The 121,761-nt window shown below is 47.5% G+C and overlaps 2 protein-coding genes across 4 annotated transcripts; both read right to left on the bottom strand.

The window, feature by feature from the left end:
- Positions 1 to 16,673: 16,673 nt before the first annotated feature.
- On the bottom strand, positions 16,674 to 41,232 carry Selplg (selectin P ligand). 2 transcript variants are annotated; one of them, XM_057764261.1, is made up of 2 exons: positions 41,139 to 41,232; positions 16,674 to 18,861 (listed from the first exon to the last, which is right to left on the bottom strand). In XM_057764261.1, exon 2 carries the CDS (start codon positions 18,854 to 18,856, stop codon positions 17,636 to 17,638), a length of 1,221 nt encoding a protein of 406 aa, XP_057620244.1. In that variant the 5' UTR covers positions 18,857 to 18,861; positions 41,139 to 41,232; the 3' UTR covers positions 16,674 to 17,635. The 2 variants fall into 2 exon arrangements, with proteins under 2 accessions (XP_057620244.1, XP_057620243.1); XM_057764260.1 differs by lacking the exon at positions 41,139 to 41,232 and adding an exon at positions 27,419 to 27,534.
- Positions 41,233 to 43,204: 1,972 nt separating this feature from the next.
- On the bottom strand, positions 43,205 to 118,824 carry Coro1c (coronin 1C). 2 transcript variants are annotated; one of them, XM_057764258.1, is made up of 11 exons: positions 118,704 to 118,824; positions 91,629 to 91,828; positions 69,395 to 69,517; positions 56,152 to 56,281; positions 53,712 to 53,893; positions 52,492 to 52,611; positions 51,175 to 51,279; positions 46,369 to 46,514; positions 45,146 to 45,203; positions 44,158 to 44,403; positions 43,205 to 43,344 (listed from the first exon to the last, which is right to left on the bottom strand). In XM_057764258.1, the coding sequence occupies exons 2-11, from the start codon at positions 91,821 to 91,823 to the stop codon at positions 43,225 to 43,227; spliced, it is 1,425 nt and encodes a 474-aa protein (XP_057620241.1). In that variant the 5' UTR covers positions 91,824 to 91,828; positions 118,704 to 118,824; the 3' UTR covers positions 43,205 to 43,224. The 2 variants fall into 2 exon arrangements, with proteins under 2 accessions (XP_057620241.1, XP_057620240.1); XM_057764257.1 differs by lacking the exon at positions 118,704 to 118,824 and adding an exon at positions 118,448 to 118,593.
- Positions 118,825 to 121,761: the final 2,937 nt, after the last annotated feature.

Here is a 121,761-nt window from a genome sequence, read left to right as displayed (position 1 = left end):
TGTGCAGAACCAGACTTGCTGCCCCGCCCCCACCCCGTGTCCCTTAACTCATCTATCTCAGTGTGCCTTGGTGACTTCTCTTCCTTTTCATTTCCCCTCTTTTCTTCTGAGACAAGAGTCTCCTGGACTCCAGGCTGGCTCAGATTTGACATGTGACCGAGTACATTCTTGAGCTTCTGATCCTCCTGCCTCTACTTCCAGAGAAGTGCATGGCTTTCAGCCCCGCCCCCCACCTCCCCTGCCCCCCCCCCAGCACAGACAGCATGGGACTCAGGTTTGCCTGCTGCTGGGCCTGAGCTGCCTCCAGGTGACTGAGTCTTCTGCAGTAAGGAACAGGCCCTGCTCTACTGGGATGTCAAGGGCACGATGTTAAGGGAAAGTCTACACCTGCTCAGTGCGAATGTTGTCATCTCTGCTGACCCAAAGACACAGGGCCCAAAGATGCTGGGTGGCCACATCTTGCCACTTGAGAGAGGCCTGCCTTGCAGAGTATGGTGCCCACAGGTTCTGGAGGTGTGAGAGAGGGAAGCTCCAGAACAGGAACCTGAGGCTCACAGTGGAGTGGCAAGGCCAGGGTAGTGGAAGGCTGGGGCGCAAGGCCCCTTCTGAGGCACGAGTTTGTATTTCCAGATCTTCCGAACTGTCAGCACCAGGTCAGTTAACACCTCAGACTGGACCATACCCACAGCACAGCCCTCTCCTAGGGAATGTGGGACCACACACACACACACACACCTATTAGCACATGCATGTGTTCACACAGCACATACAAAGGTACACACAGGTATACCATTCCTCACCGTGCACCTCTACTCGTAACCTGTAGATGCTCAGCAAATGTCACTCAGGAGCAGAGACAAAAGAGCCCAGCCTCCAGCCACCACAAACCCCAGCACTTTCCCTGGGCCACAACTAAACTCCAGTTTGGGTTCAATGCTAGTCACGGACTGCCAGCCTTCAGGCTCCCACCTAGAGACATTCTAAATTTCACTCATTGTGCAGGTATGTCCCAAGACTCTGGCATCCAGCTCACAGTCAGGTTTTGGGGGCCAGTAATAGGCAAACAAGTTCACAAAAGAGGTCAGAGAATTGCAATAGACAAAGGAACCACAGAGGGACCCCTGCCTGCACAGGGGCTGAGCTGGGAGGGGTCACTCAGGGCTCCATGCCCTAGACAGTCTACTCCGTCCCAGGCTTCCGCTGTAGGTAGTGACTACATTCTGCCCTCGAGGATGGAGAGAAGGTACTTAGGAAGGCAAGACGGCAGGAGAGTTCCCGGCAGCTGGACCAGCGTTCCCAGTGCGAAGGCCCAGGAGCACAGTACTACTGAGGCAACCCCTAAATACTGTTAGGCCACATCTCTGGGGACCGAGGACTTTGCTTGTTTGGGGCCCTATCCTGACTCTAGCATCTAGAGCCGTGGTTGTCAACCTTCCTAAAGCTGCGACCTTTTGATGCAGTTTTTATGCAGTGGTGACCTCCAACCATAAAATTATTTTGTTGCTACTTCATAACTGTAATTTTCCTACTGTTATGAATTATAATGTAAAGATCTGATATGCAGGATATCTGATGGGGGTCTTGAGGGGGGTGTGACCAACAGGTTGAGAACCTGTGGGTTCTGATCTAGGACAATACCGGAAACACAATGGGGCTCAATAAATGGTGCCAACCGCCTGAAGGACGCCTGTGCCGTCTGATCCTGCACCTTCAGGCATCGGTCAGCCAACGCTATAAGAGAGGTTCCATCCTTCCACAGTGTCTCACAGCACGTCCCGCAGTTTCTGGGGCACGTGTGGGGCCCTGCGATGGCATCTACGAGGCGTGGGCAGGTCTGTGGTGTGGAGCACAGGGTGGGCTGTTCACTCGCAACCCATAATTTCAGAGTCCCAGAGCAGGGCCAGGGTTTTCGCTTTGCCTGGAAACACTTCAGAGACCCTGCCCTGAACCCCATACAATTAGCTGCCACACTGCCCCGCTCAGCAGCCCTGGCCAGGGGAGCTTAGGAGGGCTGGGAACGCCCCTAGCTTGTATCTCTGCTGAGTCTTCCGGCTGGGCTCTGGGCAATGCCAGCCCACCGCAGTCCCCAGCTCCAGCCCATCATGGGTCCAGGACCACATCTAATTACACAATGCTGGGCCTGCCTTCCAAGCAAAAATAGCTAGGTCTTTCATGTGGCCAGAGAGGCCTGGGCTGCAGCTCCATCACAGCCCAGGCCTGTGGCAGAGTGCCCTGGAGGAGTACCCTGGAGGAGCATCCTGGAGGAGTACCCTGGAGGAGCATCCTGGAGGAGTACCCATGGAGGAGCACCCTGGAAGGTTACCCTGGAGGAGCACCCTGGAGGAGTACCCTGGAGGAGCACCCTGGAAGGTTACCCTGGAGGAGCACCCTGGAGGAGTACCCTGGAGGAGCACCCTGGAAGGTTACCCTGGAGAAGCACCCTGGAAGGTTACCCTGGAGGAGCATCCTGGAGGAGTACCCTGAAGGAGCACCCTGGAGGGTTACCCTGGAGGAGTACCCTGGAGGAGTACCCTGGAGGAGCACCCTGGAGGAGCATCCTGGAGGAGTACCCTGGAGGAGCACCCTGGAGGAGCACCCTGGAGGAGTACCATGGAGGAGTACCGTGGAGGAGTACCCTGGAGGAGTACCGTGGAGGAGTACCCTGGAGGAGTACCCTGGAGGAGCACCCTGGAGGAGTACCCTGGAGGAGCACCCTGGAGGAGTACCCTGGAGGAGCACCTGGAGGAGTGCCCTGGAGGAGTACCTGGAAGGTTACCCTGGAGGAGCACCCTGGAGGAGTACCCTGGAGGAGCACCTGGAGGAGTGCCCTGGAGGAGTACCTGGAAGGTTACCCTGGAGGAGCACCCTGGAGGAGTGCCCTGGAGGAGCACCTGGAGGAGTACCTGGAGGAGCTTCCTGGAGGAGCACCTGGAGGAACACCATGGAGGGGCACCTAGAGGAGTGCCCTGGAGGAGTACCCATGGAATTTCATCAGACCTTTGTCAGTCTAACCAAGGTGACCATCAAGCTTGGCGACAACAAGTCGGAGACGCAGGTAGCTAGACTAGCTTCTTCTTGTTGCTGTGACAAAGACCAGGAGCAACTTAGGGGAAAGAGGCTGGTCACCGTCTATGGTCACAGCCCATCATGAAGGGAAGTCAGGGCAGGAAGTCAAGCGGAACGCAGCTGCCTGGCTTGTTTTCAGGCCTGTGCTCGACCAGCTTTCTCATACCGTCCAGGGCTACCTGCCCAGGGCGGTGCTGCCCACCGTGGCCTGGCTCTCTTCTCCATCCGTCAACAAGACAATCCCCAACCCCATCAGGTGACTCTAGGCTGTGTCCAGTTGACAGAGCTAAACACCTGTGGCCTCGACTTCCACCTGCAGCAACGCAGAAACCAGGCATGACAGCGCATGTCTGTGATCATACAAGATGGAAGCAAGAGGATCAGGAGTTCAAAGACATTCTTTTTTTTTTAAATATTTATTTATTTATTATGTATACAATATTCTGTCTGTATGCCTGAAGGCCAGAAAAGGGCACCAGACCTCTTTACAGATGGTTGTGAGCCACCATGTGGTTGCTGGGAATTGAACTCAGGACCTTTGGAAGAGCAGGCAATGCTCTTAACCACTGAGCCACCTCTCCAGCCCCCTCAAAGACATTCTTGGGCACATACTGAGTTCAAGATCAACCCGGGCTACATGAGACCCTGTCTCAAACAAACAAATGAATACACACCCCAAACCCTCAAAACAACAAAGTCAGACTCGGCTGTGGGCTGAGACATCAGAGGAGCAACTCTTGGGGGTTCTGGCTGGCAAGGACTCAAGGAACAGGGTAGTCCTGGACACTGTGGCCTTCAGGTCTGGGTCCTATTCTAGGGACACCCAGTGTGGGAAGGCACAGCTGGACACTGGAGATCTGCCTGTCCTGTCCAGGTTATGAGTCAGTTCAAAGTGCGCTTAAAAACCCACATCCCTCCACGGGGGGTACGCGCCACAGGCCAGGGACAGGGTGGCCAGCCAGCTGTGGCTGTCTCGCAAACATTTACATTCTCTGAGTGGAAGGAATGTTCTCATGAGACTCACCGGGACCCTGGTGGTGTGGGCAGTGCAGCTGGAACTGCTGGCTTTGCCTCAGGCTTCAGCTTGACCAGCTCCATACTGGGGGCTTCCAGGCCATCACCGACCTCCCTGCTCTGCACGGGGGGGTGGGGGGATCCTGTACATCTAAGAGCAGGGGGGCCCCCCAAAGTTCCCAGTTGCAAGACTTCTCCTCCATTTCTCCTGCTCACTATAGCCCTCTAGTTCCTCCAGATTGCACTCCCCTCCCCTCCCCTCTCCTCCCCTCCCTTCTCCCTTCTTTCCCCTCCCCTTTCCTCCCCCTCCCCCATCCCTTCCCCCCTTCTCTTTCTTTCCTTTTTCTTCCCTTCCCTTCCCTTCTCAACCCCCCCGCATGGAAAGTTCTGGACATTTTCCAGGTGCCACTCAGCCCTGTCTCTGTGGAACCTACTTTCCGGTCAGAGGTCATGGACCATTTTGAAGATGCCAAGATGGTGTCTTGGTGGTACAGGGCTGGCAGAGCAGGGGGAAGGTGACATTCCAGCAAAGATCTGAAGAGAGGCGACAGCAGGTCCGGAACATGTTCTGGAAAGGTCCAGGCGGAGGAAGAGTGATACAAAGATTCTGGGGTTTGGTCACCTGGCATCATCCAGGAGTAAGAAGCAGGAGATGTCACCGGAACAGAGTGGATGAAGAAGGCAAGGGAGGACGTGAAGTCAGAAGGCAGTGGGCCAGGCCTGGGGCTCTGGGAACATTTGAAGGGGTTTGGCCTCCATGTCGACAATGCCGTGTTGTGCATGTATGTAAAACCTGGCCACATCCTTCATCCATCAAGCCTCTGTGCACCCACAATCCTCTTTTCTCAAGAACCCAGAGAAAGAGGTTTTCAGGGTCCCATCTCTAGGCAGGCTCTGTGCCAACCGCCTGAAGGATGGCTATGCAGGCCTCTGGTCCTTGCCTCTGTTCCTTCCATCTGACCGCATAGTTCCTTCTCAGCTGGTCCAGAAGCCCTGCCTCATCTTCCTGCAGGTAGCTACTCCAGTCAGCCTCTGCCCTGGACCAGAGGTTACCCAAGGACAGCTGCATGGGGGGTGGCGGTCTTCCAGGACATCCGGACCACCTGCCAGGTGGAACCAGGCTCTCAGGGTGGGATCAACTGATGTCACCAATAGCACCAGTAGCACACTACCTGCCCTGAGGGTCTGGGGCTTGGCAGGGACACCATGCATTGAGTGGTCGACCAGTCAGGGCCTCTGCCCTCTGCTGTCAACAAGGATTCTTGCGGGAGTCCTAGAGCTCTTGGTACCCAGATGAGCCCCCTCACAGCAACAGGGGCCGCGGGGAACTAAGGGTGATGGTCACAGAATCTGGGTAGCGTCACCCAGCTGGGTTTCACAAAGCAAGGAACCATCAGCCACCCCACCCCGTCTTTAATCACACAGTGAGCTCCCCGACCCCATCGTATCTTTACAGAAATGGCTATTCTTGGGCAGCTGTGCACACAGCCACCACCACCCCCACACTGGTCACTAAGCCCCAGGGTCTAGGCAGCTGAAGCAGCAGACAGACCCTCAAGCCTGGGCTTAACCTCTCGAGCCTGGGTAGAGGCTAGCAGTGTGGGTCAGTCGGGGTTGGGGGGGATGGGCCCAACAGCTGAAAACATCTGGTTTGAATTGTCACTTAGAAGTTCAGGCCAGGCAGCCAAGGAATTTGTGAGTTAATTTTAGGCCAAAAGACAGCACTCAGCAGGGCGGGGTCTGGGTTCCTCAAACCACAGAGGGAGACAGGCCGAGAGGGTTGTAAGGCCCCCATGATGCCCCAGGATGGTCCTGCTGCCTCACAGCTGGAGACTCACTCGCTGATGGGCACAGATTGGCACCAAGGGCTCTTCTCTCCCCTTCAAGGAGAGGAAATGAGGCTCAGAGGCGAGGGAGTTGTGCTATAACACACACCCCATAAGTAAGCGTCAGAGCCGCGGTTCAAACCAGCTACTTACTTTAGACCTTTGGAGGCTTCCATTTTCAGCTGTGCCTTTAGCCTTTGCAAAGCTTCTCTTTCTATTTCCTTGATCCGTCGGTGTTTTCTGAATACCCACTGTGTGCCATGTACAGTGACAGGGAGGGTGAGCTAGCCTCACATAGCATCCATCCGCAGTGCCTGGATGGGGGAAGGGGCTGCGGTGGTGAACTCTGACAGCTAGAGTGGTTTACCTGGACAGACGGACTTCAAACTGAGACCTAAGGAATCCAAAGACGCCAGCCATACAGAGATCCGTACGTGTATCGAAAAATTAACAAGGGTAGAGTGGGGCCCCGAAACTCCCATTGGTAAGTGAGCAAGTCATACTCATGAGCCTTGCCTTCAGCGTCCCCACAGGAACTGCTTAACTCTTGGAGGACATCACCTGAAGTTGTGTCTCTGCGGGACACAGAGGCTGGAGCCAAGGCCAGACAATCATGTGTCCAGAGTGAGCCTCCCTAGGGAGTGAAAGCGTGACCGAGCCAGCAACTGGTGCGTGGGCTTCTGAGCCCACAGTAGCTCTCACCCCCCACTAACCTTGGTCACAAGTGGGGTTCTGCAGCCCACAGCCACAAGCAGAGGTGGTAGCACCAAGAGGCCGCTCTGCAAACAAGTCATGGGGACCCAGAAGTCAATCAGAATTTCCAGAAACCCCTGGGAAGGAAGCTCTGGGGTGTGGGTGTCTCCTGCTCTGTGAGGAGCCTCAGAGCCAAGTCCTCCCTTAGGCACCATGGACACTGGGGATGGTCCTCTAGGGGACATTGGGTCCTGTTGAGCTCCACCCATATAAGGCTGTTATACTCCCAGTGTGACAACCAGAAACTTACAGGATGGCCAAACATCCCCTGGGAGGTGCTGCTGCCACAGCTTTCCTGTGTGGGCAGGGGTACCAGGGATGGTGCTTCCACTGCATGGGCGGCTGGTCCCCAACACACTAGCAGTTTTTTCTGACCATAGAAATCTTAAGAAAATGGATTCAGATTTCACTTAACATAGATATCATGGACATTTCCCCCATTGTCTTTTTGAGTTGTGTGCATGCGTGTGTACGTGTGTGTATGGGCACACGCATGCTATGGCATATATGTGAAGTTCGGAGAACAGCTCTGTGGAGTCACTCTTGCCTTGCACCCTCATGTGAGCTTCTGGGGGATCAAACTCAAATTGTCAGGCTTGTGCGACAAGTGCCTTTGCCCAGGAATCAGCTCACTGGCCCCTCGTCAGTTGTTCACGTGTTATTCTGTGGCTCAGGCTGGTGTTGTGTTTGCTATACAGCCCAGGTTACCCTTAAACTCAGAGCAATCCTCCAGCCTCCTGAGTGCTGGAATGACAGACATGGGCCACCACAACCGGGTTCCATGTTGTTCTTCAGAACAGCACTTGCAGAGGCTTGAAGAATATTCTACTGGGAGAGCCTGAGCCGCCTCGCCTCACTTCCAGCGTCTAGGGCATTCAAATGTTTCCCGGGCACCTGCTCTGTGCCAGGGGCTTTGGCAGAAAAGTTGAGTCTCTCTTCCTGCCCACAAACATGCCCCACGCCCCATCTATGCCTGGGGACTGTAGATGGTCATTTTCTTAGTTGGTCACTTTTGCTCTTTACTTTTTGGGGACCCACCACCCGGCTCTCAAATACACACACACACACACACACACACACACACACACACACACACACACGGAGTCTTATTCTTTCTTATGAATGTCTGGCCTTAGCTCGGCTTATTTCTAGCCAGCCTTTCTTAATTTAAATTATACCATCTACTTTTTGTTTGTTTTGGTTTTCGAGACAGGGTTTCTCTGTAGTTTTGGAGACTGTCCCGGAACTAGCTCTTGTAAACAAGGCTGTCCTCAAACTCACAGAGATCCGCCTGTCTCTGCCTCCTGAGTGCTAGAATTATAGGCATGCACCTTTTGTCTCTAGTCTATATATCTTTCTTTTTTCTTTTTTGGTTTTTCGAGACAGGGTTTCTCTGTGAAACAGTCCTGACTGTGCTGAAACTCACTGCTTTGTAGACCAGGCTGGCCTTGATTGAACTCAGAGACCCACTTGCCTCTGCCTCCTGAGTGCTGGTATTAAAGGTGTACATCACCACCACTGGGCCTTTCTTTACTTCTTACTCCATGGTTTGCTGTGTAGCTGGGTGGCTGGCCCCTGGAGTCCTCCTCCTTCTCCTTCTTTCTCTTTTGCTCCTTCTCTTCCCAGATTTCTCCTCCTGCCTGCCAGCCTACTCTGTCTCCTGCCTACCTATTAACCATTCAGCTCTTTATTAGACCAAGCAGGCATTTTAGACAGGCAAATAAACACAGCTTCACAGAGTTAAACAAATGCAGCATAAAAGAATGCAGCACACCTTTGCATCATTAAATATTCGACAACATAAACAAATGTAAAACATCTTTAATATTCTACACCAGAGGACTGCGTGTGACATGAACAGACTGTGGTCTTAAAAGCTCGAAAGAGTGGGGGCTGGAGAGATGACTGCGGTTAAGAGCACTGGCTGTTCTTCCAGAGGACCACGTTCAATTACCAGCACCCACATGGAAGTTAACAACTGTCTATAACTCTAGGGGATCTGACACCTTCTGGCTAATGCATATAAAATAATTTTTTTTTAAAAAAAAGAAAAGCTCAAAGGAAAAACCGGGCACATTGACACATGCCTTTAATCCCAGCACTGGGCAGGCAGAGGCAGGAAGACTCTGATTTTGAGGCTATGTAGTGAGTTTCAGGATAGCCAGAGCTCTGTAGAAGAGTTTATCTTCCTCTTACAATGCCACACCATTGAGGTTGCCATGGCACCCCACTCTCATGACTTCATTGAACTCCAATTACCTCTCAAAAGCCAAAAGCCCCACTTCTTAATTCTATAAACACATGGATCTCGGGGTCCTTTTCAACACCCTGAAGCCTCAGCAGCTCCTGCTTCGCTCCGCAGAGGCTCACACCTTACCCATCCCTCCAGGCAGAGACTCACACCTTACCATCTCTCTAGGCAGAGGTTCACACCTTACTACCCCTCCTGGCAGAGACTCACACCTTACCATCTCTCTAGGCAGAGGTTCACACCTTACTGCCCCTCCAGGTAGAGGTTCACACCTTACTACCCCTCCTGGCAGAGACTCACACCTTACCATCCCCCCAGGCAGAGACTCACACCTTACCATCCCTCCAGGCAGAGGTTCACACCTTACCACCCCTCCTGGCAGAGATTCACACCTTACCACCCCTCCTGGCCTTCCCTCTACACAGCTGCCTCCAGGTGGGAGCTCTCTGAGTCACTACCTGCCCTGCAAGCATCAGGCCCTCAGACCTGCTTCCAGCCCCAAAGAACTGCCCCTAACACAAACACTCCCCAACTCCCAGATGAGGAAATGCGGGGCTGAGAGCGTGGTGGCCTGCTCCAGGGCTTCTTCAATTTAGCCCAGAGAGGTGGACTAAGGTGGCCTCTCTGCTTCCCCCCCCCACTTCTCCCCCCACCCAGGCCACTTCCCCTCTGGCCAGATGGGCCCCACAGTCTTGACTTTTTTCCACCTTTGCTGCCAATTCAAAGTTCTCTGGGAGAGTAATCTTGCTGCTGAAGAGAAGTCAGGCCAGAACCTGACTTAGTGATTTAGAAATTTAGGGGGTTCCCAGTCATTGCTCAGAGAGCTAGTCTGTGGTCATGGTTGATCTCAGATCTTTAGGAGCTGGACAGAGTTTGATCCGGGCACCTACATCAAGCAGCTCACAATTCCCTACCACTCCAGCCCAGGGGATCAGACATGCTCTGGCCTCTGCAGACACCTGTACACACATAAACCCACATCCACATAAGATTTTAAATACTTTCAAAATAAAAAATCATGAGCTAATTAAACTCAGAAAAGGGTTTTTTTTAAGTTTATTTATTTATTTATTTATTTATTTATTTATTTATTTATTATGTATACAGTGTTCTGTCTGCGTGTATGCCTGCAGGGCAGAAGATGGCACCTGACCTCATTACAGATGGTTGTGAGCCACCATGTGGTTGCTGGGAATTGAACTCAGGATCTCTGGAAGAGCAGCCAGTGCTCTTAACCTCCAAGCCATCTCTCCAGCTCCCAGAAAAGGTTTTTTATACTTTATAAAATATTATGTGCTTTTTTAAGCCGGGCGGTGCATGCCTTTAATCCCAGCACTCGGGAGGCAGAGGCAGGTGGATCTCTGGGAGTTCGAGGCCAGCCTGGTCTACAAGAGCTAGTTCCAGGACAGGCACCAAAAGCTACGGAGAAACCCTGTCTCGAAAATCAAAAAAAAAAAAAATGCTTTTTAAAAAAAACTTTTGAACTTTTATTTTATTTATTTTTGTTTATTTTGTGTGTTTTTATTTCTTGAGACAGGATCTTGGCCGTCTTGGAATTCCCTAGTAGATCAGACTGGCCTTGAACTCAGAGTTTCACACATCTCTGCTTCCTGATGTGGGCGCTGAAGGTCTGTCCTGCCCACATCTGGTCAAAAACAAAAAACCAAAACAACACAAAAATTATGCTTTGAAAGGGGTGGGGTGGGGGAGAAAGAGAGAGAGACGGAGAGAGATTAAATCCAGAGAGATTAATTTCCAGCCTGGAAGTCTCAGTGAGGCAGTGTTCAGGCTTGGTTGGTTGACCAGTGGGCACTTTGACAGGGGATTGACTCTCAGGGAGAAGACTCCTCTGTGGGCATCATCACTCCTTGGGCGGGGGATTTTGAACTGCACAAGACTGGAGAAGTGAGCCGAGCAAGATCACATGAGTGTTCGCTCCCTCTCCCGGCTCTTGACTGGATGTGATGTGACCAGCAGTTCCGTGTCCCTGCCACTTGACTCCCCCACGGGGACAGGCACGTGAGATAGAATAATCTCCCCGGAAGGATCCACTCTGGGGTGGGGAATCTGCGAAGGTTGTTTGTGGGGAGGGCATCCTATGCCCAATGTCTCCTGAGCCTTGGGACCACCCAGGCTGCAAACACCCAGCCGGGTCTCAGGCTGATGTCTGCCCCCTTCCTAAACTGGAGAAAGGAGAACCTGTGAATCTTGGGGTGATCCACCTGAGGGTAAACAGGAAAACAGTGGTCTTTGGTTGACATGAGCAGACACAGAGGCGCCCACCCTGCAGGTGGAGGGTACTGCTGAACACCCAGGCTCATCTTCACGTCCAGCACCAGAGTAAGGATGGGGAGAGATGTCATTCCCTAGAAGAGTGGGGACAAGCACAGGAGGTTGGCACAGTGGCCAGATCCATCCAGAGCTCAGAAACAGCTCCAGTCAGAGAGCTGAGCCCGAGTGTGGGAGATTTTTCTGTTGTAGTACTTGTTGGGGCTTATCACCAATTATGGAAGCTTGGCCTTTAGCTCAGGCCTATTCCCAACTAGCTCTTATAACTTAAATTAACCTGTTTATACTAATCTATATTCTGCCATATGGCTTTTTACCTTCTGTTCATTCTGTTTTCCTGGGTCCCTCCCTGTCTTCCTGGCATCTCTCTCTGGCATAGATTCATCCCCCTGAGTTTCTCCTTCTCCAGGAAGTCCCACCTAACCTCTTCCTGTGTGGCTATTGGCCATTCAGTTCTTTATTAAGTCAATCAGAAGGCAATGACACATCCTAACAGTGTACAAAAAGATTATCCCATGAATTTTTGTCTCTACAGCCCCCCTCACCATAGAGCATGTGGGTTTCAGGGATCTAAACTCAGATCCTTGAGCGGGATTGATAAATACTTTACTTACAGAAACTTCTGAACTTTAAAAATCGTTTTAGATTTTTTAGATTACACATGCAGATGGATATGTTTCTGTATAGGCATATGTGTATGCGTGCAGTGCTCAGGAAGACCAGAAGAGGGTGTTGGATCCCATGGAGCTGGAATTGCAAGTGGTTGTGAGCTCCCAAGTATCGGGAAAGGAACGCAGGCTCTCTGGAAGAGCAGCTGGTGCTCTTAACCACCAAGCTGTCTCTACGGCCCCTTCCTGGACATTATGTCCTTCAAATACACACTCTACACACAGCCTCTGTGCCTGGCTCCTGCCATTCAGTGAGTAGGCATGCTGGTATCTGCTCTTGTTTATGCTGAGTGCTATTCCACCGCATGGACATACCCTTCACCGGCTGAACCTGGCTGTCGGACCAAGGCAACTACCAACCTGTGAATGGCTTCAGACTGGCATGTGTTTGCATCCTTGTGCACAGCGACTGTGTTGAAATATATGGGAATCTGGCCGGGCGATGGTGGTGCACGCCTTTAATCCCAGCACTCGGGAGGCAGAGGCAGGCGGATCTCTGTGAGTTCGAGACCAGCCTGGTCTACAGAGCTAGTTCCAGGACAGGCTCCAAAGCCACAGAGAAACCCTGTCTCAAAATATATATATATATATATATATATATATATATATATATATATATATATGAATCTGTTCAACTGGTCTCCAAAGCAGATGCAGCATCTGGGACCCCATCAACCATGGCAAGTGCCCCAACCCCTCCCCATCCTCATCAGCAGTTGGGTGCTGCCATGAATAACCACTCCACCAGCCACGCTACACCCCAGCCTCTCCCCAACCGGCTGCATGTTGCTGTCCTTTTCACTTTCAGCCCTGCTGTGCTGTGACCCTCATGGGGTTTCCCTAAGCTTTCCCCTGATGGCTGATGATGTCAAACAGCGTTTGCCTTGGGAAGCACCTGAAGTGCCTTCACACCCCACAAGGCTAAAAACCCCACTAGGGACCCCTCCCTTCCTCATCCCAGCCCTTTACCCACAGCCCCTCTTCAGGATGGCTGCCCATGTCGGAACCCTGAGGTCTTAGCTCGTTTTTCCTTCTGTTGCCGCTAACTCCAGCATCCCTGGGTGTGTCTCAACCACTCCTTCACCCACGTCCTCAATCACCCCTACCCCTGCAGCAGCTCTTCCTCTTCTAGATGCCCCCTTTGTCTGGTTCTCTTCCCTCATACACACACCCGTGCCCACACTCGCACACTCTGGCACCCTGTGACCTGTGCGCGTGGCAGACAGGAAAAGCCTGAGCTCTTGCAGCTCTTGCCTAGATCTGCTGTCAAGAGAAACACCCATGTGATGGGTGGGAGCGGGCAGCACCTGACACAGGGAGGAGGCGGGGACTGGGCATAAACTTAGCCTACCAACTACCTGCCCACTACCTCCTGCCTGACCCGCATCTCCTCCCTGCCTGACCCTTCCCTGCCTCTCCTGGCTCTTTGACAAAATGCAACCTGTTTGCTCTCGGTTTCTAAGCTGCAGTCCCGCCCCTCCTCCCCCCTTCCCTGCAGCAGCACCGTGATTTCTGCACCCCTATTATGCAGTCCCCTTAGGACCTAAATGAGGCAATAGAGACACAGGTTAGGCGGGCAGGGCCTCCCGCCTTGGTGCTGGGCCTCCCTCTGCATCATCCTGGTATCTACAGAGAGGGGCTAGTTCTGCTGTCACCTTCCCTCTGCTCCAAGGAGCAAGAGGGTGACAAGGGGGACTTCCAGATGACAGGAAGGTCAGCAGAGTGAGACTTTGGGGCACAGGATTCCCCCAGAACCCCACTGTGGTCTGGAGAATAGAGAGATGTCATGCTAAGAGCGTGGCTGCAGAGCCTGGGTTCCAGCCCCACATCCTCTGTGTGACGGGAGCTGGAAGTTCATGTCTCTGAGCCTCCATTTCCTCCTCTATGAAATGGCAAGGCTGTTTGAGGGGTTCAGGAGATCCTGCAGATGTGTGTGGGTTCACCAGTGGATGCCTTGGCCCAGTCAGGTTCTGTATAGTCAGGGGCATACAGAGATAGGGCGGGGCGGTGTGTGCAAGGGACGCCGGGAATTTGCCCGAGGGCCAGGTATCAAGTTTTGAGAATCAGCTGTTCAGCAACTATACCAGAGCATCCACACTCAAAACCCCAGGCTGCGCAGCCCCTCATCGCACCATCACCCTCCAGAAGCAGGTGGCCAGCGCCCCCTGGTGGCTGCTCCTCCCATCCAGGGTGAACCCCATTCCAAGCAAGAAAACGACAGCTGCGTTTTCACGCATCCTCAGGAAGGCCCCAGGGAACTGTAGCTCAAGTCCTGTCATCGCTGGATCTGCAAATCCTCCTTCCTGCTCTTTTTGACCCAGGGGAGATGAACCCCAACCGGCCCAGCCCACCAGCTGACCTCCTCTAACAGCCCAGAGGGAAACACCTCCAGATACTGGGCCATCTCTCCAGGGTCCCTACTCTGTCCCCAAGGAGCCCATCCCCTGCCATGTTCCTTCCTGCTTTCCCTATGGCTCTCCTAATGGCTTTCCTATTCCTCTCTCCCAAGATGCAGCCTCCTCTTGCATTGCAGGTCATGTCCTGAGCAGGTGGGTCTCTTAGTCCCAGACAGTGTTTTCCCTCCTCCCTGGTGCTGTGTTCCCAACAGCTGTCTCTTGTCTATGGAAATGAATGGAAGAAAGGCCGTGGGGGTGGGTCAAGAGTGAGAGCTCGGGGGTCCATGTGGGGTTGGGGTGAGGCAGGACATGTTCACCGCTCATGTGACCCACGTACGGGCAGCCCTCCTGACTTGCTAGAGTTGGGGGGTTTCAGAACATAGGCTCTAGTGCCAAGATCAGAAAGTCAGCAAATTTGTGACCCTGTGTCACCCTGCTCTGCAATTAGGGCTCAAACTTACAGAACCCAAGTTGGTTTGCTGCCTCTTTGTAAAGGTGTGTGTGTGTGTGTGTAGGTATATGTGTAGGTGTATATGTGTGTGTAGGCATGTGTGTAGGTGTATATGTGTATAGGTGTGTGTATGTGTGAGTGTGTAGGTATGTGTGAAGGTGTGTGTATGTGTGAGTATGTAGGTTTGTAGATGTGTGTGGGAGTGTGTAGGTGTGTGTAGGTATGTATATGTGTGAGTATGTAGGTGTGTGAGTGTGTAGGTATGTGTAGGTGTATATGTGTGTGTATGTATGAGTGTGTAGGTGTATATGTGTGTAATATATGTGTGTAGGTGTGTAGGTGAGTGTGTATGTGTGTAGGTGTGTGTGAGTGTGTAGGTGTGTGTAGTATATGAGTGTATGTGTGAGTGTGTAGGTGTGTGTAGGTGTGTGCATAGGTATATGTGTGTAGGTGTGTACAGGTGTGAGTGTGTAGATGTGTGTGTAGGTATATGTGTGTAGGTGTGTGTGAGTGTGTAGTTGTGTGTAGGTGTGTGTGTGAGTGTGTAAGTGTGTGTATGTGTGCACACATATGCGCGTGCACATGGAGGCCAGAGGACAGTCTCAGCCGTTGTTCTTCTGGAGCTATTTATCTTCCTTTTGAGACAGTCTCTTATTGGCCTGGAGTTTTCAAGGGGGACAGACTAGCTGATCAGAGAACAACCCGTTTCTGCTGCCCCAAGCCTGGGGTTCAGAGTGTGAATCACCAAGCCTGGTTTGTGTGTGTGTGTGGTAGGGGGTTCTGGGGATTAAATTCAGGTCCTCACGTTGGTAAGACACGTGGTTTCCCTACTGAGCCAACTCCCTATAACAGAACACAGTGACATCATCAGCGCCACACATGACACCATCATCATCACACACAACATCATCATCACCACACACGACACCATCATCATCACACACGACATCATCATCACATCATCACCATCATCATCACGCACGACACCATCATCATCACACACGACATCATCACCACACATGACACTATCATACCACACACGACACCATCATCACCACACATGACACCATCATCATCACACACGACATCATCACCACACATGACATCATCACCACACACGACACCATCATCACCATCATCACCATCATCACCACACACGACACCATCATCACCACACACGACACCATCATCACCACACACGACACCATCATCACCACACATGACACCATCATCATCACCACACACGACACCATCATCATCACACACGACACCATCATCACCACACACGACACCATCATCATCACACATGACATCATCATCACACACGACACCATCATCACCACACACGACACCATCATCATCACACATGACATCATCATCACACACGACACCATCATCACCACACATGACACCATCATCATCACCACACACGACACCATCATCACCACACACGACACCATCATCACCATCATCACCACACACGACACCATCATCACCACACACGACACCATCATCACCACACACGACACCATCATCATCACACACGACACCATCATCACCATCATCACCACACACGACACCATCATCACCACACATGACATCATCATCACCACACACGACACCATCATCACCACACACTGTGGTTTAGAGAACCAATGTAGGGAGCTGCAATAGAGATAGTGTGGTACCCACAGCAGAAATATTCACCATCTTAAACCCAAACTCTCGGCAACAGCCCGTGAAGATTCGTGGGAGGTAAAGGACAGCCTGGAAAGTGTCTTGGATGGCGGGGGCTATGCCAGTGCGTGAGGATCCGCTAGAAGACCTTAGTGAGGATGGGCACCCTGTGGAGGGAGAGGTTTCTGGGCAGGATCATGTGGGCAAGAGGGATCCACTTTCCTTGGTCAAACTTGGTAAGGGTGTATTCAATGAAGCTCTCTGGTTGGTTTATTTGCTCAGTTTTGTTTGTTTATTGTGTGTGGAGGTCCGAGGACAATTTCTAGGGAGCAGTTTTCTCCTTCTACCATGTAGGCCCCAGTCAAGCTTACCACACCAGCCAGAGACAGGGTCTCACGGACCCCAGGCTGCTCTCAAGCTTGCTGCTGCATCGTCAAGATGCCCTTGACCTCCGGCCCTTGACCTCCAGCCCCTCAGCTCTCTAGTGCTGGGAGCATAGGCGTGTGCAATTACATTGTGCTTTCCCCTGCAGTCACCCAAGGAGGCACTGAAAATCTCTATTGTCTGAGAGGAAGATGGAGATTGGCCTACGAGCCCTTCAGGAACCCAACCTGGAGGTGGCAGCCTGGGCCCACAAAGGACTCAGCCGCCATTTGTCATACACGTTTATTGAGTGCCTGTGCTGTGCCACCGTGGAAGGCCACTGTCACCAGACAGAAGCTCAGGGGTTCACAAGACCCAAGCCTGGTCCTGGGATCCTCAGATAGGTGCCTGGGAAAGCCGAGAGCTGCCCCTCTCTGTGGGTAGAGAAACAGGCATGGCCAGAGGGCGGTCTTCCCAGAGATCCTTTCTGGGAACCATGAAACTGAGAGGAAGGTTTGGGAGTGGAGTAAGGGAATTCATTCTTTCTTGGGGATGTGCAGCCAGGACTTCAGTGACCTGCAGGAAGCTGCACAGCACTGGGAGGCATTGTGGCTGGGGCGACAGAAAAAGCAGCAGACAGGTCGGAGAGAGGCGTCCAGGAGCAGCAGCTGCTACCATGGTCCTCGGCTTAGAGGCCGCGGGTTCCATGAATGAAGCAGAAGATGCAGGACTTTGGAGGCTCTGGGCCCTGACTGGGGTGGGTCCAGGCCCCTTCTCTAAAGATCCCTACGGATAAAGTCCACCCAGGAAGTCCAGCTCTGTGGCCTTGGTGAACAGCGGGTGGAGGTACAGCTAGGGCCTTGCTCAGGTTGCCAGGGGGGCTAAGGGAGGAAGCTGCGCAGGGTGAGGTCATCCCCGTCTCGGTCCTCACTGGGCTCGGTCTTCGGGTCCTGGACCTTGGGCAAGTCCCCATTGGCTGTGACAGGGGCCCCTTCACCCCCCTCAGGCAGTAAGGATGAGATACAGATCATCTCAGTGGGGGAGTAGTTCCGCACCGGGTACATGTGGTTCTTACGGGAAAGGCGGACTGCCAGCACCACCGTGCACACCAGGAAGATGGTGGCCAGAGAGGCTAAGATGAGGATGACCAGCAGGCATTGCTTCACGGGGATGAGGTCCGAGATCCCTGGGGTCGTTGTGGCCAGAGAGCTCCTAGGAGTCACAAACAGCCCATTCTTCAAGCCATTGTCATTCAAGTGGCCAGTTGCCACGTCATTGTCCTTATGAGTCACAGATAACCCAAGGAAGATGGTAGAGTCAGTGGACATGGTTTCCGCAGCAGTGGACTCCGTGGGCATGGTCTCTGTGGCAGTGGGTTCTGTAGAAGGTGCTTCTGTGGCTGTGGCCTCTGTGAACAGACTTTTTACAACCTGACTCCTGGGAAGCTGCGAGGTCTCTGCCTCCATGGGTGCTGGCTGCGAGGTCTCTGCCTCCGTGGGTGCTGGCTGCGAGGTCTCTGCCTCCGTGGGTGCTGGCTGTGAGGTCTCTGCCTCCGTGGGTGCTGGCTGTGAGGTCTCTGCCTCCGTGGGTGCTGGCTGTGAGGTCTCTGCTTCTGTGGGTGCTGGCTGTGAGGTCTCTGCTTCTGTGGGTGCTGGATGTGAGGTCCCTGCCTCTGTGACTGCTGGTTGGATGGTCATCTCCACTGTGGTTGGCTTCCACTCTGTGACTGACTCTGTACTCACTATTTCAACAGCCAGTCCTCCTGCGTCTGGACCAGCAGGGCGGGTGGCGGTAACCTCGGCAGTGGTTGACTCAGAGGTTCCGGCCCCCACAGAAACTCTCTGCTCCAGCATGATCATCACAGTTGGAGACTCAGGGTTTGCAGCCACCGCACTGGTGACATTGATCAGCATTTCTGGGGGTTCTGTGCCTTCCGGGAAATAATCATAATCCTCCAAATCATCATCTCCAGCTGCTTGTCTCCGTTCCCGAAGAGGCGCAGGGCCTGAGGCTACCTTGGTTCCATGCTCCTGGATGTCCCATGTCTGGAGGCTGTCACTAAGGCCCAAGAGGCTCAGCAACAGCAGGAAGTGTGGAAGCATGGTACCTGGGGAGACAAGGGCAGAGAGGCGGGGATGGCATCACCCTGTGCCTGCTGAAGACCTCACAGGCAAAGCTGGTCTGGTCTGGGGCGGGCACTGTGGCATCAGGCATCTCTTGAGGTGGGACCTGGCTGCATTGAGAAGCATTGTGCTCATCCACACAAGCAATGCCATCCAACCATCAGAGACGGTTCACTAACCTCTCTGGCATTTTTGGTTAAATTTTGTTTTCTTTCTATCCCACCCCCATTTGCCCTTTTACTTTATTTATTCTATTTTATTTTTGAGACAAGAGTCTCCTCCTGCCTCAACCTCCTGAGCGCTGAGATTATAGCTATGAGCTATACAATGCTCAGTGGTTAATATATAGATTAATTATATTAATTTATATATATAACATATTATATATAATCTATGTATTTTCATTTTGTTTGTATGAAGGTTTTGCCTTCTTGCATGTCTATGCACCCACCACATGTGTGCAGTGCCTGAGGAGGCCACGGGATCCTCTGGAACTGGAGATATAGCTATAGGCTGCCACATGGGAGCTGGGAATCAAACCCTGGTCCTCTGGGTGAGCAGTCAGAGCTCTTAGCCACTGAGCCGTCTCTCCAGCCCTAAAGTGTTTTATTTCTACTAGGCTCAAAACTGTAATCCCAGTATTGAGAGACTGGGGCTGGGGACTGCAAATCTGAAGTAGGTCTATCTATGTAGTGAGATCAAGGCCAGCCTGCATGGCTTAATGAGATTCTGCTTAAAAACAAAAACAAAATTAAGAAGAAGCTCAAAGGGTCTGGGCATGGTGGCACGTGTCTGTAACCACAACACCCAGGAGGCAGATCCTGTTTTAAACAAGAAAAAAAAAAAAAAAGAGGAAGGTGAGGGGCTGTGAAAGCCAAGTCAGCATTGGGAACCTGCTGAGAGCATGTGTGAGTCTCCAGATTCAGTCCCGAAACCTGAAAATAGGAAATAAAAAATGAGCAGGGCACGGTGGCGCACCTTTTGTCCCAGCACTCTGGAGGCAGAGGTAGGTGGATCACTGTGAGTTCAAGACCAACATGACCTATATAGCAAATTCCAAGCCTGACTCTGCCTGAGAGCGTGTGTGTGTGTGTGTGTGTGTGTCTGTATTTGTGTGCACGCACAAGCTATGTGTGCAGGTGGGGGTCAGAAGACAACCCTCAGGAGTCTGTTCTCTCCTCATGGGTCCAGGGATGCAAACAGCTGCCAGTCTTGCCAGCAGATGCCTTGACCAGCTGACCTCTCACCTGCACACTGTTTCTATTTTAGATAATAACAACTTCAAAAGAAAAAGTTACAAACGGACCACTGGGCGTGGCACTCACGATACAGCGGCTGAGTGGAAGAGCCCACCCTGGTCTGAGGACAGCAGCTTGCTGGTCCCTAATGCTTCTCCTTCGCCCCTGCCCCCGCCCCATCTATCTGTCTCCTCCCTGCCCACACACAATTTTTTGCCTGTTCTCAGGTCTTTGTCTCTTTTACTAAAAAAGTGATCTATTTGAACTGAAAAAGGACATCAATAGACATGCCACAGTGGAGGGGGAGGACCTCAGCCCCCAGGCAAAACTACAGTCAACTAAGGAACAGGAATGAGAGAGATAGTGTTCCCCAGGAAAGAGCACCCTGACCGGTTATGCACCCCCCAGCAGTCATTTCTGAAAAGACACATTAAGCAACCTTATCCAGAAACAACAATTAATGAAAAAAGAGGCCATGAGTTTGAAAAAGAACAAGGAGTGAGTTCGAGACCAGCCTGGTCTACAGAGTTAGTTCCAGGACAGGCTCCAAAACCACAGAGAAACCCTGTCTCGAAAAACCAAAAAAAAAAAAAAAAAAAAAAAAACGAACAAGGAGAGGTACATGGGGGGATTTGGCTTGAGAAAAGCAACAGAGGAAATGATGTAATTACAGTCTCAAAAAAAAAAAAAACAGCTGGGCGGTGGTGGCGCACGCCTTTAATCCCAGCACTCAGGAGGCAGAGGCAGGCGGATCTCTGTGAGTTCGAGACCAGCCTGGTCTACAGAGCTAGTTCCAGGACAGGCTCCAAAACCACAGAGAAACCCTGTCTCGAAAAACCAAAAACAACAACAACAACAACAACAACAAAACAAACCCTGCTGGGCAGTGGTGGCATATACTTTTAATCCCAGCACTTGGGAGGCAAAGGCAGGTGGATCTCTGTGAGTCTGAGTCCAGCCTGGTCTACAGAGGGAGTTTCAGGATAACCAGGGCTGTTACACAGAGAAACCCTGTCCTAAAAACCAAAAGAAGACAAAAAGAAAATTAAAAACAAAACAAAACCTTAGAAAAGGCTTTTAAAAAACCTTGGCATTTTAAATTATTCATATGATGTATCTGTGTGGGGATCTGTGCACCCGAGTGCAGGTCCTGCAGGGACTAGAGGCCTCCGGTCCTCTGGAGCCGAAGTTACAAGTGGTTGTGAGGTGCCAGACATGGGTGCTGGGAACCGAACACAGGTCCTCTGGAAAAGCAGCAAGTGCTCTTAACCACTGAGCCATCTCTCCCCTTGGTTGGTCTCTCTCAGCATCGCCCTTTGTGTCCTTGCTTAGACAACAGGGATGACAAGACCTGCCTCAAAGGCACTGTGAAGGTCCTTTAGAAAGGGACAGCAGACAATGGTGTCAGATAGGAGGCGGTTCAAACACTGCCTCTTAGAATCTGTGACTTTGAGACAGACGCTTGTCTTTCTGAGCAGGGTTCCTCGCCTCGGTGCCACTTTCCTGTGGGGAGAGCAATGCAGGAAGAAGCCCCGGTGCTGAGGTACGTGTCATCACCATGACACAGACACCAACACCGCCCAACACCCACTACCTCCCCTTGGTTCCTGGAAGGCAGAGACTCAACCACTTCCTGAAACGGTGGGGGTGGGAGGTTAGCCCTTCAGTTCCTGGGGGCAAGGCAGCTTGTGGGGGACCAGAGGGACTGAAAGTCAGGGGTCCTATCTGCAGGTAAGGGCCAACCAGAAAGGAGCCAGGCTACTTTCTACCCACAATCCCAGGCACACAGAGGCGACCTGGGGTGAAGGCAGAGCTGGCCCACATTCCCCCTTCAGCAGCTATATGCCTCTGACAGACACTCAGCTGCCACTGCATGTAAAACTGGTGACATTGCTTCAAAGATGTCCAATGGAAGGCCCCAGATGCTGGTTTCTGAAAGGAAGAAATAGGGGAAACCTTCTGTGGGGACACAGAGGCTCTGGCTCAAGAGGGCCATGGAGATGAGAAGGCTGCGGCTGTGAGAGTCCTTCCCTGCTGTGGGCAGGTGCTGGGCGGGAGTGAGCAGGTGGAAGCTCTGGGCATCCCAGCTGTTCCGAAGGATCTCTGGAGCCCAGGAGTCTAACACCAGTCTGGGCAACACAGCAAGACTGTCTCATATAAAGAAGTAAATACATAAATTAATATAATTTCTTTTTAAAATATGGCCAGGCCTGCTGATGTGTAGCTGTAACCCCAACATTTGGTTGGTAGAGGCAGAAGAACACAAGCTCAGATGTAAAGGTAAAGAAACGAGAGCTGGGGCCGTACCTCCTGGTTGAGGGTACACCTCAGTGGCAGAACATTTGCTCAGCACAGAAAAAGACGAGGCTCCTGCGAGAGCCCGAAGCTCCGTCCCTGGGCCTGTCCAGAGTGACCAGTTTTACCCACAAGTCAGACATCACAGAAGTCCCTCAGTCTCTACTAAGCAGGGCCACTGGCCACTCCAGGCCAGTCCCTGCCATCTGTGTACCTTTACAGGCCTGGTCCTGGAACACCATGACCTGGGACATCTGCCCTCTGCAAGGATAGAATCCCACAGCTCCGATGGAAGCCATGTCCGAAACAGGTGGGCTGGAGCCCAGCACCAGCTGCATCACTGGTGATGTCTCCTGGGGTCCAGGCGTGTTCTACAGGGAAAGCGACGTTCATCAACCCTATCACGCTGCCGCTGCGGTGGGCTCTTCCCCCATCTTCTTCCAGGGAAGCCCAGCTCCCAGGACCCCCATGACACAGATGAGGGACAGCAAGAATGGGACTAGGCTGAACTTTAAGGTGAAGTCACATCCAATTTGTCTCGATACATGCCTGCCTATTTCCTGTCCTTCACCCCCAAACCAGTAGCTACCTCCCTAGGCCCTGGGTTTATGAAGGGCGGGCTTTGAGGGGCCCCGGTCCTCTGAGAAGCTTGGACCCTCCCCTTTTGAGTCCTTGGACATCATCTTAGAGCTTCAGACTCCAAGAAAGGCAAAGCCTACAGCAATAATCAGGGGAGAGTGAGACACAGGTACCCCAGGTCCCAAGAGGGGTTTATAGGAGAGTCAGATAATAGTCCATCATAGGGCTGTCCCAGGCAAAGCTGTGTGACCTTGGGCAACTCAATTCACCTCTCTGAGCCATGGATATTCGATCCGCAACATAACATAGGTGCGCCTCAGTTTACCATGGGGTTTAGTGCCTATAAATCCATGGTAGCGTGAACATGTGAGCACGCTTGACCTGAAAAACATTGCGGAGTAGCCAGGCCCAGGGGAAACGTGTTGGGAAGGCTGACCTTAGCCTGCAGTTGGCAACACTGTTGCTAGCTCCAGCCTGCAGTGTTTAAGAATCAATAGCCCAGGGTAGATAAGATTCAAAACTTAAACTGTGGGTCCTGTCCTCCACAATGGAGAACTTCTTTTTTTGTTTTTGTTTTTGTTTTGTTTTCTTCTTTTGTTTTTCGAGACAGGGTTTCTCTGTAGCTTTGGAGCCTGTCCTGGAACTAGCTCTTGTAGACCAGGCTGCCCTCAAACTCACAGAGATCCGCCTGCCTCCGCCTCCCTAGTGCCAGGATTAAAGGTGTGGCCCAGAAGGGTGACCTTTCACACCACAATGAGGGCAAAGCCTCACAAATCAGGTCAAGGGTGAGGACAGTTGTGTGAAGAGGCAAGAGATTCCATGGCTCATGGGGCTGCTGAGGATGGGTGAGGGAAGGTCCCTGTGGGATGTTTGGTATCCAGTAAATGCTCAGTAAAAACCAGCTTAGTTAGCATCATCATTATCATTATTTTCAAGCAGGGTCTCACCATGTGTCCCTGGCTAGTCTGGAAGCTCACTGTGTAGACCAGGCTGGTCTTAAACTCACAGAGATCCAAGCACCTCTTCCTCCTAAGTGGTGGGACTGAAACCACGCATTGTCATAATTTTGAATTTTGCATTTAGGGCAAGGGGCTCCCTGTTAACCATTGCTGGGTCCTGGGAAATCCCCAGCCGGGGAGCAGGCTGGAACTGGCCTTTGCTTCCTTAGAGAACCGAGAAGCCCAGCAGTCGGTCACTATAGCAGGACCTAGATGCGGCCTTCATCACATCGACCTCAGGCTCGTGAGTGTGACCTGCATGAGTGCTGGGCCCTGCTCTAGGACTCGCCTGGCCCCATTAAAGGATGGGAGCCATTGTTCCGAGGGCTCCCGGGCATCTAGAGTCACCCTGGCCAGGAGCAGGGCCTGGAAGCTAGGCAGTCCCTCTGCAGAGCGAGTCCCACACCATCTGTGCTTGGAGCCACCCAGATCATCTCAGGTTTGGTTCAGCATCTTCCATTCTGTATACCTTCCTGAAGTCTGTCTCCTAAAACTCCACTCAAGTTAACCCATGAACTCCAGAAGCTCAACACTGCAGCCACGTGGAGACAGTGACACATGCCCAGGGTCCAGCAACAGCGGGCACAGCTGGGGTCTCTCTTGGCTCATGGGCACCATGATAATCTGCCCTGTGCCACCTCACCAGCCCACAAGCTTATGGAGGGCAGAGACTCTGTGGGTCTCAGAACCAACAGGCCTGTCATCCCCAAACAGGGCCATTCCAGACCCCAGAACTGCAGACATGCAGTCTCAGTCTCTTCACAGTGTATTTGTAAACTGGCACAGCCCACCTATCAAGGGCTCTTTTTTCTTTTATTTTTTTTTAAATTTTCAAAACAAGGTTTCTCTGTAGCTCTGGAGCCTGTCCTGGAACTAGCTCTTGTAGACCAGGCTGGCCTCAAACTCACAGAGATCCGCCTGCCTCTGCCTCCTGAGAACTGGGACTAAAGGTGTGTGTCACCACTACCTCGCTTGGACTCGTCCCCCCCGCTTTTTTTTTTTCTAATTCCCATTCCCACCCTATAAACTTTTTGTTTGTTCTGAAGCAGTCTCAATGTAGCCTAGGCTGGTCTACAACTGGCTCTGTAGCCAAAAATGACCTTGAATTACTGAGTCTCCTGCCTCTGCCTCCTGAGTACTGAGATTATAGCTGTGTGCCTTGACACTCAGCTCCTATCATTCATTCATTCATTCATTCATTCATTCATTCTGAGACCATGTGGCCCAGGCTGGCTTCAAACTCATAGAGGTCTGCCTGCCTCTGCTTCCAGAAAATGCTGAAATTAAGGGCGTGCGCCTTCACTCCTGGCTCCTGTGACTCTTTACTAGTAAACATCCTCTGGGCCCTCGCAAGGCCACAAGCATAACGTCAGATAACACGGGGGCTCCTTAACCCCAGGAACTAAGCACGGCTTGTTGGAACCCCAGGGCACTGGCCAGCTACAGATTAGCCATGAGATTTAGCGCAAATCCAAAGAGAGCTTCCCCTGGCTTTCTCAAGTGGCACAAACAGCACATGTCCTAGTCGGCCAGTCTGTCTGTCCAGTGCATCACTTCCTGCAGCAAAGGGGGTTGACAGACCTGGCCACCACAGGTCCAGGGTCCTGCAGCCACAGGCCTTCTTGACCATGACATCACATGCGCTGTCATCTCTCCCTCAGAGCCTGCGGCTGTCATCTCTCCCTCAGAGCCTGCGGCTGTCATCTCTCCCTCAGAGCCTGGCCTCCCTACCTATAAGCAGCGGCACCATCCATCGGAACACTCAGGTGACCCCAAAGCACCAAAGCCCCTCCGGTGACCCAACAGGGATCCAATCCAGATTTTCTGGAGAGCTTGTCAGGGTGATCCAGTCCCTTTCGTTCCTCAGTTTCAGCTCTCTGGCTGCTGGCCAATCTGGTGAGGAAGGAACATCCTCACAGGGTGTGGTACCACCAGAGGCACCCAGAAGAGCTACCTCCCTCACCCTTGGCCACCGAGAGGTCAGACCCTTGTACATAGAAGCTAGTTCCAGGAAAAGAAGGTAAAAATGAGGCCAGCAAAAAACCACGTTGTCAGACAAAGGGACCAATTTCTATCTAGAGGTGAAGGGCTGAGGATGCTCAGTGGTAAAGCACTGGCCAAGCTTGACAAAGGGCCTGGGCTCAAACTCAACATCATTCAGCAAAACACAACACAGATCTGTAGGTGTGGGGGCTGGGCTCTGCTTGGGTCTTCAGCCCCTGCCAGTCTCCAGTGGGCAATATACTTGCCTAGCTTGCCTGAAGCTCTGGTTTTGATTCCAGTATCAAGGAACCAGGTGTGGTAGAGGTACATGCCTGTAATCACAGCACTTGAAACTGGAGGCACAGAATTTAAGATACTCCGTGGCTATGTAGGAGATTTGAGGCCAGCCTGGTCTAGACGAGATTATCTCAAAACACTGAGCCTGGAGAGATGGCTCAGCAGGATTAGAGCACTGGCTGCTTTTCCAGAGAACCCGGTTTGATCTCCAGCATCCACACAGAGGCTCACAGCCATGTTTAACTCAGCTTCCAAGGGATCCAACATTGTCTTCTGGCCTATGAAGGCACCGTACACATATGATGTGCTGACATACATGCAATCAAAACAACCATATAAATAACAAGTTCTGTTTTCTCAATCTAATTTAATTTTTTAAAAAGACAAAAAAGATCTGGGTGGGTTAGATGACTCCGAGGGCAAAAGGGCCTGCTAGGGTCGTCCACTGACCTGGGTCCATTTCCCAGAACCCACAAGGCAAGGAGAGAACCGACTCCCTCAAGCTATCGTCTGACCTTCACACATGCCGATGACACTCCTGGGTCGTTGGTGCACACAAGTTCATAGGCACACCCCCCCACACAAAGTAATATACAAATAAAAATTTAAAATAATCAAAGAAGGCTGGTATGGCAGTGCATGCCCACAACCCCAGCACTAGGCCAAGGCCAGAGGATAGCCTGGGCTACACAGAGTTCCAGGTCAGCTTAATGAACAAACGGAAACCACATCTAATTTGAAAGAGAGAGGAGAGAGAATTCCAAAGAATATTTTCATGCTTTAACAACCTCAAGACAAACCGCACTCGGTCCTTTCTGGACTCCTCTAGGGTCAGTCTCAGCACTGGCCTTAAGTTTCCCACTCACAAAAAGAGGGGTAGGATCGTTTCTAGGGAGAGGGCCCAGACTTCTCTGAATCTCCTTTCAGTGACTACAAGGCAGCAGCCATAGTACCCAGACAGCGGTTAGATAGTATCAGGGGAGACCCACAGCTAAGGCTGGAGAAGATCCATCTCTATCGAGACCACGGTCGAGAGCCTCAGTGCCACTCGGAAGGGCCCCTGGTCCTACCCTGTGTGCTAGCAATGGAAAGACAAGCTTCTTATCCCTTGGGCCACCAGCCACTCCCCAGTTTTGCAAATCAGTACTTACCTGCTCAGCAAAGCATGGGGCAGCTGCCTCGGGGCCCAGAAGCAACCCTGCCTCAATGACAAGGCCCCAGCCCACACTGGCAGACACTTGCAGCCCCAATCGGACAACCCCCAACGGCAGGGTGTGGAAGAAGGAAGTGAGAATGTGGTTACTCAGGCTGGTCACGTGACACCCCACACCCCCTTGTTTGTGACAGTTTTGGTGACAAATCTGATTCAAGTTGGGTGGGCAGTGTGACAGAGACGTGCTTGGCCTGATAGCACTCTTGGAAATACAAGGAAGGTATGGGACCTTACAGGTGAGAGGACCTCTGGGTGAGACTTCAGAGAGAGAGTGCTGGTCAGAAAGAACCCTGCCTTGGGAGGCTGAAAAGGAGGACAGGTCTCAATTCCATTCACGGCAGAAAATGGGAGGCAGAGGGGTGGGAACCACAAAGTACCCATCTCTCTGGGGCTGGTGCAGAGAATAGCTTTCATGTTGTGTGAGCGTGTGTGTGCCTGCGTGTGTGTGCATGTGTGTGAGCATGCATGTGTGTATGTGTGCGTGTGAGCATATGTGTATGCATGTGTGTGAGCACATGTGTTTGTATGTGTGTAAGTGCATGTGAGTGTATGTGTGTATGTGTGTGTATGTGTACGTGTATATGTGTGTGCATGTGTGTGTGCATGTGTGTGAGCACATGTGTTTGTGTGTGTATGTGCACATGAGTGTGTGTATGTGCATATAGGTGTATGTGTATATGTGTGTGTGTGTGTGCATGTATGTGTATGTGTGCGTGTGTACCTCTACCTCTATAGCTCTGCTTGGCCTCAGGATCATCCTCCTTCTGGGCAATAGGATGCTTTTCTTCTCAATAGGATGGTGAGGCCAGCCAGTAAACAATTACCATGACCTCATGCCTGAAGTAAACGTGTCACTCCAAGGTGGGTTGTACAGTCAGGCAGGAGAAGTGACAGTGACATCAGGAGTGATGGGTAGACAAGCTGACAGATCAGGAAGAGGAGGAGGGGATTAAGCTCCAGGGTCTGTCCTGCAGTTTGACAGGGCCAGGCTCGGGAACCATAGAGAGAAAAGCATACAATGCCTTGCACGTAGATTGTTTAAAAATGAAAGCCAGGAGGACAAGGTGGTATAGTCTGTAACCCCAACACTCAAAAGCTGACAATAAGAACAAGGATTTGCCATCAGCCTGAGCAACAAAATGAGAAAACCTAGCCCAATAAAATAAGATAAGAGGCAGGTATGGTAGTGCATGCCTGTCATCCCAGCACTTGAGAGGCTGAGCCCAGCCTGGATAATATAATGAGTAGTAGGCCAACCAGGGTCCCATAGCTTATCTCAAAAAAACAAAATAGGGCCATTTATAAAGTGGTCTGCCACCAAACCCCAATAACCTGAGTTCAAGAACTGGAATCTACCTCGTAGAACAGACTCCTGAAAGGTGATTTCTGTCTGTCTGTCTCTCTCTCACACACTCATCATGGCATGAATATGTATGATGTGGGATTCCCCTCTGTATGCTGTGAATACCACTGGCAAATAAAGAAACTGGCTTGGCTTGATAGGGTAGAGCAGAGCTGGCGGGGGGGGGGGGGGGGAAACTAAACTGAATGCTGGGAGAAAGGAGGCAGAGTCAGAGAGAAGCCATGTAGCTCCACCAGAACTTTACCTGGTAAGCCACAGCCTCATGGCGATACACAGATGAATAGAAATGGGTTAAATTAAGATGTAAAAGTTAGCCAGTAAGAAGCTAGAGCTAATGGACCAAGCAGTGACTTAATTAATACAGTTTCTGTGTGGTTCTTTTGGGAGTCTGGGTGGCCAGGAAATGAACAAGCGGCCTCCTACTACATGTATATGTACATATACACACACAAAATAAATATATAAAACAAAATAATGTTTAAAGTAAAGCAAACACACAAAACAAGGCAGGCAGACAGACAGACAGACCTGAGACTCCATGGTGAGTCGGGACGGGATCTTTCAACAGCCTGAGGAAGCAGCGCTAAGGCCCACAGCTGAGCCCACCAGAGTAGACAGATAAGCTGCAGCAACAGGACTCACATCTAGGCTGTGATGTAGTTACATGGAAAGGAATCGTGTCTGTTCTGTCCCGGAAAGTGCCCTGCCACCCAGCTCCGCCCTAGCCAGTTTACGTGGCCAAAGACAGAGGCAGCAGCCTTTCAGGCCTATCAAGGTCCACTGAGCAGAAGACTTGCTTTCGAGAGGTGCGCACACTGCCAAGTGGACTCCAGTTCATGCTTTCTGTGGAAACTGTGAAACCACATCCTCCTGCACCTGACACCCGTGAGGCCAGCATCCACAGTGAGCAGTTTTGTGACTCTATGGACCCTCAAGGACCAAAGCAACGGTACTCAACATGAGAGAACATTTGGGGAAACAGAAGTCCCACACCAGAAAGATCTGTCCCTTGGTGGAGTACAAAGCTGGCGCTAAAAAATCACATCCCTGCTTGTTAAAGCAGATCTAGACGAAGACAGACTGAAGGGTCATGAGCGTGGTCAGGTGGTTACAGACAGACAGGCCTATTTGATTTGCAAACAGACATAAGCAAAGTTTCAGTCACTTCTTGGAACTACCTAAAGACAGACTGAACTTAACTCAGCCAATCAAAAGTAGCCAATGCAGTTATCAAAAACTAAGAATCTTCCAAACCAATCAGATCTCTGTTTTCCTTTTGGGTCTTTTGAATACCCTCAGCAGGACTCCTGAACCTCGCTGGCTTGAAGCTTCTTGATTTACTAATTTTCATTACAGTGTGTGTGTGTGTGTGTGTGTGTGTGTGTGTGAGAGAGAGAGAGAGAGAGAGAGAGAGAGAGAGAGAGAGAGAGAGAGAGAGAGAGAGAACAGGTCAAAGGGTAACCTTTGGGTGGGGGGGTTCGAGACAGGGTGTCTCTGTAGCTTTGGCTGTCCGGGAACTAGCTCTGTAGACCAGGTTGGCCTCGAACTCACAGAGATCCACCTGCCTCTGCCTCCCGAGTGTTAGGATTAAAGGCATGTGCCATCACCACTTGGCCAAAGGGCAACTTTAAAGAGTCAGTTTTCTCCTTTTCCCCTACTATATGGGTCTTGGGGATTGAACTTAGGTCATGAGGCTTGTTGGCAAGTGCCTTTAGCCATCTTGTCAAGCCCTGAGCGTCATAATTTATGCATCATTGTTGGAGTAAACTTTCCAAAATGTTTTTTCTTATGTCTCAGCTTACCTGAGGGCAAAGCGCACAGGTACCTGTTATCAAGCAGGTAAGCACTCTCCCTCCCAGACTTTTGTTGAGGCAGGGGCTTGCTAAATTCCCAAGACTGGCTTTGAACTCATTCTGTGGCCTAGGCAATCCTTGAACTCATGACCCTACTTCCCACATAGCTGGGACAGCGGGCCCATGCTCCAGCCACGTTCTGCTTTTTAGAAATGGAGCCTGGAAAGATTCAAAATCTCTCACAGACCACAGCAATGATTATTTGTATGAAAGAGATTTGAGGAGCTGGATGTGGTGGCACACACTTGTAATTCTAGCACTCTGCAGGCCGAGAAAGGAGGATTACAGTAAGTTCAAGTTCAGCTTGAACTATGAATGGAGATCCAGGTCAGCCAGAGCTAGGGATCAAGGCTCTATGTCAATAAATAAACAAACAGGGCCAGGCCTGATGATGCATGCCTTTAATCCCAGAGCTGTAAAGGGAGACAGGAGGATGCCTATGAGTTTGAGAACAGCCTGGTCTACAGAGTGAGCCCCTACTTGTGAGATGCAGGCACTGGCGCCATGCCCTTATCATGTGTCCACAAAGCATGTCCTGCTCCTCGAGGGAAAGGCATGGCACTGACACGTGTGGTGGGAAAAGCTTAAATGTGTGGGTGCTCTAAGCTCACATGGCTGTCCCTGAGAAGTGGGATGGGCACCATCTCCTTCGCCACTCTCTACTTCTTATAGAAAGTTTTAAATGCTTATGATGATGCCGTGTTCATTTGTCATTCTTTACGTTTAGGTATTACTCAATCAGCCCTCGGCCCTCGCGTGTGCTAACTTCTGAGCTATATCCTCAGTCCTGTTTACTTTATAATTAGGAAACAGAGCTCTTGAAGGTGGCAAGGACTTTATGGACATTCTGTATTCTTGACTTCTTTCTTTTTCTGGGATCCATGGGGTCAGTTTCCTACATGCATGTCTGACCACATCTTAGAGCTACCAACTGTGGCTCCTTCCCATGGCCATAAATGGCACTAATCCTGTTGGTTTCCAGATCTCTGTGGAGGAGTCTCTGAAGGGTGCAGCAGCCTTTTCAGGTATTACAGAATGAACTTCCAGAGGGTAACTCGTTACCCACAGAGAGCTTTCTTCTGGAAAGGACCAGATAGTAAATCTTCCCTGTTTTGTGGATCTGTTAAGTCATAAGAACAGCTATGGTATGTAAACAAATGTATGGACTGTGTTTCAATAAAACTTTATTGACAAGAATAGTTGGAGGGCCAGATTTGTCTCTGCAGCCTGCAGCTTGTGTTCCTTCTACCTTGGGTACTTCTTTATTTTCTTTTAATCAGCAACTGCTTCTGACTCATCATACTGTATCTCATGTGTCTCTTCAAGTCCTCCCAGTTCACTGTACCCCTCCTCCACCATTTCAGAGCACCCAGCCCCACCCCTGATTGATGTTTGCCTGTCTCCCTGGAAGCCACAGTGAAAAAGCCATGTCAGTTTTGCTCATCGTGGCTTCTCCTTGTCCTCTCTCCGTACCTAGCACTAAGAGATAGCTGCTGCTCAGGTTCCAAGGCCCTGTGCTGGGCTCTTCATTATAGCTGCCCCGCAAGTAGGTACTATTGCTGCTCCCATTGTACAGGTGAGAAATGCCAGGTCCAGAGGATCCAAGTATCCTGCCCAGGGTGATCCGCTGGCGGGTGGCAAAGATGGAGTAGATACAAAAAGTGCCTATCAGAGCCTGTATCTCAGCTCCTCCCCGTACCCCAACCTGCTGTGATCTGGGAGGATGCAATGTTTCTAGCCCCTCACAAGTTGTGAGCTCCTGGGGTGTGGAGCAGGAATCACAACTAACAATGCTGATGGGTGCTGGAGTCCAGGGCTCAACTAAGCCTGGGGACTAAGGTCTGTCTCTGGGCCTGCTGGGGAGAATGTGTTCTTAATTACTGGTCATTGCTGACACAGTCCCATCTCAAAAGTGAAACTGTGGCTTCTGCTTGGTGGACAAGTAAGGATGTGATGACCAAAGCACCCTCAGCCTCCTGATCCCAGTCTCCTGGACAGTCATCCCTGCCCTGAACCCGGTCTTCCTTGTTTCAGCTGATTTTGCGGGGAGGGCTCCCCAGGCTCCTGGACACACAGTTCTAGGGACAAGCATCACTATGGCCACATATTTTTGCACCTTTTATTGCACTTTGTGCCAGTTATTTCTGAGTGAGGGTTGAGAGGGGAAACTGAAACTCAGTGACTTCATTAAACAGGGAGGAAGCATTGGGTGACCAAAACTGGCTCGAGACTCAACTGGCCAGGATCATAACGGGCAGGTACACACCCAGTTATTAAGGGAATCTTGGAATTAAGTAGATGGGCCATGACTGAATCTATCCATCCCAGTACAACCTGAACTGTAAAAAAGGTGGCACACGTCTTTAATCCTAGCATTCAAGAGGCAGAAGTAGGCAGGTCTCTGTGAGTTCGAGGCCAGCCTGGTCTACAAAGAGTCCCAGGACAGCCAGAGCAGTTACACAGAGAAACCCTGTCTCAAAAAAACAAAAGTAAACAAATAAACAAACAAAACTTATGAGTGTTTCACCTGCATGTTTGCCTGTGCATCACAGGTGCTCCTGCTGTCCGTCTTCCTCATCGTAGGTGCTCCTGCCATCTGTCCTCCTCATCACAGGTGTTCCTGTTGTGTCTTCCTCATTATGGGTGCTCCCGCCGTCTGTCCTCCTCATTGCAGGTGCTCCTGCCATCCATGCTCCTGCCGTCTGTCTTCCTCATCGCAGGTGCTCCTGCCGTCTGTCTTCCTCATCGCAGGTGCTCCTGCCGTCTGTCTTCTTCATCGCAGGTGCTCCTGCCGTCTGTCTTCTTCATCGCAGGTGCTCCTGCCGTCTGTCCTCATCGCAGGTGCTCCTGCCGTCTGTCTTCCTCATCGCAGGTGCTCCTGCCGTCTGTCTTCTTCATCGCAGGTGCTCCTGCCGTCTGTCTTCCTCATCGCAGGTGCTCCTGCCGTCTGTCCTCATCGCAGGTCCTCCTGCCGTCTGTCTTCCTCATCGTAGGTCCTCCTGCCGTCTGTCTTCTTCATCGCAGGTGCTCCTGCCGTCTGTCTTCTTCATCGCAGGTGCTCCTGCCGTCTGTCTTCCTCATCGCAGGTGCTCCTGCCGTCTGTCTTCCTCATCGTAGGTCCTCCTGCCGTCTGTCTTCCTCATCGCAGGTGCTCCTGCCGTCCGTCCTCATCGCAGGTCCTCCTGCCGTCTGTCTTCCTCATCACAGGTGCTCCTGCCGTCTGTCTTCCTCATCGCAGGTGCTCCTGCCGTCTGTCTTCCTCATCGTAGGTCCTCCTGCCGTCTGTCTTCCTCATCGCAGGTCCTCCTGCCGTCTGTCTTCCTCATCGCAGGTCCTCCTGCCGTCTGTCTTCCTCATCGTAGGTGCTCCTGCCGTCTGTCTTCTTCATTGCAGGTGCTCCTGCCGTCCGTCCTCATCGCAGGTGCTCCTGCCATCTGTCTTCCTCATCACAGGTGCTCCTGCCATCTGTCTTCCTCATCGCAGGTGCTCCTGCCGTCTGTCTTCTTCATCGCAGGTGCTCCTGCCGTCCGTCCTTATCGCAGGTGCTCCTGCCGTCTGTCCTCATCATAGGTGCTCCTGCCGTCTGTCTTCCTCATCGCAGGTGCTCCTGCCGTCTGTCTTCCTCATCGCAGGTGCTCCTGCCGTCCGTCCTCATCGTAGGTGCTCCTTGTTTCTTCCTCAATTACTTCACCATCTTACTTATTTAGTTATTTGGAGACAGAGTCTCACGGAACCTGGATCTCAAGGATTCCACTAGATTAACTGACCAGCAAGCGCCAGGGACCCTCCTGTCTCCCCATCCCTAGCCCCAGGCATACACTGCTAGACCCAACCTTTCTGTGGAGTCAGGGGATCCAAACCAGTTCCCCAAGTATAGCCACCAAGACTGGACTCTGCTTAGCCTGGGAGATAGCCCCAGGCTCAAATGCCCCCGTACCGTCCCCAGAATGTCACCTTTCAGAAAGAAAAATATGACTGTTTAGGAGGATTCCTGGCAGGACGTCTCCCTCATGTTTATCGTGTTTAGGAGCACATAAGACAAACTTGAGAGGGATAAATAGTGTTGCTTTTAGCAGGAACCAAACATTCTTTGGTTCCCAGGTTAGACCATTGCTGAGCTCTAACACCCATTGACTTTGCTGAACACAGGTTATAATGACCTGAGTTCAGGTCCCAGCTCCCATATGGCAGCTCACAATGGTCTGTAACTTGTTTCAGGGGATCCAGTGAATTCTTCTGCCTGGCCAATTCATTGTACATAGACATACATGCAAGCAAAGCACCCATACACAGTAATAATTAAAAATAAAAATAATCTTTAAAAAATTAAAACCAGGCCTGTTGGATACAGTCTTCGCCATCTATGCATTTCCAAGATTCTCCATCTCCTGGAGGTGAAGGTGTCATAAAGAAGAGGGCTATTTTGCTCTGAAAGTCCTGGCTGGCGGAGGGATTCATTCCCACACCCAGCATCTTCTACTCAAGGTGGCCTGCAGGTTTGCTCGTCTGTGTCATCTGAAGGGGAAATGGCTACTGCCTCCTCCTCCCCACCAGATTCGATTCCCTCCTCAAACAGGAACAGGGTACGGAGTGTTTACTTTCTTTTCTTTTTTGGGGGAGGGAGGAATAGAGTTTCAAGATAGGGCTTCTCTGCATCGCCCTGGCTGTCCTGGAACTCGTTCTGTAGACTGGGCTGGCCTTAAACTCAGAGATCCACCTGCTTCTGCCTCCTGAGACTAGAGATGTGTGTCACCCCTGCTGGCTGGTGTTCACTTTCAAGCCCAGATTCTGAATGGCCGCATGGACAGTACCTGAAGCTGTCTCCACACTGGAGACCGAAGTGTAGGGTGTTCCCTCAAGAGGCAGCAGAAAGTGGGTGATAGTTTCTCTCCCCACCTGAGGCTGTGCTGTGTAGGGCAAAGCCAAGCATGCGGATATGCACTATAATCCCAGCAATGAAGAGGCTGAAGACATCGTGAACTGCAAAAGTGGCCAAAAAATAAAAATAAAAGCCAATAGCCTGAGCAATACACACCTCCTATAACCTTCCTGAGGCACCAGCTGGAACCTGTGCCCAGCAGAGCACACAGCAGACTGCAGATCTCAAAGGGAGCCCCTTCCAGGTCACTGGGGGAGACAGTCCTTCTCTGAAGATCCACCAGGGTCTTGGCTGCATACCCAATTATCATGGATGTAGAAGGTAAGGTCCCCTCCAGGATTGTGCCTTGAAAGCTTGCTTCCCTGGCTTATGAAGTTTCAGAGGGAAGTCTGAGAGCCCCTTAAACACTCTTCTTAGGGCCACTCCCTAGCTTGAGCTTTAAGAATGTGTGGTTCTAGTGAGCTGGGCTAGAAAAATTCTAAGTACGTAAGGAGAGACCAGCATCACCGAAGTGAAACCTCTGCTTTGCTGGGACAATCGATGCTGGTGATCTGGAACTGAGAAATTAGCAGTGATTAGAAAGAGACCAGCACGGGCCGGGCGGTGGTGGCGCACACCTTTAATCCCAGCACTAGGGAGGCAGAGGCAGGCGGATCTCTGTGAGTTCGAGGCCAGCTTGGTCTCGCCTTTAATCCCAGCACTAGGGAGGCAGAGGCAGGCGGATCTCTGTGAGTTCGAGGCCAGCCTGGCCTACAAAGGGAGTTCCAGGACAGGCTCCAAAGCTACAGAGAAACCCTGTCTCGAAAAACCAAAAAAAAAAAAAAAAAAAAAGAAACCAGCACTACTGAGGATTGTAAATTTGGATTATTTCCTCAAGTAAGCACACAGAAGCTATGGTCTGTGGTTTAGAGGTAGCTAAGGCTGCATCTCATGCTGGCCAAGCTTGGCAACGTGTAAGAGCTTCCAAGGTGTTATGGACTTTGAAATAGGAAGTGCCATGGAGAACAGGGGAGGCTTGGCACCAAGTGGCAGGGTCAGGCTCCCTGCAGAGCCTAGGAGAGGCTATTGGAGGTACAGCCCAGCTGCAGCAAAGACCCGGACATCTTGGAGATCACAGTACTGTGGAACAACCACCATGGGCAGCAGCAGCTGAGGGTTGGAGCTGAGGACGAAGCTGACAAGGGGCCTGGGTCCTCTGGAGCCCAGAGGATCATGAATGGGTCCCAGAAGTCAAGCACTGAACTCTTTACATGGTTACACTTTGATTCCATCACAACTGTGCTCTGGTTCTACCCTCGTGGGAGTAAAAAAGTATTTTAACTTGTTTCGATCTTATAGGGGACCACAGTGTTTTAGAAACTTTGAAATTTTACAGACACTTGGGAAATTTTAGAGATTTTTGGATACTCTAGAGAGACTTTGAACTTTGAAGGAGACTTTGAATGCTTTTTTTCCCTAATTTTTAAAGACTTTTATTGTTTTATGTGTATGAGTGTTTTGCCTGCATGTATGGTTGTGTACCACACGTAATGTGGTGTCCACTGAGGTCAGCAGAGGACATTTGATCCCCGGGAACTGGAGTTAAGAGATGGTTGCAAGCTAATACATGGATGCTGGGAATTGACTCCAGTCCCTCTGCTGAAACAAGAGCCCTTAACACCTCAGCTAAATCTCTAGCTAAACTTTATAAGTTTTAGAGGCTAAACTTAACATTTTATTATTATTTATTTTTGATTTTTCAAGACAGGGTCTATGGAACAGTCCTAGCTGCTCTGGAACTTGCTTTGTAGACCAAGCTGGGCTCGAACTCAAGAGATCCACCTGCCTCCCGACTGCTGGGATTAATGGCACGCGCCACCACTGCCTGGCAACATTTGGGTCTTCAAAGGATGTGGGACTTTTTAAAAGTGGAATGCTTTATATCACAGCATTAATATTAACATGCCATCTTGGGGACAAATGATTAAAAAAAGGTTCTAGTTGAACAGTGAGGTGTCTGTGTGCCAGGCTGACAAGAAGCCAATTATGCTAGCTAGTTTTGTCAACTTGACACAAGCTGGAGTTTTTTGGGGAGACTCTCAGTTGAGAAAACGTAAGATTGACCTGTAAGCAGGTATGGGGGGGCATTTTCTGGGCCCAGTCCCTGTGGGTGGCACCATGCCTGGGCAGTTATCCTAGGGTGTATAAGAAAGCAGACTGAGCAGAGGGCAGTACCAGCACTCTTCAATGACCTACATCAGTTCCTGTCTTTGGGTTTGTGATTGGCAACTGATTCTCAACTTGACAACAGTCATCTGGAATTAAGTAAAAACCTTAGTAGCTGCATACCTGTGAGGGAGTTTCCTTTTCTTTTTCAAGACAGGGTTTCCCTGTGTAAACCTAACTGTCCTGGAACTTTCTCTGTAGACCAGGCTGGCCTCAAACTCACAGCGATCCACCTATCTACACCTCCTGAGTGCTGGGATTAAGGTGTGACTGCTTCCAGACAGGATTTTTCTTGATCAGATCATCTGAGGTGTAATGACCCATTCTATGTCTGGGCTACACCTTCTCATGGTAGCCTAAAGGACACAGGAGGAAGCTTTCACATTTTGCCTGCTGGCCCTCATTCTCGCTGGCACGTTCACCTATCTTGCAACGGAGGCATTTCTTCACTAGCATTAGAGCCTGCCTCTTCAGGACTCTGATGTAAACTGCAGACCAGCTGAGACATCCAGCCTCATGGACCAAACAACTGCTGGGTCCTTGGACTTTGCCCCAGGACGCAGCCATTGCTGGCCCGGCTGGAGCACAGCCTGCAAACCACTGTTCTAGGGAACACTGACTATAGAAGGCTCCTACCCTGACTCCTGGATGATCGACTACAGGTGTAAGGTGAAACAGACCCTTTCCTCTCCCAGCAGGTTTTGGCTGTGGTGTTTTATAAACACTGACAGCAGCAGTATTTTAGGTTTTGTAGCAAACAGTTAATGCCACTCAGATCTCCGTCAGGAAAAACAGCCACATGTAAGCCATGCTCAAAATAATCTACATTCTGTTTTTGATTATGTATATCTTTCTATATGTGTATGCAGCAAATTACAGGTGCTCAGAGAGGCCAGGAGTGGGTGCGGGATGCCTGGTTGTGAGCTGCCTGATATGGGTGCTGAGAGTACACACTCAGCTGCTGAGTCAGCTGTCAGCCCCAGCACGTTCCAATTGTTTACAGACATTAGGCTTTGAATTTCATGATTCTTCTCATTAAATAGTCTTCCTATGGGTTTTTGTTAACTACTTAAAAATGCAAATACCACCAAGTATGCACACACCTTCAGTCCTGGCCTTGTGAAAGCAGAGGCAAGTGAATCTCTGAGTTCAAGGTCAGCCTGCTTAACAAGAGTTCTGTGCCAGTCAAGGTTACAGAGTGAGCTCTTTTCTCAAACAAGTCAAAAAAAAAAACCAAAAAAACCCCCACCCCAGCTTTTATGATTATTATTGCTTTTCTCCCCCCTTCCGTTTTGTTTTTTCAAGACAGGGTTTGAAAAACCTGTGTAGCCCTGGCTGTCCTGGAACTTGGTTGATAGACCATGTTAGCCTTGAACTCTCAATCTTCCAGAGTGATGGGATTTAGGTGTGTGCAGCCATATCCAGTCAGTTATGTTCATATACAATAAATATTGTATATTAAAAGCAAAAATCAGAATCAACTATATCCTACTTTTTCCTAAGATTTATTTTTATGTGTATTTGTGTGTCTGTGCACCAGGGAGTACATGTGTGCAGGTGCTCTTGAAGGCCAGATAAGGACATCAGATTGCCTGGAATGGAGCCACGTTTGTGTCTAGACACACACTCCTAACTGCTGTGCCCTTTCTCCAGCCCCAACTACAACCTTTTTAAAAAAAATGTTTCTTACTCAATATCCTTCTTAAATGACTAAATAGTCACAGGCATTACAGGAATGTGACCAGTGGCTGTGGGGTCAGTTCCCACCCTTCTAAGTCTTTATGCTCCACTGGTATTTGCGGCTTCTAGTGAGAAGCGAGGGTAAAAGCTATGCATGTTAAGTCTGGACTTGCCTGTGGGCCTGCCTGCCTTCCAGAAAGGTGCTGTCATTGTGCACATGTGACCTATAGTGATGGAGTAAAAGACCCACCTCTCCAGTGTTCTTTGGAGGGTACTGTCTATCCCGGGCAACAAATGCAAACTGTGCCACTGACCACAAAATCATGTCCATGAGTCAGTGACAATTTCAGGATTCCTAACTGCGCTGGCAGGAGACAGGGCTACTTACAGTTAATAGCTTCCTTGAGACACAACAGCAAGCTTTCCTGAACACAAAGCACTAAGCGGGGAGGGGGGAGGGGGAGAAGTAACCCTAAAAAGTAAGTTCTCTCCAGACAACGTCTGTCTGTCTGTCTGAGAGTTAGCGACACAGAACTGTCAGGTCTCCTGGCAGAGGATCAAGGTGGCCAAAACCAGACAACAGGCCAGTCGTAAACAAACCACCAGGCTACTCCCCCACAGCTGGGGTCCCCAGAGAGACCTGCCAACTTCCCCTCCCTGGAAAACCAGTTGCTGTTCCCTCTGCTCAGGAGGAAGGACCTGGGGTGGGGGTGGGGGGTCAGTTTCCTGTTACTTGCTCATCACATCATAAGCACCAAGAAAAGGTAAACACGGAGGCTTCTTCCCTACAAATACTGAAATGTCATCAGGGATGGAGTAATAGAAAAGAAGAAGTTGGAGGGTACAATGAAGACACAGCGAACCTGCTGGAACACAAAGCACAGGCAAGGCTTCTCTTCTACTGAAAACCCTGCTTTAATCCCCCCCCCCATGCACCCCAGTTACTCAGGTTACAGAGGCAAGAGGCCCAAGGATATCTAGCATACAAGAAGTTCAAAGGCAGCCTGAGGTACCCAAGACCGTGTCTTTCTTCTTTTTAAGATAAGGTCTTACTATGTGCCCTCTAGCTGTCCTGGAACTCACTATGTAGACCAGGCTGGCCTTGCTTCTGCTCTGAGTGCTGGGATTATAGGTACGTGCCCCTGCTCCTGACTCTGAGATCTTGTCTTAAACAACAACAACGAAACAACAAAAACCCTAGAACAAAAGTCAGGTTTGAGGGTGTGGCTCAGTAGGTAAAGTGCTTGCTGCACACGCACAAAGCCCACACGAACCAGGCATGGTGGAGCACGTCTGTGATTCCAGGCACTTGGAAGGTGGAGGTAGGAAGATTTGAGGTCAGCAAATTTAAGGTCACCCTAGGCTACATGATGCCTTGTCTCAAAATTCCAGGAAGCAGCTCCCCCAACCCCTATTCTGGGCACGTTGTCTCTGCCAGAGGCCCAGTGGTCAGCTTGGGTGTTTCTCTCCTCCAAAGCACATGGGATTACCATCCTTTCCCTAATCCAAGGAAGAAATAGGAGAAGATGAGCTTGGCTTCGGGTCACACTGGCCGCCAAGGCTAGAGGCAGGATCTACCAGGCAGGCCTGTGAGAGTCTGGACCATAGCACCAGCTGCTGAGGCCCTCCTCATCACCCTTCCCTGGAGCACAGGGTCCACCCAACTCTTCGTACTTACTTTCAGAGAGCACTGTCGCTCAGCCGCTGCAGCATGCCTGTGTCCAGCAGAGGAGTGAGGCGTGAAAGAAACACAGCACACAATTGTAATCAATGTCTTTTATCTTTGAAAATGGAAGCAAGTGGTTTGACAGAACACTATGGCCACTCTATAAGAGCGGATCTGGGAGCAGTTCACTGTCCTCTGGTGTCACAGCTTTAGGAAGACAGCGACAAGACAGGGAAAGATCCAGCACGTAGCAGGTGCCTACTCTGAGCCTGGCACACACTGTGGCCGCTGGCTTCTCCTCGCTCCTTCCTCTCTTTGAACCACATTCCCTCTGGTGCTCCATCACCAGCCCCAACAACCGCTATTTAATTAATTCAACCAGACTCCAGCACATTTCCGAATCCTGGAACAAAGATGCTCGCCCAACAGCGCACACTGTTGTCCGTGCCGTGTGCCTGTGAGTTGCTCTAGCCGTTTCTTCACATCTCAGTATCCACGTCAACATTAAAACACGAGACAGACACACAAACCCACAAAGGTGCAGACGCCCTGGAGCGGAGCTGGCAAGCCCGTATGGTGGGTGGCTGCGAACCTTTCTTACAACACTACCCAGCAAGCCTACACACTCTGACTCTGCCTCTGTCCTGATACCCTGTGGATTTGCTTGCAGCCAGCACTGTGCCCACACCAGCATGGACACATGCCAAGGCCTGCCTTCTATGATCCCCTGACACTATCTGATCAACTGCTTTCACAAACATGCAATACCAGGAGCTAAGTTCCAGCTGCCCCAGGAGGCAAGTAAGGCTCAGCCTGTCCTCTGTAGGTCCAGGGAACGCAGTGCTTCACAGTTGTGGTCAGTGCTGGGGAACAGGAGCCTGATTTGTGTGGCACTGAGGACAGTGCCTGCCCATGGTGAGCTACAGCCTATCTCTACAACCCCCTTTCTACTTTCTTCTGGACTTTTCCCTCAGTGACAATGTCTAAGAGCCCTCAGGTCATATCCTGCACACTGATCAGGCCTGACAAGCAGTGGGCAGACAGAAGTGGTTGGGCTCCAGGGACAGGAGGCATCAGAGTGAGGTGGGGGTGGGACACAGAAGATGTGGGAAACACAACCACCAGGCAGAGGCTCCACTCACAGCTCCTGGGTTCAAGCCCTACACCATGCCCAAGGGCCAAGGCAAGCTGCTTCACTGGACAAGAACACCTCAATACACGTGCATCCTCTTGTCTTGGGCACCCTTGTCCAATATGGTCCGAAATGGAACCACAATGCTGGAGGGGACGGAAGCAGCAGAGCCTGCGTAGAACAAAGCTGCAGAAACACATGCTAGTTTGGGTTAGATCATAATCATGTGAAACATCAAGAAGCTAAATTCCATCTGTACAACCACCCACTCCTAGGAGAGAGAGGACAAGAGCTGTTTGATCGAAGACTCAACGGAGTGAAGGGTGGTGTGTTGGTCCATGTGATTTCTCAAGTCTCCCTGCTGGACAGTCATTAGATGACTGGGTTTGTGCTGCAAGTGAGCCAGCACTGTGTGGCTACGCTGATTGTTCCCGTGACACTTTATACAAAATAATCTTCTCATCTTCATTTTGTTTATAAACATACACAGTGCTGTCCCTTTCAAATAAAGAAGGGAAAAAAACCAAAAGAACCAACCACACAAACACTGTAAAGTAGCAAAGTACAAAGAAAAAAGCTACTTTTGGTTTTGGCAACATTAAAAAAGGAGAAATACACAGAGCAAAGGTGGTGTTGGCCCCACTTAAAAGGTGTGTGGGCAGGACACTGGGTCGGGTGGGCTTTCTAAAATTCAGAATATCTGGCATTTAAATGTAGTAAAGTTCAATGTCACTGGGCCTGTCAAACACTAAAAAGCTTCCTGATAAAAAGCTCAGCTTTCATTTTTTTTTTTTTTTTTTTTTTTTTTTTTGCAAATTTGGGAGAGGAATTGAGTTCTTACTGGAATGTGGCCTATCGCTGGCTGACAGATTTGAAATGGAATGTCTCCAAATGGCAGTGCCTCCCTTTCTGCCCTCCCTCGGAGCACACCAATGAGCAGCTGCCAACTGTGGAGGTGGGCAGGCCTCAGACCACCATCTTTGCCAGCTGCTGCTCTAACTTCGAAATGCGCTCGTCTTGATTGCAGATTGTGTCTTTTATGGATTTGATCTCTTTTAAAATCTCATCCAATTTGGCTTCGTTTTGCTAAGAAAACAAACAGAAAAAGATGACCAACAGCATTAATGAAGTCTAATAGGGCAGAACGGAGAAACTTAGCTCAACATTCCTACTCTGGGAACAGCTAGGACACCAGGTCTTTCCGAGACACGTGGACACTCCTGAGACAGAGGAGTTCACAAGGAAAATGCAGTGCTCAGTGAGGCTCCCAGTCCTCACCTGCACACCTAGCTGGGCAAAGCCCTACAGTCCACTCACGCCTCTGGTTGTTAGGAGCAGCCATTTGTTCTGGGAGACTCCTTCAGCCATAGAGGGCTCCCCCCTGCTAGGTCTTCTGAGGAAGCCCTATTTTCTCTCACTTGAGTTTATTCAGTGGAAACCTTAGGGCACCAAGTCCAGACTTCTTGGTCAAGGCCCAAAGCACTAGCTTCTTCAGGCACTCTAGTCCACACGGTTTCCTTCGCTCCTCCCCGTTCCTGTGGTGGCAGTGCCCTCTGGTGGTAGGTTGGGCTGCCCCCAAACCCTACGGCTCTAGCCAAGGTCGTCCTCATTGCTACCCCAGAGTCACTGCAGCACTATGCAGTACCCACGGGTACCATGTCCTTCTCATGGAACACTCACTTCTTGGCTCCTGCAACCCTGAACCCCGTGATGCTTTAGTGGAGAAAGGGATGAAGAAAACCCTGCAGAGGTCCTGTCCACTCTCAGACGGCACAGTAGGCAATACAAAGCCAGTGCTGGCTAGCCAAGAAACCAGTCACCTAGTCACTGGACACCGCTCCGCACCACGGAGCTTTCCACAGGACACGCCAAGTCCAGCCCCAAGTACACACTCCTTACCACACTGGTTGTGTCTGTGGTCTTCTTGGGAGCACTGATGAGATCGCACTTCTTATTTGCAGCTGGCTTGCTGTCCAGAATGTTCTTCTTGACCACCTTGAGATCCCTGTTCTTGCCTGGAATGTACCCATGCTTCAAGGAGATGAGAATCGGGTCTGCATTCTTCCCCTCAAACCACTCCTCTGCTTCCAGCGCAGCTTCCGGCCCCGCTGTGTCAGGGTACAGGTCATCTTGGAAGAGGTCAGACTACAGAAGATATTTGGGCAACATTTGGTAAGCGAGAAAGGCTGGGGCTTTCCCGAGCTGTTCATCTTCCTGCAGTGCTGAAGACTAAGTCCTGTGCGCATGCACGCAGGGCAGGTGTTCTACCTCAAGCTGTTATGTCCCCACTCTTTACTTATTCTCCTATGATTTGGATAGCAGGATTACAAGCATGTGCCATCACAATGATCTGAGTTTTTTTTTTTTTTAAATATAAGTTACTTAAAAACTGGGTACGTGGAGAGATGGTAGACTGGCTAGTTTTATGTCATTTTGAAAGAGGGAACCTCAACTGAGAAAATGCCATAGACTGCCTTGTGGACAAGCCTATAGTGCATTTCCTTGATTGATGATTAACGGGGGGGCACAATTCACTGTGAATGGAGCCACCCCTGGGCAGGTGGTACTGAGTGCTGTAATAAAGCAGACCGAGCAAGTCAGGAGAGCAAACCAGCAAGCAGTGCTCCTCCATGGCTACTGTATCAACTCCTGCTTCCAGGCTAGAGTGTGACCCGAGAGTTGTAAAGAAACGCTCTATGGTCATGAAGGGCGGCTCAGGGCTTACAGCATTTGCTGTTCTTGCAGAGGACCTAGGTCTGACTGCCAGCACCCGTGTGGCACTCAACGTTCCAGGGGAGCTGACACTACCTTCTGAACTCCTTGAGCGGCAGGCAGGCATGCAGATGGCATACAGACACACACAGAGGGCAAACACCTGGACACTCACCTTCCTGGGGACAGTCATGATGATAGGTTCACACTTTCTCTCATGAAGCTTGAAGAACCTTCAGAAGAGAAATAAAAACAAAGTTGCAGAGGGTGGACAGCTCAAGACTACTTTCCGCAGTGTCCATGGGATGCGAACACACGTCACTGACTACCTCATCCGCTGTTCCAGACCCCCGCATGGCTTTGTGCTCCCGTTACAGAGGGGGACAGACTGAGGTCATCCCTGCAGCTGGAGACGGCGAGTGTGAGAGGTCTGTGAAAGATGAAGTGCCGCGCCACAGTGACTGTGTTCCCAGACACGAGCACTGAACATGCAACACATCAACAGCACTTCTTTCTTTGGGTTTTCATGTGTGTGTCTTCTGGTTCTGCACACATGGCACATGTGTGGCACTCAGGGGACAACTGCTGGTGTTGGTCTGCAGGCTCTTTTTCCACTTTCTTATAACTTTTATAATTCATTATTATTTCTGTGTGTGTTAGCATATAGGTGTACATGCCACAGCACACATGTGCAGGTCAGAGGACAACTATGGAGTCAGTTCCCTTCTTCCACTTTTACAGGGTTCTAAGGCTCACACACTCTGGCTATCAGGTCCATGTGGCCAGTGTCTTTACCCACTAAGAAATTCTGCCAGCCCTGCCTTCCACCTTTCATTTGAGGCCTGGAACACTGACTCTAGAGCTTCCAGGGATCTGTTTCCTCCACCTTCCATCTCATTATCACTGGGATTACAGGTGTGCAACATAGTGCATTAACATAGGTCCTGGAGATCTACATTTAATTTACACTCAAAAGGTCAGAGTTTCTCTATGTAGCCCTGGCCACCCTGGAACTTGCTCTGTAGACCAGGCTGGCCTCAAATTCAGAGAACCACTTGATTCTGCCTCCTAAGTGCTGGGATTAAAAGTGTGAACCACCACCACCCAGCATACTGTAACTTTTAAAAAAGAAAAAGAAGTCAAACATGATGCTGTAGGTCTGGAACCCTAGCACTTGGGAGATGAAGGCACAAGGCTCTTACCCACTTGCCCATCAGGAAAACACTACCCACAACTCAGAACGAAGGAAGTGAAACACGGGACAGAGTGGTATAACTGCTTTGCTCCATTGCAAGTCATAAGGTCACATGCTACAATCAGCCCCAAATACACCCAAGGTAGCCTTGGAGTTGGTCTGTTCTGTCATGAACACTGGACACTTTGGGTTCAATTCTTTACCTAGCAATCTCACATTTGTTGACATCAAGTCCCCGCTTAGACATGTAGCCCATCCCTCGTTGAGGTTCCTTGCTGCTGAATGTGTTGAGGTAGTGGACATACGGGGATTCGTCCGTGATTTCAAAATAGCGGATACTACTGTCACCCTACAAAAAGCAGAGACAAGAAACGTTTTGTCTAACAGGGTAAAACCCCTTACCACCTCAGAATTCAAGGGAATCTAGCTTCAGTAGCTGACCACTGCTTTCTCCAAAAACATTTGCCTCAAATATAAAACAGTTGCTTCCCCACCAAGATAAGTCCTTCCTACTTAGAGTTTTCTAACACATCCTTTAGAAGGCTCCTCTGCCTCTATTCTGGGCCCAGAAAGCAGGTCAGGGTCAGGGCAAAAATGTTACTGGTCCACACAACTGCCCCAAGCACCAACTTCAAAGTCAAGCAAGCAGAGGAGGCGGCTGAGAGCACAACCACCTGTCTGTGCATTCACTCCCTGGCCAGGGCAACAATGGAGTCTCTCTAAAAGAAACCTGGATAGCATCAAAGGCTCTCCTCGCAGTGTGTAAAACCCCACGGTCATCTTGTTTATAGTGGTCAGCTATTTTTTGGTAAGCAGGTGTTCGCTAGGCTAAGAATAAATGATAGTTATGTCAGTGTGACCAGTGACTGCAACCTGGTCTGAAAGAGGACATGACACACGTACACACACACTGTGGGACTCCCCTCTGTATACCATTGGTTAATGAATAAAGAAGCTGCTTTTGGCCAATGGCTTAAAAGAATATAGCCAGGCTGGAAAAGATATAGAGAGTAGGTGGAATCAGGGAGAAGCTATGTAGCTGCTGCCAGAGACATATGCACCAGAACCTTGCCAGTAAGCCACAGCTACGTGGCGAAACACAGATTAATAGAAATGGGTTAATTCATCAGTCTGCAAGCAAGATGTGACTGCCTCGCCAAAAAAGGTACCAAGTCACATGGCTAACACAAACAAGTATTATGGGCTAACATAAGTTATAAGAGTTAATAAGAAGCCTGAGTTACTAGGCTAATCACTTTATAATTAATGTAGACCTCTGTGTGATTTCTTTGGGACTTAACAACTGCTGGAACCAGGCAGGAAAGAAAGACCTCAGTCAACAGAATGCCATGCCAACTGTAGAACTTTAAGACAATTCTGAAGTCATTTCTGACAATTCTGAGCCCTCTCAGTCTCAGCAGAAATGCTCTCCACTTCCCCCCTGGGAACCAAGGACCTAACAATTGCCCACACATGTACTGAAATGTTGGGAACACTCCATCATCTCCCTGAGTCCTTGTGAATGTTCTCCAAATAGAACTCAGTTATTGAATAGGGGCAAGATAACCCTTAGGTGTTGACTCAGTTACTGATGTTTTGACTCAGGCCCTGGGGAAAGGGGCAAAGTGACCCTCAGATGTTTTCCCTTACCTTATCCGATCTGGCAACCACTTTCCAGCCAATTATTGGTAATAGCCCTTTTGAATAAGCCAATCATAATAGTTAAAGAACAACCCCCAGACAAACCCTTCTTTCTGTTGCTTTTCCTTTAAAAATAGCCTGTACCGGCCTCCCAAATGCTGGAAGACTCTGTCATGACAGAATTAATAAAAATCCTCATGCTTTTATATTAGCTGTGGTGTGAGAGATGGTCTCTTGGGGGCGACTCCTCCTTGGTGATTGGACTCTAGGGTCCAACACAACGTGGGGCTGACCAAATCCACTTAAAAGCCTGAGAGAGCTTGGGAAGTTATTCTAGATAGAAAAGAATAGAATTAAGCACTGCTTCTGGATAGCAGCACTTTCTCAGGTGGCCTCTGCTTGCTAGAGGCAAGAGCTCTCGTTTAAGAGAGGCTTCCTGACTCAGCTTTAGCTGTAAAACCTTGCAGCTCTTTTAAGAGGTCCTGCCACAAAACACTTAAATGGTGTTGATGAAAAGCTGACTGCATATTGGTGGTGACAGGCACCTTGAAACCCAATAAACATGGCTCCAGCCAGTACCTCTGCCACAAGGCTAGACTCTCAGAAAAAAGCTAAGAAATGGGCTAGATCCAGCTGTCAAAGCCACGGCTTTAATCCTAGCCATACTGCTTAGCAAATTAAAGACTCATGTGGTCAGAAAAAAGAGATATACAGTAAATATAGAAAGATGAAGAAAACCTCTAAATGGTTTACTGTATATTTAAAAATATGTGTAGGCTTGGGAGGAAAAAAAGGATAAAGTCCTTAAAAGAAAAAAAAAAGAGTCATTGGGTGTTGTGGCACACACCTTTAATTCCAACACTTGTGAGGCAGAGGCAGGCAAATCTCTGAGTTCAAGGCCAACCTGGTCTACAGAGTGAATTCTAGGACAGCCAAAGATACACAGAGAAACTCTGTCTCAAAAAGCCAAAAATTAAAAATAAAAATAAAAGAAATAGAGATTAAAATAAAGCCACATAAAGATGAAAAATACAGAGAGAGTCTGGATACTGTATGTTATTGTGTTGTCTATAAATTGTCTGATGAGGGGCTGGAGAGATAGCTCAGTGATTAAGAGCACTGCCTGCTCTCCCAGGGGTCCTGAGTTCAATTCCCAGCAACCACATGGTGGCTCACAACCATCTGTAATGAGATCTGGTGCCCTTTTCTGGCCTGCAGGCATGCATGCAGACAGAATACTGAGAATACTGTATACATAATAAATAAATAAATTTAAAAAATTGTCTGGTGACTGAGGAAGGAGCAAAAGCTGCTAAAAGACATTTGATTATAAATGCTGTTGGATTAATCCAATATATATATATATATATTTTTTTTTAAAATGCTCTGACTTTAAAATTTAAGTCCAAAGATATGTTACTTTGGAGAAGAGGTTTTGCTTTTGTTTCCACAGGAAATGAGGGACTGTGGATTCATTCTGCTTAAGAAAAATCAGGTTTGATCAAGGAAGACCCCTGAGAAATCTCTGATAGGAGGACTGGCTCAGATGTCTGAGTTCTGCATCCATGTAAAAATGGAAAATTCACTAAGAGTCTGGATTATGTATATTATTGTGTTTTCTTTGAATTTTTTGACTGTGAAGGAGCTAAGTACAGAGAGGTATTTCATTGTTCAGGCTGCTAAGCTAAACCAACATACATATTGTAAAGGTATCTTGACTTCAGAATTTGGGTCTAAGGATTTGCTGCTATGGAAAAGAGGTTCTGCTTTTGTTTCCACAGAAGGTGAGAACCTACGGATTCCTTCCAGGATAATATGGTTTGATGGATCAAGAACCCCTCCCCCAAAGGTCTCTGTGAACCTCTGAAAAGAAAATACTTTTCCCAACAAAAAGCAAGAAGCAGTTTGTAGAGAACTATGCCCAAATTTCCTAAATGATTGTTTATACATGTTTGTTTACATTTAAAGGGGAATATGATATAGAGATCAATACTTTGCATTGGTACAGATCTTGGTCTACTGATACAAATTTTAGATCAATTTTGTTATATGGATATTTCTGCTCTTGATTAAAGTACTGTGTGTGCAGTTCATTTAAAAGTGTAATGTATAATTAAGAAATATAGGTAATAGATAATCATCTATAATAGTCAAGCTTGTAGTCATGTTAGTTATTCTAGATGTATTAGATAGGTATTCTTCAAATCTTTCAGAGACCTTCAGAATATGGCATTTAAAATGTTTTAAGAATTTAGGACTTATCATGACAATAAGACACATCTGCTCCTGGCAGCAGCAATTACTTCAAGAGGAAAATGGGCATCGAAGAGGCTCCTTATGGAGTTTATTAGCCATTTGGGCAAGAAACTGCTCTGGCCAGGACTGCTTGATGTTATGCTGTATGAACTGGACATGCAGGACTCACAGAAAAATGACTGCTGGGAACTTGTCTAAAGGTCCTTCAGGGTTCCTGCTTCATGAAAGAGTCTGCCAGACATTCTGTAGGACACAGAAGAAAGTGACTAACAAACTGTCAATATAGGTGGAATTGTCTTTGAAATTTCCTACTTCATGGAAAAGTCTGCTAGATACTATGGGCCTGTGGGCTGAAGATGAATGCCCCAACGATACAGAAGAACGCTGGGTAACTGTCCAGGTAACGAGATGTCTCTGTCAATTCTAGAGTCTTGGAACTTGCTTACAATGCACTTCCTGTTTACTTAGGTAATATTACATCTTTTTGGAGTCTTTGATGGAGTTGAAGAATAGATAGTTATAATTATAGTTTTTCTTAGTTATGATAAAAGATAAAGTAGATATAAATATTGTGACTGTAATCCTTGCTTGATGCCTGTTTTGTTATATATACTTTTACTATGTTAAAGTTAAAACCTTCTTTTTTATTTAGACAGAAAAGGGGAGGTGATGTGGGATTCCTCTCTGTATACCATTGGTTAATGAATAAAGAAGCTGCTTTGGGCCAATGGCTTAACAAAAGATAGCCAGGCTGGAAAAGATACATATAGAGAGAGTAGGCAGAGTCAGGAAGAAGCCATGTAGCTGCTGCCAGGGACAGATGCGCTGGAACTTTGCCAGTAAGCCACAGCCACGTGGTGATACACAGATTAATAGAAATGGGTTAAATCAAGATATAAGCACTAGGTAGCAATATGCTTAAGCTACTGGCCAAACAGTATAGTTTGTGTGTGATTATTTGGTGTCAGCAGCCAGGAATGAACAAGTAGCTCCCAACTAGACACACACACACACACACACACACACACACACACACACACACACCAGTTTAAAAACATTTAACCCTGTCTCTTCTAGGGTTGATGTCATATCAGACATAGGATCCTGTTTACCTTTCCACACAAGTAAATGATACTGGTGTCTGGGTCGTAGAAAGGCAGCAGCACCCCATTGCTAGTGTCCATCTCATGAAGAGCGATCGGTTCCTGCATGTTTTTCTGAAAATGAGTCCATAAACAACAAAAAGACATGTATAGACACATGTTTAATAGGGACATATTTAATACACACATGTAGGCACATGTTTAAAAGACAAATTCTCATAACCTTATTATACATTCTTTAATATAATACATTTTCCCAGCAGAATCTAGATTCTGAACAACATGGGCATATCCTTATACATGCAAACACCAGGGACCAGACTCACTGACAACTATGTTGACTGTATGTATGATTGTACACAGGCACCATGTACAATCAAGGCAAACATCAGCATGGCTCCACAACACAGACAAAAAAGCCTTTCTGCTTTGCAGCTGTTTTCCTTTTTAATAAAGATTTCTGGCTGCATGGAAGGGGTGCACGCCTTTAATCCCAGCACTTGGGAGGCAGAGGCAGGTGGATCTTTGTGAGTTCAAGGCCAACCTGGTCTACAGAGTGAGTTCCAGGACAACCAGGAGAAACTCTGTCTTGAAAAACAAACAAAAAAAAAAAATTTTTTTTTTGTTTTAAAAGGCCAACCTGGCCTACACAGCAAGTTCCAGGTCGCCCAGAGCCACGTGGCAACCCCTGCCTCCAATGGCTACGCATGAGTGCAGTTGCCTGCTGAAGCCAGAAGAGGACGTCAGCAATCTGCAAATGCTCTTGCCCCCGAGCCATCTCTCCAGCCAGCACTTGCTGTATAGAATACACATACTGAAAAAAGTTAAACAGAAACAGCCCAGCCCAGCAGGTGGCAGGAGCACTGCCATGTGGACACTCCCCTCACACAGTCACAGCCACTCTACACGGCTCAGGGTGTGTACACACTTAGGGCAGTTCTAAACACTTCCCTAAGTGGACTGTGTGCAGTCTTCAAGTCAGTAACACAGAACTCATTTCCCAGATCTAGCAGTTGGTGGACTCCTTGGGAGCTTCATGAGTGCATTTCTAAAGTGCATTTACCTGTGCTCCATTGAGCATGAGCTAAATCAAAGCAGCAGGATCTTAAAAATCACACTGAGTTCAAGACCAGCCTGGTCTACAGAACTAGTTCCAGATCAGTCAGGGTCACACACAGTGAAACCCTGTCTCAATAAAAACAAAACAAAAAACAAAACAAACAAAAACAATCTGCACCCCCACAAAAAAATCCCCACACTGAGAACCTAAGACCCTGTCAGCCCAAAGCCCTGCTCAGAACAAGGGAAAACTGGGAAGGGGCCTACCGGGTTCCAGAGTGCCAACTGCCGCTCACTCATGCGGCTAAAGCCAGTAGTGAAGACGTTGCCGTCGGCCAGGAAGATGGCACGCATGGGCCTGGCTCCTTCGTGTGCTTTTTCCTTCTCCTAGGAAGGAAGGGAGCAGATGTAGATTTTAGACATTTAGACAGGATGGGTAGGTTGAGTGTGAAGCCCATATTGGGAGCCAGCCTCACTTCACACATGCAGTGGGCCATTCCAAGTTCCCTGGGCAAGACCTAAGGTCACGGTTAACTACTGCCTCCCCGTCCTGAGAAGTGACACCTAGTAATCTGGTCAAAGTCAGCAAGCAGAGCCCTAGGACAGACTGAGGGAGGAGCTCCATTCCCACACATTCTGTTGCTGTCCCAGCCCACACACTACAGCCATCAAGCACACATCCAAGGGCTCTGCCATACACGTTTCTCAAGAGGGTAATCTACAGGCTGGGGCAGCCACTAGTTTCTCCAACATCAAAGAACATAAGGAAGGCTGCTCCTAGCCCTGTCTGGTTAATGAGAGCAGCTCAGCAACCACCCTTGAAGATGCTGGGTGGACAAGCATAGGGCATGGAAAGACCCTGTGGTGGTGGATAAGCACTCACCACGACTGCTGTCCAGCACTAGACAGGGCTGATAAGTCACTACATCTCAGCTGGCCTCAGAGCACAGCTAAGGTGAGCTGTTCTTGGACTTCCCACCTGCAGCTGCAGGCCTGACATATACCTCTTCAGGCAGGATATGCGACTTCGTTGAAGCCCTACTGGGTGGCAGATCCTGGGCACTAAGATGACAGCAGGACCTGCTGCGGGGGTGCAGGGCACCTGGATACTGTTCTGGGATTGGGATGGACATCAACTAGGGAGCACCAGTGAGATTCCCAGACAGGTCACAGTTCGTTTGGGCTCATCAAGACCTGAAAACTTCTAGGGGTATCATGAGCTGTTAAGTGCCCCTGCTGTACCAATACTCGGAAGGCAGAGCCTAACATATCTGTGAGTTCCAGGCTAGTCAGGACTATACAGTGAGACTCAATCTAAAGCCACCATGAAGGGACAGAGCTGAGCCAAGGCTGAAAATGACTGGAGAGAAGAGAGACTGAGGCAGTCACCTCCCTGCACACAAGGACATCATGGCTTAAGCGTGCAGGTCCTCCAAGTAGAGTCTAGGTCACTGATTGGCTACCAAGGCTGTGCTAAGAACACTCACCGCCACGATCTCCTGTTTCCTGGGATCAATGACTCTCACTTTCTTGTCTTTGGACGCTGTGCAGATGAGGCTGCCATTGCGGTTCCAGCTCACATTGTAAATCATGTCTGAATGCATGTCGTCCAAATTGATGAGGGCTTCCCCTGTCCCCACATTCCAGATGATAATGGCGTTGTCACAGCCTGCACCAAGCAGATCAACCACAAGATGAGAAATGCCCACATAATATATGAGACAAAGCTGCAAGCCCACAGGGACACAAAGGTATGGGAAGGAAGATGCTGATGACAAGAGGCCCTACCTACTGGGAGGTCGGAGTGATAAGATTTCTGTAAAGCAACATGGTGAAGCCATCAGCCAACCCAAACAAGAGCCACACCAAAGCCAGAGTCCTGTTTTTTAGAGTCAGCTGGACTAACGGAACTAGGCAGTTTCAAGAAAGTACCCTTTTCCAGAAAGATAACATCAGAATGGACATCATCTGCTCCTGAGGAACCTGGGGTAGCACATGACTCAAGTCTGACACTGTGAGCCAGGGTTCTTCCTGTATATGAAATCAGGGTAAGCTACAGCAACAGAAGGGAAACAGGACTGGCTTGCTGTTCTCAGAGATCTTATCTTAAAAAGGGAAGTTGGGGCCAGAGTGATCTGTCCATGATGAGAAGGCTAAAGTAAAATCACGCAGACATGGATTCAGAAGCTGTTTCCCAGAGAGGCCCATGATCCCTTAGGCACTCAGCCCCATCCCTGCTTCAAAAGTATCTTCTAAGCCAGTGGTTTTCAACCTGTGGATCTTGATCCCTTTGGCAAACCTATCTTCAAAAATACTTACGTTATTTACATTAGGATTCATAACAATAGCAAAATTACATTGTGAAGCAGCAACTGGCATCACCACAACATGTGGAACTATATTAAAGAGTCAAAGTGTTAGGGAAGTTGACAACCACTGTTCTAAGAACACTGAGAACCAAGAGCTAGAAGCAGGAAACTCGTGTTGAAAAACATGTACAACAATATAAAATGCAGTAGCTGACTTCTGGGGTGGAGAGCTGAGCCTTCCTGTACTGGCTCCTCCAGGCAGCCTGCTCTCGACGGAGGGCCAGGCATAGAGTGGTCGGACAGTCCGGAGGTATAGGCCCAGCAGTCAACCAACCAGTCTCCTCTGCTTGCACAAGGCAAACAGGAAAACAGGGTGAGCCTGTATGGTCCCAAGTGACCAGGGAGGACAGCAGATCCTTTCCACCACGCAGGCGCCTCCTCCCCTTCCGCCCCCGCTCAGGCTTTGGTCCCTAGATCATCAGAAGGACTCAGGTATGGTCAACCATGGCTATGAAAGTTGATGCCCTACAGTGTCTTCTGTGAAGAGACCTTTGGCAGGTACCTGGAATTAAATTTTTAACTTCACTCACCATAAATAAACATCTCCTATTCTTGATTAAAAATTGATGTGCCCAACTCGAAAAAAAGACATGTTTTTAAAATAAATCAGTATTGATAAGGTATAATTCACACATACCCATTACACTTAAGGTAAGCTCTGACAAACACCTATAACCAAGAAAGAGCTTACTTCCATCACCCCAAAAGCTTAACTACAACCATCTGTATTCCTGTGTGTGTGCACTGTAGCATCTTGCCATCAGCTAGTCTGGCCTGCCATTTGATCCCAGGGACCTGCATTTCTTTCTCTCCGCACTGGGACTGAAAACACTTGCATCACACCTGGTTTCCCTAACAAGGGCTCTGGGGACCAGACTTAAGGGATCTGAAGCACTTTATTGAATGAGACATCTCCTCAACAGGCTAGTCTTGAACTTACTGAACTACCACATCCAGTTGATGTATTGCTTTTAGAAAAAAAGAAGGGAGGGAGGGAAGGGAAAGAAAAATCTAAAATTTGAGTATAAGCAAACATTTCTGTAAGATGAATCTGGAAATGAGGCAAGAGCCAGTGGGAGCTGGAAGACAGACACTTCCATACTCCACACTGAGATAGGTGCCAAGGTTCACTGTGGTGCAGCCTAACTGAAAATCCAGAGGCAGCATCGGTGCCCAGAGCCAGGGCTGAGTAGATAAATGGGGCTTTGCTGGCAGAGGACAGCGGAGTGTGTGCAGAGAGCACAGAGCGCCACACCAGCGTGCGACCCTGTCCATGCTTAAAGAGTACCACACCAGCGTGCGACCCTGTCCACGCTTAAAGAGTACCACACCAGCGTGCGAGCCTGTCCACGCTTAAAGAGTACCACACCAGCGTGCGAGCCTGTCCACGCTTAAAGAGTACCACACCAGCGTGCGAGCCTGTCCACGCTTAAAGAGTACCACACCAGCGTGCGAGCCTGTCCACACTTAAAGAGTCTGCCATGGTCCTTGCTCCGCTTCAGTGCAGTCACACCTGTCACTCCCCCACATGAGGCCAGGCAGCCTGTGGGGCTCCTACCTGCACTAAGAAGCACATTGCGGGCCGTCGGATGCCAGGCAACGATGCCAACTCGCTTTGAATGACCTTCTAAAATCACCACAGGTTCAGTCAGGGAAAGGGTCAGTCCATTTTCTGGGATCTGCCAAACCTGTTGGAAAAGGAAGGAGAGTGTTAGTTTGAAAGCCCTGTCACATTTCATTTCCAGATCACTGTGGCCACCCAGTGGCACCTGGGTGAAAGGTACAATGAAGTGACTGTCTTAAAAATGTAAATATATAGGGCTGGAGAGATGGCTCAGTGGTTAAGAGCACCAGCCACTCTTCCTGAGGTTTAGTTCCTAGCACTCACATGGTGGCTCACAGTCATCTATGGTGGGATCCGATGCCCTCTTCGGATGTGGAGGCTTATATGCAGATAGACTGAGCACTTATCTACGTAAAATTAGAAAATTTTTTAAAAATGTAAATATACTAAGTACTTGATAACTTTGTGTTTCTTTACTTGGGGCCTGCCAGACCAACAGGGTCCTTGGAAGCATAGGCTGTTCATTTTGACTGAATCCTGTTTTCTTTTTCTCTTCAGTAAGATTTCCTTTCTATAATGTCATAGAAATATTGCCAACATCCCAATGTAAAGCACAGAGCCTGTGCTCATGAGCATTCGTCCCATAGAGGGCATCCTCGGTGCTCTTTGGGTCAGTCATTTTGTCCTTTCAGTGTTCCAGTGTTCCATCTCTCCCACTGTGTGGCTCTGAACTACACCACACCCAGTCTCACTTTCCTTTTTGAGATAGTGAAAATTTCTAAAATCTCTGTTGGTGGTTGTATGTACCCATGAACATATTAGAAATCTTTAAGCCAGGCAAAGTGGCACATGTCTTTAATCCCGGAGGAAAGTGGATCTCTGTCAGTTCGAGGCCAGCCTGGTCTATAGAGCGAGTTCCAAGACAGCCAGGACTATAAAGAAAAACCCTGTCTCCAAAATCAAAACAAAACAAAAACAAAACAACAAAAAAGAACAAAAACAAAACAAATCAAAACCAAAAAAATAAAAATCATTGAATTGTACTTTTTTTCTTCCCCATGTGAGACGGACAGGGTTTCTCTGGGTCACAGGAAGAGAAATGGGCTTCTTTGGTCTTATTTTAGAGTCTTGCTATGCTGCAGCCCAGTCTGGCATCAAATTCAAAACCACCCTCCCCACCGCAGTCTGAGAATGCCGAGATCACAAGCCTGAGCCACAGACACAGCAGGTGAAGAGGGAGGTTTTAAAAGCCAAGCACAGGATACTCTCTCTTTCAAACCTGTTACAAGGAAGCGGAGTGGCACCACGGCCTAGAAGAGCACTAAGAGTACTAAGTAGTACATGGCATCTACTTCACAAAAGAAGTTTAAAACAATAATTCCTTAAAACCCAGGTGCTCTTTGAGAACAGCTAGCAGCCTCAGGGGCAGCCCTCTCTCCAGGCCAGCATACTGCCTCACCCCTCCGACAGGTCTGCTCCCCTGCGGTGTGGGGCAACTGTTTCCTTTCCAATAGGACAGTGTGCTTTCATCCTGATACACAGTTTCTTTACCTCAATAAAACTAAAAGGTTTACAATTAGCCAAACAGCTCTGGGTTGAACCTGGACATCTGAGTATAATCAGAATTGGAACTGTCAACAGAACACACAGGAAACAATAATTATTACTTTGAGGAAAGCATGAAGTTGGCAGAGACAATCATGAAAACTGGTGCCTCAAAAGGTACTCGTGTGGCAGTGCCACATACTAGCTCCAGATGGCGCCCTCGTACCAGCCTATTGGGGTTCCTACGATCCACAGCAGTGAGCTTTGTAAACCCTGAGCATGACTGAGAGAGCATTTCCCCCTTGGAATACAGGAGCCGCAGAGGCCAGCACCGGCTTCGCTTTCTCTAGCATCCTTCACCCATCTTCTGCTTGAATGGAGAGGAAACGTCAACACGGAAAGCAGCGTTGATTATAGGATGGGAGTCTTAAACCTGGACAGCTTGTGTCTGCACTGTACGGCGAGCAGACTTGATGACTCTCCACCAGGTAGGCAGATGCCCTAGACTAGGCACCCAAGCTTCTTTTACTCCCTAGGTCCAACACACACACACACACACACACACACACACACACACACACACACACACAGTATTTACACCACAAAGCAGGTCTGGTACTAGTCCACCCTAGAACTCCATGGCTGAACAAGAAACTGAGCTTTTCAATAGACTGACAACCAGGAACAGCAAATGTAAGTGGTAGAACATGGAAGGTGCTGGAGCTGGATGAGTTCAAATCACATAAATGTGCTACAAATGTAGACTGCCCACAGCAGTTGTGACCTGGGGTGATGATGGTGGAGGGTGGATATGGTGACATGAACCAATGCATTTTAGATGATGCCCCGCATAAGCAGAAACACTGTAGCATCAGTTAGGTTTGTCCCTCATGTTATTCAGAGTCTAGTGTGACCAGAGCTGTGCTGCCGTAAGTAGGCGCTGCTGGAAAACACAGAGTCCCCAGTACCATACTACACAAGCTGGCCCATCGAGGAGTCCCTGAAGAGACAACCTCTAAGAATGAAAAAAAGTAGGTGAAAGGGAGGAATAAAGAAAATCAAGTAGCCAGTTTCCAAAAGAAACACCACAAATGCACAAAGCAATTTTCTAAAAAGCATTTAAACAATGCTTCAGAGAGGCTGGCTGAGGGGCCAGCAGAGAAAGGAACCAGTCAAGATGATAATGCCACAGGCTCTGACAGCTGAAGAAGTGTCTGGGAAAGTCTGGGAAACAAAATGAAAAGACACCAGAACCAGTGCGTGGATGAGAATAAACAGTGCTCTCCCCGCCGGGAACTGTGGGAAAGGGCTGTGTGTCTTCCCACACTCAGCACACCCTCTGGCTGGCGCTGCAGACCCTGCTCATGGCTGTCATTATCTGGCTCTCTGCCCAGAGGGTGCCTGCTACTTCTGGTAATGGCCTGTCAATGTGGACTGAAGGTCTTGCTTCCTGGGGACAAAGAGCATAAGTGCCATTCTATGCCTGAGTCTTATGCACAAGTTGGCACTCTAGCCTGGGCCTTTGGGGCTACGATGCTAATTAGCCATGTTAGCACTAAACTCTTTACCGCTGGGAGCCAAACTCCTTGTTTATCCTGAGGGAGCATGGGCTGTGCTCACAGAGGGTTCTGGAAAGGTCAACCGAGCTAAGGCTCTGCACAGCATTACCCTAATAGGAAACTGCTAATGGGGAGGGACAATGGCTCTGGAGCTTAAAAGCCTGGGTCCTGGGCACTGCCCCCCTCAGCTGCATGACACCGCTGACAAAACCGTGCTCACGTGAGCCTGAGTTTCCTAGTCATATGACGGGTGCTGTCCCTGCCTCCCCTGTGCTACTGCAGTGATCACGTACACACGTGTACACAGACACACATGCACAGACACACACGCACATCGAGGCTTGGGGAGTCAATGAGCTTGCTGCATTCATTCCAGACCACACCTCTTCCCTCCTGTGACCACATACATTTTTAGGTTTGAACACCATGATTTCTGAAAGGAATTTTGTCTTATACTGAAATACATTAGTACCTACTTACACCCAATGTGTCCAACGTGTGCAAGCCTGTGTTTGTGCCCGAGACAGTTCATGCTGATGTTGTCTGTGCAGGCTGGTGAGCTTTGCTCTGTTCTGTGGCACCCCAGCACCAACCTGCTTTCTTACCAACACTGAGTGAGCAGGGAGACAAACAGCAGAAATATCCTCCACAGAGGGCCTCTCAGCACAGCAGGGAGCAGGGACAAGTCACTACCTAGCCTACTAAAAGGAAAAAAAAAACCAGAAGCTTTCGAGTCTCTAAAATGTTCTACTGGACAACACATGTTCTACTGGACAACACATTACCACAGCAATGTTCTGTTCCAAAAGAAAGGAAAGCAAGACAATGAGCTCCAAAGGGCTTCCAGATGAAAGCGGGCTTCAATCATTGAAAACCACCAAGGTTCTGAAAACACCACTCAACCATGTGTTTATGACAACTGTGTCCTTTGTGCATTTGAAAGCAAGAGGACAGGGAGGCAGTTCAACGGAGCCGGGCACCTCTGAAGTATAAATGCAACTGGTTTAACAGTTTTATTTCCAAACATGGCACAAATTTAAAGCACACAGACTGTTTGCAGACCCCACTCTCCTATCTTGATCGCTCTCTGGGAGCCTGCTGCTGGTGAGGCACTAGAGCTACACCATGGAGTGCTTTCCTTGCCAAAGGCCGTGTTTTTAAAAAGCCAAAGACACTGATTTCAAGGGAACATGAAGTTGAGACAGTCTCTCAAGACACCAGGTGAGGGATTTGCTGTAGCAGCTTGGAGGGTCCTGTGTGAGGCAGAGTGTAGAGCCTCAGCATTTTCTGGAGAGCAAGCTAAGCCTAGAATTAAGTCTGGAGCCACCAAAGGCAAAGGATCAACAACCCAGAGGCAATCTGTGCACCAGACACACCACAGGACATGCCACATCACGGCTTCCACTTCTACTCCAAGAAATAAAGTTTGCTGGAAAAATCTGTGATAAAAGCACAAACAAATGTGGTGCAGTGCCTACTTCTGTTCATTTCTATAGGCTAAAGACTGATCTGGGAAGAGGGGTAAAAGTATTCGCCAAAAATAAGTAATCTACCCCTGTTTAGGACGTGATAGCTGGGGACAGCTAAGGGTTACCTTTTCATCTCCCAGACTCTGGGGGACACCGCTATGCATATCCCCTCCCTACTGGAACTGCAGCTTTTACACTTCTATCTGAGCACCGCTCTACAGACATGGGTAGCCAACAGCAGGCATGGACCAACTTGACTGTTCTTGGAATTATTTCAGTCACTGCCATTTACTGGGGCTAAAATTCCTCCAAGTAAAATATTTAGAAACCACAATCTCAAAAACTCTCTGTATGAAGTTATCGCCAAGGAACAGAAAGCACAATACAAAACCCTGGACCGGCAAAGGGCAAAGGCAGTTTCTGGAAGGAGAATTCACCTGCTATTTGTTAGTGTCAAACACTGTTCCATACAGCAGGACCTAAAATGCAAGCTGTCCACTGGACTCCACTTTTAAGTTGCCTTTAGGGTCTGGAGAGAAGGCTCAGCAATTAAAAGCACTGGCTGCTCTTCCAGAGGGCTTAGGTTCAATTCCCAACACCTACATGGTAGCTCACAACTGTCTGTAGTTCCAGTTGTAGGGGATCTGACACCCATACACATGCAGACAAAACACCAAGGCACAATTTTGCTGGGTGCCTTTAAATCCAGCACTTGGAAGGCAGAGGCAGGTGATCTTTATGAGTTCAAGGACAGCTAGGGCTATACTGAGAAACCCTGTCTCGAAAAACCAACACACACACACACACACACACACACACACACTCACACACAGCCTTAAAAGATGGGAAGTGGGGCTGGCGAGACGGCTCAGTGGGTGAAAGTGATTTCTGTACAGGCTGATGGCAGGGCTCAATTCCTGAAAGCCACGTGAAAAAGATGGACATGGTGGTGCACAGCTGCAGCATCAGTACTCCTACCAGGAGAAGGAGATGGACAGGAGGGCTGCCTGGGGGTCACCTAACCCCGACTACACAGCACACGGCACAGGGGACTCAGCCTCAACAAGGTAGAAAGAGAACCAGTTCCAAAAAGATATCCTCTGACTGCCACATGCCACCCCACACCACAAGTAAAACATAAACAAATAAATAAAAGATGGAAAAGCTAGGCATAGTGGCCACACCTATAATCTAGCATTTGGGAGATGGAAGCAGGAGAATCCTAAATTCAAAGCTATAAATAGATAATGGAGATTGACCTTTCCTGTCCTAACACTGGAGAGATGCTGCTTCAGGCGAGGCAGCTGACAAAATGAACAAACCCATGATCACAACTCAATAATGGGTGTAAATAATTCAAAAGCAGTTTTGAAATTTAGGCTTATCCTCTCTCACAGGCATGGAGGAACCAGCTCTGCTGTCCCCCTACAGAACATCAGCTGAAGATGTTCTTGTGGCCATGGATCCACAGCACATACCCAAAGTCACCACAGCAGGCCTCACACACTTCCAGTTCCGCCTGACCCTCTCACACAGTGCCCCATTGGTTATGTGAGGTGGAAGCTGAGAATCTGGGAACTTCTTGGCTGGGCACAATGCTATTACCTGAGGCTCTGGGGCCACTGCCGCTGCCAATAACCCATGCAGGGCTCTTCTGTTTAAAATAAAAAAGGTGTGTGTTTGTCTGAAAGTCTCCAGCTACTGCCCCTAGCACAGAGGCGGAGGGAAGTGTCACGACAGACGGGGATGAGCAGACGTGCCTGTAAAGGTCACTTCAGCTGCTCAGCTCTGAACTTCAACAAGTCTGTCAGAACACACAACTTAGAGTCACTGAGTGATTCAAGCATGATCTAAGTGCCAGGCCCGTATTTAAGAGTTTAGGAAAATTAGGGAGATTTAGCCTAGAACACTATTTAATTAAAAAAGTGTTTGCTCTGCCAAGATGGGGCAGCATCAGAGGATTCTGGGAAGAGAGTGGTCTGAATAACAGCTAGTATTGGGATGTCCCCAAACCTCAAAAACACAGAGCAAGTAACAGACTAAAGCACTCAGGGACAAATGAGGACTCAAAATCCCAGTGACAGAGCACACTTCTTCCCTGACCTGACACAGCAGGCTATGAACACACTCTGGCAACCAAGAGAGGTTTGCCTGTCTTAGCAGCAGCTGATCATGGGAGACCCCTACCCCCACCCAAGGCCTGGAGAGGCAAATACACCCTGCACCTAGTGCTCTCAAACCCCACCAGCAAGGACTTCTTTTCCTTGACAAGAAAGGCCAATGGAAGAGAAAGAACCCAGAGGGAATGGTTGACCCCACTGGAGCAGGCAGGAAACAGGGGGGTGGGGTGGGAATAGCAAAGGAATGAGAGAGGCCAAACAAAAGGCAGGCCACCTTCTGGAAACTTCAAACTAAACTCACACAAAACTTCAGTGTGAGCACTCTTCCACGCACACACGTGCACTCCCACTCCCGTGATGAGAGTGGCATGAGAGAGAGAGATGGCTCAGTAGTTAAGAGCTCTTGTTGTTGGAGGACCCCGGTTCTATTTCCAGTACCCACATGGTAGCTCACAAACTTATCTAACTCCAGTTCTAGGGGATCTGATGCCCTCTTCTGACCTCCATGGGCACCAGGCACATACTTGATGCACAGACGACACACGATAAAATATCCACACACGTAAAATATATAAACCTAAGAAAAAGATAATTTTAAGAGCATGCTAAAAAGACATGCTTTAAAAGTTAATAAAAAACTGGCATGCTATTTCAAAATAAAATTAAAAAGACATTAAGAAAAAAGATAAATCAAAACTGAAATTTTAAAAGATAAATAAAAAAATTAGAAATTAAAAAATATCACTTTAAAAATAAAGGAGGGAGCATACTGGAGAGATGGCTCAAAAATTAAGAGCATTGGCTATTCTTGTAGAAAACCTAGGTTCAATTCTTTTTTTTTTTTTTTTTTTTTTTTTGGTTTTTCGAGACAGGGTTTCTCTGTAGCTTTGGTGCCTGTCCTGGAACTAGCTCTTGTAGACCAGGCTGGCCTCGAACTCCCAGAGATCCACCTACCTCTGCCTCCCGAGTGCTCGGATTAAAGGCGTGCACCACCACCGCCCGGCTTCCTAGGTTCAATTCTTAGCACCCACAAAGTGGCTCACAACCTTTTTTAACTCCAGTCCCAAAGGATCCAATGCTATCTCTGGTATCTGTGGTTCTCGCAGGCACATGGCGCACATAAACTCATGAGCATAAACACAAACAAACCAATAATGTACTCCAAGTAAAAAGCAGCCACCCAAGAGGCCCAGGGGAAGATGGTAGCCTAGCTCCAGCAATTGTAAAGAGGTAGGAGGCCGTCTGAGGAAAGTCTAAGAGCACTGCACTGGACAGCACCTTCCCCACCACCTGCTGTGTGGCTATAGCATCCCAAGAAGCCTCTCTTTGTAATGAGCTGGAAACCGCCTCCTGCCCATCACCAGCTCTTCCCAAGTGCTGAAGCTGGTCCTGGATGTCTCCACAGGAAACCACCTGTCTACCTTAGTGGCTCATGCTGAGTAACAGGGCTCGGTGCTGACAGCACATGCGCTGCCTTCCTGTTAACTGTGCCATAAGATGGGTGCTTTCTAAGTGCAGTATCAAGGGGAAGACCAGATGGACATCTGGTCTACCCGAAGACTTGGACTACCATTGCCTACCCTCAGGTCAACTGGTCACCAGCACTGAAGGGTCATGTTCCTCATTCAAAGTCTGTAGCTCAACTGCCAAGCTGAAAAAGGCAAAGACTGTAGGACTTGGCACTAAGCCAAATCAAATGAGTACTATACACAAAAGGAAAAGTTCTCCAAGGTAAATAGCATGGAAGAAGCATCAGTAAGACCTACAGTCTAAAGAAGGAAGAAAAGGCCTAGAGCAAAACCCAAGTATACAAATCCTACCCAGGAAACAGAAGGAAATGGATCTGTGAATTCCAGACCATCTTGGTCTATACAGAAATTCCAGGCCAGAAGGCTACACAATGAGTGTCTTAAAATACAGCAAAAAAGTCTGGACAAACTGACAAATACTGAAGACAGCAACAGGTCATAGGAGCCTCCAAATGGTGCGTGGTGGGCACACCTACAGTTTCGGCACTTTGCACACAGAGGCAAGAACATTGCTGGCTTGAGGCAAGACCCTATCTCTCTCTCTCTCTCTCTCTCTCTCTCTCTCTCTCTCTCTCTCTCTCTCTCACTCTCACACACACACTCACACCTGATAATTTGGGGTAATTTTCTGGGGTTGGGGAGATGACTTGAAACTATGGGGCTGAAGAGATGGCTCAGCAGTTAAAACACTGGCTGCTCTTGCAGACTGGGTTCTGTTCCCAGCACCTATGTGGCAGATCATAACATAAATATCTGTAGGTGATGGTGGCACACACCTTTAATCCCAGCATTTGAGAGGCAGAGGCAGGCAGATCTTCATGAGTTTGAGGCCACTCTGGACTGGTCTACAGAGTAGGGTCCAGGACAGCTAGGATTGTTATACAAAGAAACCCTGTCTCGGAAAAACCAGGGGGATAAAAACAAACAAACACCAACACTAACAACAACTCACCGCCCCCTGACCAAAAAAAAAAACCCCCTAAAAACAAACAAACAAAAAGTCTGTAGCTCCAGTTCCAGGGGATCCAACGCCCTTTTCGCCCTTTGGGAACCAGGAATACAAGTAGTAAACATATGTACATGCAGGCCAAACCTTCATACAAATAAAATAAATCTAAAAAAAATTTAGAGACTTGGACTATATACTAATATATCACACCATATATTTAGGAGCACTGATTCTGAATTACCAACAACGAAGAAAAAAAAACCTTTTAACTAGCCGGGCAGTGGGAGTACACACCTTTAATCTCAGCACTCGGGAGACAGAGACAGGTGGATCTCTGTGAGTTTGAGGCAAGCCTGGTCTACAGAGAGCGAGTTCCAGGACTGGCTCCATAGCTCCTGAGAAACCCTGTCTTGAAAAATCAAAACCAAAACCAAATAAAACAACAAAAAACTTATAACTAAGCAAAAGGAATGACTGATAAGGAAAAGAAAGTTAATATCTGATTTCCACAGCAACACCATTTATCAAAAGAAAATCAAATAATACCCAGCTAGATCTTCACCTGTGGGTCGTGTGTGTGTGTGTGTGTGTGTGTGTGTGTGTGTATGAGAGAGAGACTGGGAGAGATAAAGATTTCTTCTGCACAGAAGATCTGTGTACAAGGGATGTATGTAACACCAGATATTTAATACAGATGACTGAACATCTGTGCATTCTAGATTCTGGGCCAATGGTAACTCCTGAACCAATCCTGAGGGATGACTACTTGTTTTCATTGACGGGACAGCCCAGGATGCTCTCAAACTTATGAACTTCCTGTCTCGGCCTCCAGAGTGCTGAGGTAACAGGTGTCAATCTGATTTCACATCAGGCCTGAACATCTTTAGTAAATGAATGGAAAAAGCAACAGCATGGCTTTAAGAGCTACTGGTCTCCTTATAAACTATTGTCTGGGGCTAGAGAGATGGCTCCTCAGATAAGAGCACTGGCTCCTTTTTCAGAGGACTGTGTTCAAATCCTGTTTCCACAAGGTAGCCCCAAACTACCTATAAATCCAGTTTCAAAAGACCCTACACACACTGCACATACATACATGTACATAAAACACTCATACACTTAAATTTTTTATTTTTATCTTAAAAACCACATTATTTACATTATAATTCTTTTGGGGGTTCGAGACAGGGTTTCTCAGTAGCTATAGAGCCAGTCCTAAAACTCACTCTGTAGATCAGGCTGGTCTTGAACTCACAGAGATCCACTTGTCTGCCTTCTGAGGGCTGGGATTAAAGGTGTGCACCACCACCGCCCAACTACATTATAATTCTTAACAGTAGCCAAATTAGTTATGAAGAAGCCACAAAAACAATTTTATGGTGGGGGTTATCACAATATGAAGAACTGTATTAAAGGGTAGTAGCGTTAGTTAGGTTGGGAATCGCTGCCCTAGATCACTAAGAACGAGCAACAATCACAATTACCTCTAGCACCCAGACCATGATGTAGAAACATTACTTTTCATTTGAAGAAACCAGGGTGTAATAGAAATGGCCAGTCAATGTCTGGCAGAGATGCCCAAGGTGAGCTTGAGACCCTTGAATGAATCACAGCGAGGAGCAATCAAAGACAACACAGCCGTTTTAGATCTCAGAGAACACAGGGCAGGCTGAGCATGGAGACGTGGCAGTTTTTGAAACTGATCAAATACGTTCAAGTTCATTAGTTCAAATGAAGTGAAGAAAAAACTTCATTTTCTGAGGATGACAGAGTGTTAACTTGTCACCTTGGAAACAGAGTAAACTGAAGAATCAGGTAGTTGCCCACACTCCCTTTCCTATGCAATCCAGAATACCAGGTAACTGAACAGAAAGCAGGTGAGCTGCACTGGGCAAAATTTGGCTCAAACTCAAAAACAGATCAGAAGCAGCTATGAGAGCCACTCTGTGCTCCTTTAATGACTCACTATCTGTAGGAATGAAGGTCTAATAGTTGTGCAAACCCAAGAGGACAGAACTACAAGGGACTGGACCTGTGTTGACTCTGGGATCTAACTTCACATTTGCAGGAAACTCAGGCTGGAGCCCCTGACCTGCTCCCGAAGGACACAGTCAGCAAAAAACAGACAGTTGAAAAGTACAGACCAAACATTAGATTTATTTATTCAATATGTATACAATGTTCTGCCTGCGCGTATGCCTGCAGGCCAGAAGAGGGCACCAGATCTCATCACAAATGGTTGTGAGCCACCACATGGTTGCTGGGAATTGAACTCAGGACCTTTGGAAGAGCAGGCAGTGCCTTAACTACTGAGCCATCTCTCCAGCCCCAAACATTAGCATTCTATGCAATGCTGATCTGGCATTTAGGGAAGCACGTGTGAGAGAGCAGCATCCTAAAGAAAGATACACGAGTGATCTGAAGGCGGGTGTGTGGGGAGGGCATGTATGGTGGCAGAGTAAGAAATCACCTGGCCCACTCCATTCACTTCGGCACCACCTCTTTCAATACCGGTGTTTTATAGACGCTGTTGTATTAAAGGATAACAGGCTCGGCAAGGTTGGCAATGAGGAAACAGATAAAACCGGCTTCCTCACAGCAGTCAGGACTCTCAGCTATAGGCTCTGGCAGCAGGCCTAACCTGTATTCCCTTCCAGTAGCTAACATATACACAGCCACTGGCCATCAGTCTAGCAAGCACACACAAAAGGACTGACTCCTTTACTGGCAGCATGCTCAATACGCTTTTAGCTGCCAAAAGCCCACGAGAAAGGTGGGGAAATGTTTAAACAATGTAGTTCAGGAACTCATTTGTTTGTGTACATTATTTTAGTTAATAAAGCATCCTAAGCAATAGACAACAAAAAGAAAATGGAAGGAGTATGGTTCTCCATGCTTTGCCTAAAGTAGACTACAGATCATTGAGGTAGTCATATCTAACCTTGCTGACATATCTTGGGAAAGTATTGTCTTAGTGTTTTTATTGCTGTGATAAATACCATGACCAAAAGCAAGCTAAGGAAGAAAGGAATGAATTCAGCGTCACAGTTCCGCATCACCATCCATCACTGAGGGGGGGGCAGGGCAAGCACCTGGAGGCAGGAGCTGATGCAGAGGCCATGGGGGTGGGGTGGGGGTACTGTTTACTGGCTTATTCTGCTTGGCTTGCTCAGCTTGCTTTCTTATCGCACCCAGGACCACCACCCAGGGTGTCACTGCCCACAGTGAGTTGGGCCCTCTCGCATCAATCATTAGTTAAGAAAATGCCCCAAAGGCTTGCCCACAGGCCAATCTAGTGGGAATTTTCTCAATTGAGGGTCTCTCTTCCTAAATGACTCTAGTTTGTATTTAGTTGACAGAAAACTAGCCAGTACACACTGAGAAGTGATCCAAGTTAATAATCCTACTAGAGGGATAGATAGTGCACACTGAGGAGCAGGGAGCTGTATCCTGAAAGGTGTCTTGTGGACGTGATTGGGAAGCTGAGGCAGGAGGATCACCGAAGCCTAGGGAGTTTCAACACCAGAATGGGCCACTAGCAAGAAAGATCTTCTTCAAAATAAACTTTATGGGGCCGGAGAGATGGCTCGGTGAAAAATACTTTCCAACATCAACTTGGAAACCATCCCTTGCTATGTTCCCATTGTCCCCAATAATTGCTGTTATTATACTTTATCTGCACAACTTTTGGCATCTTGCTATCCTGGAGCACAAAGTTTAAGAGAGTACTTTTTTCACTCTTTATTTATTTATTTTTTGGTAGGGGTGTTCAGTTAAATGTCATTAACAAAATGATTAGAAAATCATCTTACTTGCACCGAAATCTTTCCTACAGATATCAATTGTCAATGGCAGGTCGTTATCCCCTCAGACAGAAAAGAACAAAGAACAGTACAACTTGTTGATACAGAGCTTGTAAAGGCTAACTGTCAATAAGCCTTAATGTATAATCCAATGTAGTCACTCGGCTAGGATGCCTACTTTTTAAGCCCTGTGCATGTGTGTATATGTGTGTATACAGCACTGGAAGCAAGAAGTGAGTCCCAGTGCCATGGATTTTGGAACTTACCATAACAGTGCAATCCTCTGAACCGCTGGCAATAACCTGGTCGTTATGTGGACACCAGTCTATGTCCAGCACTGGCCCAGTGTGGCCACATACCGTAGGATAGGATTTGTCAATTCGCCCCGTCTGAAAGAAGAGATAAACCATTATGTGACACAGTGATATGGACACCATCAGCACATGCTCACCATCACTGCCCAGTGGCTACTGTCTGTATATGATCATGTTCATCTTGCTCAGTGCCAACCAGTGAGAACCACCATTTTCACTCTAGAACAGTCACTACTAACGGCACTCTGCCACATTACAAGGACTCAAAGTTCTGGAACCAAAATATTTTGTCTGCATTAAAAATAGCAAAGACAGCTGGTGTACACCTTTAATCTCAGCACTTGGGAGGCAGAGGCAGGTGGATTTCTGAATTCGAGGCCAGTCTAGCCTACAAAGTGTGTTCCAGGACAGCCAAGGCCACAAAAAAAAAAAAAAAAAAAAAAAAAAAAAAAAAAAAAAAAAAAAAAAGACCCTGTCTTGAAAAACAAAAACGAAAAACAGCAAGGAGAATTCATGTCTTTTTCCCAAAATACAATTCTATAGCAGCCACATTGCTGTAGACAAGTTTTACTGGGATAAGGGGACCCTTTGATATTACTTAAAATGTAAAGCATAATTCCCTTTTTAAAAGTTTACTTTATTCTAAACTATGGGGTTTGTGTGTACAGGGGTGCCATGCCTATGAAGGTCAGGGGTGCTGAATCCCCTTGGAGCTGGAGTTATAGGTAGCTATGTGCTGGAAACTGAACTTGGGTCCTCTGAGAGAGAGAGCAGTGCAAACTCTCAATTGCTAACCCACTTCTCCAGTACCCAAGTGTAAGAGAACAAGCTACTAAAGTATATATGGTGACTGCTTCGGAAATGACAGACACTGTTAAGGAAAGCTGGAGCTACTGCACAGGGGCTAAAGGGTGAGGTTGTAACACCTCCATCAATAGAAATGCCAGTTAGTCTAGTTCACACCAAGCGGTACCTTCCCACCTAGTTCCATATTCCACTAAGAAAAGGATGTTGTTCAAAGTTACCACAAAGCACATGTGTTATGTGTTAGAATCTAACAGACAATCTAACAATTTGGGGCCAATCGAGACAACTACATTATGGTGATCCGGGTAAAATATCAGAGCAGTCAGGAGATCAAAGAAGGCACAATAAACACCAGAACAGGAGGAGGAGTACAACTGACAGGGTAGGACCCCGGAGCAACAACTCCAGAGGAAACAATCTCTTTTTTTTTTTTTTTTTTTTTTTTGATTTTCGAGACAGGGTTTCTCCGTAGCTTTTGGTTCCTGTCCTGGAACTAGCTCTTGTAGTCCAGGCTGGCCTCGAACTCACAGAGATCCGCCTTACTCTGCCTCCTGAGTGCTGGGATTAAAGGCGTCTGCCACCGCCCAGCCAGAGGAAACAATCTTATACACACACAAATATAACTTGTCAAAACATACTTGATTAAAACAAAGTAAAAACAGACAAGAAACACAACAAACTTGAAATACCACTGGAAAGGAAGTTCCAGGCCAACAGGGACTACACAGTGAGATCCCGTGAAAAATACTGTCCAAAACAACTTTCCAAAGAACAGAAAGGGTAATGTCACTGACACTGTCTCGGAAGGACATGCAGAAAGGGAAGCACAGACAGAGTACAGCCAGAAACATGAGCATTCAAACATCCACGCACACCATACTGTCTTTAAAAAAGAAAAAGGGGCTGGAGAGATGGTTCAACAGTGAGGAGCACCAGCTAGCTCCTCCATAGGACCGGGATTTGTTTCCCACCACTCATCTGTAACTTCAAATCCAGAGGAGCTAGTGCCATCTCTGGCCTCTGAGGACACAAGGAAGGCACATATGCAGGCAAAATCCTCATACATATAAAAATAAACACGTAACATTTGAAGGAAGGAAGAAAGGAAGGAAGGAAGGAAGGAAGGAAGGAAGGAAGGAAGGAAGGAAGGAACGAACGAACGAACGAACGAACGAACGAACGAACGAACGAACTGTGGGATATTCGAAAATACGGCGGTTCATGCCTGTAATCCCAGCACTGGGGAAAATGAGCAAGAGGTAAGTGAGTTTGAGACCAGCCTGGGCTACAAAGACCCTGTCTCAAAACAAGAGAACACACATACATAGGCCAAAGAAAAAGACAAGTTTGAAAGCAGAGGAGACACAACAGCACAGCCACTGAGTCATCACAGGCAGACAGAACAGGAGATGATATGAGCAGAGGGTTCACATGGGGGAAACCCAGGAACCAAGAAGATAACCTGTTTCTCTCTCTGGTAACAAGAGAACTGCCAGTTAAAATGACAAGGGCTGAGAGACTGCACAGTGGCTACGGACCCTTGCTGCTCTCCCATAAGACTTGTGTTCAGTCCCCAGTATCAATGTTGGGCAGCTCACAACCAACCGTTATTCCAGCTACAGAGAATCCCACACACACTCTGTCCACCATGGGAATCTTCAAATGCACACGCATACCAACACACACACACAATAAATTAAAAATAATGAGGCACTACTTGACATCTATTACAAATAACTGGAAAAGTCTAAACAGAAGTGCAGGAGCAATGTCTTGTTACACGTCTTCTGTAATAGCGACAGGTACACTGATGACATTCCCCAGAAGTGTCACTTTCTAAATGATCTCAGTGGGGGAAATGTTCCTATATTGTTTATATGAAGAAGATTCCCTATGGCAGCACTGCTAATAGTGGCAGAAGTTAAGAGTCATTTCACTGTCCTCAATCATGGGAACAAACATTTACATGAAAGTTTCATGCCCACAAACACACATAGAAAAATGGAAATGTGTATGAACACTGCCTGACAAAAGAAAACAATTTAAAACAGAAACAAATGAGCAGATGTGAGAAGATCCTCCCTGATGAGGAAAAGGACAGGGGGTGGTTTTCCACCTACAGCTGTTGTACTTTTTTCTTCCAAGAGAGAGATGAGGCCAGGCAGTGGTGGCACACGCCTTTAATCCCAGCATTCTGGAGGCAGAAACAGGTGGATCTCTGTGAGTTCAAGGCCAGCCTGGTGTAAAGAGCTAGTTTCAGGACAGGCTCCAAAACTAGAGAAACCCTGTCTTCAAAATCAAAAAAAACAGAGATGAGACCAATATGGCAAAATTCTAACATCTACTTATCCTCAGGGGTACATGAATATTTCATTTTATTTGATGTTTCCTATAAAAATAAGAAAATTCAAGCATATCAATATACTGTTAAGAATTTTACATGAAGATTTTAAATCACATTATTTATTTGTGTATGAGCACACAAAGTGAGTCATGGCAGCCACACACATGTGGCGGTCAGAGGACAACTTCTGGGAGTCAGGTCTCTCCTTCCAGCATGTGGGTCTCGAGGACAGACCCAAGTTGTTCACTTGGCAGCACACCCACTTCGCTGCTCATCACTACTATTTCTGCCCTAGCAAAAGTTATTCTGTTGAACTGTCTTACCCCAGGCCCCACTCGGCACTGTGAAAACAAGTGCAGAGATGAACTTGAATGCCCGGGAGTAACAGGTGGTGTTTGAACCTGGGATAAGTGGGGCCACTCTCTGATGGAAATGGACCTGGAGCACTAGTCCTAGCTAATTAGATTAACTATACAACTACACACAAGAAGCCTCTTTAACTACCCCAGCTTGAACAGTAGCAGCTACAAGTTAGCAGGTGGGTATCCACGTGTATCCTTTAGCCAAGTAAGATCTCCAAGAATAAGCAGTATTTCTGTCATTCCCATCTGAGTCACAGCAAGCCCACAGCATCAGAATATCATGCTCTATTTTCCCAGAAACGTGCCTACTGCTAAAAGGGCAACTTCCACATACTTCCTTCCTATTGGAACCAAATAACAATAAACAGAGCATGGTGGTGCACACCTTTAATACCAGCACTCTGGAGGTAGAGGTGAGTGAATCTCTGTGAGATCAAGGGCCAGCCTGATCTACAGAGCGAGTTATAGGCCAGCCAACAGAAACACCAACTAAAACAAACGAGCAACAACAACAGGTAATGGTGATAGATAATGTTTCGGAGTGGGTATAGGAACTAAATTACTCTCTAAATAAATGAAGGCACAGTACCCATGAGGCGGTTATCTTAAATGTCACTGGCCATCCCTACTAGGCTTGAATAGGGAAAGAAAATTCCCACCAGGACATGGGCTATGCAAAGGGCGCAACAGTAGCCTTGCAAGCACTGGCAGCCAGCCATCAGAAACAGGGAGTTAATAAAAACGGATACTCTGTAAGCAGCTGCTTCCTCTGCCTACGGTGATGTCACCGTAAATCCTGCTAACAAATGAAGCAGCGTCACACTGCAGCACTGCACAGAGCGAACTGATTACACACAGAGAGACAAGCACAAGCATGAACATAGCCAGGAAATGGCATTCAGGGTGCACACTGACCATCTGACACACTGCATATAGGATTTATAACCTCCAAATAAAATTAAAACTGAAGCACAATCACACTTTTAAACCACTATTAAGACTGTGATGATGGGGCCCAGCAAGATGCCAAGCCTGATGACCTGAGTTCAATTTCCAGAACCCAAATGGAACTGACTCCTTCCAGCAAACTATCTTCTGACCTCTACATGTGCACTTGGTACATTTGTTGTCCCCTAAAAAAAACAAGTAAACAAACAAACAAACACAATACTGTAGATGGAGTATTTTGGTAACTGTGACAATGAGCTAAACTTGTAAGGATGAGAAGACATCACTGAGAAAGACTGAGAGGCACAGAGTTCTCATTCACCCAAGACACATATTCATTTGTCATCCAGTGAACAGCTGAGGAAGTGTGACTGCTCTGTGGGTCTGCTAGACACTCCAGGATGCCACAGCGTACCTGCCCCTCAGCAGCACGGGTCAATAATAGCACAGCTGGAAAGCTTATAAATTTAATGCCAGTTTTTCAGTATCTTTTGTTGACTAAAAAAAGACATTTTAAGGGCCTCTGCAATTTTCCAATATTCTATATTAAATGATTTCATTTTACTAATTTTGCTTCATCCTGGGTTTCACTACTTTTCTTTTTAAAAATTTATTTTTCTTTAGTGTGTTTGTGCACGAGTGAGTACACATGCCATGGAGGTCACAGAATAGCACTGTGGATTCTGGGGACTTAACTAAGGGTGCCAGGCTTGCATAGTAAGCACTTTCACCTGCCATTTCATTGACCCAGATATCACATATCGCTAATTTTGCTTTATTTGCTTGTTTCTTTGAGACAGCGTCTCACTGTGCAGCTGGCTGTCCTGGGGCTTGATGTATCCCAGGCATGCATACCACACCACCCAACATTGCTCCTTTTCTAGTACAGAAACTGCAGTCTTTTGTGTTCTGAGCCTTCAACAAGGTTTTAATTCACTTACTTCCTACTTAGTTGTCTGGTCACATGTCACAGAGTGGCTTCACGGTGCCTCCCCAACCACAACCCCAAGTGGTTGAGATTACCCATAGTAAACTCAATAACTGTCAAAACCAACACACAGGTTTCTAGAGACTCTGCTCCAGCTCCTGCCTCATAAGCTCATGAGACAGTGCTGAAATGGGTCAGGACCCTGGCATCCTCTCCTCAGTACCTGACAGATCCAGTGGCCTGTTCCGAGCCAAGCAACATGACCCCAAGGGAAAATTCAGTCTTTGAAGTGTGCAGACAGCTGGCACAAGGCAGAGTGTAAGGGCACAGTTTCCACGTGGCTGGCCTGAGCCAAAGGTGACAAGTTTGAGCACATCCTAGCCAGCAACCCCCAGCCTGGCAAAAAAGTTGTTGCCAGCTTTGGGTTTGGGGCAAGACTTTAAAATTTCAAGCAAGTGTAAGTAAGATTCAGCCTCTGGATAGAGCTTACACTTCTTAACAAAATCCATTCAATTAGGCAGCAAGTCCTGCCACAGGCATGGGGAGGGTGGCAGAGAATGGGGGAAAATGGAAGCATCAGTAAACATAAAACTCTACATAATAGGCCTTTAAAAAAGAATGTTTTCCCTGGCACGGTAGAGGAAGCTTTTAATCCCATCACTTGGGAGGCAGAAGCAGGTGGATCTCTGAGTTCTAGGCCAGCCTGGTCTACAGAGTGAGTTCTAGGAAAGGATCCAAAGTTACACAGAGAAACCCTGTCTCGAAAAACTGAAAAAAAAATTTTTTTTTTCGAGACAGGGTTTCTCCGTAGCTTTTGGTTCCCGTCCTGGAACTAGCTCTTGTACACCAGGCTGGCCTCGAACTCACAGAAATCTGCCTGCCTCTGCCTCCCGAGTGCTGGGATTAAAGGCGTGCGCCACCACCGCCCGGCTGAAATTTTTTTTTTGAACTGAACTGATTTTGCAAAAGCATTCCTCTTTAAGTGTAAACCTCTGGTTACAATGGTATGACCACCGATTCCGAGAGAAAGCCATAGTAGCTTCCATCTAGGTCTAAGCATGTGCTGCATCTGTCTCACACTTCCATCTTAGGCAGTATGTGCTACATGTGCTAAGTTCACACTGTGAGATCAAACACTAAATGTTACAACATACAGCAAATTTCCCACGGACATTATTATACAGGGATGCCACTCTGCAAGAGATGGACCTGGAGCATTTTCACCCTCACGGACCCTCAAAATCTAAGGCTCGTAATGTGTCCTGTGTGGTTTATACAAGATCATGCACAAAAGAGCAATTCCTCACACTGTGTGCTAGACAGTCAGTCAATCAGACACAATGAAACTGCTGCTAGAAAGGACCAATGAGCAGTTGTCACCGGCCCCTTCCAGCATAGAAACATGTAGCATTTGTTAACCTGTTCCTAAGTAACACATACCTTTGCAAAGGTAGTTAACTACTCCAATGGCAAAGTGGCAGTGGCACATGGGTCATCAGTCTCAAATATCCCCTTGAGACACTCAAGGCAGCTGCACACTTCCTCCTAGCGTCTATCCTGAAACTTACCACATAACCCCAACCTCTGCTTCCTGTTCGTCTCCTATCAAGTTGGGCAGCTGCCTCACTTTCGTGTCCTTTCCAACTTCCTAGCTAGGCCTCTGTTCCAAACTGGGTCTGGCCAGACAAATGTGAGGGACCAGTGAGCCGCACTCCAGACTAGAGAAGGGAAGCCAACTCTAGGAAGAGGGAAGAGCAGCTCAGTCTTTCCAATGTTTGCTTTTTATTTAAGGAAAAAATGAGGACAAACCCACTTGATGCGCCCATATTTCAGTAACAATTCCTTTCCAGCTTTGGGTCAATAGACTGAGAACTGGTGAACTCCAGCAGGGAGAATGGAATCAAACCCGTGTTTGCAAGCAAAGGAAAGTTTCAGGAAAGCATAAGGGTTCCATTCACAGAAGCAGGGTTCAAAGGAGTCAGGAAAGGGCATCTGCTGAAGCTGCTGCCTTCTCCAGCTTCATTTTTCTGAGAGAGAATTATTTACGGAGTACATATCCTGCTAGGATCTGTGCGCTCAGCTGCTCCACAGGGAGGAGCCATGGTGACTGCACACCATGGGCGACTTGCTGATGAAACACACGGAAAAGTTTTGCTTTAAGGGAACAGAAAGAAACACCAGCCTTCAGGTATGTGGGCGTGTTCTGGAGTCAAACAGACTGAGTTACGCTGTGAGGTAAAATAAGCCAGCAGCAAAGGCTGCCAGGGAAGGTGCGGCCCTGAGGGAAAACAGACTGTGCCTATGGCACACAGGTAACCTTTGCATCACAGGCTGCCTCAAGAGCTGGGCTCAACAACTTTCTTTTTTGTGAGGTGGGGCCTCTTATATAGTGTCCAGGCTGGCTTGGAATTCAGAGATCTGCCTTACTCTACTCCCCAAGTGCTAGGATTAAAGGTGTATGCCACCACGCCCATGTTTCAAAATAATTTTTAAATTTATTACTGTGTGTGTGTATGGTGGAGGTCATGTACATGCTACATCACTCATGTGGCAGTCAGAGGGCAAGTCTGTGGAGAAGCTTCTCTCTTTTCACTTTAAAGATATTCTAGGATTAAACTTAGACAGCAATTACCTTTGTCTGCTGAGGCATCTTGCTGCCCAAGTACTGGATTTAATATAGATCAGACCTAAAGTAAAGCCCATTGAGAACTTGAGAGATATTACTATAAAACTATGAATATTTCATCAGAAGGCAAAAAAGAGTGAAAAAGTTACCATGTTCTTATTCAAATAGGCCACACTGGGATGTAGTTCAGTGGCAGAATAATGGACAGATACACAGTCCTAATGCAATCCCTGTAGCAACAGAACAATAAAAGCCCCAAACTGAACTTGTTTGGGGCTCCCACCAGCCCCCAGGAGTTCTTTCCTATGCTTCATAACAATCAGCTTTCAAAAAATACAAAACAGCAACCTGAAAAATGGATTTCCTTTGTGGAGGATAGGGATTTAGTTTACTGAGACAGGGTATCACTATGTAACCTTCGCTGGCTGGAACTCAGTATTTAGACTAGGCTGGCCTCAAACTCTGAGATCTGCCTGTCTCTGTCTCAGTGCTGGAATTAAAGGTGTGTGCCAATTCTAACTGCAATGGCCAACCCAGTATTTCTTAAATGACTTGAGAAAAAATTTACAAAGTAAAACCCCAATACTTCTGATCATCATACTTTGATGTGACATCTCTGAGCTGAGATCAGACAAAAATCAAGAACCATGATTGGGCAGAATATAGTCAAACCAGCTTTTCAGCTTAAAAGAACAGGAGTACAGATCTAAGTGGACTATAGAGGGTGTCCCACCATTAAAGAGGAAGCGGTTGTCTAATCTGTCCTAGTGAGCAAATGGAGCTGCAGGACAGTTTGTAGAGGAGTGGAGTGTAGACTCAACTCAGTGGCAGGTGTCACTTATGCAGGACTCAGCTCTGCCAGATGTAAGCCACCAGCAAACACACACCCCAGCTCAGTCTTCCCTGAACTCTACAGGGCTCTATACCCAAGCGGCAAGGATCTTCAACTTGCCAACAGTTTGCTGCATGTGTAGACGACATTGCAAAAATGTGTTCATTCCACATCGAGGACTTAGTCTGGGAGCAGCGACTGGTGTGCTCAGTGAGGACTTTACGATATCCAGGAACCCAGCAAAGAGTTAAACATTCCCTGCGCTGGACTAGGTGGCTTCTCACCACACACTTTTAGATCCCATCATTCTCCAAGCAGCTGTGCAGCCAATCAAAGCAAAGGGAGGAAATTATCCTGGCCAGCTGTCAGCCCCAGAGCACTGATGGCCATATATGGTAAAAACCACTGTCAGAGCCAGTCAGGCCTGCAGGCTGGCTGCTGGGGACACATCCGTGAACTGCAGCGGCAGAAGCTGGATGAGGTGAGGAGATGCACAAAGGACAGGCTGCCTGCTCATCTTGGGGGTGGGGGTGGGGTGGAAACCATCATCTGCTGGGCATACTCTCAGTGAGTCACAGCCATTTGCAGTCATCAAAAATAGCCCCAGGGCACACTGTGAGGTTCCTTCTGCCAGTACTTTGTGCCTCGTTGTTAACTGGGGGGGGGGGGGGGGGGGCACAGAGCTTCCCCTCCTCCTTGCCTTGGAAAACACAGGCACTGGGAGGAAATGAAAGGGCCCTTCTGTGGCACTTCATGTGGTAATGAGGCCATGCAGCACTCATGTGGCTGGCAGCTCAGGACATAATTTAGAAGTCATTGTTCTGCACCTGGTGCCCTCCCACTGCATCCCTAGCCCATCCCCCAGCCTTTCAGGGCCCACACACTTCAAAGTGTAGGCACTGGGGGCATCAGACAGACTATTTCAGTAGACAGTGGACAGGCAGCTCACAACACACCAAGAAATGGCACGTAATAAGACCCTCTTCCATTAACACCAAAAGCTATGAAGTGCCAAACAGCCACCTCTATACAGTGGACAATCAGCATCACTCTTCGTGGAAAGGAAAATCGCCTGTCAGCATGTTCAGCTGACACAGCAATGCAGCCAATGCAAATTTGGCAGGTGCTGGCACAGTGGGTCACACAGAAGCGCACCATGGGAGCCTGAGCTCCTTTTGAATCGCCTGTGAAAGTAGGAACTTATCAGCTCAGCGCCTTGCACTTAAAGGAAATCCTCAGGACAGAGCTGCTGGGATCTCATTACTACCACAAGGTATGGCACACACGGAGACTGAACACCTGACACTATCTGGGCCAATAGCAGGAAGACCAAGCTGTTGTCTGGTTAAGCTTTCCATCAGGGAGAGAATGCAAAAAGATTCAACTAGACTACAAGTCCCGAAGACCCCTGGTCCTTCACATACAATAGGAAGGAAAAAAAACAACAAAAAGGAAGACTTAAGACACGGAAGTTCAAAATAAGAAAAGGCCTGCGGTCTAAGGCAGTCGCTCCTGTACCAGGTTCAAATTCCGCAGGAAAGAGCAGCCAAACAAAGGGCTCACAGCTCATGAAGAACATCCTTCAAACACAGCTGGATGGAAATATGGCATCCCGCTCAAGCCCCTGCCTCCTCCTAAGGTTAAGGGAAGACATCTGGTTGGTGCAGCATTACAGGACCTGAGCGTTTGTTGGGTTCTTCACAAGCTCTCAAGGAAAATGACAATTCTGCACAATTCATATTAGAAATAAAGAAAAAAAGCCCAACAAATGTGTGATTTTCTACCATAAAGCTACTTTCAACAACTTCTGACTTACAGTGTTGGTTCATGTGATACACAAATGATCAGATCCATTTCCTCTAGCATGCCATTCTCCCATGCCAAGAAAGTCAACCTACACTTTGAAGTTCCAGTGTGGAAGAGATGTGGCCACCACTGCCTTCCTGGGGCAGAACACATCCCCATACTTCTCAGATTGTACACTGATGGGGCTTTGCAAACAATCTTCCTTGTCTTCCTCACCTTCTAGCCTTAGGTGGGATTCATCACCCAGGGCTGGAGCACTTGATGCAGTCACAAGGCTCAGCACTGGGTTATCATACGAACTTTAAAAACAGTTACCTAGAGCCGGGCAGTGGTGGCGCACGCCTTTAATCCCAGCACTCAGGAGGTGGAGGCAGAGGCAGGCGGATCTCTGTGAGTTTGAGGCCAGCCTGGTCTAGTTCCAGGACAGCTTGGACTGTTACACAAAGAAACCCTGTCTTGAAAAACAAAACAAAAACAAACAAAAAACAATTACCTAGACAAAACCTCCTGCCCACAGGTGGAGTTGTCATCCTCGAATGGCAGCGGGCACAGTGCAGCAGCAGCTATGCGGACTGGAAGTGACAGCACTCCCATCTTCCATGCTCTGAGCTTGTGTGGGATGTGAAGCCTACTATGGGCATACTACCAGCAGACAAAGAAAAGTACCAACCAATCGGTTCCTCCTACCACGAGAAACTTGTTCAACTCAGAAGTCATCTTCTCAGACAATGACATGAGCCTGTTGGACAAGAACCATGACTTTGGATAAAATTACACCCGCACACACATTCATTTTCAACATTGCTCAGATCAATCACCACTGTCTTGTGGAAACCAGAAGTATGAGTCGGACCCAAGTTTTGTGATTCCTGGAGAGTGCCACTCAAGACTGACACTATACAATACAGCCAGCTGGGGACTGTCTACAGAGGCCTTAGTGTTGTGCCTGATGAAGAAGTGACTGGCACCCTAAGAGACACCACAGACCCTTGAAGCAAATGAATGACTTCTATGAGAAGAGTTCTCAGGGGCACCACAAAGCAGTTCAGGGAGATCTTTCTGCCTGAGATGACCCTGCTGTCCTCTGTCCTGAAGAGCACACTAATGATGTGCACCTGTTTAAAAATGTTGATGATTCAATTAGGAGTCCACATCAAAGGAATAACATACAGAGGGATCAAAGCAGATAATGAAAAGTCCGTTCACTCTGCTAAGCAGACTCAAGATGCTCCTTGTCACCAGCCCCAGCAGCTTTGTGGACAAAGTATGAGGCACATCACTGGAGAGATCTGTGCAACCTGGTTCAGGCAAGAAGTTGAGCCCTTCTGAAAGGTGGGTGAGAATGGCTCTGACTGGGATGAACCCTAGATACAGAGAGGCCAGATGTACAACAGAACAACCAGCAGGAATTTTTGAAGCTCACTGAATTGAAAAGAGCTCAAGTGCTGTATTTTGATGACAACATACACAATACACTGGCAGACATGATGCTAACGTGGAGCTGACTGACTGGTGCACACATCCTGAGTGTGGTCCAAGATCAAAGCCATGAATATGAAGGAGTCCATTCAGACATGGTGCAGTTGCATACCTGACTACAGACTGGGCTATTGGAACAAGTGTAGGCTCACAGAAGCAATGAGTTGCAGTTGGTTTTGTAGGCATGAAAAAGGGAGATGAAGAGGATAAAGGAAAAGACCAAACTTGTTTTCTTCAATGCTGAGTTCAGTTTTGCACAGACCAGACCTCAACCTTTCCCAAGGGGGAGGTCACAACTCATAGATCTATTATATAGTGTTTCTGAGCTATCACCTAAACTGTGACACCCACCATCTGTTCTACCCCAGGATTCCTCTGCAGCACGGTCATGCTGAATGGTCACAGTCCCTCTACCTTCAGAGAACCCCTGCTGCAGAGAGACCTAGGGCCAGTACACTGTATGGCAAGAGTGAGGCATATCACCAAAGAGACCAGTGGGACCCGCTCAATGTGCTTATGAAAAAGCCATTGCAGGTCAACAACTTGACAGGGTCGGCTTTCAATGAGACTATCGATTTCTAAAAAGCATAAATCAATATGCCTTTTGGTATTTATTTTCTACCTTGTGGAGATACCCAGGTTGAGACAGGTGCTAGTCATCTAAGATGCGGCCTTCCTGCACACAGGGCCCAAAGGCAGGTTTCATGTTGAGACTCAGATGCAGCCCTCTGGAACTGATGAGTCTACTTGATGTCATCTGTGTTCAGCAGGTCAAGGGAGAGACTGTTCTCAACAATTTGTGAGAAATTTCCTGGTTGTTTACAGGCAGAATGATGGCAAAGGCAGGGGTACAGTGACATGCAAAGATAGCCTCGGGCAGAAGGCAGATGATCTAGGGAGCAATTCATCAGCACCAGCCTGCAGCGAGGAGCAGAGGGGAGTCCAGTCTGCAGTCAATTCCCAAGCCTTCTGGCCCTTAGGCTTTCGCAGACGTCCCACACTGCTTCAAAAGAATGCAGTCTCCTGGAAGCACTTTCTTGATCCCTCAGTAAATGCTTGCTGTGCCCCGACAATGTAACAGGTGGTTCTCTGTTCTATAGAGATGGGACATTATACAGTGGGGCAAGAACAGAAGTGAAACCTCAGGGCTCAGCCCATGAGTGGGAAAGGCAGCCAAGACTTGAGAGAGAATCACCGAGAAACAGGTGAAGGGCAGATCTTCTTCCCTTCCCCTCTGGAGGAAGAAGAATCCTTTTTAATGTCTGCATCTACAGCTTCTGTTAACATATCTGCTGCCCTGTCTGAGGGCCACAGGAATGGCTGGAGTTAGGAGTCACCATCCTGTTTAATGGCATTTTCATTGCAGATGACGGCTATGTGCCTATGGACAGAATAGCCATGGTTCATATTACAGGACTCACTGTGAGTCTTTGCTCTGACTTGGCATATATTCTTTGGGTTGTGTTTTGGTTTTTCAGATAGGATCTCACCATGGAATTCAGGCTGTCCTCAGATCCTCTTGCCTCAGTTTGGAGTCCCAAATGACAAGGTGGTAGGGCGGGTTTGGTGAGTATTAAATCTGAATTATGGCAAGATCATGAAGGAGGCGTGCATCTAACTGCAAAGTGTAGTGTGTAAATGAGCTGTGCCGCGGCCACTGCAGTGTCAAGTGCCACTATGGGACCTCCTTCTGCACTGCACTCCACACACAGGGGGCTCAGCAGTCTGGTCTTCTCCAGAGCGGGAAGAATGCTGCTGTTTGCTCATCCCTGGTGTCTGGCAGCTGGCATTCAATGCTGGCAGGAGACGCTTGGCACTGCACAGGTTTGGGGTCTCGCAGCCTCTCCTCTGGAGAAGCAGAATGTAGAACCAGGAGAAGAATTCTGGGCACAGATTAGTTTACCTGAGAGTGAGATGGCTATATTTTGAATGCAAAGAGTCCAGAACCTAAGCCTTGGGGGAGAAAAACATTTTCTGGATATGAATAATGATTTCTTTTTTTTTCTTTTTGAGACAGAGTCTCTCTACACGGCCCCATCTGTCCTAGAACTCACTCTAGACCAGACTGGCCTCTAACTCACAGAGACCCACTTGCCTCAACCTCACAAGTGCTGGGATTAAAGGAGTGTGCCACTATATCCAGCTCTGAATGAATTTTACAACTTACTCCTGTGCAGGAGGGTCTCAGTCTTGGGAACACTAAACTCTGTGGTGCTGGGATCTGACATGGCAGAGGCCAGCAGCCTGCAACCCAAAGTCACGCTGTAGCAGCACACAGCTGGGCTAGGACAGGAGTATTTTTCCCATTTATTTGTTGGTTTTTCAAGACAGGGTCTGTCTCTCTCTCTGTCTCTGTCTCTCTCGGTTTTTCAAGACAGGGTTTCTCTGTGTAGTTTTGGTGCCTGTTCTGGAACTCGCTCTGTAGACCAGGCTGGCCTCAAACTCAGAGATCCGCGTGCGTCTGCCTCCCAAGTGCTGGGATTAAAGGTGTGCGCCACCACCGCCCGGCTCTTCTTTCTCTTCTTTTCCATTTTGCTATTTGTCTATGTCTACTTCAGGCAAGATGGGTTCCGACTTGTCACTATCATGATTCTCTGCAGGGATGCGACCTCTGACACCCAACATCTTGTTCCTTCTCTGTTCTTTTTGTGCACATTAAGTACACTGCTACAGGGGAGGCAGATATGTTTCCTACAGCTTAAGAAAAATCTATAGAACAAACAATAAGATTAGTTTTGATGTTTAAAAATAAGTAAATAAATAAATAAATAAATTTAATGACCCAGCACAAGTTTCAAGGGCCTGGACTACACTGTAAGATCCTATCGCAAACAAAAATGAATGTTTATAGTCACACACACGCATATGCATTTATATTCTCTATCTACAGTTCTTTTAAGGTAAGAATGTCCAAAACTACCAGAACAGGCATGGTGATGGACAGCTCATCATGTTAGGTCAGGAAGAGCACTCACCTAATGTGTAGAAGGCCTAGCCTGGGACCAGGGAGGGGCGGGACAGTCAGAAAGCCACTTGTCTTAGTCAGGGTTACTATTGCTATGATTAAACACCATGGCCAAGAGCAAGTCAGGGAGGAAGGGCTTATTTGGCTTACACTTCCACATCACTGTTCATCATCAAAGGAAGTCAGGGCAGGAACCTAGAGGCAGAAGCCAATGCAGAGGCCATGGAGGGTGCTGCTTACTGGCTTGTTCCCCATTGTTTGTTCAGTCTGCTTTCTTATAGAACCCGAGACCACCAGCCAGAGATGGGCTGGGCCCTCTCCTATCAAATCACTAACTAAGAAAATGCCTTACAGCTGGATCTTATGAAGGCAGTGTCTCGGCTAAGTTCCCTCCTTTCAAATAACTCTAGCTTATGTCACATTGACATAAAACTAGCTAGCACAGCTCTTACTGCTCACACACGGAGTGTAAACCACCATTACATGTCAAAGACTATAGTCAGATAATACCTGTATTACGGTTGCTGCCTGCCTATCAAGTTACCCCGAAACACAATTGCCTAAAAATGAACATTTATTTATCACCTCACAGCGTCTGCTATCAGGAATTCAAAAATGGTTATGTAGTGTTTTGTGTCAAAGTCTCATAGGACAACAAAGGACAAGGTCTGTCCTGAATAAGCTAATGAGCTACAGCACTGTTGGAGGGTCCATGGGCCTCTCCACAGAGTAGTTTGAATATCCTCACAACATGGCAGCTCCAAAGAGGCTATTAGGCTTTATGACCTACTCTCAGAAGCCATGCTCCAACACTTCCGCCACATCCAGAGACCCACACAATGGCACAAATACCAGAGGTCAGAGTCACCAGACGCCATCTTGGAGAATGATCCCACAACACTGTTTGGACAGACTTTGAAAGGCTGGACAGTCACTTGGTTTACACTCTCCACCCAAGTGAATCAAGAGAGTATGATCAAATGATGGCCCTGTCTATAGTGGGTAAGAAAGTAATCATAATACAGTGTGACGGTGCAGCCTGTGGTACAGCACAGCACTGCAAGCAACCAAGAGAACCCAAAGTGTGCTTTTCTCTGCTCAGCAAGTCATGAGTGATTTTGACCTGGAATCAATCAAATTTTCTTCTCCCAAACATGACAGAAACTCTAGAGTAGTCCTCGTCAAACCTAGTCCTGAGACTTGGGTCTTAACATCATAAGGCAGTCGTTGCAAAAAGTGAATTGGGTTCTCTAGTGCGTCTAGCAAGCGCTATGCACCATTCCTGCAAGAACCGAGACAATGACCAGTGATTGTTTTCTGTACATTCTGAGAGCATTTGCTCTTTTTTTTTTTTTTTTTAAATATTTTCGAGACAGGGTTTCTCCGTAGCTTTTGGTTCCTGTCCTGGAACTAGCTCTTCTAGACCAGGCTGGCCTCGAACTCACAGAGATCCGCCTGCCTCTGCCTCCCGAGTGCTGGGATTAAAGGCGTGCGCCACCACCGCCCGGCTCTTGCTGATTTTTTTTTTTCCACCAACTGATAGTTGAAACAGACTACAAAATGAGTTAAGACTGGAGTTCACAGCCACAAAGCAAAATCCCTACAGTCTTATGTTCGTTCCCAAGGTAGCAGGAGAAACTAACTGTGCAGGAGCCAGTGAGGTTGCTCAGTAGATACAGGCTCTTACAGCCAGGCCTGACAACTGGAGACCAATGCCCAGGACCTACATGGTGGAAGGACAACTTCCACAAGTTGTCCTCTGACCATCGTAAGAGCAATCACTATGAACATCACGCACGCACGCACACGCACGCACATCTATCTATCTATCTATCTATCTATCTATCTATCTATCTATCTATCTATCTATCTATCTATCTATCTATCTATCTATTAAAATAAATAAATAAATAAATAAATAAATAAATAAATAAATAAATAAATAAATAAAGGTGCTGCCCAGCAACACTGAAGGGACAAAGAGACGACAGTGGCACAAAGTTTAAAGAGTCCCAGTCACACCTAGCCTATCAAGGCCTATACCTCTCCAGACAGTCACTGCACCAAGGAAATCAGTAGTCACTCCAAGACACAAAGATCCTTTACAACAGAATAATCAAGTGGGAGGGAGAGGCACCAGGGGGACAGGAGCCTGCAGTGTGGACCTCCATCCTAGCTGGAGAGCAAGTACACACAGCTCTAAGAGCACCCTCCACCCTCACTTGTTAAGGCAGGACGGGCATGTTCTCTGAGGTCCAAAGTTCATGTGTATGCCTAACAGGAACTGCTGCTTGTTGTGCTTGAGTCTCCATGATTCATAGCAGGGAGGGGATGTTTCCTTCAGCTATGCATCACAAGTATGGCTACTCTACAGAAGAAAGATTGTTCATGCTAGCCTGGCAGACTGTCAGGGGACTGAAAACCTGCATGCTGGAGACAGGGCAGCTTGGATACTTGTGACAAGGGAAAAACTATTCCTCATGCTAACCAAAACCACAAAGCCTTTATGCATTTGGCAAGACTGCCATGTCTTATTCATTCTCGGAAGGACTGAAGAACAAGAAACACACCAAACCATACCTATACAAGTCAGGGTAGAGTGGCATGCCATGGCGTGAGCAACATTACAGACAAGCCAGTGCTCACGTGGGCTAAGCCAACCCACCACACTTTAGCTGAGTACGCTCCTTATTCCTCAGCAGGAGCTTCTAACAATCACTTTCTCTAATAAAATCATCTAAATAAAAAACTCATAAATCACATGCTTAAAACATGATTCAACATGCTGACTGCTCATGTGTATGCCAGTTCTTGTGCATGAGCATACACACACACATACACACACATACACACACACACACTTACTTCAGTATATTTGTCCTTGTTATTACTAACATTTTGAATCTTAAGTCCTAGAAGACAGAGACTGTCTAACTCATTTATATTCTCTGAGGATCTAATCACAAGACTCTCAGATTACAATAATGTGATTTACTGTGGGCAGATATTAGCTTTTAAATGTTAGACTCTCTGAAAGGTCATGATACCTTTGATCAGTATGTACACACTCAATATTGCTGTGTGAACAGAGTCCCAAAGAATCATCAGAAACCTCTGAGAGGGACTAAGAGCATAACTAGGGACTGGAGAGATGGCTCAATGGATAAGAGATCAATGGTAATGGCTGCTCTTCCAGAGGACCCATGTTCAATTCCCAGCATGCACAGAGAGGCTCACTCCAGTTCCAGGGGATCCAACGACCTCTTCTGGCCTCTGCAGGCATTGCACAAACATGCAGACAGGCAAAACACTCAATACATATAAAAATAAATAATTTTTTAAAAATAAAATCAAAGTCACATCGTACTCTCATTTCTTTCAGAGTAACTTTAGGCTGTAGCAGGCAGAGCAAGCCGGTGATCACCAAGAGCTCAAGTCCTTGCTATCTTTTCTTTGTCTTCTCTCTCTTTGGGTAGGACAGGGTGCTGAGACAGGATCTTACTACGTAGCACTGGCTGGCCTGGAACTAACTATGTAGGTTGCCTCCCCAGTGTTGGAAATAAAGGTGTATACCATCACACAGGGCCAGTAGCAGCAATCTGATACTTTCTGGTGCAGATCAGAAAACTGACCACAGTGCTTGGGGTGCAGGGTGGTAAGATGCAGCTTGGTGACAGAGATCTTAACTAGCAGGAGTCAGGCCTGAGGTTTAATGAGGGGGATGACCACAACAAAAAGTAGATTCAAATCTTTCTAAAGGGCAAAAATGCTGGCAGTGCAGGCACTGAGTTTACAAACAGCAAACCAACGCATCACATGTGATGGTCAAAAACAATGAAATATCAGCAACAATGTAAAGTCCACAATCCATACGCAAATACCTAGGGTTACATATAAATTACAGGGTAGGTATTTCCTGCCAACATAGAGGACATGGATGGTCCTATTTTCTACAGCTATTGATGCCTAGCAGCTAGCAACACCTTAGGAAGAACAGAAACACCAGTGCCAGCTGACACCCAGCCTCATGGCCAGGCCTTGCTCTCACAGCACAGGGCTGTGCAGGGGCACCTCTTGAGGGCCTCCAGGACTGACCACCACCCTTTCTAGCTGGGCAGGGACCTGGCAACTGTTCTTTAAAAGAAGGGGAAACAATGGAACACCAACATTTGCTTTCTGGATTCTGAATACTGAACCCACACAGAAACTGCCTCAGAGCTGATGGCCTCAGGAGAGGAAACACACTGAGAGCATACAGAATTACCAGGGGGAGATACACACACACACACAAACACACACACACACACACACACCCTTTAAGTGAGAGAAAGAGAAATAGAGGGACACAATGACAGATCGATGTCCCACTACAAGGTGACCCAGCCAGAACTTGATTTCACAGCTTTTCAGTTCCCAGACCTCATTTTTTCCTCAAAGCCCCTCTGACACAAAGAGTTAACTGTGCGCATTCATGTCTGAAAAGCAGAGTGCCTGTGAGCTTGCTGAGGAGAGAAGTCAAGAATATTGAACACTGATCTACCTTCCAATGCTGTCACTAAGTTCACATCACTGTTAACCCCCGGAACAACAGTTTAGGACAAAGTCTTACAGCTATGGAAGGAACCTAGACGACTTCTCCAAAGGAGAATATATGTGTATCTGTGTATGCACACATGTATGGTTGCATTCACCTGTGTGTGTGCACAGCGGAGGTGTCTTCTATTGTTTTCTACCTTATTTTTAGAGACAATGTCTCTCAGTGAGAACTCACCATTGTCGACAGACAGGCAGCCAGTGAGCCCCTGGGCTCCTCCTGCCTTTGCCCCCCTAGTGACAGTGTTATAGACATGCATTTTTGGGCCTAGTTTATCACATGATGCTGAAGATCCAAACTCAGGTTCTCATGCTAACAGTTATCCACTAAGCCATCTCCCAGACAAAGCATAACAAAGTTCAAAGGGCTCCTCTATTCTCATTCCCGTGAGGATAGTTACAGAACAACACAGGCCACTTAATGTAGGTAAGAACCATACCAAACAGATCTTCTGGAAGTGCTGTGAATTTCAAAGTCTCCCGTGGTTTACAAAAGCAAAGATGGACTCACTGAGCCTTTTGCGGATGTGGAATCTGAAGGAACTGTCTGAGCTCAGTGGAAGATTAGCCATTCACAGTTTATTTTGGGCTCCTTAATTGGTTTGTTCCAGTTCTTTGAAGAAAAGAATGTCTTGAATTTGTCCCTCAGTTTATAAAAAGAAAAATGCTTTAACTCCAAACAGACCATGAGTCCCTGACCTGGCTGACAAGCTGTGGTTGTCCTCTCAGATGGCCGCCCTGAGCCATAGTAATAAAAAGCCATCTTCCTGAATGCGTCTCACTACTAAAAAAGAACACACAGCTTGAGAGATGGCTCAGAGGTTAAGAGCACTTGCTGCTCTTCCAGAGGACCTGAGTTCTCCTCTCTTACCCATACCAGGTGCCTCACAACTATCTTCAGCCTCAGCTCCAGGGGATCCAATGCCTCTGGCTTACATGTGCCCTCAGGTGCATGCATATGCTTACATGCACACAGACACTTAACTTAGGTAAGGACCATACCAAATAGATCTCCTGGATGTGCTGTGAGGGTCAAAGTCTCATGTGCAAAAGCAAAGATGGACCACTGAGCCTTTTGTGGATGTGGAATATTCCTTTACACTGTATGAAGATGTTACTGTGATTAGTTTAGCAAAATGTGAAATGGCCAAAGGATTTTCAGGACAGAGAGAATACTGGGTAGAAGAAAGGGGAGAAGTCAGACACAGAATGAGTTGGACACACAAAATGGGACAGAGGTAAAAGCCATATGGTACAATGTAGATTAATAAAAATACAAGGTTAATTTAAGTTATAAGAGCTAGTTAAGAACAAGCCTAAGCTATCAGTCGAACTTTCATAATTAATAAGAAGTCTTAGCAGGCAGGACAAAAAAATCTGCCTACATCTATATGTAATTAAAAGCAAACCCTTGAAAAATAAAGGAACACACTAAACAGATGCATGGGCAAAGCACAACAGACACTCAGTGCAAACCCACTCCAAAATCAGGTTAAGTTACCATGGTATGGCATCAGTCAATAGAAACAAAGGTACCAAAGTAGAAATATCTCCAATTCATGGCAAGGTTCACAGTTGCCAATTAGAAGCTGCATGGGAAATGAGTGTTTGCTTTGTTCCCTGAGCACCCATCTCCCTAATTCTTTGGAGAGCTGGTTCAGTTGTGTAATAAATCCAGCCACAGAAGTCAAACACAAATGTAAAACAAACAAGCTAGTCATGAACACCCAAGAGGAACTCCAGGAGAGCCAGAAGTTTCCCCAAGGGGAAACCTCCACCTGATATGGAACAGTACTCTACTGACAAAAAAGCTGACTTCACCGTGTCTGCTTTCAGAGCCCATGATACATAGTGAGCTGTGCCCTAGTCCACATGGCTCAGAAGCAGATGTGAGGGTGGGCAAGGTCCCCATGCACAGCAGGGAACTGGCGGTACTCAATGCCTGCATCTTCACATGGTGGTAAGGGCACTAAACCCTTGCCTCCATCCAGAGTTTGGGACTCACCAAATCCCTTTTCCTCCTACTGCTAAGGAGAAGAGGTGCACATAAGCTCCACCTCATGCCCATCTGGGACAGGGCTCAATGGACAGAGCCACTCAGTCAGGGCCTTTCAGTCTACATCGTGTTAAACAGCTTAGATCCTATGCTGTGACTTATTACCAGAGCTGGGATAATCTTGAATCCTGTGTGTCTGTGTGAACCCCTCCAACACCTCTGCCCTGGCAGCAGGGATGGAACCAGGGTCATGTGTACACTAAACAATGAGATACAACAATCTACCATTGAGCTGTAACCCATCTCTCGGAACATTTTCTTGAGTTCACATTCCACTTACAACTCAAAATCCAAAAGGCCAGGGGCTGAAGAGTTGGCTCAGTGGGTCAGAGTACTTGCTAGCCCTTACAGAGGACCTGAGTTCAGTTCCCAGCACCCACATGAGGCGACTTAGAAACCAACTGCCTGTACCTCCAGCTCCAGAATGGGGCATCACTCACCTTGTGCAGAGGAAGCACCAGGAAGGCTCCTCCCCCACTCGCTTCTATGATGATGGCAACAAATCTGGGGTTGACAGCACAAAAGGAACTGTCCCAGGTCACTCGGGAGACTCGGATGTCATCATAGCATTGGTCGTTTTTCACCGCCTGTCCAAAGACATGCCGGAACTTGCTCTGCCGCACAACTCGTCGCATCGTGTCTGCAAAAAGAAGAGAGGAACACATGAGTAAGTATCATGGGCCATAATTGGCAACAGGCAAGCTGGCAAAACAGAACACCTTGGCATTCAGTCTAATGTCCTAAAAAGTAGTCAGACTGCAAACCCCAGTTCCCTCTGCAGCATACACAGAGAGCAATAGAGCACTGCAGACCGTGTAAGGACACGGAGAGCACTGCAGACCGTGTCAGGACACGGAGAGCACTGCAGACCGTGTCAGGACACGGAGAGCACTGCAGACCGTGTTAATAAGACTTATAACACCCAGAGCCAGTCCATAGCTTTAACTTACGATCATGAATGAAAATCCATCTTTCAGGGATGGGTGGAAAAGCTCATTCTACCCTTCCTATTTTGGAGATGGGAAAATACCAAAGGGAATATACCTTGTAGATATGAAGCTAAAGTCCCAAACAAGTTATGATCTGGTGGCTTTCTCCTCGGCCTGCAGGGTCATTTTCCAGTTTTTACACATCCTCCCCTCCCTGACATCAGCATTCCTCTGGCTGAGCGTTGTGCTGGCTCCCCAGAGCGACTACACATTGCCAACTATGCAGACTCAAGAGACAGAAGCAGTTGCCCTGCCTCCAAGTGCCTGCTACTATCCTCCCGAAACAGGCTTGCCCTTCAGAGCAACCCAAACCAACTGCTGGCTGCTAAGCATCCCAGTGAAGAATGGGAAATCCAACCTGAGTCAAGAGCCAGGTCTTAGAAAAAGGAGAAGCAATTAAGTGGGAAGTGGTTGATGGGGGCTACCTTACCATGACAGTGACTCTGGCAATCCCACCCTGCATGGAAAAGTTAGGAGCCAGGTACTGGTCTAGAAGTCAGGGCAGTCAAAAACAGCCTGACGACATGATGATGGTGGCAGCTGGACAGAAGAAACGGAACAGGCCACAGTGGAAGAGAAAGGAGACCATGGAGAGGGTCTCATGTCAGATCACTCAACATCTGGCAGAGTAAGCTAGGCATGGGGAATGTGGGTGACAGTTAGCTGGGGTCCTTGGCTCCTCATGGGTCATTTTAGACAAATCCCACTGGGTTGCCAGATGGACGGAACACGGAAAGCTTTGTGCTTCAGGCCAAGGCCCCATCCACTCAGGTTTTCTAGCTGGCACTTGATGTGATTTTCCCGTCTGCTTCTGTATGGCATTCTGCTCAACAGACAAATGGAACGTGGATAAAGCTAAGTGGAACTGGCATGTGGCCAAACTCTGACAAATCTGTTGAAAACCAGATCACTGTGAACAGAAGAGGCCAGCACCTGTCCATTTGTGCCAAGTGGGACATGTGGTGGGCAATTCTATTTCTTGTCCTCTAACAGCCTCTTGTGTAGCCCTGAAACCATGCTCAGATGCAGAAAAAGAGTTTGTTTATGCCAGAACCTCCTGTCTTCACAAGGCTTGTGTAGACTGTCCTCTTTTCCTCTTTGCAATGCTGGGGCGTGTGGCTAGGCAGAGGCAAAGGTCCGGTGGCAGATCGCTGAGCCCCGTGTTCTGCAGCCCAGCTGCCGTCTGACCTTCCCTGCTGACTACTGGGATGTAAACACTTTGAATGCTTGGTAGAGATGCTAAGGACTAACACTCAGCCAACAGCCTTCAATGTGAAATCGTGTGAGTTCCTCAGGCATGAGTCAGACATAGCTTCCACTGTGGCAAAAACTAGAGGCACACACCTCCATACTGGTTGCTCTCAGAAGCCACCGCCCTCACAGCCATCAGTATTACAAGCCACTAAAGTTGGAGTCCCCACCAGCACCCCCCAGAAAGTGTCTCAAAAGTCAGTTTAAGGAGTTGAGAGATGGCTCAGCAGTTAGTGTCTCTACTGTTCTCTCAGAGGCCCCATACTTAGTTCCCACACACGTCCAGCTGCCTGTAGCTCTTGCTCCAGTGACTCCAACACCGTCCTCTAGCCTCCGTGGGTACTCGAACTCATATTCACATACCATAAATAAAAATAAATCTTTAAAAATAGTTAAAACAGAAAAGAAAAAGACTATACTAGATTAGTCAATGTTTTTATGCATTAAAATATTTTACAAATTGATAAAATTAAAACCAATAGAAAAAGTCTGTGACTCACACCTTTAATCCCAGCACTTGGGAGGCTGAGTCAAGTGGATCTCTGAGTTTGAGGTCAACCTGGTCTACAGAGTGAGTACCAAGATAGCCAGGGCTACACAGAGAAAAAAACTCTGTCTAAAATCATATAAAAAGGCCACAAAACAAAAACCAATAGAAAATTAGGCAAAAAAACAAAACAAAACAAAACAAAAAAACCACAAACAGGTAATACACACATAGACAGAGAGAGAGGGAGAGACAGACAGAGAGAGAAACACACACACACAGAGACACACAGAGAGAGGGAGGGAGGGGGGGAGAGAGAGAGAGAGAACTCACCACCATTCCCTCTCCAAATCCTAGACCTATGACAGCAAAGGAATAAGTGAATGTGAACACACAGGATTAAGACAGGAACCGAGCCCCCCAGAGAGCAGACCTGACAACAAACTTAGAAAAGCCTAAGTCACTGGATGATTGCCGTGGGCACCTCCTACACTCAGCTGAACATCTTAGGACTGGTGCATACTGTAAATCCCTAGCATAAACAGAAAGGAGAGCTGGGCGTAGTACCGCAAACCTGCACGGAAGGCCAGGATCTCAAGGTCATCCTCAGTTTACCAAGGTAAAGCGCCAGCATGGGCCACTCAGCCTTAATAAACCAAACAGTCCTCTTCACCTTACATGACGTCAAGCTCACTTTCATTCTAATTACATCTGGGTAAAAGGAAACACGTTTGTAGGTGGAGACTGTTGATTTCTTTCCCGGCCATCCAGACCCGAATAATCATATAGAAATCATATTAATTACAACACTGTTTGGCCAATAACTCAGGCATATTTCTAGCTAGCTATTACACCTAAAATTGACCCATTTCTATTAATGTGTGCATTGCCATGAGGCTGTGGCTTACCGAAAGGTTCCAGGTCCTTCTCCTTCATCCTTCTGACTCTGCCTACTTTCTCTCTATATCTCTGATAAGATTTTCCGCCTGGTTTTACTCTGCTAAGCCATTTTGGCCGAAACTGCTTTATTCATTAGCCAGTAAAAGCAACACATATACAAAAGGGCATCCCACATCATAGGTTCTTACAGTTCAATAGAAGAATACAATTTTAGCCGAGAGCACAGTGTGAAGGCGCAGCCAGCTTTCCTGGCCTGAGCTGACTCAACCAAGCAGAATTGGGGCTTGACAGGGAGTTTGAGCCCATTCATGTTCAAGATCAAATCTAATCTGAGCCCAGCTGTCCACCTGTGACACTGCTGCTTCGGTTGCAGAGAAAGTCTCCAGCCCTTCAAACACAACAGAGAACAGCACTACCAAGAGCAAGCTCCAGGACCTGTGAGCATGCGTGTGAATGGCACAGAGTCTGGCCACAGTTCACTGGGATAAGCCACAGACCCTGTGTCAGTGTCCTGCCTGAAAGTGGGACAGACACATACATAAAGCTGACATGATGGTTACATGAGCACTCCACGATGAGTCATAAGAGATGGCTCTGCTACAGCATCTAGTATCAACACACAAAAACCATCACTCAACAAATGTCACCATCCTAGTAACTGGCCTAAAATAATCTGGACTCAAACTCCAGTTCTGCCACTTGTCAGCAAGTTACCTTTACCCTCTGAACCCAATACCCTCATGTACAGAATGAAGAGCGTGTGCTTGGGAAAGCAAGCTGAAAGCACAGTCCAGTGGCTCCATCAGCAACCCACAAAGCAGAGTTGATGCCACTTCACAAGCGCCTCCCAAGACTACAGAGCACGAGCACTATACGCGACCTGAGCTCTATGCAAAACAAGATGTCTCACACACATTACAAGCCAACACTTCTCATGAGCATGCGGACAAAACCCTCAGCAAAATGCTAGCAAAGCATGTCCTGCAACACATGACGAGGAAACACACATCAAGACCAAGTGGGATTTACCTCTGGTAAATGCAACGAAAGTTGATTCAACATACGAAAAGTGACTGGTGGGACCTACCACACCAATAGAAGAGAGAGAAAACTTACGTGACCACCACAGACACAAAGCATTGACAAACCATGATAGAGCACTTAGCAGAGGAGGAATAAAAGGGGACTTCCTCACAATAAAGGGAAGAAGGAACGAGCACACCTAACACAATGTCCAGTGTTGAAAAGTTACTCTCTGAAACATAAACGAAACAAACTGCACTCTGGCCATTTCTACTCAGGACTGCACTGCAGGAAAAATGAACAAATGCAGCCAGGTGCAAGAACCAGGAGCAATGCCCAACAATCAGCTATGTTTCTATACATTCACAACAGGCAATGCAAAAATAAAATTAAGAAACAATTCCAATCACAACAACATTAAAAGGGGGGCAATGGTGATGCATGACTTTAATCCTAGTACTTGGGAGGCAGAGGCAGGAAGATCCAGTACAGCCAAGGCTGTTACACAAACAAAACCAAAAAAGAAAAAAAAAAAAAAGGACTATACGTACAAATAAGCCTAAGAGGAGTAAAAGACCTGCACACTCAAACCACACACCACTGCAGAAAGAAATTAAAGAATAGAAAAGCATCCCATGCTTGACCACTATTAAGACAGCAGGATCGGCTGGGTGGTGGTGGCACAGGTCTTTAATCCCAGAACTTGGGAGGCAGAGGCAGGCAGAGCTCTGTGAGTTTGAGGTCAGCCTGGCCTACTAGGACAGCCAAGGTGACACAGAGAAACCCTGTCTTGAAACCCCCCCCAAAAAAAAACAGCAGGATTCCTGAAGCTAGGTATAGATTCCAGGAAAGTCTTCTAGAAGCTCAGGTAAGCACTTCATAGAAGTGGATGAACTGACTCTAAAACTCACATGGAATCACAGAGGAGCCAAAACAGTCAAATAACCTTATAACTGTTAAAAAGGACACATTAGGAAAACTCCTTTCCTAATGTCAAAACTCACTACAGGGCCAGGGGAGTGGCGCACATCTTTAATCCCAGCACTTGGGGGACAAAGGCAGGTGAATCTCTGAGTTCGAGGCCAGCCTGGCCTACAGAGTAAGTTCCAGAACAGCCACAGAGAAACCCTGTCTCAAAAATACAAACAAAAAGACAAACAAAAAAATGATGATGATCAAAAGTGTCAAGGGCATAGATAAAAGAGCAGAAACTGTACAGTTCCCAGAAGCAAACCTTCCTGGCCCTGGGTGGCAAAAGACCTTAAGTGCAACACTACAAGCAACAAAAGAGAACAGAGCCCTTCGCAGCCTGCACAATAGCTCAGGAAGATGCTGGCAAGAACAGCTCAGCTCACACAGCACTTGACATATAAGGAATAGGACCTGAATTTGTCCCCCAAAACTGATGTACAAGAGCCGTGCATGGTGCACACTTGCAACCCGAGTGCCAGGGATCAATAACTGGACTGCCCCAGGTCCCAGAGAGGCTGTCTCAGAAAAAAAAAGGGGGGGGGGCAAGGAATGACACCAAGGTTGACCTCTGGCCTCCCTGAAAACACACATGCACCTGTATACTCACGTGCATGTGCGCAGGAACACACAAAACAAAACAATTTAAAATATTGGCGTACTTAAGTCATTGAGCAAATCAAGGAAATAGTCAACAGATTTCACAACAAATTCCAGTCAGCAGGGGGCAATGAAAATGTCTTCTAATTTCCACAAAATATAGCTGGATGTGGCGGTGCACATCTTTATTCCCAGCACTTAGAGACACAGGCAGGTGTGGATCTGAGTTTAAGGATAGCCTGGTCTACTTAGTGACTTCTAGGCCACCCAAGGCTATATAAGGAGACCCTGGTCTCAATGCCCCTCCACCCCGCGAGTGCCTCCATCAACATGCACATGCACTACAAATCTAAACCCCTTACAAGATGCAATATACCACCCTACCATAATTCCAATAAGATGGCAGCATGCTTGAATGGGTTTCAAAGAGTAAAAAAACAGAATGCCATTACCAGCTACTCAACGGGCTGAAGGAGAAGAAGCTTGTGTTGAGGCCAATCTGGGCTACATAGCACAGATGTGACAGGGGATGAGTGGAAGAGGAGGAGGAAGAACAACAAAAACCCACCACAGTCAGATGTGATGTCACTCACCTGTAATCTAGCACCTGGAAGGCAGAGGCAAGATTACATTATCCTTGGCTACATATACATAGCAAGTTTGAACTCAGCCTGGGTTACCTAATGTGCCAACTAGCTTTATGTCAACTATAGACATGTAAGAGGAAAGAACCCTAATTGAGAAAATGCCTCCATAAGATCCAGCTGTAGGGCATTTTCTTAATTCATGATTGATGGGGAGGGCCCAGCCCATTGTGGTGGTGGTGCTGGGTTCTATAAGGAAGTAGACTGAGCAAGCCATGGGAGCAAGCCAGTAAGCACCACCCTTCCATCAGCTCCTGCCTCCAGGTTCCTGCCCTGTTTGAGTTCCTGTCCTGACTTTCTTCAATGATGAACAGTAATGTGAAAGTTTAAGCCAAATAAACTCTATCTTCTTGAGTTGCTTTTGATCATGGTGTTTCTATAAAGCAATAATAACTCTAAGTAGGACACCTGAATAGCCCAGTAGAGAGTAAGCTTGCAGCCTAGGCTGTCCTCTCTAAGTAGGGCTGGCTTGAATCTCAGAAACAACCATCTGTCTCTCTGCCCTGGTTTCTAGGTTAAGAGTGAAGCCAGAAAAGAACTGATTATCCAGCAATCCAGACTTTTGTTTTGTTTCTTAAGACAGGAACTCTCTATGTAGCCCAGGCTAGACTCAAACTTGCAATCTTCCTGCTTTGACTAACCATCTGTTGGGATTCTAGGCCTGTGCCACCATCCTCTTAAGGTGTTGGTAGCAGACAGTATACACTACTACTTTTGACTCCAAATAAAGAAAACCTAAACCCTGAAAAGTACTATTCATTATTCTTAACACCCAAAGAAACAAAAACATAAACAAAAAACCACTTCAATTTCCTTGTATTTTGGGTAGGCATGTAACCAAGAATGACCAGCAAGGACCCCTCATGGCTAAGGGCTGACTAAGCTGTAATGGCTCTCATAATCGCCACTCCCAAGGCTGCTGACAGCATTAAGCCCCGAAGACTGAATGGCAGGCATCACAAGGTCCTGCAGTAACTTCACAGGGAGTACAATAAGTGTATTTGAGAGAAAATACAAGTAAGACAGAGCTGTTATACCGCAATGGCATAAATAAAGTATACTCAAAACACCCGAGTAAATGTTTCTCTATTTTCTCAGTCTACCTCTACCATAAACAAAGGACAGCCATCTCGACATTTTCCTGTTTATTGGGAAGTCGTCTAAAGACTCGTGCAGGTGTATTTCTATGATGCGTATAAAAGGAAACACATCCTGCAAGACACACACAGGAAAGCCCCTATTAGCGAAGCCCTGCTAGCAAGTCTGCAGACACCATCCCGGTACATCGGAGTCCACAGCAGATCGCTCGGATTCCCTCAGCCAGGAGCAACCACAGAAAGGCTCCAAAGAGTCCATGAGGGATAGGTCACACCCTTTCCAGGCATGTTTCAATGGAGACTAGATGTTATTTTATATTTTATTTTACTTTTGTATTTTTCAAGAAAGGGTTTCTCGGGGCTGGAGATGGCTCAGTGGTTAAGAGTACTGACTGCTCTTCCAGAGGAGCCGGGTTCAATTCCCAGCACCCACAGGGCAGCTCACAACTGTCTGAAGATCCAGTTGCAGGGGATCTAACACCTTTGTACCAATGCACATAAAAAATAAAGTTAAATAAACCATAAAATATTAAAAAAAAAAAAAGAAAAGAAAAAGAAAGGGTTTCTCTGTGTAGCCCTGGCTGTCCTGGAACTTGCTCTATAAACCAGGCTGGCCTCAGAGATCCAGCTGCCTCTGCCTCTCAAGTACTAGGATTATAGGCATGCGCCACCACTCCCCAGCATGAATGTGTTATTTTAAAAAGAACAGCAGGTGGCTAAGAGATGGCTCAGCAGTTAACAGTACTGACTGCTGTCCCAGAGGGCCCAGGTTCAAGTCCCAGGACCCACATGATAGCTCACAACTGTCTATGAACACCAGTCTAGGGAACCCAATGCCATGGCACACAAGTGATGCAAAGACATATATGTAGGCCATATTTATTTATTTTTTATTTATTTTTTAAACTGAAAAGATTGGTAGGACAGCAGCTGAGTCTGCTTAAGAAGTAAGAAATGCAGTAACCTGTCCTCTTATGCAGAGCACATTCACAAAAGCAAGAAGAGTTCCTGATTAAAACATGGCATCAGGAGGTGGGTGACCTTTTCAATTTGTCTTAAAGCCCATCAGTGACATTCTAAGAATCCACAAACCAAACATTTTTACTACAGTCAACATTAACAACTTCACAGGACACATTTAAAGGAAAAAACAGGCCGTGTGTAGTAGCTCACACCTTTAATCCTGGTATTCTGGAGGCAGAGACAGATGGCTTTCTGTGAATTTACAGTCTAACCTGTTCTACAAAGCAAGTTCCAAGACAGTTAGGGCCACACAGTGAGACCTAGTTTTGTTTTTTTTTTAAAACAAACAACACTTACCTAATTTAATATGCATTATTTAATGTGTATGAGTATCCTGTCTGCATGTTTGTCTATGTACCACATGCATACTTGGTGCCCAAGGTCAGTTCCACTTGCTGGCTGTGTGACTTTAAATATAGACCTACAATGTGCCTACACTTTATAAGTATAAGTAGAAATGGAAAAGCCAGAACACAGAAGTGGTTATAGATGGACTACACTGAAATGAAGCCAAGAAAGTAGTAGCCACTATCTAACTGTGTTCAACTGTGTGAGGACAAGGAATGATCATAAAGGACTAGAAACAGCCGCGAACATGCACACACATGCACACTGACACATATGCTGACACACACATCCATCAAAACTGCAGTCCTTAAAGGCAAGTGTGCTGACATTACTCTACGTCTTGACGCTTTTTAGAACCTTCATGTTTTACAGCTTGTCCTCATTTTAGGGGACAAGTTAGATACAACCTCACAAGAAACATGAGCACTCACTGAAAATTCAGAGTAGACGGTGACACCATGCAGATGTCTGCTCCACATCACATCTGATAAGAAAGGAACTGTGGGTGATATGAGCATGATGCAACTCTACAGACCAAGAATTCGTGCTCGCACATCCAGGAACCCTCTGGGAAGCGCCATCAAAGAGTAAATCACCTAAGGTGGAATATGGAAGAATGACAGATACTAGGAGACAGCCCTAGTTCTCCAATGCCAGAAGTACAATTCTTACTACAGAGCTCGCATGCAAAGATGCTTGTTCAGAATCCCTCCCTCTCCTAATCCTCTGCTTATCACCACTGTCTTTATGATAACAACCGCCTCCCCGATCCCAGGGCTCTAAAGGACTGCAGGAGAGGCCTCCATCTGAAGACATCTGGGCACTCCCTGCCCCAGAGAACACGAGGTGGCAGCCCAGAAACCATCCAAGGCTGTGGGCATCTCCCAGAGACCTCAGTCAAGAGCCAAATTAACCCCACAAGTGCTGAGGCTGAGTGAAGAACTTTTGCAGGCTATACTGACGACCTACTTTTTTTTAATCAACAAGGGGGTGGGGACTGTGTAGACTGTCTCAGCTTGCTAAATCTATTTCTCACTACTTAATCAATGGAGTTTTTCTTGCAATAAAATTTTAATAATTCTTTGGAAATTTTATTGTTTCAAGAAATGAAATTACTGAGTTCTCCAATCTGAATAATAAGATAAAATAAGAAGGCATGTTTATAATGAACCTCTTAAGACTAGTCACAGAGCTGGGCAGTGGTGGCGCACGCCTTTAATCCCAGCACTCAGGAGGCAGAGGCAGGAGGATCTCTGTGAGTTCGAGACCAGCCTGGTCTACAAGAGCTAGTTCCACGATAGGCTCCAAAGCTACAGAGAAACCCTGTCTTGCCAAACAAAATACAAAAACAAACAAACAAAAAAAGACTAGTCACAGATAAAACTAGCAGTGTCACAAAACAAAACCAGTCCAGGCATAACCCTAGCCCAGGAATGCTGAGGTGGGAAGGCCAGGGTGGCTGGCTGGCCTGGCAATGCAGCCAGACACTATTTCAGCTTTTCAAAGACAGCTTCAGCTGAGGATTTCTGGTCATCTTTTGATACCCTATGCCAGCAGGGTTACAGGAATACACACTCCTGATGATGTGTCATTGGAAGCTGCAGGTGAACACAAAGAACTATGGTTCTGATGACAAGTTTATCCTGACTGCCACCCACCTACCTAAGTCATTCTGGTCCCCAGGTTATTGTTTCTTCAGTTATAAACTAGGAAACTGAGATGTACTGTTTCTTTACCATCATGCAAAGCCCAAGTCTACAGGCTGTCCATCACTGGAACTCAGTGCACACCTCCCTAGGAAACATACATGGCCACTGAGAGCAAATTCATTGCTGGTGTCCACAGGGTCCCACACAACACACTCAAACGTGAATGCTGAATAGGTCCTTACATCTCTTACTCATTTGTTCAACAATGACTTTTAAGCCCTAGCCATGTGCCTGGACCATGCTGGACACTGAGGGAAACTGACAAGCACCTGCTGTCATAGAAGTGGCCCTAGAGCTGAACTCGAGGTTCATAAGCAGATGTGAACTGGACAAGAGGAGGACAACTGCATGGGCGTCTGCATCAAGAGCCAAGCAGTCTGAACACGGCTGCCTTCAGAAAGCCTGAGCTTTCTCTGAGCATGGATGAGGCAAAGAGAGGATAAGACAGCAGCACACTTGGATCACACGGCTTTAGGTCATGTTACAGATTTCATCTTTACCTATAAAGCATTGGGAGGTACATGCACTGCCACCCACACACAAACACACCACTGTTGAAAAGTCCAGTGTACAAGGTGATCTGATGGCATTTTTAAAGCCACTCCTTTTAAATGGAGACTGGATATAGGTGGGAGCACCTGAGAGCACTCAGGGAAGCACTGTCCAGGCCAGAAGTGACAGTCCCAGAGGAACCAGGAAAAAGCCTACTGTGTTTCAAATACTAACTGATAAGAAGAACATCAAAACTGATCTTAGCATTTTTTTTAAAAAAAATCATTCATTGTGTGACTGCAGAGGCATGAATGTTACTGCACATGTGTGGAGGACAAAGGAGCACTTGTGGGAGCTGCCTTTTCTCCTTCCACCAGGATTAAACTCAGGGGCCAGGCCTGCATGGCAAGCCCTTTGAACCCACTGAGTCATCTCACTTTTGATCAATGCAGACAGATTGCTGGGAGTGCGCCCCTCCCAAAAGAAGAGCCAAGAATGGCTGACCTCCCACCTCAGCAGCTGCTTCAAAGACCCTTCTCACCATGGCCAGGTGCTCAAAAGCAGGACAAAAACAATGGCCTTTCACACTGACAGCAGGGTCTGCTGCTTTAGAGTTAGAGTGCATGGGGCTGAGGTATAGCTCAGGGGTAAGACATCTGCCCAGCATGGGGGAAGCTGCAGATTCAACTGTCAATCACCACACACACACACAGGAGAATAAAAGAAAAATTCTCTCGTCACAAAGAACATGAAACATAGTATCAGTGATAGTAAGACTCTAATAAGGAACTGCGTTTATAGTCTGTAGGAATCTCTAAAGACTACCAGAAATAACAAACACCTACAGATACACAAATGTAGTCATCTCTAAAAATTGCCAGAATGACAAACAAACACCCACAAATATACAAATGCAATTGCAAACCAATTCATTTTTGTTGCCATTTATAACACTGAAGCCCACCGTTTTTCAGACTATAGTGTATACAAATGAGCTCTTAGTGACTGGGACGGAACAGATGAAGCAGTGATGCTCTGCCCTACCCACTCACCTGCACTTCAACTCCTTTGGGGCTAGACTAGGAGCCCCCACAGGCTTCCTCTGCACCAACTTCTCCAGGGTAGTGAGGGCATTTGCAAGGTGGTCAGCATGTCAAAGGAAGGCGCACTGAAAGGAATTCTAACCCTTATGTGGATACACACCATGGCTTTTCCTGAATCCACTTTGACAATGATTTCATATGATTGCAAACTTTTAGTTCTGTTTAAAGCTAAACTCACTGGTCAGAGCTAAAAAACCAAGTTGTAAGCAACTCCAGGTAGCAAGGTGCAGTAAGCGGCCTTTGGTCTCAGCACTCCAGAGGTTGAGGCAGGAGAATCTCAACCTCAAGACCAGCTGAGGCTACACAGTGAGTGTGAGGCAAGTCTGGGCTTAGAGCAAGGAGCTGGAATATGGAGCAACCCATTCTGCAAGAATGTAGGCATGAGTTCTGATCTCCAACACCTACATAAAAAGCCAGGGGTGGCCAGGCAGTGGTGGCACACACCTTTAGTCCCAGCACTCGGGAGGCAGAAGCAGCTGGATCTCTGTGAGTTCGAGACCAGCCTGGTTACAGAATGGATTCCAGGACAGCCTTGGAGAAAGCTTGTCTCAAAACAAACCAACACACAAAACACCCGGGGGTGACTGCATGTGCCTGGAACCCCAGACTGTGGGGTTCCACAAATAGGCAAGTCCTGAGAGACTTCTGACCAGCAAGCCTGGCTGAAAAGGCAACTTCTGGTTCAAGGAGGACCCTGTCTCAAGGCAGTAATGCAGAGACCAGTGAGGAACATTGCAGACACTGACTCTGGCCTCCACACATGGACATAGGCGTGCACACTCATGTCCAACCCACAACAGACAAACTCTCAATACTACAATATTTTGAATTTATCCAAGAACTCAGCCAAGAAAATTTGTAATAACCAAAATGCGGGCTGGCGTGATGGCTTAGTAAAGATGTCTGTGGTTAAGCCTGATAACCTGAGCTCTAAATTCCACTCCCCAGACCCACATGGTTGGAGAGAACCAATTCCTGTAAATTGAACTCAGAACCTCTGGAAGAACAGTCAGTGCTCTTAACCTCTGAGCCATCTCTCCAGCCCCCAATTCCTGTAAATTGTTCTCTGACCTTCAAATGTACTCAGTGCCCCATGTGATAAATAAATATGGATTGTTGTTGTTGTTGTTTTGTGGGGAGGGTTGAGACATGGTTTCTCTGTGTAGCCCTGGCTGTCCTGGAACTCACAGAGATCCACCTGCCTCTGCCTCCCGAGTGCTGGGATTAAAAGAGCGCACCACCACCACCAAAATGTGTTTTTAATTTTTAAAGAAAGGAAAATACAAGTAAGTCTCCACCTACAAGTGTGGCATGCAATCATTCAATTATTCAACTTACACTTATTGAGCACCAGCTGCATGCAAGCCAAGTTATGCTGAGAAACAAAGGCACAAAAATATTAAACATTCTTTTTTTTTTTTTTTTTTTGGTTTTTCGAGACAGGGTTTCTCTGTGGCTTTGGAGCCTGTCCTGGAACTAGCTCTTGTAGACCAGGCTGGTTTCGAACTCACAGAGATTCACCTGCCTCTGCCTCCCAAGTGCTGGGATTAAAGGCGTGCGCCACCACCGCCCAGCCAATATTAAACATTCTTAACCTTCAAGAAATTCAGAATATAATGGTAACGGTGTTCCCAGTCTCTAACGAAAATCAAACTCATACTTCACTTAACAGTTAATTTCTATTACTTTAATCCAAAAAGTAATTAGTGCTAGCAGAGAAGCTACTGACGAGCATCACAAACTAGCATCTACCTCTGTAGCACTGTGTCTAAATAAACTACACTAGCATCTACCTCTGTAGCACCATGTCTAAACTATACTTTTTTTTTTTTTTTGAGACAGGGTCTCCCTCTATAGCTAGACTGATCTCAAAATCACAACAATCCCCCTGCCTCCACGTGCTAGGCGCTAATATTACAGGTGTGAGCCACTATGCCAGGCTACTGCAAATCATATATTTACATTCTACTCAATACACACTGAATGGGGGCTGGAGAGATGCCTCAGCAATTAAGAACACTGGCCGCTCTTTCAGTGGTCCTGAGTTCAATTCCCAGCAACCACATGGCAGCACACAACTGTTTGTAATCCAGCTCCAAGTGAGTTGACACCCTCGCACAGATATACAAACACGCAAAATACCAAAGCACATGAAATAAAAATATAGATTTTTTTAAAACTACACTGAGTGAAGGCAGATTCTATTATTACAACCTTCATCAGTCTGAACAATACCACCCACCTCAAACTGTTCTTCCCCCTATTTCTCCTGTTCTAGGTCAAACACCATCACACACACCTTCAGGCATATCCTTGTTCTGAACACTCCATCAGCACTGACTTTCCAACACCTGTCTCCCAAATTGCCACAGGGTTCACTGTCTATCCAAAGAATATGCATGAGATCCACAGAAGCTTGAGACACATTTTTTAAATCTTTCTGAAAGACCTTGAATCTCAGCACTCCAGAGGCAGAGACAGAAGGATCTCTATGGATTCAGGGCCATCCTGGTCTACATAGTAAGCTACAGGACAGTCATGATGACATAGAGAGATCCTGTCTCAAAAAAACAAAAGGACTACAACAACAAAACCCTTTTGTACACTTTCAGGGTAAAGCAACACATTAAGTCGCATTAAACTTTGTAAATAAGAAACCGCATAATTGTACCAGGAAAAATCAAGTTCCTGGCCCTTCTTCCTACACTTAGCAGCATGGGATGTCTGAAAAGTGAGCTATAAGGGAAGCAACAAAAGCAGTCACTTTCCAGTCACTTTCCACCGTGTGACGTAAGCAATAACTTTTTGGTACATGTTTACAGAGGAGCAGAAATCCAGGCAGAGAATTTCTCTGGCCACTGCAAGCTTGTAACCATCACCACCCTGCCCTAATCATCTTCCCAAAGGTCACAGGAGTCACTTTGACTTCCAGCTAAAGTTTTCAAATGGAAAAGAGAAAAGAAGGAGGAAGAGGAAGGTCATGACTATTTTGAGAACACTAGCAAACTCTCTTTTATAGGTAACAGTAGGCAGAGCATCTTCCCTTCCAGCTGTTGGGGCACCCTTGCATGGGTCCAGCCTGACCCCCTTATCCACTCAACTGTTCTCCTGAAACCGTGGTACCCTGAACACAAATAGTTCATACAAAATCTGTTCATCGGCAAGGAAACTCCTTTTAAAAACTACTAGGCTGGCCAGATGGTGGTGGTGCATACCTTTTAATCCCAACACTTGGAAGGGAGAGGTAGGCAGATCTCTGTGAATTCAAGGCCAGCTTGGTCTACAGAGTAAGTTCCAGAACAGTCAGGGATACATAGACAGACCCTGTCTCAAAACACCAAAAAATAAAATAAAATAAAATAAAATAAAATAAAATAAAATAAAATAAAATAAAAAATTACTAGTCTTGAGAGATGGCCCAGCTGTTAAGAACATGTACCCTCTTGCAGAGTTTGATTCCCACATTGGGTAGCTCACAGCTGCCTGTAACTACTGCTACATCTTTGGTCTATGCATGTTCCAGCACTCATGTCCAACAACTCCACCAACACACACATATAATTAAAAATAAAATACATCTTTTAAAAAAATTGTTACCATGAAGATAGGGATGTAGATAAGCTTGTAGACCTAGCAGGAAGCCAAGGATCTGATCCTCAATAACACATAATGCTTATTTATAATCCCAACATTCAGGAAACAGACAAGATGATCCTAAATTCAGGGTCATCCTCAGCAAGACTGGGCATCTGTGAGTGGAATGATACAGACTGTAGCTGTCCAGCAATAAATTCCTGGTTAGTCTGTGATAACAACAACCATCAATGAGCAAGAGAGAAAATAACTCAAGCCATTTGCTTGGTTCCCACCATTCAGAGGTCGGCTGAACTGGGGAAAAGGAGCTTCAAAGGAAGATGGAGATGAAGGTAGATGATGCTCCTAGGAGGCCAGAGTAGACAGGAGACCTTGGGATGCATGTCCTGCGGAGAAAAGTTAGGGCTTAGAGCATGGCTCCTACTTGTCTACCAAATGAGTCTTGGCAAGCAAGAACCAGAATTCCACTCCACCATTAACAAGCTTATACTGTTGAAGAGTCTCTCCATGTAGGCTGGAGATTTGCTTATGATGCTGAATTTATACTTCAAAAACCATCTGAGTCCCAAATACCCAAGTCAGTCTCTGGACCACAACTTGTTCTGGGTTGACAAGGGACTTCAAACATGATCTCCAGACAGAGGCAGCATCTGGGTTTGGGGACATTCAGAAAACTCCATGGTCACAGCTAGTCCCCTGATGATGTAGCTCAGCCCAGGGCATTCAAGTCACCCTTAAACTGCATGAGACCAAAGTGGCAGGCTCAGAGAGGGGGAAAAAAGAAAATCAAGCCTTCCAACTTTGCCGCTGAAGTTTTGCAAGAAAGCAGCAGTGGTCAGCACAGGAAAGAGCCTAGGGCAGCTACTCTACTCCTAGGAGACAACGGGCCAGCAAGACGGTCCAGAGAGGAAAGGCACTGCCATGAAAGCCTGCTGACCAGAATTTGATCCACCAATTCCACAAGCTATCCTCTGAGTCTATACCCACACCACAGCACGTCATCCTGTGACACAACATGCACTCGCAGAGTAAATTTTAAAACTTAAAAATAAAACAGATAACACATCTTACCAAATATCATCCAAAGAGCAGCGGCCTGCCCTTGCTGGCTCCAGTCACTCTCTTGCTTGCCAAGAAAAACTAAGATGACAATGTTTAGCTAAAGATACTACTAACCACAGAATGAATTCACTGGCTCACTTTACAGCAACAGTTCTCATAAATTCCAAGTTTGGATCTCAGCTCAGGCACCTGCATTCATATGCACACTCCCACACACCGAGAGACATACATACATACATACATACATACATACATACATACATACATACATACAAACATATATATATACACACCCCACCTGGTTTTTCGAGACAGGGTTTCTCTGTGGTTTTGGAGCCTGTCCTGGAACTAGCTCTTGTAGACCAGGCTGGTCTCGAACTCACAGAGATCCACCTGCCTCTGCCTCCCAAGTGCTGGGATTAAAGGCGTACACTACCACCACCAGGCGTGCCCTTTATTTTTTAAATACAGATATTTCACTTGAAGTAGCCCCGGCTCTAGTTCTACAGAGTTTAGCTATTTAATAAATTTCTAGAAATATTTTTACATTTACTTATATTTATTTTATGTGTATGAGTATTTTGTCTATATGTATATCTGTGTCCTACAAGCTTTGCTGGAGGTTAAAAAAGGCTTCAGGCCCCTGGAACTGGAGTTATATATAACTGCGAGCTGTCATATGGGAGCTGGGAATCAAACCTGGTGCTTTTAACCACCAAACCTTCTCTCCAGTCATAGTTATTTAATATTTTTATGGAAGAAATGTTTAGTTCTGGAAAAGGTAAATGCTTGTATTTTTATCTCTATGGTCTGGGGCACTCCCTATTCCATACCTTCTTTAATTGATCACATCTTCCCTTCTATGTTAGGAAAATAGAACTGATAATCCAAAAACTAAAGGTTATAGAAAAATACTGCACATAAACAGCAGCATAAATATTTACAAAATGATCTCAAGTTTGACTCAAAATAAGTATTTGGATAGACTATTACAAGCGTTTAATTAGAGCTTTTTCTTAAATTTGAGCTATACTGCTTTTAATATCCCTTTTTTGTATTATGTTAATAATGAAAAAATAAACATTAATAATGTCTTATTTTTTTCTGACTATATTTTACAATGAAATAAAATGTATGTTGAAATAGAAACAATGTAAAATTTAAGAATACAAATAATTTTACATCTCTCTGCTCGATGGAGATGACAGCTCCAGCTCACACATGTCCCCAGGCACCACTTGGGCAGCACGCACATTTTTATATGAATAAATCAGTCTCAATTCCTTAAGTCCCTAAGAATGAAAAGAATTAGAACCTTTAACTGGGAAAGAATGCTGACGGTTATGAAAAGGAATTTCAGCGTGTCTCGTGTGAAGTAAGTAAATAATGATTAAACGTTCATCCTCAGAAGAGCTGCTTCGAACCCTGTCAAGTACCCCCCAATGCCAAGAGTGGGGAAATGCATCCCCAAGGCCCCCTCCCTCACATTCTCATCAAGCTTGGCCCAGAAACAGCTACAGCTCTGTTCACCTGGGATGGGGAACCTCAGCAGCCGCTAGCACCTGGAGACCCAATTCCACCATGTGACTGTTGCTCCTCCAAGTCACCATGTGACTAGACTCAAAGACTGTTTTGGCTCCCAGAGGTAGGACGACCCCATGGGAAGCGGTGATCTCCACGTGGTCTATCAGAATCCATGTGGTTCCAGCAATAGCTGATGTGTTGTTCCCATCCAAAACTCAGCATGTTTATGTACTGATGGTGACTAGTGCCCTTTTTTTCAGCCAGACATGATAAAGTCATTTTTAACAAGCCTTTAAAACATTAAAAAAGTGACCACTGTTTATCATATTGAAAAAATAAAAATGAATAATAATGTCTTCAACCCCCAATGCCATAAATGAATTAATTAAAAACAGGAAATCCGCCAGATGCGGTGATACATGCTTGTCATCCCAGCACTCTAGAGGCTGAGGGAGATGACCTCTAGCTCAAGGCTATCCTGGATTACAGAACAAGTTCCTGGTCAGTCTAGGCAACACAGTAAGACCCTGTCACAAACAAACACTAGGAAGTGACATCTACTGAAGCTTATCCAAGACCTACCACACCGTCACATTTCCTGACAACCTGGACCAATTCACCAGTGTTTTAACCCAGGTCCAACCAGACCGCGAGAACAGCATGTGGCAGTAAACTGCAGTGACTCCTGTACCTGGTCTCAGTTTAAAGGTCTAGCAGAAGCCCACAGTGGAGGTCAGGAGAAGGGAGGCATTACACCCAGTCAGGCCCTAAAACTGGCAGGGTCAGTATAAAAAGGAAACTGTTTTTAACTTACGGACCCATGCTGTACTACACACCCATTTTCAAACTGCATGAAATGCAGGGGACAGTTGAGTTATGGCTCTCAGGCCAGTGAGTCTCAAAGGCTCCTGGAACACAGCCCTGGCATCTAAAAAGCCAGAGCAGCCCAGTGTCTCCAGCTCTGACCATGAAAAGAGCCACAGGAAACTCCAGGCAGGCAGCAGGATTCACGGAGGTTTACAGTAACACCTCCCAGGCAGGCAGAATGAGGACTCTCTCAACTCCTAAGAGGACATACTCCTTAAAAGGTGGCCTGGTACTGCAAGATTTTTTTTCCCCCAATGTGTAGCCTTGACTGTCCTGGGATTGCTCCATAGACCAGGCAAGTCTCAAACTCACAGAGATCTATCTGCCAGTCTCTGCTGGGACTAAAGGCAAGTGCCACCATGCCTAGTTCTTTTTATTATCTTAATAGGAAGTGTTTGTGTACAATTGCCCAGAGGCCAGAGGCATCTGATCTCCTGGAGGTGAAGTTACAGGCCTGTGAGCTGTCCAATGAAGCTAGCAGGAGGACCTCTGCTAAAGCAGTGTTCTTAACCATTGAGCCATTTCTTTTCTCTGATTCACGGTTTTATAAAACAGATAATTGCATGTGTTATTTTACAGCAAACTGCCTTCCCCAGTACTGACAATTAAACCTTGGGCCTCAAGCACACTACCCTGGAGCTCCACTCAGCTTCAGCTGTAGTTGTGTGAATTTAAAGACGCAAAGGCAGGCATGGCAGTAGGTGCACACCTATAATCCCAGCACTCAGGAGAGTGAGGCAGAAGAACCCAGAGTTTGAGACTACAGAGGCTCTTCTCCCAGAGAGCACGCCACTTCCCCACAGCAATGCCAGGCACATTACAATCCAACGCCCTTCCAAACTGTGAAGAGAACAGTCTTGTACCTGGAACTAAGTCCTTGTCCTTGAAACGGACAGACAGGCAAACAGATCAAATAAACACAAGCATAAGGCCTAAATAAGGGACACACATTTCAACAGGCACAGACAGGTGCAAAACCACGGCCTCAGATTCATCACCTCCTCTCCTAAAATTAAACATTCTTTCCTCTTCAGAGACTGAACTTGAGTTCAATGTCTAAAATGCTCAGGCCAAGGGCTGGAGAGAAGACGCCAGTTTATGAGCCTAGTCTAGACTCTTACGGCTCTTCCAAAGGACCCAAAATTCAGTTCCTAGAACTCATGACCAGCTGCTCACAACATGACAGGATCGAATACCTCGGGCTTCTGTGGGCACCTGCACTCATGTGCATGTGTATACACACACACACACACACACGAACACATCCAATCACAGGCTAAGGTGGGACTGAGGTCCCATCTCTTAATAGCTTAGCAGAAGTATATTAAGCTCACAGATCTCTTCTCCACAGCTACACTCTCTGACAGACATTTAGCAGCGAGAGAAGAGAAAGCAGTTGATGTCTATGCTGTACTATGCACTTTGTGTGTCTTCCTCTTAGGCTGATAACAACCCTGGAAGGCTGGGTGATAAATACTACAGTGGAGGAGACTTCTCAGGGAAATGAGGGCACGGAGAGTGAATGCTGGCCAGTCTGGCTGCCAAAGCCTACACAGCACTTTCCTGGCCTCAGAGTCACTTCACGCAGGCCAGTCTTAGAACGAGGACCTGGAGCTCACCAAGCCTGAGTCGGCAGAGATTTGGAACTGCCCTCTTCTTTACCACCCTGCCACTTCAGTGAACGAGAAAAGCCATATTCCCAAATGGTTTATCCCTTTGCAGAAAGATAGTAAGGGAAATGTTTTTAATTAGAATATCAGGAATGAGCATTGCTGGGAATATTCACTCAGGTCACTGTGAAATACCCTAGAACACAAACAGAGGGTGAAAAGGCACCTTTAATCCCGCACTCTGGGAGTTCCAGGCCAAACTACATGTGAGTACATGATGCCAGGGCTACACAGTATGACCCTGTCTCAACAAAACAAACAAACAAGTATGTCACCTGAGGATTCGAGGTCTACCTACTTCCCTGAGTGCACTACACTCTGGCACTTGCGGTGGCTACCACTGACCATTGATTGCCATCAAGGCCAGCTCTAAAGCACCTAGTGGCTCAATCATATCCAACTGTTTGCCCTACTGAAAGAGGTTGTGTCCCAAGCACTACTGTTCAGAGGGAAGGAGCCCAAACAAGTATGGCCTGGCCTCAGGGGAAGGTCTCCAGTTTCAGTTTTACATTTGAGCACTCCTAGAGGAAGAAGCTGGCTTGATGCCAGGAAGGCAGAGAGAAATTACCCATCTTTCATTCTTATTCTGTAAAGGCAGTAAAGATGTCAGCAATCAGGAAACCTACTGTCTTCAAGATAATCCCAGCTAGCTTCTATAAATGGTCCCAGTAGGCATCAGTGGCTAAGCCATGAACAACAGACCCTCGGTTTGCCTTCCACATTCTGCATCTACTGGGAAGACAGCTTTCACACTACCTGCTCAGATTCAGGTCCAGATCCTTGGAGCAGACAGCAGTGATATGATATTTAAGGGCAGAAACAATGTCAGCTAGTGTGGAAGAGTTGTCAAGGAGTCAAACCTCCCAAAGGACAGGAAGGAAGGATCCAGAAGGCAGGAGGGAGTGTAGTAATAAGCTCCTCAGGAGACCTGAGAACTGACACTTCAGTGAGTAGCGTGGAGAAGACATGGAGTAACAGTGCAAGGCAAGACAGGCTGCTATCAGACACTATGTCCCTCACAGTCACAGTAGGAAGTCTGAAGCTGGCATCACAGCTCAGTGGTTGAAGACATTCACAAAACAGGCCTGCAAATCGGAGCTGGATCCTAAGAACCCAGACAAAGCTGGAGGTTGTCTTCTGACCTCCACAGGTATTCTGTGGCACACGTGCCCACATATGTAATCACTCACATACATATGCGCAGACACACGAGTACATCACTCATTTATACAAACACACAAACATCACTCATACACATATTTCATTCATACATACACATCATTCATACATATACACCATTCATACACACAAACATCATTAGTAGACACATATTAAATGAAATTTTTAAAAATCTGAACTTATTTTGGAGGGCAAACACCTACAAGATTCGAAAAAGCAATACTTTTGCTCTACAGTCCCTTCAAAGTGAATTAATTCAATTCGTTTCTCAACTCTCTTACATGTATCCTTTTTTATCTTTCTTGGTTTTTCGAGACAGGGTTTCTCTGTGGTTTTGGAGCCTGTCCTGGAACTAGCTCTGTAGACCAGCTGGCCTGAACTCACAGAGATCCACCTGTCTCTGCCTCCCGAGTGCTGGGATTAAATGCATGAGCCACCAATGTCTGGCTCACATCTATTTTTTAATTTACATAACTAAAATGCTAGAGCACTTGGGAGGCTGAGGCAGGAAGATTGGTGTGAGATTCAGGCCAGTCTGGGCTGTAGGGAAACCCTACTGCAAAACAAAAATAAAAAGGGAAAGAAAATAACAAACCAGACAGATAGATAAATAGATAAAAATGTGGTTTAAGGTCTAAGTAATTTCTAGTTTGTAAGAATTTATTACTTATAAAAACTTAGTTTTGTGCTTCAATGGGCACTGTTAAGAAAAACTAACTTGCAAGGTGGTGGTGGCACACACTCTTAATCCCAGCACTTGGAAGGCAGAGGCAGGTGGATCTCAGAGAGTACGAGGTCAACCTGATCTTCTACAAAGTAAGTTCCAGTACACAGAGAAACCCTGTCTCGGGGAAAACAAAAAAGAAAAGGAAAGAAAAACTAGCTCACAAGTAGGTAAAACAAATGTCAAATCATGTAACCGAAAGGGTGTTTATAAAAATAACTCTTAGCAGGCAACAGTGCTGCACACCTTTAATCCCAGCATTCAGGAAGCAGAGACAGGCAGATCTCTCTGAATTCTAAGCCATCCTGGTCTACAGAGAGAGTTCCAGGACAGCCAGGGATACACAGAGAAACCCTGTCTTGATAAAGAAATAAAATTGAAACATGTTATCTGTTTTAAAAATAGGCAAAGAATATAAATACACAGGTCTCCAAAGAAGACAAGCAAGTGCTGCTTATCCTGTCACTGGTACAACAGAAACCAGGCCCACATGGTACCACTAACAGTCAGAAGGCGGCTAGAATCAAAAGGGCAGAGAATAACAAGTGCTGGTAAAGATGCAGAAAAACTGTAGTCTTTGCTCATTATGTATTAAAAGCATCAAACACCGCAGCTGCTTTGGAAAACACCATGACAATTCCTCCAAATAGTTAAATACAGGCTTACCAGATAACCAGCAATTCCATTCTTAGGTCAATATTCAAGAGATAAGAAAATACATTTCACATACAAAGTTATACACGAATGCTCACAGCAGACTTACTTGTATTGTAGTAACTAGCCCAAAAGGCAAGCACCCATGAAGAACAAATGAATGAACAAAATATGGTATGTCCATACAATGAAATATTATTCAAGCATAAAAAGACTATTCCATATGTACTACAGAATACATCAATGGTTTTGTTTGTTTGTTTGAGACAGGGTTTAGCTGTGTTGTGTAGCCCTGGCTGTCCTGAATCTCACTCTGTAGACCAGGCTGGACTTGAACTCACAGAAATCCACCTGTGTCTGCCTCCAGAGTACTGGGACTAAAGTTGTACGCTACCATTGCCAGGACATAAATCTTAAAATATGATTAAAGTGAGAAACAAAAGACCATATACTGAATGTTCTAGATACAGTATGTCTGAGGGCAAACCCATACAGAGGTAGCTTAGTGGTTGCTAGGGCTGGGAGGGGAGAATGATGAACTATTTTAACGAGTGAAATGACTAAACGGCTGCACTACTCTGTGACAGCACTGCACCTGGTGAACTGTACACCTTAGTGAGTTAAACTGTGCGGTATGTGAATTACAGTTCAATAAAGCCTCTACGAAACAACAAGAATCCACTGTGCACTGTCAGAGTACTAAGAAGGCACTAAAATAGTAGAGAATCTTGCCCGTGAACTTCAGAGAACCTCAACTAGGGCAATGAAAACCCAAGAGATTCCATTACTTAACATCTAGGTACTAGGCCATGCTGAAATATTCATGAAGAATTCCATGTTTTAATACAGAAGGCTGTCTCTAGTTTAAAAGACATGGGCCAGTCCCAGAAGAGTTCTGGTGACTCCGACGCTGACACAGGGAAGTCACCCGATGGAACACAAGCCCTACAGCCTTTACCACATGTGTCAGTAGGCTCAGTGTCAAAAGTAGCTCTCACTGAACCAACCCGGGAGAGGTTAGGCACTACAGTTACGGTCTCTAAAGCACCAATATGTAACGTCAAAATATTAAATGGATATTGTGCTCTCATAAAAAACCAGGTCTTCCACATCCCCACTTACTTAGCTAAGAAACTACCTTACCATTTCAAACATTCTATCACATAAACATTAGAGCAGCTCCCCACATAGCAGGCATGGATCCCAGGAGTAATGTTTAAAAATGCTATTTAACAATCCTGAATCTAATCCTAAATTATACATAGACACAAACACTAATTAGCACGACCTGGTCGAAGTAACAAATAACCATGAAAACTTTAATGTGCCTGCAGTAACATTTCTCCAGTATATATATTTATATTAAAACTCACGACACTTGGGAGACTGGAGAGATGGCTAAGATGCTAAGAGCACTTGCTGCTCTTCCAGAGGAACCAGGTTCGGTTCTCAGCACCCACACAGGTGGCTCATTACCATCTGTAACTCCAGCTCCAGGGGATCCCAAGCCTTTGGCCTCCGAGGATGCACACACACAGCTTAATCATAAAGATCTTTTAAAGTCATCAGGCTTTCATGTACTGTCCGCAATTAAAACATAAGTAACACACTCACAGAGAGAGAAAGCATGTTCTGATTTCTTAAAGAAGTGTGCACTTGACCTTTCTATCAGTCTGCTTATGTGACTGTCAATTACCAAAAACTGGGCACTTCTAGACCTATGGTACAAGGCAAGCCTGGGTTCCCTCATTTCTTTAGTCTATTCATGCATGTGTCTTACTCAGGGTTACTACAGCTGTGATGAAACACCATAACCAAAGCAACTTGGGGAGGAAAGGGTTAATTCGGCTTATGTTTCCACAGCATAGTTTATCATCCAAAGGAAGTCAGGACAGGAACTCAAACAGGGCAGGAACCTGGAGGCAGGAGCTGATGCAAAGGCCACGCAGGGGTGGTGCTTACTGGCTTGTTCCTCAGGGCTTGTTCAGCCTGTTTTCTTATAGAACCCAGGGCTAGGAGCCCAGTGGTGACCACACCCACAACTGCTGGGCCCTCCCCACATGATTCACTAAGAAAATGCCCCACAGGCTTGCCTACAACCTGATCTTTCCCAGACATTTTCTCAACTGAGACTCCCCTCTGATGACTCTAGCTTGTGTCAAGTTGACAGAAAACCAGCCAGTACAACACACAACCTCTTAGAGTCGATGCTCACTACTGGGCTGTCTACCAGAACATTACAGAGTGTGAAACACACCTCAAGTCTCCCTAGGTCAGTCTTCTGACACACGCAGAGCCAAATACTCAACAGCCTTTGCCCTGGAGCTCCTGAGGCTGCAGAAGGGAATATGAGCCACCGATTTGTCTTCACAACTGAACAGGCGGCAGAAACAACTGCTTGTACTTAATCGTGTTCCTGCCTCTGCTAGCAGGCCCTAGCGCCAGGGTTCTGCCAGACACGGACAATGAGACACTTTATTATATATGGTGACTAAGGGCCTCCCAAGTACTGTTTTAGGATATAATCCCAGCAAGGAAAGCCATGGTACGGGGATACAATATTTTGTGCCAACCATTTCCAAAACTAAACATATGTGGCACTCTGTATAAACACACTTGCGGTCAATTCTTTTTAAATGCTTACAGGAAGGGAAGGCCTTAGGATCTTGCAATTCTAGGAGAGATGAACAACTTGCAATTTGCTTCTCACTCCTAATCCCACGACCGAAATGTGTAGAGCAAGCCGTTCCGACACCACAAAACAAGGGCAGCCTACATGAAGGCCAAATATAGGATGTGATTCTAAACCACGATGGAGCAAAGCCTGCATTTCCTTTTCCAGCCTGCAAAAACCCTTTGAACACTCCCAAAAAAGGACGTCGGGGCCGGCACCTCCCTCGGGGAGGAAGCCCCTTTCTTCTCGGCAAGCCTGTAGCCGGCCACTTCCCCTGGCGCGTTCACAGCACTGGAGACTGGGCTGCTGTGCGTACACCAGCGGGGGGACCGGCGGCGGAGCTGGGCTGGGCGTCCCCACCCTCCACATCTGATGTCATCCTAGCCATCTCGGCGCGGCTGAGCCCCACCTGCCCCGCGGGTCACTAGGTTCCGCGCCCGGCCTCCCTACAGGGTTCCTCCTCCCGGCCACGCCGCTGCAGCCTGCCCCCGCCCCAGGTCTTCAGAGTCCAGGAGGCCGTGCACCCTCCGCCTGGCTCGGGCGACCGACCTCGCCCCGCGCATCCGGCCCCACGTGAGCGCCCAGCCCCGGCCTCCCCGCAGCCACCGCCTCAGGGTAGCCGGGCCCAAGGCCGAGTGCCCGCTGCCCGCAGATGGCCATTCCCCAGCCGCAGCACCTCGGGCACGCGCGTGCGTCCCGCACACTTAGCGCCGCCGGCTCCTGTCATCCCGGGCTTCACACGCGGGCCCAACGCCAAGTGCCCGCTGCCCGCAGACGGCCATTCTCCGGCCGCAGCACCTCGGGCACGCGCGTGCGTCCCGCACACTCAGCGCCGCCGGCTCCTGTAAGCCTGGAGCTTCACACGCGGGCCCCGAAGGTCCGCCCGCCCCGGCTCGCTCCCGAGCCGCCTCGCCTGAGCGCGCGCCGCTTACCAGAGCCCGGGTGCCCGAGGCGCCGCCGAAGTCCCAGCTGCAAAGCCCCGCGAAGCCTCCAACCGCTGCCGCCTCCCGCCTGGCACTGAGCGCCGCGCGGGGGAGGGGCGCGGCCGCCGCTGCCCAGGCCTCCTCGCGCAGGCTCCGCCCCAGAGCCGCGCCGTGTCCAATCAGCACCGCCGAACCGCGCCTTGCCACGCCCACTTCCGGAAGGTCCGGGTTAGGCGCCCGGCGATCCTTAGAGCGCCCCCTCTGGTGGTGTAGAGCAACGCAGGGAGGCTCCGAGCACACGCCCGCTTTCCTGAGCATTTGAAAGGCCGGGCAGCCACGCCCATGGGCTCCTTCGAGCCCCACCCAGTTCTTTAGAACCTGAGTGGACGTGCCTAAGCTCCGCCCACCGGCCCTGTGCAGCCTCCCTATGAACTTGGTCTTTTGACGACGCTAACTCCCATCGAGCCCGTGAGCCAGGCCCGGTCGCCCCAGACCTAGCTTTTCCCAAGCTCAGCGCCACAAATCCAGGCTCGGGTATCCAGGAGTCCCGTCCCGGAACCCGTAATCATCCTATTTGCTGCATCCCAGGCCCCGCCCACGACCCTGCACATACTTAAGCTGCAAGCCCCGCCCCAAATTCTTAGAAGCCCCGCCTCTGTCAGGGCCTGCTCACGCCTCTCACCCACGCTCCATCCCTCCCACTACTGTCCTGAATCACAACCCAGGACACCATGGCCGCCCTTGGGCTGCGCCACACCTACCAGAGAGAGCTAATGACTCCATTCCTCAGGTAAGGCAGTGAAAACTCCGTGCTAAAGTCCCGCAATAAGTCGAGAGTATGCGGATTCCAGTTCCAGCCCTGTTATCAGATGGAGTGGCCCAGGGCACAGTTTCCTCACCTCTTTGGGTCTCGGTTTTCTAATCTTGAGTGTGAGGTTATCCCCATTATTAGCCAAAGTCTTTCAGAAATATTAAGCTTTGAAATACCAAGATCTAACTGGGTGCAGGGAACTGGGTCAGCCTAGGAGTTGGGTTATTTATTTCCCAAAGTTAGGCATCTTTACAATTCACAGGGGGACAAATTTTCACTTTGTTTCAACCCCAGAAATGTCCAGGAACCCGGGGTCGGTGCTCAGCCCTGAATTCCATGTTGCAGAACCTGGGTTAAACTGCCAACTCAAAACAGGAACTGGGTGTGGTTGAGCATGGCTTTAATCCCAAGCAGGGGCAAGTGGATCTCTCTGAGTTTGAGGTCAGCCTGTCTACATAACTCCAGGACAGCCAGGGTTATGTACACAAACCCTGTCTCAAAAAACCAAAAATCAAAATAAAAAAAAAAAAAATCAAGCAGCGTGTGTGTGTTGTATAAATCAAGATCTACCAGAACCAAACAGCTTTCCTGGCAAGTTTTTATTCTGCAATGCTCTACTCTTAAAGATGCGTATTTATTGTATATGCATGCACCAGTGTGCGTGTATGCACTACACGCAGTGCCCTAGCAGGTCAGAGGAGGCTCCAACTGGCTGGAACTGGAGTTACAGGGAGTTGTGAGAGGACCACCGTGGGTGCCGCGAACCGAACTGGCGTCCTTCGCGAGGGCAGCGAATGCTCTTGACTGCAGAGCACCTCTCCAGCCCCAAAGCTTGGCGTCTTTACCTGTGACATGGAAATAACAGCCCCTCCCTGACAGTGCTTAGTTACTCACTTGTGGCACCTGCGCTGTGACGTTCAGTAGTATGGAGAATAGGTTTTGTTTGCCTCTAAGCGGGCCAGTGCTAAGAGGAGGGACTTGTTATTCCACACCCAGCAAGCTTTGCTGCTCCACTTAAGTGAGATAGAGGTGGTAAAGCTCCTGTCGAAGTCGCTGAAGTATGGTGATGCGGAAAAACCAGTTGCTCTTGTTAGGATCCTTTATTTAATTAAAAGAGGGCATAGATTATGGAGGCCCAGTGAGTCGGGGAGAATGACGAGCAACAGACTGAAAGAGAACTGAGACATACTGAGAACACTGACCACGCCTTCGGAAACAGAAGCTATCCGACGCTCATCCATCACTTGCATACAGCAGGCGCTGAGTGCCCCTCGGCGCAGAATTGTTAGACATGCTTTCAACAACCCTGTGGCCATAGAAAGCCTCTCAAAATCTAGCTACAAAAGTGAAGAAACAGAGAATCGGAGACATTGCCCAGCACGGACCAGGTGGAATCCACAGAAATGTAACTGCACGGCTTGCTCTTAGCTGGTTAGTTATCACCCTAAACTGCCTCAGAGGTAGTGGACAAAACAGAAAACAAAACAAAACAACAACAAAAATAAACCACATGAGCTTTGGATTTCGATAGGCAGGTTTAATTCAGACTTAACTTAGTCACTGTCTGACAGATGTTAGACAAATCATTTCCCCCGTCTTATTGGTGTGCGAGTGTGTGTATATATATATATATATATATATATGCACCTGTGTGTGCAGGGTGTGTGTACAGGGAAGTCTACTGATGTCCACCTTATTCTCTTGAGACCGATTATCTCACTGAACCTGAACCTGGGCTGACAACCTTGAGCAAGCCCAGCAGTTCTCTCTCCAAGCGCCAACACTGTTGGGGTTACAGGCAACCACAGCTGTCACCAGCGTCATCTAACAGGGTACTAGGGACTTGAACTCAAGTCTTAATACTTGCACAGCAGGTGCTCTTATGTGGTGAGTCATTTGCATGGTCCCAGTTCCCTTCTTTTTCTATTCTATATATGGAAATGCACTTCAGGAAGTGATTTGGAGGAATTAAGAGTTTGGGGTTCTGTTGTTGGTGACACGGAGGATTTAACCTTGGGCCTCTACCAGTGAGTTCACCCTAGCCCTCCAAATTTAATTACCCCTCCCATCAGTATTGGGGGAGGGCTGGGCTCCATAAACTTGGAATTAACCAATTATTGGCTACCAATGTGTAACAGTTTTCTCCAAGATTGAAACACTCCATCCTGCAGGGCAGCTCCTCAAAGAAGGAAGATAAACAACTCAAAATAATTTCAGGAAGTCCCTGAAACTGACCAGTTTCAGGAGAGACTTTGA

The sequence above is a fragment of the Chionomys nivalis genome, chromosome 3 (genome assembly GCF_950005125.1).
Source record: "Chionomys nivalis chromosome 3, mChiNiv1.1, whole genome shotgun sequence".
NCBI classification, from domain to species: domain Eukaryota; kingdom Metazoa; phylum Chordata; class Mammalia; order Rodentia; family Cricetidae; genus Chionomys; species Chionomys nivalis.
The sequence above is the reverse complement of the archived record's forward strand: the minus strand, read 5'-3'. Positions and strand labels throughout refer to the sequence as shown.

Coding starts and splice junctions, on each gene's coding strand:
- Selplg (XM_057764261.1), bottom strand. CDS start 18,856: ATGCTTCCACACTTCCTGCTGTTGCTGAGCCTCTTGGGCCTTAGTGAC.
- Coro1c (XM_057764258.1), bottom strand. CDS start 91,823: ATGCGACGAGTTGTGCGGCAGAGCAAGTTCCGGCATGTCTTTGGACAG. Junction 53,894..56,151: donor CAATGTGCTTCTTAGTGCAG/GTAGGAGCCCCA, acceptor TGCTTGGTGCAG/GCTGTGACAACGCCATTATC. Junction 52,612..53,711: donor GGAAACAGGAGATCGTGGCG/GTGAGTGTTCTT, acceptor CTTCCTTCCTAG/GAGAAGGAAAAAGCACACGA.